This window comes from Pseudorasbora parva, chromosome 25, assembly GCF_024679245.1.
Source record: "Pseudorasbora parva isolate DD20220531a chromosome 25, ASM2467924v1, whole genome shotgun sequence".
Lineage (NCBI taxonomy): Eukaryota > Metazoa > Chordata > Actinopteri > Cypriniformes > Gobionidae > Pseudorasbora > Pseudorasbora parva.
In genome coordinates this window covers 20,566,980-20,711,158 of record NC_090196.1, presented here as the reverse complement: position 1 = coordinate 20,711,158, position 144,179 = coordinate 20,566,980, and the positions used below count along the sequence as shown (strand labels likewise).

The 144,179-nt window shown below is 39.4% G+C and overlaps 4 protein-coding genes, 3 non-coding genes and 1 pseudogene across 10 annotated transcripts; 4 read left to right on the top strand and 4 right to left on the bottom strand.

Annotated features, from left to right (window-relative positions):
- Nucleotides 1-28,340: 28,340 nt before the first annotated feature.
- LOC137065168 (uncharacterized) lies at nt 28,341-49,034 on the top strand. Of its 3 annotated transcripts, XM_067436745.1 has the most exons (13): nt 28,341-29,005; nt 30,607-30,727; nt 31,143-31,305; nt 31,566-31,758; nt 32,803-32,874; nt 34,043-34,148; nt 35,610-35,680; nt 35,767-37,810; nt 37,949-38,038; nt 38,123-38,167; nt 39,962-40,033; nt 41,712-41,810; nt 45,545-49,034. In XM_067436745.1, the coding sequence occupies exons 1-13, from the start codon at nt 28,967-28,969 to the stop codon at nt 45,655-45,657; spliced, it is 3,228 nt and encodes a 1,075-aa protein (XP_067292846.1). In that variant the 5' UTR covers nt 28,341-28,966; the 3' UTR covers nt 45,658-49,034. The 3 variants fall into 3 exon arrangements, with proteins under 3 accessions (XP_067292846.1, XP_067292848.1, XP_067292847.1); XM_067436747.1 differs by lacking the exons at nt 28,341-29,005; nt 30,607-30,727; nt 31,566-31,758 and having other exon boundaries at nt 31,189-31,305; XM_067436746.1 differs by lacking the exons at nt 28,341-29,005; nt 30,607-30,727; nt 31,143-31,305; nt 31,566-31,758 and adding an exon at nt 32,554-32,621.
- A 502-nt stretch (nt 49,035-49,536) lies between these two features.
- LOC137064771 (cyclic nucleotide-gated channel beta-1-like) lies at nt 49,537-79,226 on the bottom strand (annotated as a pseudogene).
- Nucleotides 79,227-79,820: 594 nt separating this feature from the next.
- Nucleotides 79,821-96,301, bottom strand: mmp15a (matrix metallopeptidase 15a). The gene is made up of 10 exons (XM_067436247.1): nt 95,729-96,301; nt 92,171-92,319; nt 91,367-91,489; nt 90,974-91,278; nt 90,189-90,350; nt 87,243-87,502; nt 86,829-86,967; nt 85,870-86,017; nt 81,783-81,898; nt 79,821-81,425 (listed from the first exon to the last, which is right to left on the bottom strand). Exons 1-10 carry the CDS (start codon nt 95,843-95,845, stop codon nt 80,983-80,985), a joined length of 1,962 nt encoding a protein of 653 aa, XP_067292348.1. The 5' UTR covers nt 95,846-96,301; the 3' UTR covers nt 79,821-80,982.
- Nucleotides 96,302-96,529: 228 nt separating this feature from the next.
- zpd (zona pellucida glycoprotein d) lies at nt 96,530-101,598 on the bottom strand. The gene is made up of 9 exons (XM_067436248.1): nt 101,346-101,598; nt 101,193-101,241; nt 101,015-101,119; nt 99,370-99,578; nt 99,136-99,293; nt 98,826-99,068; nt 97,119-97,302; nt 96,937-97,042; nt 96,530-96,853 (listed from the first exon to the last, which is right to left on the bottom strand). The coding sequence occupies exons 1-9, from the start codon at nt 101,367-101,369 to the stop codon at nt 96,741-96,743; spliced, it is 1,191 nt and encodes a 396-aa protein (XP_067292349.1). The 5' UTR covers nt 101,370-101,598; the 3' UTR covers nt 96,530-96,740.
- Nucleotides 101,599-105,874: 4,276 nt separating this feature from the next.
- vac14 (vac14 homolog (S. cerevisiae)) lies at nt 105,875-120,290 on the top strand. 2 transcript variants are annotated; one of them, XM_067435787.1, is made up of 19 exons: nt 105,875-106,535; nt 106,897-107,047; nt 107,185-107,352; nt 108,787-108,849; nt 108,946-109,053; nt 109,230-109,339; nt 113,291-113,412; nt 113,487-113,624; nt 113,761-113,901; nt 115,697-115,760; nt 115,991-116,135; nt 116,404-116,469; nt 116,552-116,699; nt 116,835-116,967; nt 117,859-118,033; nt 118,166-118,284; nt 119,143-119,222; nt 119,303-119,453; nt 119,570-120,290. In XM_067435787.1, exons 1-19 carry the CDS (start codon nt 106,432-106,434, stop codon nt 119,730-119,732), a joined length of 2,349 nt encoding a protein of 782 aa, XP_067291888.1. In that variant the 5' UTR covers nt 105,875-106,431; the 3' UTR covers nt 119,733-120,290. The 2 variants fall into 2 exon arrangements, with proteins under 2 accessions (XP_067291888.1, XP_067291889.1); XM_067435788.1 differs by lacking the exon at nt 105,875-106,535 and having other exon boundaries at nt 106,909-107,047; nt 107,185-107,269.
- trnag-gcc (transfer RNA glycine (anticodon GCC)) lies at nt 114,040-114,110 on the bottom strand. The gene has a single exon. It is a non-coding gene; the product is annotated as a tRNA-Gly (tRNA).
- trnag-gcc (transfer RNA glycine (anticodon GCC)) lies at nt 114,409-114,479 on the top strand. Its single transcript has one exon. It is a non-coding gene; the product is annotated as a tRNA-Gly (tRNA).
- A 267-nt stretch (nt 120,291-120,557) lies between the features above and the next one.
- On the top strand, nt 120,558-120,629 carry trnad-guc (transfer RNA aspartic acid (anticodon GUC)). The gene has a single exon. It is a non-coding gene; the product is annotated as a tRNA-Asp (tRNA).
- Nucleotides 120,630-144,179: the final 23,550 nt, after the last annotated feature.

Genomic DNA, 144,179 nt, shown 5'->3' with positions numbered 1-144,179 from the left:
CTCACACGCGCATCCTCACTTACACTCACACGCGCATCCTCACTTACACTCACACGCGCATCCTCACTTACACTCACACGCGCATCCTCACTTACACTCACACACATCCTCACTTGCACTCACATGCGCATCCTCACTTACACTCACGCGCATCCTCACTTACACTCACACGCGCATCCTGACTTACACTCACACGCGCATCCTGACTTACACTCACGAGCATCCTCACTTACACTCACACGCGCATCCTCACTTACACTCACGAGCATCCTCACTTACACTCACACGCGCATCCTCACTTACAATTACACGCGCATCCTCACTTACACTCACACGCGCATCCTCACTTACACTCATGCGCATCCTCACTTACACTCACACGCGCATCCTCACTTACACTCACACGCGCATCCTCACTTACACTCACACGCGCATCCTCACTTACAATTACACGCGCATCCTCACTTACACTCACACGCGCATCCTCACTTACACTCACGTGCATCCTCACTTACACTCACACGCGCATCCTCACTTACACTCACACGCGCATCCTCCCTTACACTCACGCGCATCTTCACTTACACTCACACGCGCATCCTCACTTACACTCACACGCGCATCCTCACTTACACTCACACACATCCTCACTTACACTCACACGTGCATCCTCACTTACACTCACGCGCATCCTCACTTACACTCACACGCGCATCCTCACTTACACTCACACGCGCATCCTCACTTACACTCACACGCGCATCCTCACTTACACTCACACGCGCATCCTCACTTACACTCACGCGCGCATCCTCACTTACACTCACACGCGCATCCTCACTTACACTCACGCACATCCTCACTTACAATTACACGCGCATCCTCACTTACACTCACACGCGCATCCTCACTTACACTCACACGCGCATCCTCACTTACACTCACGCGCATCCTCACTTACACTCACACGCGCATCCTCACTTACACTCACACGCGCATCCTCACTTACACTCACACACATCCTCACTTACACTCACACGTGCATCCTCACTTACACTCACGCGCATCCTCACTTACACTCACACGCGCATCCTCACTTACACTCACACGCGCATCCTCACTTACACTCACACGCGCATCCTCACTTACACTCACACGCGCATCCTCACTTACACTCACACGCGCATCCTCACTTACACTCACACGCGCATCCTCACTTACACTCACACGCGCATCCTCACTTACACTCACACGCGCATCCTCACTTACACTCACACGCGCATCCTCACTTACACTCACACACATCCTCACTTACACTCACACGTGCATCCTCACTTACACTCACGCGCATCCTCACTTACACTCACACGCGCATCCTCACTTACACTCACACGCGCATCCTCACTTACACTCACACGCGCATCCTCACTTACACTCACGCGCATCCTCACTTACACTCACACGCGCATCCTCACTTACACTCACACACATCCTCACTTACACTCACACGCGCATCCTGACTTACACTCACGAGCATCCTCACTTACACTCACACGCGCATCCTCACTTACACTCACACGCGCATCCTCACTTACACTCACGCGCATCCTCACTTACACTCACGCGCATCCACACTTACACTCACACGCGCATCCTCACTTACACTCACACGCGCATCCTCAATTACACTCACACGCGCATCCTCAATTACACTCACACGCGCATCCTCACTTACACTGACGCGCATCCTCACTTACAATTACACGCGCATCCTCACTTACACTCACACGCGCATCCTCACTTACACTCACACGCGCATCCTCACTTACACTCACGCGCATCCTCACTTACAATTACATGCGCATCCTCACTTACACTCACACGCGCATCCTCACTTACACTCACACGCGCATCCTCACTTACACTCACGCGCATCCTCACTTACACTCACACGCGCATCCTCACTTACACTCACACACATCCTCACTTACACTCACACACATCCTCACTTACACTCACACGTGCATCCTCACTTACACTCACGCGCATCCTCACTTACACTCACACGCGCATCCTCACTTACACTCACACGCGCATCCTCACTTACAATTACACGCGCATCCTCACTTACACTCACACGCGCATCCTCACTTACACTCACACGCGCATCCTCACTTACACTCACACACATCCTCACTTACACTCACACGTGCATCCTCACTTACACTCACGCGCATCCTCACTTACACTCACACGCGCATCCTCACTTACACTCACACGCGCATCCTCACTTACACTCACACGCGCATCCTCACTTACACTCACGCGCGCATCCTCACTTACACTCACACGCGCATCCTCACTTACACTCACGCACATCCTCACTTACAATTACACGCGCATCCTCACTTACACTCACACGCGCATCCTCACTTACACTCACACGCGCATCCTCACTTACACTCACGCGCATCCTCACTTACACTCACACGCGCATCCTCACTTACACTCACACACATCCTCACTTACACTCACACGTGCATCCTCACTTACACTCACGCGCATCCTCACTTACACTCACACGCGCATCCTCACTTACACTCACACGCGCATCCTCACTTACACTCACACGCGCATCCTCACTTACACTCACACGCGCATCCTCACTTACACTCACACGCGCATCCTCACTTACACTCACACGCGCATCCTCACTTACACTCACACGCGCATCCTCACTTACACTCACACGCGCATCCTCACTTACACTCACACACATCCTCACTTACACTCACACGTGCATCCTCACTTACACTCACGCGCATCCTCACTTACACTCACACGCGCATCCTCACTTACACTCACACGCGCATCCTCACTTACACTCACACGCGCATCCTCACTTACACTCACGCGCATCCTCACTTACACTCACACGCGCATCCTCACTTACACTCACACACATCCTCACTTACACTCACACGCATCCTCACTTACACTCACGCGCATCCTCACTTACACTCACACGCGCATCCTCACTTACACTCACACGCGCATCCTCACTTACACTCATGCGCATCCTCACTTACACTCACACGCGCATCCTCACTTACAATTACACGCGCATCCTCACTTACACTCACACGCGCATCCTCACTTACACTCACGCGCATCCTCACTTACAATTACACGCGCATCCTCACTTACACTCACACGCGCATCCTCACTTACACTCACGTGCATCCTCACTTACACTCACACGCGCATCCTCACTTACACTCACACGCGCATCCTCCCTTACACTCACACGTGCATCCTCACTTACACTTACACGTGCATCCTCACTTACACTCACGCGCATCTTCACTTACACTCACACGCGCATCCTCACTTACACTCACGCACATCCTCACTTGCACTCACATGCGCATCCTCACTTACACTCACGCGCATCCTCACTTACACTCACACGCGCATCCTGTCTTACACTCACGAGCATCCTCACTTACACTCACACGCGCATCCTGACTTACACTCACGAGCATCCTCACTTACACTCACACGCGCATCCTCACTTACACTCACACGCGCATCCTCACTTACACTCACGCGCATCCTCACTTACACTCACGCGCATCCACACTTACACTCACACGCGCATCCTCACTTACACTCACACGCGCATCCTCAATTACACTCACACGCGCATCCTCAATTACACTCACACGCGCATCCTCACTTACACTGACGCGCATCCTCACTTACAATTACACGCGCATCCTCACTTACACTCACACGCGCATCCTCACTTACACTCACACGCGCATCCTCACTTACACTCACGCACATCCTCACTTACACTCACACGCGCATCCTCACTTACACTCACACGCGCATCCTCACTTACACTCACGCGCATCCTCACTTACACTCACACGCGCATCCTCACTTACACTCACACGCGCATCCTCACTTACACTCACACACATCCTCACTTACACTCACACGTGCATCCTCACTTACACTCACGCGCATCCTCACTTACACTCACGCGCATCCTCACTTACACTCACACGCGCATCCTCACTTACACTCACACGCGCATCCTCACTTACAATTACACGCGCATCCTCACTTACACTCACACGCGCATCCTCACTTACACTCACACGCGCATCCTCACTTACACTCACACGCGCATCCTCACTTACACTCACACGCGCATCCTCACTTACACTCACACGCGCATCCTCACTTACACTCACACACATCCTCACTTACACTCACACGTGCATCCTCACTTACACTCACGCGCATCCTCACTTACACTCACACGCGCATCCTCACTTACACTCACACGCGCATCCTCACTTACACTCACGCGCATCCTCAATTACACTCACACGCGCATCCTCAATTACACGCGCATCCTCACTTACACTGACGCGCATCCTCACTTACACTCACACGCGCATCCTCACTTACACTCACACGCGCATCCTCACTTACACTCACACGCGCATCCTCACTTACACTCACACACATCCTCACTTACACTCACACGTGCATCCTCACTTACACTCACGCGCATCCTCACTTACACTCACACGCGCATCCTCACTTACACTCACACGCGCATCCTCACTTACACTCACGCGCGCATCCTCACTTACACTCACACGCGCATCCTCACTTACACTCACACGCGCATCCTCACTTACACTCACACGCGCATCCTCACTTACAATTACACGCGCATCCTCACTTACACTCACACGCGCATCCTCACTTACACTCACACGCGCATCCTCACTTACACTCACACGCGCATCCTCACTTACAATTACACGCGCATCCTCACTTACACTCACACGCGCATCCTCACTTACACTCACACGCGCATCCTCACTTACACTCACGCGCATCCTCACTTACACTCACACGCGCATCCTCACTTACACTCACACGCGCATCCTCACTTACACTCACACACATCCTCACTTACACTCACACGTGCATCCTCACTTACACTCACGCGCATCCTCACTTACACTCACACGCGCATCCTCACTTACACTCACACGCGCATCTTCACTTACACTCACACGCGCATCCTCACTTACACTCACACGCGCATCCTCACTTACACTCACACGCGCATCCTCACTTACACTCACACGCGCATCTTCACTTACACTCACACGCGCATCCTCACTTACACTCACACACATCCTCACTTACACTCACACGTGCATCCTCACTTACACTCACGCGCATCCTCACTTACACTCACACGCGCATCCTCACTTACACTCACACGCGCATCCTCACTTACAATTACACGCGCATCCTCACTTACACTCACACGCGCATCCTCACTTACACTCACACGCGCATCCTCACTTACACTCACACACATCCTCACTTACACTCACACGTGCATCCTCACTTACACTCACGCGCATCCTCACTTACACTCACACGCGCATCCTCACTTACACTCACACGCGCATCCTCACTTACACTCACACGCGCATCCTCACTTACACTCACGCGCATCCTCAATTACACTCACACGCGCATCCTCAATTACACTCACACGCGCATCCTCACTTACACTGACGCGCATCCTCACTTACAATTACACGCGCATCCTCACTTACACTCACACGCGCATCCTCACTTACACTCACACGCGCATCCTCACTTACACTCACGCACATCCTCACTTACAATTACACGCGCATCCTCACTTACACTCACACGCGCATCCTCACTTACACTCACACGCGCATCCTCACTTACACTCACGCGCATCCTCACTTACACTCACACGCGCATCCTCACTTACACTCACACGCGCATCCTCACTTACACTCACACACATCCTCACTTACACTCACACGCGCATCCTCACTTACACTCACGCGCATCCTCACTTACACTCACGCGCATCCTCACTTACACTCACACGCGCATCCTCACTTACACTCACACGCGCATCCTCACTTACAATTACACGCGCATCCTCACTTACACTCACACGCGCATCCTCACTTACACTCACACGCGCATCCTCACTTACACTCACACGCGCATCCTCACTTACACTCACACACATCCTCACTTACACTCACACGTGCATCCTCACTTACACTCACGCGCATCCTCACTTACACTCACGCGCATCCTCACTTACACTCACACGCGCATCCTCACTTACACTCACACGCGCATCCTCACTTACACTCACACACATCCTCACTTACACTCACACGTGCATCCTCACTTACACTCACGCGCATCCTCACTTACACTCACACGCGCATCCTCACTTACACTCACACGCGCATCCTCACTTACACTCATGCGCATCCTCACTTACACTCACACGCGCATCCTCACTTACAATTACACGCGCATCCTCACTTACACTCACACGCGCATCCTCACTTACACTCACACGCGCATCCTCACTTACACTCACACACATCCTCACTTACACTCACACGTGCATCCTCACTTACACTCACGCGCATCTTCACCTACACTCACACACATCCTCACTTACACTCACACACATCCTCACTTACACTCACACGTGCATCCTCACTTACACTCACGCGCATCCTCACTTACACTCACACGCGCATCCTCACTTACACTCACACACATCCTCACTTACACTCACACGCATCTTCACTTACACTCACACGCGCATCCTCACTTACACTCACACGCACATCCTCACTTACACTCACGAGCATCCTCACTTACACTCACACGCGCATCCTCACTTACACTCACGAGCATCCTCACTTACACTCACACGCGCATCCTCACTTACACTCATACGCGCATCCTCACTTACACTCACGCGCATCCTCACTTACACTCACGCGCATCCTCACTTACACTCACACGCGCATCCTCACTTACACTCACACACATCCTCACTTACACTCACACGTGCGTCCTCACTTACACTCACGCGCATCTTCACTTACACTCACACGCGCATCCTCACTTACACTCACACGCACATCCTCACTTACACTCACGAGCATCCTCACTTACACTCACACGCGCATCCTCACTTACACTCACGAGCATCCTCACTTACACTCACACGCGCATCCTCACTCACACTCACACGCGCATCCTCACTTACACTCACACACATCCTCACTTACACTCACACGCACATCCTCACTTACAATTACACGCGCATCCTCACTTACACTCACACGCGCATCCTCACTTACACTCACACGCGCATCCTCACTTACACTCACGCGCATCCTCACTTACACTCACACGCGCATCCTCACTTACACTCACACACATCCTCACTTACACTCACACGCGCATCCTCACTTACACTCACGCGCATCCTCACTTACACTCACGCGCATCCTCACTTACACTCACACGCGCATCCTCACTTACACTCACACGCGCATCCTCACTTACAATTACACGCGCATCCTCACTTACACTCACACGCGCATCCTCACTTACACTCACACGCGCATCCTCACTTACACTCACACGCGCATCCTCACTTACACTCACACACATCCTCACTTACACTCACACGTGCATCCTCACTTACACTCACGCGCATCCTCACTTACACTCACGCGCATCCTCACTTACACTCACACGCGCATCCTCACTTACACTCACACGCGCATCCTCACTTACACTCACACACATCCTCACTTACACTCACACGTGCATCCTCACTTACACTCACGCGCATCCTCACTTACACTCACACGCGCATCCTCACTTACACTCACACGCGCATCCTCACTTACACTCATGCGCATCCTCACTTACACTCACACGCGCATCCTCACTTACAATTACACGCGCATCCTCACTTACACTCACACGCGCATCCTCACTTACACTCACACGCGCATCCTCACTTACACTCACGAGCATCCTCACTTACACTCACACGCGCATCCTCACTTACACTCATACGCGCATCCTCACTTACACTCACGCGCATCCTCACTTACACTCACGCGCATCCTCACTTACACTCACACGCGCATCCTCACTTACACTCACACACATCCTCACTTACACTCACACGTGCGTCCTCACTTACACTCACGCGCATCTTCACTTACACTCACACGCGCATCCTCACTTACACTCACACGCACATCCTCACTTACACTCACGAGCATCCTCACTTACACTCACACGCGCATCCTCACTTACACTCACGAGCATCCTCACTTACACTCACACGCGCATCCTCACTCACACTCACACGCGCATCCTCACTTACACTCACACGTGCGTCCTCACTTACACTCACGCGCATCTTCACTTACACTCACACGCGCATCCTCACTTACACTCACACGCACATCCTCACTTACACTCACGAGCATCCTCACTTACACTCACACGCGCATCCTCACTTACACTCACACGCACATCCTCACTTACACTCACGAGCATCCTCACTTACACTCACACGCGCATCCTCACTTACACTCACGAGCATCCTCACTTACACTCACACGCGCATCCTCACTTACACTCATACGCGCATCCTCACTTACACTCACGCGCATCCTCACTTACACTCACGCGCATCCTCACTTACACTCACACGCGCATCCTCACTTACACTCACACACATCCTCACTTACACTCACACGTGCGTCCTCACTTACACTCACGCGCATCTTCACTTACACTCACACGCGCATCCTCACTTACACTCACACGCACATCCTCACTTACACTCACGAGCATCCTCACTTACACTCACACGCGCATCCTCACTTACACTCACGAGCATCCTCACTTACACTCACACGCGCATCCTCACTCACACTCACACGCGCATCCTCACTTACACTCACACACATCCTCACTTACACTCACACGCACATCCTCACTTACAATTACACGCGCATCCTCACTTACACTCACACGCGCATCCTCACTTACACTCACACGCGCATCCTCACTTACACTCACGCGCATCCTCACTTACACTCACACGCGCATCCTCACTTACACTCACACACATCCTCACTTACACTCACACGCGCATCCTCACTTACACTCACGCGCATCCTCACTTACACTCACGCGCATCCTCACTTACACTCACACGCGCATCCTCACTTACACTCACACGCGCATCCTCACTTACAATTACACGCGCATCCTCACTTACACTCACACGCGCATCCTCACTTACACTCACACGCGCATCCTCACTTACACTCACACGCGCATCCTCACTTACACTCACACACATCCTCACTTACACTCACACGTGCATCCTCACTTATACTCACGCGCATCCTCACTTACACTCACGCGCATCCTCACTTACACTCACACGCGCATCCTCACTTACACTCACACGCGCATCCTCACTTACACTCACACACATCCTCACTTACACTCACACGCGCATCCTCACTTACACTCACGCGCATCCTCACTTACACTCACACGCGCATCCTCACTTACACTCACACGCGCATCCTCACTTACACTCATGCGCATCCTCACTTACACTCACACGCGCATCCTCACTTACAATTACACGCGCATCCTCACTTACACTCACACGCGCATCCTCACTTACACTCACACGCGCATCCTCACTTACACTCACACACATCCTCACTTACACTCACACGTGCATCCTCACTTACACTCACGCGCATCTTCACCTACACTCACACACATCCTCACTTACACTCACACACATCCTCACTTACACTCACACGTGCATCCTCACTTACACTCACGAGCATCCTCACTTACACTCACACGCGCATCCTCACTTACACTCACGAGCATCCTCACTTACACTCACACGCGCATCCTCACTTACACTCATACGCGCATCCTCACTTACACTCACGCGCATCCTCACTTACACTCACGCGCATCCTCACTTACACTCACACGCGCATCCTCACTTACACTCACACACATCCTCACTTACACTCACACGTGCGTCCTCACTTACACTCACGCGCATCTTCACTTACACTCACACGCGCATCCTCACTTACACTCACACGCACATCCTCACTTACACTCACGAGCATCCTCACTTACACTCACACGCGCATCCTCACTTACACTCACGAGCATCCTCACTTACACTCACACGCGCATCCTCACTCACACTCACACGCGCATCCTCACTTACACTCACACACATCCTCACTTACACTCACACGTGCGTCCTCACTTACACTCACGCGCATCTTCACTTACACTCACACGCGCATCCTCACTTACACTCACACGCACATCCTCACTTACACTCACGAGCATCCTCACTTACACTCACACGCGCATCCTCACTTACACTCACGAGCATCCTCACTTACACTCACACGCGCATCCTCACTCACACTCACACGCGCATCCTCACTTACCCTCACGAGCATCCTCACTTACACTCACACGCGCATCCTCACTTACACTCACGAGCATCCTCACTTACACTCACACGCGCATCCTCACTTACACTCACGAGCATCCTCACTTACACTCACACGCGCATCCTCACTTACACTCACATGCATCCTCACTTACACTCACGCGCGCATCTTCAATTACACTCACGCGCATCCTCACTTACACTCGCGCATCCTCACTTACACTCACGCGCATCTTCACTTACAATCACGCGCATCCTCACTTACACTCACACGCGCATCCTCACTTACACTCATACGCGCATCCTCACTTACACTCACGCGCATCCTCACTTACACTCACGCGCATCCTCACTTACACTCACACGCGCATCCTCACTTACACTCACACGCGCATCCTCACTTACACTCACACGCGCATCCTCACTTACAGTCACGCGCATCATCACTTACAATCACGCGCATCCTCACTTACACTCACGCGCATCCACACTTACACTCACACGCGCATCCTCACTTACACTCACACGCGCATCCTCACTTACACTCACACGCGCATCCTCACTTACACTTACACGCGCATCCTCACTTACACTCACGAGCATCCTCACTTACACTCACGAGCATCCTCACTTACACTCACACGCGCATCTTCAATTACACTCACGCGCATCCTCACTTACACTCGCGCATCCTCACTTACACTCACGCGCATCTTCACTTACAATCACGCGCATCCTCACTTACACTCACACGCGCATCCTCACTTACACTCACACGCGCATCCTCACTTACTCTCACGCGCATCCTCACTTACACTCACGCGCATCCTCACTTACACTCACACGCGCATCCTCACTTACACTCACACGCGCATCCTCACTTACACTCACACGCGCATCCTCACTTACACTCACGCGCATCCTCACTTACACTCACACGCGCATCCTCACTTACACTCACACGCGCATCCACACTTACACTCACACGCGCATCCTCACTTACACTCACACGCGCATCCTCACTTACACTCACACGCGCATCCTCACTTACACTCACGCGCATCCTCACTTACACTCACACGCGCATCCTCACTTACACTCACGAGCATCCTCACTTACACTTACACGCGCATCCTCACTTACACTCACGAGCATCCTCACTTAAACTCACACGCGCATCCTCACTTACACTCACACGCGCATCCTCACTTACACTCACACGCGCATCCTCACTTACACTTACACGCGCATCCTCACTTACACTCACGAGCATCCTCACTTACACTCACGAGCATCCTCACTTACACTCACACGCGCATCTTCAATTACACTCACGCGCATCCTCACTTACACTCGCGCATCCTCACTTACACTCACGCGCATCTTCACTTACAATCACGCGCATCCTCACTTACACTCACACGCGCATCCTCACTTACACTCACACGCGCATCCTCACTTACACTCACGCGCATCCTCACTTACACTCACACGCGCATCCTCACTTACACTCACACGCGCATCCTCACTTACACTCACACGCGCATCCTCACTTACACTCACGCGCATCCTCACTTACACTCACACGCGCATCCTCACTTACACTCACACGCGCATCCACACTTACACTCACACGCGCATCCTCACTTACACTCACACGCGCATCCTCACTTACACTCACACGCGCATCCTCACTTACACTCACGCGCATCCTCACTTACACTCACACGCGCATCCTCACTTACACTCACGAGCATCCTCACTTACACTTACACGCGCATCCTCACTTACACTCACGAGCATCCTCACTTAAACTCACACGCGCATCCTCACTTACACTCACACGCGCATCCTCACTTACACTCACGCGCGCATCCTCACTTACACTCACGCGCATCCTCACTTACACTCACGCGCATCCTCACTTACACTCACGCGCATCCTCGCTTACACTCACGCGCATCCTCACTTACACTCACACGCGCATCCTCACTTACACTCACGCGCATCCTCACTTACACTCACACACGCATCCTCACTTACACTCACACGCGCATCCTCACTTACACTCACGCGCATCCTCACTTACACTCACACGCGCATCCTCACTTACACTCACGCGCATCCTCACTTACACTCACGCGCATCCTCACTTACACTCACGCGCATCCTCACTTACACTCACGCGCGCATCCTCACTTACACTCACGCACGCATCCTCACTTACACTCACGCGCGCATCCTCACTTACACTCACGCGCATCCTCACTTACACTCACGCGCGCATCCTCACTTACACTCACACGCGCATCCTCACTTACACTCACGCGCATCCTCACACTCACGCGCATCCTCACTTACACTCACGCGCATCCTCACTTACACTCACGCGCATCCTCACTTACACTCACGCGCATCCTCACTTACACTCACGCGCATCCTCACTTACACTCACGTGCATCCTCACTTACACTCACGTGCATCCTCACTTACACTCACACGCGCATCCTCACTTACACTCACACGCGCATCCTCACTTAAACTCACACGCGCATCCTCACTTACACTCACACGCGCATCCTCACTTACACTCACGCGCATCCTCACTTACACTCACGTGCATCCTCACTTACACTCACACGCGCATCCTCACTTACACTCACACGCGCATCCTCACTTACACTCACACGCACACTCACACGCGCATCCTCACTTACACTCACGAGCATCCTCACTTACACTCACAACATGCATCCTCACTTACACTCACACGCGCATCCTCACTTACACTCACGCGCATCCTCACTTACACTCTCACGCGCATCCTCACTTTGACTCACAAGCATCCTCACTTACACTCACAAGCATCCTCACTTACACTCACGCGCATCCTCACTTACACTCTCACGCGCATCCTCACTTAGACTCACAAGCATCCTCACATACACTCAATGATTTATTACTGAGGTTTCTTTTCTCTCTCACAGATGCCTTTTCAAGATAAACCTCGAGACGGGATCAAAAGTCGAGATAGAAGAACACGTCAAGAAAGGAACTGGCAGTCAGTCTAAAGGTTTTTTCATTGATAAGCAAAATTGTGGATTATGGATGGATGGAGTAAAAACTTTCGTAAACTTGTCAAATCTCTCTTCATTACCTTAGAAAAATTCTTGAGTGTTACATACAGACTTTGTTTTCTTGATTGTAAGACCGCCCAAATCGTCCCAATGGAGGCTAACGATCGGCGGGTGAAGGTCGCTGCGCGTTCGTCTTTTCAGCGGGAAAAGGGGATTTTATTCCAATTCCTCGTTAATCTGACTCCATTTAATCATAATTTAGAATTTAGGTTAGAATGCCATTTGGTTATTTGGTCATTTATATTTAATAGTTAAACTACACATTTAATTATTCCGTTTAACCCTTTGTTGAAATTATACCCAACCTGAATAATTCCAGAGCAAGTCAGAATCAATCAAAGTGTAACAATTTATTAACAGTCAGGTAAATGTATAAAGCCAATTACATAGTCAATTCAAAGGTAATCCATATATAACATCAAATACTCTGAAGTAAAGAATAAAATATATACATGACTTCTGAAAACTACATAATGCTGGCTATCTTGAGACATCCAACATTACGGGCTGACCGGTTTAAAGTGTCAAGCCCTGAGCTCTTTGCAACATTTCCTTAAATACCCAGAACCAGATGCATACCCAGAACCATTTGAAACTCTTTCAAATGGAAACACCAGTTCACAATAGGAATTTGCATTGATTAAGTCCTATAGACTTGTATGAAAGAAAGGCCAAATGGCTGAAAGCCACTCCCACCATACACCAAGGAAAGATATCTTTAAACCCTTAAAACATTTATGATGTTCTAGTTTACTTCTGTGGAGTTGAGATATTTGTATCAGTCGCACTGAGACATTTCAAATGATATCAAACACATATAATACTGTATCGTGAGGATTGACATTGTAATATAGAGATTCTGTGTGTATTTTCAGTGATCTCAGCATGAGATAGGGAAGGAATTGGGAGAGGGAGTCAACAGGGAAAGATGTAGATTAGCTGATAGTGAGGTGAGACTTGCGTCTCCAGTGGTGTGTGTGAGGGACAGTTCAGATGTTAATTTCCTTTATTTTCTTAGAGAGTCCTTGTTCCTCATTCAGACATTTCGGCATATACTAGTTTTTTCAGTCTTACATGATTTCATTATTTTATTTTCATGACTCATCTGTTGATGAGACAAATCCTCTTTTTCGCCATATATATGTGTATGACAAATTGCTATTGTACAATATCTTAAATTGTTGCAGTTATTATAAAAAAAAATTGTATTGTTATAGTTATGAACTAATTGTTTTATTGTTAAAGTGTTGAAGTCATGAACTAATTTTATTATTGGAATGCTGCTTTGTTTTTTTATATTTTTGCAGTTATGATATAACTTTTTATATAGGTATATTGTGGTCATTATGAACAAACTATATTGTGATCACATTACTATTTTAAAACAACTTTAAAGTTCTTTTTAAAAAAAAATAAAAACCACAAAAACAATCTTTTGCACTGGAGGGTGGTTATTTGAGTTGTAGCAGTGTTCAATCTAATTGGTAATTTCATGGTTTTTACATAATTTTCCACAATTTGTAATCCTTATTTTTTACATAATTTTCTTTTTTAAATAAAGAAACTCTCATATAAATGACAGATAAAACCTGTATTTTGAACTATGGAAAATTACTGTAATTTTATGTGTTGATTATTTTCTGTTATTTTACAGTTTTTTTCTGGCGCCCCAGCTGCCGGAATATTTCCTTTTTTTTTTACAGTGTGGGTATGGGGACAAAATGTCCTTTTGAGGACATATTTTTGTCCCCATGAGGAAAACATCTTATAAATCATACAGAAGGAGTTTTTTTTTTTTTTTTTTGAGAAAGTAAAAATGCAGAATGTTTCCTGTGATGGGTAGGTTTAGGGGTAGGGGCAGTGTATAAAAATACAGTTTGTACAGTAAATGGACTGCATTTATATAGCGCTTTTAACAGACCCTATGACCATCCAAAGCGCGTTACATTTTGCCTCACGGGCACTTCCGGTTCACTTGCTCATGGACACTCCGACACTTGGTCAGATGGAACCGGGGATTGAACCACCAACCTTTCGGTTTGTAGTCAACCTACATGAACCACTGAGCCACTGCCGCCTACAGTATAAAATCCATTACGCCTATGGAAAGTCCCCATAAAACATGAAAACAGCACGTGTGTGTGTGCGTGCGTGCGTGCGTGTGAAAACAATTAATTAAAAGAAGGTAAATTAAATGAATGTCGGGGGTCCAATTGTTCATAGAAAAAACAATAGGAAGTCAAATACAAAATAGCCTAATAAATAAACTGCTTTAAAATGTTCAGATGCAGCTGAAGGTAGGCCTATAGGCTATTTAACAGCAGCATTTAAATAAGAAACTGAATAGGCCTAATCATAAGTTAAAGTTTCACACTGTATAAAAGAAACGAACACGGAGTCTTATTAAAGACTACAACATTTATTTGTTCAGTAACTAAAATGGACGACGAATAAACATCAGACAGCATCACAAGTCAGAGTGTGGATTGCTTTCATTCAGACTGTTTCATCCAGTTCCTGACCGGGATACCAGCTTTTGGTGAGAGGGAGTTAAAGCTGGGTCATGTGGTCATCTATGGTCTGTGTGGATGCCACTCCACCTGACCATTCAAGCTTGAAACCAGAAACATGTGCGCTACACACTTTTCTATGTTGGACAGACCCACACACTGTTGCTCTCAGGCAGCTCTCCACGGGACAGTTGTCGCTGCTGCTTGCTGGCGCTATGGATCTGCTGACCAGCCATTCTGCACGTCTATTCAGTGCCCTCACGAGTCGCTCACTGGCGAAAAATCAGCCACAGCCACGAGTCTCACTGGCTTTTGTCTTGGCTCCTTCTTTTCTCAGCTGCTGTTCTTTTGTATCGGATGAACAGTCCTCTGCTTAACTAACTTCTTCTGGCTGTTTTTTCCACATGGGGCACATGTGTCATCCGACGAGTCACAAGCTGTGGCAAACCCGCAGCTTGTCGTAGCGGAGCTCTGACTCGGGGGCTGTCTGTCTTGACAGCAGCCGTACGGGCCAGCGGAGGCAGAGTCGGGACTGAAGATTTGTTGAGAGGGTTGTTGTTTGGCCTTTCAACTCTTGCCCGCGTTGTCTGGTTAAGCCGGGGCAGAACATTTTTTTGCTCGTTTTCAATCACTACGAGTGGTGTGTGTGTCGGTGTCCGGACAGCGGGCTTCACACTCACAGACCCTTGATGAATTGACGGCAACTGCACACGTTGATGCTGCCTGGTGGTTGTCTGACTCTGGTTATGTCGGGTCAGACCAGTTTTACACTCATTTCCAGACTCCATGAGTGTGTGCGTGAATGTCTGGCCAGTGGGCTTCACAGACTCTCGATAAATTGACGGCAGACGCACACGGTGATGCTGCCTGGTAGTTGATGGCCTGGTTGTCGATGGCGGTACCGGGGAAATGATGACAAATGAATCAAAAGTAGCTTGAGACATTTTCTCTAGACAAATATTGCTCTTCTTTATGAAATCCTTCGTTTTCAGTTGAAGCAATAGCACATTGATGTTCACTCGAAATATATATCTTGTAAGCACACTGTGACGTCACAGAGGGTTCGCGTTCGAAAAGAACGTTGCTCTTTGGTATTATGGGTTTAAAAAATGCTTATACATAAACAAGTGACATTCTTGTATATGGGTTGTTTATGTGACATTTTGAATGTCACACAAGATAAAAATTAATATAATTAGTATTGTCATCATTTAAAATGCAGTCAATGATTAAATGGACAAACTGCTATGTCTTTAGAATGTTTTTTTTAGCCAAATCTCAAAATTGTCCTACAGTCTCAAGCTGTCTCAAGCATGGTTCAATAAATTACACTTTTATAAATTAAAAAGTATAGCATACAAATGTTAATAAACACCACAGGCATCCATATAGGCTATTTCTAAAAGCATATTTATTTTGAAACTGAAAACCATGTCCTCCAGTGTGACACCATATCCTGATTTTAAATTGGGCAATTCCACTGACGATTTAAATTAGTTAAAGGACCCAATTCAAGGTCATGTTACTGTGAAGCATGGTACAATTTTGTCTCAGAATTGTTCAAATATTTAACTTTTTGGGCGCCATTAAGTGTTAATTTCTGTTTTTCTGTTTAATTTCTGTGTAATTTTCTTTGGTGTGACACCCCTATATTCTTAAATCCCCTATTCACATTTCAGGAAAAAATGTAAAAATATGTTTTCTCAAACATCAGACTTCACACTACATAACATGCAATTTTTTCTTCAAAAGTGTTTTACAAAAAAAATATGCTGTCAACTTTTTGTCACTATAAATCAACTACCCATATTAATGGGTATAAATACCTTCTATAATTCATTAGTGTGATGGAAAAATTGTAATCACTGATGAAGAATATTGATTATTTAGAGTGTGTTTGTATTCATACAGGAACTAATATGTCTATCTGCCATGCAGTACACTTCTGTGTTAACACGCTTACCATGTGTGGAAAACTACTGAGAGGGTTTTTGATAATGGGGGTATAAGAGATTATGACTTCTGTTATGTCTTCAGTTCACACTCGATGCAGGCACTGATGACTGTGTTGACTATGACTCTTTCTTGCAAGAAATAAACCTTTATAAAAATAATTGGCTAATGTTTGTCTCTTATTCAGTAAAGCAACGGAGTACTTTTTTTTCTATTACAACTAGTAATATTTTTTTGTCATGTTTTTAAGTTTAACATGATTTTATGTATTAATTTGTGTATTTAACTAAGTATAGATAACATACCCTTTATTACTGAATGTTAAATAAATGTGCATTATTTTTTATTTAGGCTTCATGCCCCATTTTGGAAATGGGGTTGCAAAAATGGTAAACCTCTTATAAATAAATTTAAGTGGTGGATTACTTTATTGAGGAGTTGGTTATATTTGCCAGCTTTTGCTATTATTGTGTAATTAATGTCTTCCTAATAATGCTTGAGACAGCTAGCCTGACAAGCCAGACCCACATCAAGATGTTTGGTCTGTAAACTCCCCATAGACAGGGCTCAATCCGAGGGGCGGGATAAACTGTTGTCTTTCAAATTCCATCTGCACGCGATAGGATAGCTCTACACCAACCAGAGCAATGAAGGTGAAACAGAGCTCGTTGATAGATTAAAAATTCACAGTTTCCGGTCGGCAAATCTCCAAACACATCTTCCCTTTTTAAGAATGACTTCAGTGCCGTTCTTTGTTCTTTTCTCAGAGAAAAGCTCAACTCCAAGTCTTCCAGAGTTGCGGTCAAAGCTGATTTGAAAGACTGCCGTTCGCCAGTTTCTGAGTTTACTAGAAGCACGCAAACGCAACTCGGCCGTCATTATGGCCCCGCTCACCGACTCTACTGTATACACGATGTGTTTGGCCTGACAAGAGTTTGGCATTTAAAGGGTATTGAGAGTTGCTAGACGACACTCACAGGCAGATTAGATTTGCTGCCGCTAGGGTGTGCCTCTAAATTTCTAGGCTATGAGACAGCTTGAGACTGCAGGACAATTTTGAGATTTGGCTAAAAAAAAAAAAAAAAAAAAAGTTTTTTAAATTATTAAATAATTATTTATTAAAAAATTATTATTATGCAAATTATTAAAACTTATCATTATTATTTATATATATATATATATATATATATATATATATATATATATATATATATATATATATATATATATATATATATATATATACATTATGGTCCTGTCCCCAATCGAGGGATCACTCTGGTTTATATTGAAATAAAAAGGCTCCTACATTAAAGGGGGGGGTGAAATGCTGTTTCATGCATACTGATCTTTTTACACTGTTAAAGACTTGGAATCCCATACTAAACATAGACAAAGTTTCAAAAGTTAAGGTGGACGTTTGATGGGAGTATTTCTTTGTCAAAAATACTACTTCCGGTTAGTCATAAGTTTCGGCAAGTTTTTTGAGATCATGCGTCCCCTTTGACGTTAATGGGGGCGGAATTTCCTTGTATGGGCCTTACGGACAATTCTACCGGAAGCGCGTGAGAGAGAGCGAGGGAGAGAGCGAAAGCAACAGCCTACGCCCATCAAAGCGCTGGCTTGTAGGATGCTGGACAGGTGATGTGCACATAACAATGTCACCAAAAAAGTGCGTTTTTGGTTGCCAGACCAAGACAGTCCTGCACAGATTCCCCAAAACAAGCCTGTTCACTGCATTTCGGTGCCGACTGTTTCATAAACAAGGCCCAGCTCGACGCCGGATTTTCCCAATCGCCTAATGCTGAATGATGGAGCAGTCCCAACGTTAGAAGGGTGAGTGAGACTGCATGCTTCAAATGTCTGTGTTTTTTTTAGTCCGCTTACTGTCTACACAAACCACGCGTAAACACACAAACACACGTGCACAACTGCACTTCCCACATGTACACCTTCAAAGACAAAAATACGACGATATAATTCAAGTATAAATATGTAAATAACACAAGCCGCTAAGCATATTATATAGTTAGTGTATAACTTGTACCACATACAGACGTCCTGCTCTAGTCGTTTTTGCTGCTGCTCCTGTTCAACTGCAGCCTCTGGGTCTGATTCCGGATCATAGATGTATGGCTGTATCTGATTAAAAGCCATATTGTTATTTTGAATAAAGTTTTTTTTCCCGCTGTTAGGGATGAGACAGCTTTTACACGCCCCCACCCGCTCGGCTTTTTTCGGAAAGACTCGGAACAGCGCATCTTTCTTATATAATTATTAAAAAAATAAAGACTTTTCGGAGATATGCAGGATGCAATGCTACTCTATAGGTACTCAAGATTGACATGACACTGACTGAAACTGAGTGTTTCACCCCCCCCTTTAAAGTTTTTTCCCATAAACATTAGGCAAAGCATTTTTCTTTATGGTTCTGCAACTTAGGATTTAGGTACATTTCAAACATTTAAGTAAAATATATTTTATAAAAAATTACATAAAACTACCAGTAACAATAGCATACTCAATCCACATTAACCTTGAACACTCCTCAAAGAAATTACAAACTGAAAAGACCATATCAATAACAGCAACAAGCAACGATTTTTTTAAAAAGGGTATCAAGAACACTATCTGGCAGCGAACATTCTTCTCTTCAGATCTCTTCTGGTTTGACGCCAGGCAAAATAGTGAGAGGGTAATGGACCTCTGTGTAGAAGAATGGAAAGACCATCTCATTGAAACTGTGTGTGAAGGTGTGATAGACAGTCTCGCACAGAAGATCTGAGAATGACAGCCGTCCTGCATTCAAGTCAACTTTCACCCTCACTACCGTGGGTTTCTCAAATCCAAGCAGTGGGATGTGCGGCTCCAGAGGATCTGTGACACTAAGAATTTCACCTTTGAGTCCGATACACCAGACTCCACTTTGGTTCCTTTTCTTTGGACGGACTCTGTGGGGACACCTACCATCTAGGATGTGTTGTTCTCCACATCAATGTCATGTGTGCGTCAAATCTCTCCAGGTTATTGGGAATCTCCTTAAAACACATGTCGAATTCATGCCACACACTTATCAGATCATCGGATACTGCGAGGTGAAAGTTGGCTCTGTTAGGATCCAGAAGCACATGGCCTATTAAAAGACACAGAGAGAAAGAAAGTTAAAAATTAATTAAAAAGAAAGGTTGTATTTTGTGCAGTTACACGTTGTAACAAGTTCGATAGGATAAGGAAGGAAGAGGACACGGGGGTCGGCTGGACTGTTGATGCTTCTCTTTTTATTCTCGTTTCTCAAAGTCAATAACACACTCAGGCGTGTGCCTTCAGTCAAACTCATATACAACAATAGCTTCCGGTTCACAGCACTTCCGGCTTCCGGGTCAAACTCAGGGTCCTGTGTCTCGCATCAACAGTCCGACTCTCTCTCTCCCTCGTCTGCGGTTCCACCGGTGTTTTATACCCTCTCCGCGCCCATTACTGGAACAAGAGACAGGTGTTATTAATCTGCTTCCAACCCACTCACTTACCGCTCGTCCCGTGGCTCTCTCTCCCGCTGCAGACCTCGCTGAACCACGCCCCCCTTGCCACACACGTGTTTAAATTGTTATATGTATCAGCTCACTGTAACTGATAGATTGTCTGCCTTTCTTCCAGACTGACTAGTCCTCCAGACTCCAGAGCTTGAAGTTGCCCATATACTGGGCAGAGTCAATAAGTTCCCTATCTCGAGGGAACTTCGAGCTGCGTCGAAACGCTAGGGGAACGCCTCTGCGTGATGCGTCATGAAGCACTCGTGAAATCAGTCCAATAGCGGGAAGATACGTCATAGGCGGGTGACGTCATCGACCAGGAAGCTATAAAGCACACCCGGACCAAACAGTCATTAGCTTCTGTGCCTTCACAAAGCGCTCTGTGTGAATTGTATGTCCATTTATTGTGTGTGTGTTCAAACAAAAAGAGAAAATATGTCTAGTCAGTTCAGGCGTTGTGTTACTCCCTGCCCACGTTACATCACGGGTGGGGATACGCACGACCTGTGTGTAATGTGTTCGGGGCTCGAGCATGCCCAGTCAGCTCTCGAGGGGGTTGGCTGCGAGCATTGCGAGAGACTCCCAATGCGTACACTAAGATCACACCAGGCACTCTTTTCGAGGAGAGTGCTTTGGCTCGCGGTCATCAGGGCTCGGGTCCCGCTGTTGCCGAGGCACAGCGAAGGCTCGCGTCCTGGGGATCGCAATTAGATCTAGTGGCGGGGTTAGAGACGGGTGATCCCCTATCTCTGCCCTTACCCGCTGTATCTCAAGCCTCAGCTCGCGAGTTGGAAGCACGCTCTGTGGTTTCTTCTGCTCGCGCTGAGGCACATGATCAGTGACAACACTCCATATTAACGAAGATATTAACGAAGAAATGGAAGAAGTGGGGAGGAGACCACTGGTGGCCACGGAGAGACATCTGTGGCTTAATCTTTCAGACATTAAGGAAAGAGATAAAAAGTTCCTTATGAATGCGCCCGTCTCGCCCTCTGGCCTCTTTGGTGACGCAGTAACAACAGTCGTCGACCATTACCAAGAGGCCAGAAAACAGGCGGCGGCATTCTAGAGATTTCTCCCCCGAAAATCATATCCCCCTGGGGGGGCAACCCTAGCCGAGTACGTCCTCCTCCTCAGCACATCGAGCGCAGCAGAAACAGCTCGAGCCCCCCTGAGGACCGTCCTTATCTCCAGGAAGGCCTCGGCTAAGAAGTCCTGACGCCAGAAGCGCAGGACTTCCGATGGCAGTCCCCTCCGGGAAAGTGCGGCTCGCAGAGCGCCCGCTCTCTCCCGGTGCCATCAGGGGGCCGGTCTGCCAACCCAGCCACCATTGGTGCTTCACATATATCTCCAAGTCCGCCCGGAAACATAGCGGCGTAGGGATGTTCGCGCCCTCTCGGGAGGGCCCCTGGGCAGTCAGTTCGGTTGCTACCTGCCGGTTATCTGTTACAGGACACCGGGCTGACCACCCAGGAAAATCCAGAGACCAGCCTCGAGAGGCTGGTTCCCTTAGTAGATTTTCTGGCAGCGTGGAAACCTCTGCCGAATATCTCAGAATGGGTTCTGCGTACAATAGAAAAAGGGTACAGAATTCAATTCGGGTTACACCCGCCCGTGTAGGCTCTGGTCATGGAAAAAGAGGTACAGACTCTCCTGCGAAAAGAGGCTATAGAACGGGTCCCTCCCCGCTGCAGAGAGTCGGGGTTTTACAGCCGGTACTTCATAGTTCCAAAGAAGGATGGGGGGTTAAGGCCTATCTTAGATCTGCGTCAACTAAATAGAGCAGTAAAGAAATTAAAATTCAAAATGCTCACGATAAAACAGATCGTGTGTCACATCAGGTCCGAGGACTGGTGCGTCACGATAGACCTAAAGGATGCGTACTTCCACATCTCCATCCTTCCGCAGCACAGACAGTTCCTCAGGTTCGCTTTTGGGGGAAAAGCGTACCAATATCGAGTGCTGCCATTCGGTCAAGCTTTATCGCCCCGCACTTTCACGAAGTGCGTGGATGCAGCTCTGGCTCCGTTGCGACTTCAGGGCATCCGCGTGCTCAATTACATCGACGATTGGCTGGTGTTGGCGCAGTCGAAACAGCTGGCAGTTCAGCATCGAGATGCTGTTCTTGCCCACATGAGAGTGTTGGGGCTAAGGTTGAACAAAAAGAAAAGTGTGTTGGCACCTCAGCAGAGCATTACTTTTCTGGGGGTAGTTTGGGACACGAGAACGATGTCGGCTCGGCTATCTCCGCCCAGGATAAAAACAATCCTAAATACCATCAACCACATAAAGCTAGGTCAGTCACTCACTGTCAAACACTTTCAGAGAGTGGTGGGGCTGATGGCAGCAGCGTCCAACGTGATACCTTTTGGCCTGCTGTACATGAGACCCTTACAGTGGTGGCTCAGGACCAAGGGGTTCTCCCCGAGGGGAAACCCTTTCCGCTTGATCAAGGTCACGCGGCACTGCCTACGTGCCTTAGTGAAGTGGAAAGATCCTTGGTTCCTGTCCCAAGCTCCAGTTCTGGGGGCTCCTTGTCGTCGCGTAACGCTAACGACGGATGCCTCCCTAACTGGCTGGGGAGCGGTCATGAGTGGCCGCTCGGCCCAAGGTCTGTGGAGCGGCCGTCAGCTCTCCTGGCACATAAACCAGCTGGAGCTGATGGCTGTGTTCCAATCACTCAAACACTTTCTCCCAGACCTCTCCTGGGCCGCCATGTGTTAGTTCGGTCAGACAACACTTCGGTGGTCTCGTACATAAATCATCAGGGGGGGTTGAGATCGCGTCGGTTGTGAAAGCTGACGCATCAAGTGCTAACATGGGCCCAAGGCAAGATGCTCTCGCTCAGGGCGATGTACATCCCGGGGGTCCTGAATGTAGCGGCAGACTCCCTGTCGAGGCAGGGAGTGGTGCCGGGAGAATGGAGACTCCACCCAAAGGTGGTGGGGGAGCTATGGATTCGCTTCGGGTGAGCTCAGGTGGATCTGTTTGCGTCTCGAGAGACGACACACTGTCCAGCATTTTTCTCCCTCACACATCCAGCCCCATTGGGGCTGGACGCAATGGTACAGACGTGGCCGAGGCTGCGTCTGTACGCCTTTACTTGAGTTCCTACAAGAAAAATTATCTGCAGGGATATCCCCTTCGACACTGAAAGTATATGTGTTGGCGATATCTGCTTATCATATCCCATTAGATAATGCATCATTAGGGAAACACCCTTGGGTCACGCGTTTCCTTCTTGGTACTTTGAGGCTCAGACCTGCGGCACGCTCGAGGCTGCCTACCTGGGACCTGGCCATAGTTTTAGAAGGCCTTATGTTGGCCCCTTTCGAGCCATTAGAGGAAGTGTCAGAAAAGTTCCTCACACTAAAGACGGTATTCCTTCTAGCAATTTCATCACTGAAAAGAGTAGGAGACCTACAGGCTCTGTCAGTGGCACCCTCTTGCCTTGAGTTTGCACCAGGAATGGTAAAAGCATTTCTCTTACCGAGGGAAGGATATGTTCCCAAGGAACGACTAATGTGCCGGGACCAGTAATGCTGCAGGCTTTCTGTCCGCCTCCTTTCACAAACCAAGACCAAGAGAAGTTAAATCTGCTGTGTCCGGTCAGGGCCCTAGATGCATATGTCCACAGAGCTGCCCTGTGGCGAAAGTCAGAACAGTTGTTTGTGTGTTTTGGGTCCCCGCGTAAGGGAAAACCGGCTTCAAAGCAGACGCTTAGCAAGTGGATAGTCGAGGCTATTTCGCTCGCTTACGAGTCGGCCGGACAGCCTTCACCAATGAGGATCCGCGCCCACTCCACCAGGAGTATGGCTGCCTCTATGGCTCTTATTTCGGGAGTTTCATTGTCAGAGGTATGTGATGCGGCTGGGTGGTCCTCTCCGCATACATTTGTGAGGTTCTATAATCTAGATGTGGCCTCTACCCCGGGGTCCCGGGTGTTTCTGTGTTAAATTCACACATACAGACATTTGGGACTCTGGCGGCGTGGGTATTGAGTTCTCCTGGCGTTTTGACGCAGCTCGAAGTTCCCTCGAGATAGGGAATGTCTCAGGTTACGTATGTAACCATGGTTCCCTGAGAGGGAACGAGACGCTGCGTCGTTATGCCATACTCCCGGCATGCCTGTGATCGATTTGTTTGGCTTTTTCAGAAGCTAATGACTGTTTGGTCCGGGTCTGTGTTATAGCTTCCTGGTCGATGAAGTCACCCGCCTATGACGTATCTTCCCGCTATTGGACTGTTTTCACGAGTGCTTCATGACGCATCACGCAGAGGTGTTCCCCTAGCGTTTCGACGCAGCGTCTCATTCCCTCTCAGGGAACCATGGTTACATACGTAACCTGAGACGATCTCCAGCAGTCATCTCTTGATCCTGGAATTCGCACTGGGCTCTGGAAAATCATTGGTGGGCACTGATTGATTTTAAATCCTCTTCAATAGTTAGAGGAGAAACTATGGAAGCTTAGCCTAGAAATCTAGAATCATCCTGAGGGAGTTTGAAAGACAACCGTTTATCCCGCCCCTCGGATTGCGCCCTGTCTATGGTGAGTTTTCAGACCAAACATCTTGATGTGGGTCTGGCTTGTCAGGCTAATGGAAGCTTGTTTCCACCACAGAATAATAATTAAAAAAATATAATTGTGACATTTCTCACAATTGTCAGGAAAACAAGGTCAAAATTGGGAGATTAAAAGTCTTTATTTTTTTATCCCACGATGGAACCAAGCTTCCATGAGAAACCCTGCTTACCTCATCAACGTGTCCTTGAAGTTCTATTGAAAATGTAGGAAACAGGAACACATTTTAGTAATTTCTTTTAATAAATAATAAATTATTTAAAAGAGGTCATGAACTGTCTTTTTTATACTTACATTATTACATATTTACATTCAAAAACATCATAATGAATAAGTAATAGGCTATTTTCTACCCTGATTTTTAGCCTAGCTCCTGAAGCGTTCGGTTTTTATCGGATTTGATCAGATTATTTATCTGTCATGACAAATCTTGTCCCCCTGTGAAATCGTGTCCGCATGGACCCCCAGAGCGATTCTATTGGCTGAAATAAATTTTAATAGGTAATCTGTTCAGAGCCTGATTACAAATCTTACACAATCGCGTTTTGATTTTTGCTGTTTAAATTGTGTTAAAATAGTCTTTAATGTCTTACAAAGCATATGTTTCATATATTAGTAGTATAAAACTGAAGCTATAAGTGCTTATATAAGTATATAATTCAGAACATGTTTTTGCTCCCATTATAGCAATCAATTACATATTTCAAATAAATGTTTTGCGTGTGTACTTAGAATGGCAATGAATTCATAGTTTATTCGTTTATTAGTTTACTCACATTTGCGAGTCTCTGAAAAAATACTATGGCTGCATGGATCTGCTTGGTTACAAACATTCTTCAAAGTATCTTACTTTGTGTTCAGGAATAATTAATGACAGAATTTTTGTATTAACTAACCCTTAATAAGAAAATAAGCAATCAATTAAGAAATCAATTCTATGTTTATATGATTTTACCGGATGTGTAATACTCTTGCAAAATATATTACTCAACACACTGTAAAAACTGTTACTTAAATAAAACTCAAAAAAATTAAGGCAACATTTTCCAACTACTTTTTGTAAGTTTAGTGAACTTCTTGGTTTTTTGAGTTGGTAAAAATCAGTATTATCTATTTTACTGTATGCTAAAAAATTAAGTAGAGTCTACAAGCTAAAGTAAAACATTTGAGTTTAACCATTGTGTTAATGAGCAGCATATCGACCAAATCATACTTAGTTAAAATAAGTAAAATTTAAAATAAAAATTGTTTTTATTTTAATTAATTAATTTACTCATTAATTTAGACAAATTATTTCTTAATCCACTTTAAATAATTGGTTACCATTGCCATAACTTTAATAAATAAGGAAAGCGATGTATTCGTTTCCAACGTTTATTGCTCTATAACAGCTGTCATAAACAATTGGGTACATTTTCTGTAATCAATTTTAATGTAACAATAATGGTAATGTAAACATTTGTAACATAAAAAATGACAGATACTTCTGACCTCATCTTTAAGTGCAGCATTGAACACCTTCAAAGTTAAATCTGTGTACTCTTAACACTGACATTAAAATACAGTGACTCTTCACCTGAGCGATACATAAAATGTACAGTACATTACCTTTTCATATTTATTAAAACATAATAAATTAATACAAGAACACATTTTAAGTATGTAACGCAGTTCGTGGATGGGAAGGAAGGAGGCGGGAACCGGCGAACGTTTAACAACATTTATTCATTCAAAAATAAATAAACAAAACGAAAGTAAAACCGCGGACAGCCCCTCACGGACGACTGCCCGCAAACACACACAAAATAAAACGTGGGCAGCCCCTCACGGACGACTGCCCACAAACACATAAACAAAACATAACATAAAATTCCAGGCCTGGTCCTCTCTCGTCTTCCGCAGCTCCTGCTCCTCCTTATATGCTCCCGTCACATGGCCGCGAGACGAGACCGGTGTGCCACGCAGCTGGCACTCGTGAACGTTAATCACCGGCCCGCTCTCGCGGTCCCTCGCCCCGCTGCCATTTATTCCAATAAATTGATTTTCTTTAATTTTTGAATTAATTTAAGTTTTACATAAGTAAAAAGTGTGAATGTTTTTGCAACTTATTATTACCTATCAAAAAAATGATTTCCCTGACCTTCACAATAAATTGTTTCTACAAAACTATACATATTTTTGTCCCCATGAGGAAAACATCTTATAAATCATACAGAAGGAGTTTTTTTTGTTGTTGTTGAGAAAGTAAAAATGCAGAATGTTTCCTGTGATGGGTAGGTTTAGGGGTAAGGGCAGTGCATACGGTTTGTACAGTATAAAATCAGTTACGCCTATGGAAAGTCCCCATAAAACATGAAAACAGTACGCGTGTGTGTGTGTGTGTGTGTGTGTGTGTGTGTGTAAATGTGTATTAGCAGGACAATTGGTCAGAATACACACCACACTAGAAGGACATTTTGTATTAGCAGGACAGGAGCAGTGTCCTGCTAATTTTTTTAAAATTCTAAAGATGTAGAAGTGTTTCTATTGGTCCATTGACCCTAAAAAAAAAAAAAAAAAAAAGACCATTTAATGCACATAAACCAGATTTTGTGTTAAATCTGTGTATCACCACAGCGCCCCCTTTGACCGGTGGTGTAATAGCAGGACCTCATGAATATTCACACAGTGTGTATTATTCTGAGCCTCTGATTGGTTGTCTGCCGGAACGTCCTGACAATTCTTACACTGTCCTTCTAAATCACTTGTGGCTAAACCAGGAATGCTCGTCCTTTTCTCATACCCCCTTTGGAGTGTTAATTAAATGAACACGTTTTATTCTGCTGTCGCTGTGGAGGATACGGTAAGACCTATACAAAACCTATTACACATTGCATGTAACGTTATATAAATATTGTCAATTAAGCAAAATGGTATAGTCTACTTGATGACATTAGGATACGAAGCATCTGAGCTCGTGGTTATTAGCAAGCATGCTCGTTAGTGCAGCAGAGTTTAAAGGAGCCATGGTAACTTAGTCTGCTGCACATGCATTAAAAGGACTTGGAGGCATCAAATCTTTGGAAAAAAACAACTCTATCAAGCATCAAAGGTACACTATATATGATATTTTTTTATTTGTTTTGTGCCGTTCTTAGTGCTAGCATAAATATAGAGACACCACGCGCTTTATCTGCCCACATGAGCACAATGCCAAAGTAACATCACATTTAATATGCCAAACTTTAGTGCTGCTTAAAAATCATCAACGTGTAATTATTCTTTTACTGGCACCAATTATCCTCAAGCTGGATACTAATCCTTGGAAATAAGATTTTTTTTTTATTGAAAAGTTGTGTGACACTGTACATCAGTGATGGGCAAGTTGGCCTAACCTTACGTAACTTCCAAAATGTAATTATTTCATATTATTACTAGTTACTTGTATTTGAAAGTAATACGTTTTTTCATAAGTTTTTTTTAAATGTTTTATACAAAATTCTGTGTAGAGTAACGTTAATATGTTACTCTATACTGCATCTGCAAGTTGTGGCTACGATGAATAGCTGAATTACAATAATGTATAGGTATAATATTCACCAGACAGGGCATGTTTTGTAATTAGGTATTTTAGAACCTGAGCATATATCCTGCCCTGAAATAGCAGTAATAAAAAAAAGCATGAGAACAGCATAAATAATTAATCACATTCAATATTTCAATAAATAGCTCATTTAAGTCAGACTTTGGAACTTATGCTTGCGGAGCCTATTAATATTTTGGTTAGGACCAAACAACACCAAGCCTTAATAAACAAAAAATACATTCAAACTAGGGCTAAATATACAGTACAACTGAGGGAAATATATAGCCGAACTAGGGCTAAATATAAAGTATATCTGAGTGAAATATATAGCCAAACTAGGGCTAAATATACAGTACAACTGAGGGAAATGTATAGCCGAACTAGGGCTAAATATACAGTACATCTGAGGGAAATATAGAGCCGAACTAGGGCTAAATATACAGTACATCTGAGGGAAATATAGAGCCGAACTAGGGCTAAATATACAGTACAACTGAGGGAAATATATAGCCGAACTAGGGCTAAATATACAGTACAACTGAGGGAAATATATAGCCGAACTAGGGCTAAATATACAGTACAACTGAGGGAAATATATAGCCGAACTAGGGCTAAATATACAGTACAACTGAGGGAAATATATAGCCGAACTAGGGCTAAATATATCATCTTCCACCGGTTTGCTAGAAAGAGGTCGTTTAGCCGCTAGCTTAAAGTTGCTGTCCACTCTCTCCAAGTATTTCTTGAGGTTACTTGTACTGTTTTTAGCCGTAGACAGTTTTTTTTCTTTCTCCCCAATATGCATAAGTTTTATCTGTCTATCAAATTGTATACAGTAATGTGTTGTTGCTCAAGCCACTAACATCTGATCTTTGCAGGAGATGGCAGCAACAAGGCCAAAGAGAGCTAAAAGAAATCCCAAACAAGATGCTTCTTATTATTGCTCCTTAGGTGAAGATAAGGAAGGATTTGATGTCAAATATATAAATTCATTTAAAGGTGAGTTGGCAGAGTATATTATGCAATGGTTTCTTTTTTCTTTTTTTTACTGCAATTTAGGAACATAGATCATATTCTATGATCATTATCATAGAACATATTATTGATCCCAAAGCAGCTGCTCAAAATAGAAGCTGTTATGTTGGATCATTCATTTTTTAGGGAGGATAATTCATTGTATATCTACCTAGATACTTTAATTATAATATAAAATGTTCATGGATTAATCCATAGAAATAATTTGGAGAAGCCATTCCACCACCCAATTGACAATTTTTTTTTTAAATAACCACAAAAAACATCAAATTATATTAATTAACTGATCCTAAAAAGTTATTAATTTCATTTGCTACTACTTGACAGCTCTGCATTGTTTAATGTTTATTACTCTCCTGATTATCATGTGTGTCTTTAGGTTGGGGTGTGTTCAGCTGCCGGCCCTTTGAAAAAAGAGATTTCCTCATTGAGTACAGAGGGGAAGTCATTTCTAAAAAGGAACAAGAAAACCGAGTGAAACTGTACCATGACGCACTCAAAGTTTTTATGTTTGATTTCCAGTTCAATGGACAACAGTTATGGTATGTAACTGTTTTAAGGTGTATTTTCTAAATGTGTATTTAAACACAGAGATGCAAACTCTGCTACCTCATCACCTCATCCTCAGTTAAAGTAGTTTCAATCATGAAATACAGTGCCAGACAAGCATTTAAATTGTTACTGTTTGAATCATATTTTGAATTGTTGGAGGGATATTCTTCCGACATGCTAACACTAAATATGCTCAATCCGTTCCCTTACAGTACATGGTATCACTTTTATTGTATACTTGATATTTTAGTGTTGATGCTGCCAGAGAGGACGGATCACTAGGGAGACTGGTAAATGACGATGAAGTGAACCCAAACAGCAAAATGAAAGTTACAAGAGTGGATGGAAGACCCCATCTGTGTTTATTTGCACTCAAAGATATTGGTCCAGGGGAAGAAATCACTTATAATTATGGTGATTCCGACTGGCCATGGAGAAGCAAGGTAGTCAGAAATAACAGCATAGAGTGCTTAAGAGAGCAGATTTTGCAAGATGAGACTTAATCAGACTTGACTTCAACTTGTTAGAAAATGTTAGAAACTATGACAAGTAAATAGATTTCTGTTGACCTTACCTTTATGGATATAAACTAATATGAGATATATTTTGAAGTGTCTAAACACACAGGTCCTGTGTAATCCTCACCATGTGAGGTTCAGACATTAGCAGGTCTGTTAGTTTGTGTGTATTAGAAACAAACTCTCATTGAGTGTTCATCTCTTCATTTTAGACTTCCAAAGAGATGCCATGTCAGGCTGCTGACATGGACAAATGCGGTTCCTTTGCAGTCATCATACCAGAGGTAATTTTGATCTCCATTGACTTTACTGTAGAAGTATGAACTCATGAGAAGGATGTGAAGTAGTTTTGAGACACAGGTCCTGTGCAATCCTCACCATGTGAGGTTCAGACATTAGCAGGTCTGTTAGTTTGTGTGTATTAGAAACAAACTCTCATTGAGTCTTCATCTCTTCATTTTAGACTTCCAAAGAGATGCCATGTCAAGCTGCTGACATGGACAAATGCGGTTCCTTTGCAGACATCATACCAGAGGTAATTTTGATCTCCAATGACTTTACTGTAGAAGTATGAACTCATGAGAAGGATGTGAAGTAGTTTTGAGACACATAGGTCCTGTGTAATCCTCACCATGTGAGGTTCAGACATTAGCAGGTCTGTTAGTTTGTGTGTATTAGAAACAAACTCTCATTGAGTCTTCATCTCTTCATTTTAGACTTCCAAAGAGATGCCATGTCAAGCTGCTGACATGGACAAATGCGGTTCCTTTGCAGACATCATACCAGAGGTAATTTTGATCTCCAATGACTTTACTGTAGAAGTATGAACTCATGAGAAGGATGTGAAGTAGTTTTGAGACACATAGGTCCTGTGTAATCCTCACCATGTGAGGTTCAGACATTAGCAGGTCTGTTAGTTTGTGTGTATTAGAAACAAACTCTCATTGAGTCTTCATCTCTTCATTTTAGACTTCCAAAGAGATGCCGTGTCAGGCTGCTGACATGGACAAATGCGGTTCCTTTGCAGTCATCATACCAGAGGTAATTTTGATCTCCATTGACTTTACTGTAGAAGTATGAACTCATGAGAAGGATGTGAAGTAGTTTTGAGACAAATAACAGGCATAATAGCAGTTAGAGATGCACCAAAATCTAAATTATTGGCTGAAACAAAAAAAAAAACAAAGAAGAGGAAACCAAGGCCGAAACACCGAAATAAATTATGCCAATTATTAGTAATTGTAACCATTGAAACCAATAGTAACCATTGCATTTATGGCCATGACTGTGTAACTTTATTAAAAATCAAGGCATTGCAATTGCATAAATTAATATTAAAGTTTCAAATAATAAATCAGTTACGAATTATGCAAATATTTATTTAGCACATTGCACAGTATAAAATAAAATTTAAACTAAAATGTGTAACTTAACCTCACTCGTGTACATTAAATGTACAGGCCACAAAAACCATATAATGTTTATGCCTACTGGCCTCCAGAAAGGAACTGAATAAATGCATATGTAACTGTTAAAATTAAAGATTAATCCTTATTAAACTTACAAAAGCTATTCAATCAAGAGCAGTGAGTGATGTTCTTTTGTTTGACATTAAACAGAGCAGTAAAGGTTACTGCCCCTTTAAGACCTAATCCACGGTTATTTGTCGTCTTTCTCGACTGTATAAAGTTCACTTAAGGCATATACAGACTTTGTCTGCTTGGATACTCATCAAGATGGACATGTTGACATACTTTTTGTGTGAGATTGTCTGTTCAAGCACAAGACTTGGAAGATAACTCAATATGTGGATGATGCACAGAGACAGATTTTCTCATTCACGTCTTCTGGCTCTACACCTGGGTGATGACGGAGATCGGTTTATTTCTTTTATTATCGCTGTTGTTGTGTATCACTGAGGAGCCAGCACGTGCAGATCGCGGTTTCTGTTTGTGTCATCATAACATTTCGGCCGTATTGTTTCAATGATAAATGTCTTTCGACCGAAAACCGAAAATGCGCTGTTCTGTGCATGCATGCACGAAAATGTACCTATTCTGTGCATTTGTGCATTCCTAATAATAATTGCATCTTTTACTCATTTTCAAAGAATACAAACCATTTATTGGTTTTGATATTTTACCCCACACAAAGTGTCAGTTAGGATCAAATTCTTATTTTTTAAATTACACTGTTTTTTGGTCAACAGGACTGTGATCATGATCTTGTCCCTGAAGAAATGTCAAGTTTAGAAAAATGTGTCACATGTGGAGGACCCTTTTCGCCTTTGAAATGGTCAGGTGTGAGGTGTAAAGGTAAATTTTTTTGAGAATGGAAGGGGTATCCATCCATATCTTTTGAACATGATGTCACAGGAACACCTTTTAAAAACTTTTCCATGTGTAACTCTGCTATATGTTTAAGATGAGCCTTTTGCAGCTGCACTTACTTTTTAAGTACTTACCATGACATTATTAACAATCTTCCTTTATTAAAGCTACACTGTGTGATATTTTCTCCCATCTAGTGGTGAAAAGGTATATGACCATCCAGTGAATAATTGTTTCTGCTCCTCTCAATTTCGATTTCGTTTCAACTCCTACGGTGGCCGATTTAGTCATGGCTTTCAGTTCGACCTCTTCGGTGAGTGTTGCGTCAACTCAAGTGATGAGGTAATTTTTGAATTTGCAGTTATTTAATTTACCAAATGATCTATGATCAAGTTAATCTATGTAAAATGAATAATAGAACTGAATAATAACCAGTTCATTGCTAACATCAGCTATCAGGTTCCCAGACGAATGCAAGCTCTTAGTAAAGTAACTTTTATCAGTGCTATCATTATTCTGTATATTGTACAACATCACTAGCGTAAGGCAAACAAATTATAATGCAATAAAAATATTAATCTCATGTTATAACCTAACCCTAACCCTAACCCTAACCCTAACCGTCATAGAACACGGATTTATGTTATAAGGTAAACAATACTTTTTCATCATTGACGCGAGGAAAACTATCCTAGACATCGTTCTAGTGTTATGCACAGCACACCATGATATAATTAGCCAAGCAACAATAAAACTTCCAATATACACAAATAGGCTGAATTAATATTACCTGTCGAGAAGAAAGCAGGCAATGTCGGCGTTCTTTTTAAAATCGTTGCTCCTCATGAGCTCTTTCCATCTTGGAAAGGCCACTCCAATATTTATTTTGTCTTGTTGATTTGCCCGTTGCGTTGCCGTCTTAATTCTCTTTTCCGCTTCCTTGGCGACTCTGATACATATCCCGCAATGTTACTAGGTCCCCGACCGGGGTCGAATTCGGTAATCAATTCCGGGACGTGGTTGCTTTCACACAGAAGGCGACCCTAATGTTCCGGGAGTATTGCGGGTCCGACGTGCAGTGTGAAAGGGGCTTAAGAGTGATCCTCCATCATCATATAGCAGCCTCAAGCAATCCTCCTCTTCACATTCGACACGGTGCCATCGAGTGTAAAAACGCGAAAAGCGAAGCTTGAATTTACGGGTATGTCCCTCTTTGGCAAATGTACTTTCAAGATGGAGGAGCAACATGGCGACCGCCATCCGAACCCTCAACACTTATGTATTTTCAATGGTATATTATAAAATTATGAGAATGCATTATTACTTGAAAGAAGTAAATATACATTAATGAGCACATATATTTTTGAAAGAACTAAGTGATTTTAGCTAAGAATAAACTAAAAAAGTTACACAGTGTAGCTTTAATTCTTAATTTTCTCTGTCTAGTTTGCTACGAGTCCTGGCACAAAAAGTGTTATTTAAAGCACAAGGTCAACATAACTGAACCTCTGCCAGTGGTAAGTGTTTTAGTATAATTATATTTCAGTGAAATGCTTTCGGGATACACAAAATATAAATGTATTTTTTTTTAAATTATTATCAGGTCTGTGAAGAACAGAGTTCAAGTGAGGTGGCATCATCAGAAGAGGAATATGTGCCTGATTCCACAGCTGATTCAGACAGCTCATGGGACGGCATAGCAGAGCCTTTAAAAACAAGTCGTAGTCAACATTTAGAATTACAGAATTTTGAGGTGTCCACCAGCAAGTCTGCTTCGAAAAAGAGAAGACGCCATCAAGACATTTTTGTAGAGGAAGAGAGAGAGTCAGTTTCTGAAGCTGCAGAATCATTTTCTGAAGATGCAATCAGGGCAAGTCAGCTTGAAGTATCAGGAGTTACTGCCAAAGTAGGAAATCCTGATGCTAAAGGCATCATTGTTGATGATAGCGCTGATGCTGGGGCTGAACAGGTCTCAAACACATCCTCCTCTCTCAAAAATAAAACTTACTGCTACATTTGTGGAAAACTGCAGACAAAGTTTACGCGTCACCTAAAACGTCACGAGAAAACACATGCAGATGTTGCTCAAGTATTAAGTCTTCCCAAGAAGTCCAAACAGCGCCAGAAAATGCTTATAAAGCTACGCAACAAGGGAAACCACATCCGTAACTCAGAAGTATTAGCAAGTGGAGTTGGATCCCTAAAACTAAGACGCACGGCTAAGACAAAATACAATGCCAAAGACTATATTCATTGCATGTACTGCCAGGCATTTTATCTCCGAAGAGATCTGTGGCGACATGTTAAAAAATGTTCTTCAAAACCAGAAGAAGCCAATTCGGAGTTTGGAAGAAAAAAGGTCTTGTCTTTAGCCTCTATGAATGAGTCAGCTCTGTCTCAGCATATATCCCCAGGTGTTTGGAAGATGTTAGCTGTTATGAAAGATGATGAGATAACTGCTACTGTACGAAGTGACTATTCTATTCTTCAGCTGGCCCAGTCGTTTTTTAACAAGCATGCACAGGATCCCAACAAATACAACTATATTCGCCAGACACTCCGAGAAAGTGGAAGACTTCTGCTTACGCTTCGCAAGGACTTCTCAATACATACACTAGAGGATGCTGTGAGACCTGCAAATTTTAATGTGGTGATCAAAGCTGTCAAGAAAGTGTCTGGGTACGATGACGAAAAGCACTGCTACCAAACACCGAGCCTTGCATTAAAGTTGGGTCACTCACTGCAGAAAGTCAGTGACATTTTACATTGCAGAGCACTGATGGCACAAGACAGTAACCTGATAAAGTCAACCCAGAGTTTCAAAACCCTCTATTCTACAAAGTGGTCTGAACTCATCTCCCACACCGCTTTAACTACGCTGAATGACCGCCACTTTAACAAGCCTTGTACTCTTCCTTTTACGGAAGATGTTCAGCGTCTTCATAGATATCTGGAGAAGACTACAGAACAAGCATTGAAGGACTTGGAGGACCACAGTTCACCAAAATCATATAGTGAACTTTGTAAGGCCACCATGGCAAATGTAATACTTTTTAACAGGAGAAGAGGGGGAGAAGTTTCAAAGATGACGCTGAATGGCTTTCTGGAGAGAGACACAAGTGCCTTACACAAGGATGTCGCTTTTGGACTGACACAATTTGAAATTCACCTCTGTCAACACTTCAGTCGTGTTGAATTAAAGGGTAAAAGAGGCCGGAAAGTTGCGGTGTTACTTTCACCAGACATGGTGAAGGGCATAACACGCCTCATAGAGAAAAGAAAAGACTCTGGTGTTCCGGCAGAAAACCTGTTCCTGTTTGCCAGACCTCATTGTCTGACTCCCTACAGAGGACAGGACTGTTTGAGGCTCTATGCGAGTGAATGTGGGGCTGAAAACCCTGAGCTCCTCAGGTCAACACTATTACGCAAACATGTCGCAACTTTGTCGCAGATCTTGAACCTCAAGAATCATGAGTTAGACCAGGTCGCTGACTTCCTCGGCCATGATATTCGCGTTCATCGGGAATATTACCGGCTTCCAGAGGCTACTACCCAGCTGGCCAAAATCTCAAAACTACTGCTCGCCATGGAGAAAGGGTCTCTCAGAAGCCTTCAAGGCAAAACGCTTGAGGAGATTGAAATCGAAGGTAATGCCATTTAAAATCAAAACCAAAAATCAGAACTGTTTCAAGCAAATGTGTTTTATCAAAATAGAACATAAATTATATGTAGGCAATCTATAGCACTTGAATCTCATTATTCATCAAGGTAATACATTTTCTTAGATAATCTACAGTTGACCGATTCAAGTGCAGAGAGTGAGGTCGATGCAGAGAGTGAGGTTGATGAAGGAAATCTCACATATCCACAGACTGGTAAGTGCAGTGAGATTTTTTTTTTTCTTTCTTGAAATTGTTTTATTTATGAAATCACATGACTAATGTTAAACTTTATTACAGATTCTGCAGAGATGAAAAGAACGACACAACCTGTTGAAGCTCCAGGTACGTATTTATTGTCACCAGATGGTTAGACTGTAACTACTTGCTATGATGTATCCCTAAACAATTGTAATTTCACTGTCAAGTCAGTAACCGTATAATCTATTGTAATTTCGGGATGTTAAATTGTGTCTGAAATACAAAAAAACGTCTCGGTTACGTATGGTAACCCTCCTTCCCTGAGTGAGGGAACGGAGACGTCACGTCTGTAGGAATTACCAACGAATTAGGTCACGCTAGGAAAACCAATTGCCTTTGAGTGAAACTAAAACAAGCCAATGAACATTGGCCTGCAGGATTTGCATTCCGTGCCCCGCCTGCCAGTGCAGGTATAAAGGGGAAGCAAGCAGGCACACATATTGCTTTTCGTCGAGGGACATGACATCTCCAGCTCCCTCACTCAGGGAACGAGGGTTACCATGCTTAACCGAGGTGGTTCCTTTCGTTCGGTCACTCCTACGTCACATTGGTAGGAGTTACCAACGGTAGGAGTTTCACTAACAAAACGCCATATTGCTGACCCCTTCTAGCGCCCAGCTAAGCTACCCGCCTGAACAGTTTATTTTCCGCCGTAGAGACCGCTGTAAGAACACCCAGTCTCATAGCAACTCCTAGTGAGCTAATAGACAAATGGGACAGAGAAAAGCCAGGGCTGGGAAGAGGCAAAGATATCTCATTATATTATTATCTGGAGAAACGAGATACGGGGGAGTAAACATTACCATTGTCTAATTTGCGCATGGCATTCTGTAATACTTCTGGGGTCAGTTCTTCGTACCTTGCTTAATAAATCTGAGATGATTTGACAGATCCCAGATCTTCTAATCATGATAACTGATCTCTGGCTAATTTGGTTCTTCAAACGAATTTGTGGATTGGATTAAAATATTTGGATTAAATTATCTAAGATCACTGTGTGTTTTTGTGTTCACTGAAAAGGGCAGATGATCGATACTCGAAACCACGATCAAAAAAGCAGCCAGGTTGGCTGGCGTCAAGACAACGTAATGACATCATATAATTACAAAAGACACCTGGCAGAAAACTTGACAAATTACACATAAAAAAACCCCCGCAAATTTATTGCCGTTTTTATGAAAAACAGTCAAACGACCAAACCAACATAAGTTATAATAGATAAATGATATGTTTTTTTTTTTAAAAACATGATTCACAATTATTAATATTCAGATTTTATAGTATTTGTACACACTTTATATTTTTATTTTTAATGTTGTAATTAGCAATTAATTTAATTTAAGTAAATCGTAAGGATTTCTTAAGCTCCTGCACTGCATCAAGCCATCCCATAATATCCGTCATCACTCACATTAATGCATGGCTCAGAGTAATGTTACAGCATGTGTCTGGCTCCAATAACATTATAAAGTTATTCCATCACAAATAAATCTTTCAATCAAGTGGCTCTGTCTACAGTATAATACACCTTTTACACAACATTAAAATATATTTTTATTTATTATTTATTTATTATTATTTAAATTATTATTGCCTTTGGTTCAGTGATAAACTCTTGTGATAAAGTAGCAGTGGCTGAGACAGATTTTAAGCATCGCCTCAAGATGCGATCTAATCCTGTTTCCATGATGAGCTTCTCCCGAGCAGGCTTAGGAGTCTATGATGAGCTTTGAAGAACCAAACAATACAAGATCGTGCCAAATCATCAATAATCAAATCCAGCTAACTGACTTAGTGACATACGAAGAACGGATCCCTGCTCATCTTTTGTTATTTTTGTGTATGTATTTAATTTAAAGTACATTACATTTGATTCAGGTTCTGCAGGACTGCTGATTGCTAGGCAACCTGTTGAGGAACCTCCAGGCATGTCTGCGTCATCATCACAAGGTTAGCCCTAATCCTGAGTCTACTAACATGTCACCTTTTTTTGATTGCTTTTAGGTTATGAAATAATGCACAATGCATTAAGACCTCCTTTCATGTGTTTCAATTCCGATCTTTCATGTATTCATACTCTTGTGTAAACGCCGCACCATCCTTAATAAACCCGTCTCTTCCGGGATACCCTGAAATTGTGAATAATCCGATCTAATATGATTTCTGACCTGTAAGGATGCCAGAATAATAATCTTACACGGTGTGTTAATAGGCCAGAGGAGAACTGGCACCCCGACTGAGTCTGGTTTCTCCCAAGGTTTATTTTTCTCCATCATGCCCTGATGGAGTTTCGGTTCCTTTGGTCGCCTTTGGCTTGGCTTGCTCAGTTGGGGACACTAAAATTATGATCAAAGTTATTCAACTAATTATACAAAAAAAAATTATGATTTAGGTTTTAATTAATTCTATAAACTATAATACTGATCTGCCAACATTGTCTCTATATGATAAATTAAAATAAGCTGATAACATCACTGTTTACTCCAGAACGACTGTACAGCCAAATCTAATTCTGCTGCAGTATTGTCCTGTTTAACACTGAAGCTGCTTTGACACAATCGGCGTTGGAGAAGAGCGATATAAATAAACTTGATTGATTGAATTTAGTTGTCACAGCAACAATTGAGATAAATGGGAGGCACGTGAGGATCCCAGATCTTTTAATCGTGATAACTGATCTCTGGCTAATTTGGTTCTTCAAACGGATTAGTGGATTGGATTAAAATATCTGAAGTAATTTATCTAAGATTAATGCGTGTTCTTGTGTTCATTTATTCAGACAGTGAGTAAAATCACTGAAATTCTGCTACCCAACAGGCCCAACGTTGCAATATTACAACATTCCCCTAAAAACGTACTAAAATGGAGCAAAGTCTTTGGTGGTAAGGATGCAAGTATTTTTTCGCATCTGAAAGTGAGAAGGTTGGAGTGACATCAGCATGGCCTCCACCTCTGTAAGCGTGATTGTCAACTCCTTGATGTTTAGTGAAATTCTCACCAGGATCCTCTTCAAGCATGTTTTCACCGACCTCACAAGTGTCCCCCAGAAGCTGGCCCACCAAGCAGCTCTTTAAACGATAAACTTCCAGAAGATCCCCTTGTCATTGAAGGACTCCGTAAGCTCTGATCTTTTGAATGCCACTGGATTTGACATACAAGGGCTGTTCATATCTATCCATGTTACTTCAAAGGGAGGGGACCAGAGTGTGGTGGGCTGATCTACTACAGAATGTATTATTTGGTGGAATGTCTCTTTGTTAGTTACTTGGTTTGCTCAGCTGTAGTGCTCTTTCTGCTCTCAACCTCGTTTTGCGAGACCGGATGAGCTGGTTGACTTTCCACTCCCCACTGGAGTCTTGTCAGCTCTGTGTCTTTTGGTAAAAGCTACAGTAGCACTGGACACAGCACACATCCATATGTCACCGTGAACTAAAAGTCCAGACTGCAAATCTGGATTTCACCTTACAAAGACTAAATTCATGATTTAAAGGGTACATTAGTTGCTTGAACCCATGAAGGAACATCTTCTACTTCACAGTATTAAAGAAATCTACCTACAACAAATAAATGCTTATAGTGACTGTTGTTGTTGTTGTTGTTTTTTAAATCTTTTCTTTCTTCTTTTCAGCGCAAAGTGAAAATACAGATGGTAAGGGCAAAGAACCCAGCAGAAAACTAATGAAGGACAAAGAGCCCAGCAGAAAAAAGAAAACTAATAAACAATCTGGTAAATGCTGCTACACATACACAAAAGTTACTAAATGCCAAGTTACTTAAACATGAAAGCATAATTGGGTGGGGGTTATGCTACTAGTTCTGTAGACTAGACATGCAAAACATTGTCGGATAATTTTTATAACTGACATTTCTCTGGGCCAATCGGAATCCTAGCACTTCCACCATTGAATGAGACGCCTGGCTACCACGCGAGTCTGACGGATGGAAGGAAGCAAGCTTAGTGTTCAATTCAAGCATGGGCGTGGATTATGGGGGGGGCGTGTCCCCCGCACTTTTAATAAAGTGTATTTTCATCCCCCGCTCTTTTACTGGGTCTCCCCGATCCTAGTCGACCCGCTCTGAGCGGGATTCGAACCGGCGTTACCCTGCGTGAGGGCGGGCAAGTTAACAGGGACGCTAAAGACAGCCTTCTCTAATCTCGGTTGATAGCGCGCTTCTTGAGGTCACGGGCAAGTGTATTTATACATAGAAACCAATGTGAATACATCAAGATTTAAATTCAGAGACAAAAAATAATCTATGCATGACCTTTCATTTTATTCGTATCTAAACATGAGGACCCTCGCTCTCACAGAAAGTCCAAAAGCGGATTCGTGGAAACTTACTGTCGCGCTAGAGCTGCAGCTGAAGGAAAACAATCATTATGAGCTGAAGCGTGACGACGACAATCAGACGAGTGCGACAATATATGCTTTATGTGTGTTTTTCAAGCCATCTCAATGTAGGCTAATTATTGACTATAAAGTAGGCCTATATCATATGAATAATGCAGTGCTAACTGACAGCTTTTGAAATGTTTATCTTCTGCTCACCAAAGCTGCATTTATTTAATCAAAAATACAGTTAAAACTAATGAAAGCAGCCTTCTCTATGTGAATATAGTAAAGTGTGATTTATTCCTGTGATTAAAGCTGAATTTATCATCATTACTCCACTCTTCAGTGTCACATGATCCTTCACTAATTATTCTCATATGAGGATTTCATAATCAAGAAACATTTTTGATTATTATCTGTGTTAAAAACAGTTGTGCTGCTTACATTTTTTTTGAAAACCATGATACATTTTATTTTTCAGGATTCTTTGATGAGAAAGTTCAATGGACAGCATTTATTTGCATTTATTAAATAAATTATTATCTTTTGTAATATTAAAAATATCACTTGTGATCAATTCAATGTAGCCTATGTCTGATCAACAAAAGTTTTAATTTCTCTCTTTTTTTTAATTTTACCACAAATGTTTGAATGGTATGGTGGTTTCCACAAAAATGAAGCAGCATGATCATGAGCAGCAAAACTGTTTAACACTGATAATAATCATAAATGTTTGTTGAGCATCACATTTTAATATGAGAATGATTAGAGACACTGAAGACTGGAGTAATGATGATAAATTCAGCTTTGATCACAGAAATAAATGACACTACTATATATTCACGTAGCGAACTAATGATTTACATCATTTCACTATATTACATTTTTACTGCATTTTTAAATAAATAAATGCAGCATATATGACAACTAGACTTAAACTAGACTGTAACCTTTTCTACTCTTAGGAGTTTGCAGGTCTGGTATTCAGCTGTTAAGTTTGATTTATTAAAGGAGGGTTCTTAACCACATCATGATTCACACTTGTCATGTTTGGTTGGGTTAAAACGAACCCTGGTGTGATTGATCGGTTAGTGCGGTTCATTTGAACATATGTGAACGCTGCCATCCGAACCCTGGCGCGCACCAAACAGGTGGGACCTAGAGCGCTAAAAAGACGGGTCTCGGCCCGCTTCCAAACGAACTCTGGTGCGTACAGGACGTAATGTCACAAGTTGCGATGCTACAAGCTGATTTTACGACGCAGAATGATCAGTGTATCCAAAATGAGTAGAGGGCAAAGGTGGAGCAACGAGGAGGTAAAGTGCCACATCAATATTTGGTCTGACAAGCATGTCTCTTCACACAAGGTAGGACATCCTGCAGCTGTTTTGAATGTTTTGAACATTTTATGAGCTCTTCATGAGTTCTCAGCTGGTAAAAATAAAACCATATGGACACATAAAATGATGGCGTTTAATCCAGCACACAGCATTATTTTAAATGTTCTGTAAGCAAGCTCCGTCACAAAATATACGCCATAGAAGCCAGCCAATCAGGTTGTGGCCAAAAACCTATGCCTTTGGTTTCGGTAACTAAGTTTGCTGTTATAAATGCCAGTGTGAACGCTAAGTGGACCAGGAATATGTTTTTTTTTTGGTCTGGACCAAACAAACCAAACTACAAGTGTGAACTTAGACCACAATATAAGGGTGCGTTCACACTTGTAGTTCGGTTAGTTTGGTTTGTTTGGTCCGGACCAAAAAACAAAACATATAGTCCTGGTCCGCTTAGTGTTCACACTGGCATTTTTAACAGAGCACCTAAAGTTACCAAACCAAAGGCATAGGGAGACGGTCACAACCTGATTGGTCGGCTTATATGACTCCGGAGCTCGCTTACCAACATTCAAAACAATGCTGTGTGCTGGATTAAACGCCATCATTTTATGTGTGTACATATGGCATTATTTTTACCAGCTGAAAACTCATGAAGAGCTCATAAAACGTTCAAAACAGCTCCATGATTTCCTCCGTTGTGCAGAAAAGAGACGGCCGTTCTGTTGTCTGTACCGACTGATGGGTAGCAGGTCTTCTGATGAGAAGAACCAGGTGTGCTTTTTGTGCGTTTTTTCTAGCATTTTTTTAAACATGCTCGTCAGACAAAATATATTGATGAGGCACTTCCTCGTTGCTCCACGTTTGCCCTCTGACATTAATGTTACTCATTTTGGATACACTGATCTTTCTGCGTCGTCAAATCAGCTGACCTGTAGCGTCTCATCTTGTGACATCACGTCCTGTTTTTGGTTCGTTTACATGTGTTTGGTCCGTGTTGCGTTCATATAGCAATCGAACCGCACCAGAGTTCGTTTGGAAGCGGACCGAGACCCATCTTTTTAGCGCTCTCGGCCCGCCTGTTTGGTGCGCACCAGGGTTTGGATGGCAGCGTTCACATGTGTTCAAAGGAACCGCACTACACCAGGGTTCGTTTAAATCTAACCAAACATGACAAGTGTGAACTAAGTGCCATAGGCAGAATTTGGACCAGACAGGCCCATTTTGGCTGGTTTAGCTACACAATGGCTGGAATCTGAACATGTTGTGGAACGTTATGTTCAGTGATGAGTCAAGATTCTGCCAATGGCAGTTGGATCGTAGTCAAAGTGAGGAGATGATGTGAAGAGCACTATGCTGATGCTGCACCTGTAGAGAAACATCTTTTGGTGGAGTGAGTTTGAAGGTGCTGAGCGGGATCTCCCTCACTGGAAAAACAAGGCTAGGGACCAGCATGAGGAGCAGGGATTGTCTAATGAATACATTTTTTAATTAACTTTTCTTCAGAATTCAATCATCTAATCAACCAAATTTGCCAAGCAAGAGTCAAAATAGGCTCTTTGGCATTGGCAGAAATTAATCTTCATTGATGCAACCCACATAATTCAGCAGTGTCCCACTAATGTATGTTCTTTATGAATGCACATTTTAAAGGGGGAATAAACCGCTGTTACATCAGTACAAGATTTATAACCAAGAAACAAATACATAATTTACCTAACACAAATTTCCTTACTTTAAAAAAAGGTTTATTTAAAAGTGTGTTTTCATTGATTTCTTTGTCTTTTTTCTAGTTTCTCTGGAAAGGGCTAGGAGAGCAAAAAAACATCAATGGTCTCCCATGGAGGTTGCCGCAGTCATGAGACATTTTGGCAACACGTCAAAAAAGGAAATCTTGCCACTATGATTGAATGCCAGCAATGCAAGGAGGCAGAAGATCCTGCTCTGGCTGGTCGCTCTATTCTAAATATAAGAGACTTCGTAAGAAATCGTGGTGTGACTTTGAAAAGAAAAGAAAATCCTGGCTTAAATATGGAAATGTGATGAATTGTCACCAGATAAAGATAGGTGTTTGTCTCTTGAGTTCTTCAAGAAGACGCGTTAGTTTTATTTAATTTTTTTCAAGCCAGACACGTGTTGACATGCATAATATTATTTTGCCATTCATTTTAATTTCTGTTCACAAATAGTGTGGATTATGTTCACCCAAAAATGTAAATCCTGTCATTAATTCCTCCTGTGGTTCATCTTCAGTCACAGATGAAGAATATTAGTGTTGAAATCCTAAAGACGTCGTTACAAAGGCCATCTCACTACAGTGGCTCTACAATCATTTTACGAAGAGACGAGAATAGTTTTTGTACGCAAATAAAAACAAGAAATAACAACTTATGTAGCGATGGCTACATAATGAATCAACCACCAAACTGCTAAAATAACGTGACAGGCGATCCGAACAGCTGATTCGGTACACTGATCCGATACGCTCCGAATCGGCTGTTTTGAGATCAGCCATCACTATATAAGTCTTTATTTCATGTTTAGTTTTTTTGCGCACTAACTCTATTCTGGCCTCTTCATCAATGATTGTAGAGCCGCTGTAGTGAGATGGGCTTTGTAACGACGTCTTTAGTGCCTTTATGGGTCTCAGGTTCTTGTATTTTGAGTTCTGATGTGTTTATTCAGATTTTGAAGTGAGATTTGGGTTGTATAGCTCAAATAGGATTTTTTTAAGATTTACTACATCTTTTTAGCACAAGTGGAAAGGGGTGACTGTTTAGTGTTGCAAAAAACTGGTTTGAAAAAATAGTCCTCTTAATTAACAAAAGTGTGTGTGTGTGTGTGTGTGTGTGTGTTAATGTGTATGTATGTGTGTGTGTGAATGTCGGGGGTCCAATTGTTCATAGAAAAAACAATAGGAAGTCAAATACAAAATAGCCTAATAAATAAACTGCTTTAAAATGTTCAGATACAGCAGAAGGTATAGGCTATTTAACAGCAGAATTTAAATAAGAAACTGAATAGGCCTAATCATAAGTTAAAGTTTCACACTGTATAAAAGAAACGAACACGGAGTCTTATTAAAGACTACAACATTTATTTGTTCAGTAACTAAAATGGACGACGAATAAACATCAGACAGCATCACAAGTCAGAGTGTGGATTGCTTTCATTCAGACTATTTCATCCAGTTCCTGACCGGGATACCAGCTTTTGGTGAGAGGGAGTTAAAGCTGGGTCATGTGGTCATCTATGGTCTGTGTGGACGCCACTCCACCAGACCATTCAAGCTTGAAACCAGAAACATGTGCGCTACACACTTTTCTGTGTTGGACAGACCCACACACTGTTGCTCTCAGGCAGCTCTCCACGGGACAGTTGTCGCTGCTGCTTGCTGGCGCTCTGGATCTGCTGACCGGCCATTCTGCACGTCTATTCAGTGCCCTCACGAGTCGCTCACTGGCGAAAAATCAGCCACAGCCATGAGTCTCACTGGCTTTTGTCTTGGCTCCTTCTTTTCGCAGCTGCTGTTCTTTTGTATCGGATGAACAGTGCTCTGCTTAACTAACTTCTTCTGGCGGGTTTTTCCACATGGGGCACATGTGTCATCCGACGAATCACAAGCTGTGGCAAACCCGCAGCTTGTCGTAGCGGAGCTCTGACTCGGGGGCTGTCTGTCTTGACAGCAGCCGTACGGGCCAGCGGAGGCAGAGTCGGGACTGAAGATTTGTTGAGAGGATTGTTGTTTGGCCTTTCAACTCTTGCCCGCGTTGTCTGGTTAAGCCGGGGCAGAACATTTTTTTGCTCGTTTCCAATCACTACGAGTGGTGTGTGTGTCGGTGTCCGGACAGCGGGCTTCACACTCACAGACCCTCGATGAATTGACGGCAACTGCACACGTTGATGCTGCCTGGTGGTTGTCTGACTCTGGTTATGTCGGGTCAGACCAGTTTTACACTCATTTCCAGACACCATGAGTGTGTGCGTGAATGTCTGGCCAGTGGGCTTCACAGACTCTCGATAAATTGACGGCAGACGCACACGGTGATGCTGCCTGGTAGTTGACGGCCTGGTTGTCGATGGCGGTACCGGGGAAATGATAAGAAATGATTCAAAAGTAGCTTGAGACATTTTCTCTAGACAAATATTGCTCTTCTTTATGAAATCCTTCGTTTTCAGTTGAAGCAATAGCACATTGATGTTCACTCGAAATATATATCTTGTAAGCACACTGTGACGTCACAGAGGGTTCGCGTTGGAAAAGAACGTTGCTCTTTGGAATTATGGGTTTAAAAAATTCTTATACATAAACAAGTGACATTCTTGTATATGGGTTGTTTATGTGACATTTTGACTGTCACACAAGATAAAAATTAATATAATTAGTATTGTCATCATTTAAAATGCAGTCAATGATTAAATGGACAAACTGCTATGTCTTTAGAATGTTTTTTTTTTAGCCAAATCTCAAAATTGTCCTACAGTCTCAAGCTGTCTCAAGCATGGTTCAATAAATTACACTTTTATAAATTAAAAAGTATAGCATACAAATGTTAATAAACACCACAGGCATCCATATAGGCTATTTCTAAAAGCATATTTATTTTGAAACGGAAAACCATGTCCTCCAGTGTGACACCATATCCTGATTTTAAATTGGGCAATTCCACTGACGATTTAAATTAGTTAAAGGACCCAATTCAAGGTCATGTTACTGTGAAGCACATGGTACAATTTGGTCTCAGAATTGTTCAAATATTTAACTTTTTTGGGGCCATTAAGTGTTAATTTCTGCTGTCCTTTGTTGTGAAACCCCTATATTCTTAAATCCCCTATTCACATTTCAGAAAAAATGTAAAAATATATTTTCTCAAACATCAGACTTCACACTACATAACGTGCATTTTTTTCTTCAAAAGTGTTTTACAAAAAAAAAAAATGCTGTCAACTTTTTGTCACTATTTGTCAACTACCCATATTAATGGGTATAAATAACTTCTATAATTCATTAGTGTGATGGAAAAATTGTAATCACCGATGAAGAATATTGATTATTTAGAGTGTGTTTGTATTCATACAGGAACTAATATGTCTATCTGCCATGCAGTACACTTCTGTGTTAACACGCTTACCATGTGTGGAAAACTACTGAGAGGGTTTTTGATAATGGGGGTATAAGAGATTATGACTTCTGTTATGTCTTCAGTTCACACTCGATGCAGGCACTGATGACTGTGTTGACTATGACTCTTTCTTGCAAGAAATAAACCTTTATAAAGATAATTGGCTAATGTTTGTCTCTTATTCAGTAAAGCAACGGAGTATAAAAAAAATCCGTTACAACTAGTAATATTTTTTTGTCATGTTTTTAAGTTTAACATTTGAGGTTTAAATTTGGGGTTGCAAAAATGGTAAACCTCTTATAAATAAATTAAATGGTGGATTATTTTATTGAGGAGTTGGTTATATTTGCCAGCTTTTGCTATTATTGTGTAATTAATGTCTTCCTAATAATGCTTGAGACAGCTAGCCTGACAAGCCAGACCCACATCAAGATGTTTGGTCTTTAAACTCCCCATTGACAGGGCTCAATCCGAGGGGCGGATTGTGACAAAATAAGTTATTTGGTTAATTTGAGTTATTTTACTATTTACTTTGATACTACTGGTATTTTAACTATAGTAACAGTAGTATACTGTAAATACATGTTTCTGTGTAAGTGTTCTTGTTCTGTATTAAAAAAGGGAAAAGAATAAAATAAAACAGAAACTATTCAAACAGCGGACCAAAGACAGACATACAATCATTTACTTTAATTATGTGACAATTTTACACTAGCCATGCCATTCCAAATCACTCAACTTTGACCTATAGTACTATTATTATTTACAGTAATCAAATTATTTACAGAGTAGCTACTCAGGCCATTAAAACATACTAAACATATTAAACATTCTGCAACAGCAATATAATACAACAACATTTGCACAAGAAAAATAAATAAATAAATACTAAAAATAAATAAAGCTTGAGCATAATGTCCAGGTGCTAGCTCTAAAGTATATATTCTCTTTACATGTGATTGTCCAACAAGCATAACTAACCTCCCAGTGTTTACCTGTACATCAAGGAAAACAAGTCATCAGAGAAGGTTTATATAAAAAAGGCAGTTTTAATTTTTTAAACCCTTTGCCCATCTGCTCTTGGTTCTGAAAAGCTGTTAACCATTTGATTTGATTAGATTTTGTTAATGGCAGCAAACACTTTTTTGCCTACATCTGGATATCATGAAAAGCTTGTATTTCACATTTATACCTATTATCTTCAGCTGACAGATGTTGCAAAGATAAACTAACCTGATAGGAATAACAATAGTTCAAAAAGATGCATTTTATTACATTCAGAGAAAATGTCTTACAGCATAGTTGTGCATATCATATAGATCATCTTTAGGTTTTAAACAGTCCACACTGCTGAAACCAGTACATTTATAAGTGAACTGTCAGGACGCCAGGATACTTTATATAAACCGGGACGTGTGGTCACATTACAGAAATGCTACAAAATGCAAAAATAAATATATGAACCCAAACTCATATTGCAATAAGCACTGCTGATTATACTGGTTTTAAAAGGTATGTACAGTGCTTGACAGTGATCAGGGTATATTAAGGCACTTAAGTCTTGGATAGCTGAAGATTTCCGCTCTGTTTTATTAAACCACCTTCATTAGTGTTGAAAATGATGTATGTTATATATCAAGATGAAAATAATTGTATTAGTGACCATTCTCTACAGTATTTTAGAAATGACATCTGACAAAAGCTGTAAGCATCCATATTCTGCTTATTTTTTTATATTCATTAGTATATATTCTGAAAGAGAAGAGAAAACTGTGTAGGTGTTTTATGCATTGATGATGCTCACTTATGTGACTGTACCTGACCTCACGACCGCTTCAGAGGTGAAACACAGGACAACGGTGCCCTGCAGTTTTTTTTGATGGTCTCTCAGCTGTCTGGGTTATTTCATTTCTGCTTTATTTGCCGCTGGATTACTTCTGTGCTATTTGATTTCCTCCTCTGCTGGACCCTCTTCAGCAAATACATTCCCTTCTCCAGTGCCGGTGGGGGTCGTGGGGATTTGAATTGAGCTGTCTGACATCTGAGACAGTGTGTCTGCGTCTTGCTCCGAGTGCGGTTCATGGATTGGTGAGTTGGGCGCCGCAGAAGAAGAGATGGAACGCTACATGGGGACAAAAGGGAAATGTGTGATACTATAATGAATACAATATATTGCCAAAGGTATTGGGACACCCCTCCAAATCATTGAATTCAGGTTTTCCAATCCCTTGCACGACCATTGGCCAAATGTGTATAAAATCAAGCACCTAGGCATGCAGACACTTCTACAAAAATTTGTGAAAGAATGGGTCGCTCTCAGGAGCTCAGTGAATTCAAGCGTAGTAACGTGATAGGTTGCCACCTGTGCAATAAAGTCCATTCAAGAAATTTCCCCATTACTAAATATTCCACGGTCTACTGTTAGTGGAATTATAACAAATGTGGAAGCAATTTGGAACAACAGCAAATCAGCCACTATTTCAATGTTGAGCAAGAAGGATTAGCATCTTAAAAATCAGCTTAAAAAACTGCTAAAAATAAATAAATACACATATAATTATATTAGTTTAGATTGACATTGAACTTATTCATGTATAGTTACATTTTTATACATGGGGGGGTCAACTCCGACGCATGTACCTGCAAGGAGACGCTTGATCTGTTAGTCCTGTCCTTCAGTTTAGTCCATGTTCCTTTCATTCCTGATTTCTCTGTCATCTCCAGTGCTGCTTTTAACAGTTTGGGTGTCTCTGCACGAGGAGGAATAATCGGGATGGGCTCCTTCTCTTCCTCTTTCTTCTCAGCTGGCTTTTTATCCTTCATCAACATTTTCCTAAAGGGCAAAATAGCAGGTTACACATTATTTGAACAAAAGCCTTGTCTGGAAATGACCTAGTGGACCAGTGGAATATCATTGAATAATTATAGTGGAAAATTAAAGTAAAAAGGGAAAATATTTATCATTGACGATTTTTCTTTCGCCAGTTTTACTCACTTCGCTTTCTTGCGGAGTAGTTTCTGGGATTCCGGATAGTGCACAATGATATCATTCAGGTCCCTTTTGGTCAGGATGAGTAGGTTAGCAAAACCACGCGCTACAACGTTAGCTGTCCGTCGGTTTACTCCCCCTACCGCAAGCAAGCTTCATTGGGGAAACACAAAAATATCAAACTTGACACTTAGGGAATTAAGACAATGTACAGTATACCAACTAAATTAGAAAAAGCCTCCCTTACCTGACCTCTCCAAACACCGCTCCTGCTTTTAGGGTCACAAAAACCGTCTTTCCATCGGGACCACCAACTACCTGGACTTCCCCTGCCTTTATGATGTACATCTCACGGCCCACTTCATCCTGTAACATGACGATAAGCACATTTCAGATTAATATTCCTTTACTGATATGGTGCAATGACTTTTCTCACAAGTACATATAAAAGTCTGTTATGTAGGCTAAACATCTTTATGCTTGCCTTCTTGCAGACATAGTCTCCTGGAAGATACACCACTGATTTGAGCCTCTTTAACATGTCAAAGATCATCTGTCTGTCGCAGCCCTGAGAAATACACAATAAAGATGTAAACTAAATGTGGTTACACAAAGGTACTTACAATAGAAATAAACAAGGCCAAACACTTGAAGGATTTCAAATGTAATGTTTGTATTTTTGCACATGATTAATTATTTACTTACTTAAATGTATTTATATATATATATATATATATATATATATATATATATAAATAATTTATTTTTATTTTTTATTTTTTTATTGTTTATTTTTATTTATAATTTTATTTCTTCATTTGTTTATTCACTTTTTTGTTCTTCTATATTCTTGTTTTTCTTCTATATAATTTTAAACCAAACAGTTTGTAAATTTCATAATTTAACTGTGCAATGTATACGTTTATATATATTTATTTTAATATTTTTATTATATAATATTTAAAACAAATTATTCAATTAGCCTATTGTATGTCATTTTAAATTTAAATATATTTAAAATATGTATACAGTCATAGTATGTATAAATACTGCATAAAAAATTTGATTTTTTTTTAAAAAGAACTGACTGCCTAAAATCTGCAGACTGGCTCTGACTTTTGGTAACTAGCATTGTCTTCTCAAGACTGCAAATCGTGGCAAAAATGTGGACACAAATTTTGTTGTGTCCAGCCATTAGCGCTTACCTGAAAGAGTGGCACTTTACTGATAATGGAGTAGCTGACATCCACTGCTATATCCAACCTCATCTTGTCAGGTAGTTGATCTAGTAGCTCTTGTTCATCTGTGTGAAACCACAAACGTTAAATTTGTATCTATGATAATGGCAAGACGGATTACGGATGAATGTCTGTAATGTATTTTGATGTTGATCTTACCCAGCATGCCTTGGGACTGCCATGTGTAGCTGTACCAGGTTTTCACTCTGTTCTGCACATCTTTGGGGATGCGGTAGGATGCCATGTATTTCACAGTGTTGTCCACACAGGCACGATAGTTTGTCTGAGCTGCGGTGGCTGCACCTACAACATCTCTCATCTGACGCAAGACAAGCCTCAATCAATGATATTAAAAACTAAAGAAAACCCTTTCACACCATAATAATGGCCTTACCTGACCAATCATGATGGAGAACACAAACACTCCAATAAAGTAATTGATGAGCTGAAACACAATCTCAAAAAGTGTTGTGGGTCCTGGCAGGCCGCCAATAGTCAGCAGAGTCTTCACAGCAAAGTAGTAGCAGCGAATATAACTGAAAAGGTCACAAAGCAAACATAAATAGTAATTATTTATATCTCAAAACATAAACTTTTAAAATATTATGGTGTCATTTGGAGAAAAAAAATTCCTTTCAGAAATCGTCATGTTTATGATAACACATTTATAACCCTCAATACAGTAACACATTCCCGCCTGCATATTAAAGAGATGTAAGAGAGATGTATCCAAGAAATGTATATGTAAATTACCTCTGTTTTGACAGACTAGGATTGACACATCAACATAATAGTTGTTCATCATTGTAGGCCAACCTGCAGGATAGGAGTTCATATTAAAGGGATAGTTAACCCAGGGATAGTGTATTCGTCTGAAAGAAGAATGTCATACACACCTAGGATGGCTTGAGGGTGAGTAAATCATGGGGTAATTTTCATTTTTGGGTGAACTATCCCTTTAATATAGACTCCTATCCAGCAGGTTAGCCTACTATTATGAACGATATTATTGTGATGTGTCAATACTAATCTGTCATAACAGTAACAGAGGTAATGTACATGTACATTTCTTGAAGGTACAGGAGCAAAAAACAATCAGTTTAATACTGTTCACCAGAGAGGAGGTGGAAAATGACCATGTAAAACACTGAAAGACCATCCTGAACTAACATTGTAAGTGAAATGCAAGAATATACTATCACACACATGCATAATACATTTTAATTAAGGTAAATAAAACATTTGAAAACTTTTTGAAGCTAAGAAAGTTGGACTCTAACTATAATGTGAAAGATTAATGGTAATTTCATGTAAATGAAAGCTAATAACAAAATTGATTCACATACCTATTTCCTGTCCCATCATAGGTCCAATCTGAGACACCCAGACCTTCATAGGAAGAGCCCCAGTAATACAAACAGGCATTGCAGTGGACCGCATACAGCAGGTAGGTGGTGGTTCGAATGACTCTGATAAGCAAAATGAGATATAAACCAAGATAAACACTCCAAATAAAATGTTAAACAAATGCCCAATGCAAAGGTTAATAGAAACTAACAGCTTACCTGTAAACGTAGGCGTTGGTCAGGATAGCTTCCAGACGCTTGTTGAACTCAAAGAAAGACATAAACTGCACAGAGGAAAGACACATTAAATAATTAACAAAGTTCATCAAGGACTGATCTTCCTAAAGCCCAGTTAAATGGTCAAAGTAGCAGCTTGCCTTCAGGATCCGGGGTAAGCGGAGAAGTGGATTAATCCCTGTTTTGAAGTAGAGAAGCTCTAAAGGAAGTAGACTGACAACATCCAGCTGCAACACAGGAAACGAGACCCTTAGTTCACACAGAATGCATTTTACATTCCACTGTGCTACTTTTACATAGTTTGTCGATGTAAACAGGCGCTAGACTGACATCTTCAACCGTTGCGCTCAGTCTCAGGCATGACACAGCACTCTAAAAATGCGGCGCTCAAGGTAAAACAAGTTCAACTTTTAAAAATGGAAATAGATAAATGTCTGATTACCTTGAATCGTACAGCTTTGATATAATTATCTCTCATTTCTTTCTTCCCGCTCTAAAAACAAATATTTTGCAAAACATCAGGTGAAAAAGGCATTTATTTTACTTCACATATTGTAATATTTTGCCTGTCTATATTTACCACAATGTCCCCATGCTGCACAAACTGAAGTCGGGGTTGAAAGGCCAGGACGTCCAGAATATAGAAGGTATCACATAAGTAGTCAATCAACAGCCACACATGGATGTTATCTGGTGTTTGATAAGGAAACGCCCAACGTACAGGAATCATCCATGCGTTCCAGTTAAACGCCAAAGCCACGCAAAACAGCCAAAGTACGTAGATCAGATCTACAGAGAACAGAGCGATGTGATATTTCATTGTTTGTTTCAATCAAATGGCTTGTGGAAAACAAATATTGTGACGCAGTACATTTTTATTTACAACTGAACAACATTTCTAAGTTGTAATGTTTAATTAATACTGAATGTGTTCATTTATTTTAAGCCATCAATGTTATGCCACATTTTAAAACTTGATGCCTAGTTGCCAAATAATATTAAAGTTTTAAAAAGAGAGAGGAATGTGAATCTTAGGAAAGGATGTGAGAGCAGAACAAAGAATGAAGGAAAATCAGTTAACTGACCGGATTTATGTGCACGTATGGAATGTCAAGTCAGCTAAAATTTAGACAGCTGTAGGCAAGTCTAGATGAGTCCACAGGATTACAATGAAGAGAGGATTGCTCACTAGTGAAGGGGTCAATGCTGGTTGGAAAACGGTACTGCAGAAACCGACCAATCCTGGACTGAGGTTTCACTTTATAGCACAGGAGCTTTGTTTTCTCCTCTTCTTTCTCAGAAAGGGCCTCAGGCACCTCCTGCTCTGTTTTCTGCTCTGCTGGAGGTTCAGGAGGAGGAGCTGGAGCTTGCTTAGCCGGGGCTGTTCATAAAAGACCATATTATTTGGTACAGTGTGCCTCAAAAGTATTTGGACACTGAAGTCACTTAAAATGTATTAATTTAATTTAATGTAATACATTAAAAATCAAATTAAGTGGCATCTGCAAACAAATGATGCTATAGCATCCAGTCATATTTAATCTCCACATTAACTAAGTTTATTAACTAACTTTTGACGACAAGCGTTCAAATTTAAAGTCTTGATTAAGAACTGTACTCCATATTGCCAAAAGTTTTGAGACATCTGCCTTTACATGTACATAGACTTTAATGACATCCCATTCTTAATCTGTAGGGTTTAATATAGACTTGGCCCACCCTTTGCAGCTATAATAGCTTTAACTCTTCTGGGAAGGCTTTCCACAAGGTTTAGGAGCGTGTTTATTAGAATTTTTGACCATTCTTCTAGAATCACATTTGTTGAGGTCAGGACTGTGGGCAGGCCAGTTAAGTTCCTCCACACCAAATTTACTCATCCATGTCTTTACAGACCTTGCTTTGTGCACTGGTGTGCAGTCATATTGGAACAGGAAAGGGGCCCCAAACTGTTCCTTCAAAGTTGGGAGCATGTAATTGTCCAAAATGTCTTGGTATGCTGAAGCATTAAGAGTTCCATTCAAGAGTGTGGGGCTGGGGCATGGAAACCTATTCCATGAAGCTCTTTACACACTTTTCTTGAGATGATCTGAAGGCCACACAAAGTTTGGAGGCCTGTAGCTATTGACTCTGCAGAAAGTTGGCGACGTCTGCGCATTGTACGCCTCAGCATGCGCTGACCCCGCTCTGTGATTTTAGTTACTACGCTTGAATTCTCTGAGCTCCTGAGAGTGACCCATTCTTTCACAAATGTTTGTAGAAGCGTCTGCATGCCTAGGTGCTTGATTTTTTTTTATACATCTGTGGCCATGGAAGTGATTGGAACACCTGAATTCAATGATTTAGAGGGGCGTCCCAATACTTTTGGCAAAACCAATAATCACGATTATTTTGCTCAAAATTTGTAATCACAATTTTTAGCTCTCATTTGGAAAATTTCTGTAATCAGAATTATTGCACTTTCACATAAGCACAAACAAACAGAACTCTGCATTTATTATAAATATGAATTCATAACATTTATAATTTACATTACCATACTTTCAAAACATAAAAATGTCAAATGAAAAAAGGCTGTAAAAAATTTAAAAAAACAATGGGCCAATATCACAGATGATTATGCTCATTTAATTGAAAGAAGCAGAAATCGTAATCAATAGCCCTAGTATATAATCAAAACCGTAATCATTAGCCCTGGTATATAATCAAAACCGTAATCATTAGCCCTAGTATTAGCCCTAGTATATAATCAAAACCGTAATCATTAGCCCTAGTATATAATCAAAACCGTAATCATTAGCCCTAGTATATAATCAAAACCGTAATCATTAGCCCTAGTATATAATCAAAACCGTAATCATTAGCCCTAGTATATAATCAAAACCGTAATCATTAGCCCTAGTATATAATCAAAACCGTAATCATTAGCCCTGGTATATAATCAAAACCGTAATCATTAGCCCTAGTATATAATCAAAACCGTAATCATTAGCCCTGGTATATAATCAAAACCGTAATCATTAGCCCTAGTATATAATCAAAACCGTAATCATTAGCCCTAGTATATAATCAAAACCGTAATCATTAGCCCTAGTATATAATCAAAACCGTAATCATTAGCCCTGGTATATAATCAAAACCGTAATCATTAGCCCTAGTATATAATCAAAACCGTAATCATTAGCCCTGGTATATAATCAAAACCGTAATCATTAGCCCTGGTATATAATCAAAACCGTAATCATTAGCCCTAGTATATAAATCAAAACCGTAATCATTAGCCCTGGTATATAATCAAAACCGTAATCATTAGCCCTAGTATATAATCAAAACCGTAATCATTAGCCCTAGTATATAATCAAAACCGTAATCATTAGCCCTGGTGTATAATCAAAACCTTAATCATTAGCTCTGGTATATAATCAAAACCGTAATCATTAGCCCTGGTGTATAATCAAAACCGTAATCATTAGCCCTAGTATATAATCAAAACCGTAATCATTAGCCCTAGTATATAATCAAAACCGTAATCATTAGCCCTGGTGTATAATCAAAACCGTAATCATTAGCCCTGGTATATAATCAAAACCGTAATCATTAGCCCTGGTATATAATCAAAACCGTAATCATTAGCCCTGGTATATAATCAAAACCGTAATCATTAGCCCTGGTGTATAATCAAAACCGTAATCATTAGCCCTGGTATATAATCAAAACCGTAATCATTAGCCCTAGTATATAATCAAAACCGTAATCATTAGCCCTGGTATATAATCAAAACCGTAATCATTAGCCCTAGTATATAATCAAAACTGTAATCATTAGCCCTAGTATATAATCAAAACCATAATCATTAGCCCTAGTATTAGCCCTAGTATATAATCAAAACCGTAATCATTAGCCCTAGTATATAATCAAAACTGTAATCATTAGCCCTAGTATATAATCAAAACCGTAATCATTAGCCCTAGTATATAATCAAAACCGTAATCATTAGCCCTAGTATATAATCAAAACCGTAATCATTAGCCCTAGTATTAGCCCTAGTATATAATCAAAACTGTAATCATTAGCCCTAGTATATAATCAAAACCATAATCATTAGCCCTAGTATTAGCCCTAGTATATAATCAAAACCGTAATCATTAGCCCTAGTATATAATCAAAACTGTAATCATTAGTATATCTATACTTCTGATTCTTCTGTTCTTTAAAATAAATGCTATTGGTGTGTTATTTTGGGCTTAACTCACAGGCAGGTGGAGTCTCATCATCTGAATTATCTGGATCAATCAGTTTCTCTTTGACCCGCTCTGTTCTCTCTTTGAACAGCTTGACCAGCTCCTGTAACCTCTCGTTTACTACGGTACTAGTCTGGCTGGCAGAAGAGGATGGCCGTTGATTAAGCCTTAAGAGAGAAGATAATTACTGCATTAAAATAATCAGATAATTACTGCAACAACAACAAAAAAATCCACCAAAGCAATCATATTTTTACATATTGTTGCTAGGTTTCCCAAAGCACATTATAGAACATGCATGATTTGCAACCATTCTATATCCTTAATGTGTTTTAGCCAAATTCCAGCAATATATTATATCAATATTTAATTTTCATGCATTTTTGTTAATTTCACATTTTATAAGTTTTTGTTACCCATCATCTGCACTTGAGATGCTACTCTGGCTTGGCCAGGCCCGGACTGAGGTTTCCAACTCCTCCTCTTCCTCGTCGTCTTGTGAGTAAAGTCTTTTGCTGTAAGAGGAAGTCAAGAGCAAGTTATGATGGACCACTAGAGCAACAAGTTACAATAAATGCTTTAAACAAGTAGCATTTTGATATGTTAAGTAAGGTAATGATGAGTAAAGTCTTCACAAACTCAATTAATGATACGCACACAAATGTACAGAATGAAGTGGAGAATATGGGGTAGATTTTGATGAGTCCTGAAATAGACTTTAGATTAGAATAAAGATTCTTACATCTTGGTCCAAATTGTCTGTGGTTTTCTGTCTCTGCACACACTGTTTGCATCCAGTTAAATAAGTGAGTGTATGTGTGTGAGTGAGTGTGTGAACAGAAAACAGAACAGAAAAGAAACAAAACATGAAATGCATATTTTTACATCAACTGAAGTATACGTTGTAAGGATGTTCCGCTGAATGCATGCATGATACCGCTCATGCGAAAACTGAAGTATACTTTGGGTTTTAGCCCAGGTCAAGTGCAGTGCAAAAAAATATGTACTCTTTAGGTGTAGTCACATTTAACATTGTTCAGCTAATTTTACATGCAAATCCAGTCCTTTCAATAAGAATCCACAAGATCTTGAATTTTGCACAAGATTTCCCCACAGATTTCACAACGAATTCAAGTTGGTCGACAGAACGCTGCTTGATTTCAAAGTGACTTCCACGTAACCTTTGGTTCATTGGCAATTTTGAATGCAACCACACCTTTTCTACATTCATTGTGAGTAATGAAACAAGGCATTTTTACCTGGTCCGATTGGCTTTGCGGGCCCCAGGCACAGTAAGGGTTTTGAGGTTGGGATCCTGTGGGTTTATTATAGGGGGTATGGGGTGAGATCTCCCGCGGTCAGAATCAACATCTTCCACATTCACGGCCGGGTGCACACTCAGTCTGGAGCTCACTGAAGATTAGACAATACTTGTTAAAGCAACATAAAAGAAACCTCAACACTTTCAGTAGCATACTCTTTAAGACTTACCTCAAGGTAATAGGGGCCTTAGAGCTTGAGGTCAATGATTTGTACATAAAGAGGCCACTTTGGTCACCACAGGCACTCACAATCTAATGTTCTCTAAGTCACACTTGGCATAGTAGCAAGGCATTGTACAGCAAAGCATAGCACATACTCATCTAACAGAAAAAGGCGACAATGTGGATCACCTGAGGGTCTAGCAGAGGTGGGGTCGTCCTCAATGTGGAAGGCAGGGTTGGAGACGCCTGACAACTGCCTGGAAGGGGTGATGGGTGGCAGACGGGGGTATGTGGGTACATTGGGCAGGTCTAGGATGGAGCATGGGGAAGAGGGTGAAGGGGTTCGGGGAAGATTAAGCGGGGACTGGCGGACAAGGCGGTCCAACTCCAGATCCTTACTCTTCTGCGGTTGCTCCTTGGGCATCCTGTTCCGGCTTAAGTTTGTTAAGACGGCTCTGAATGTTAGTGTAGCACTGCTGGGCACACTGTGGAATGCTGGATATTTTTTGTGGAATGCTGGATATTTTTTGTGGAATGCTGGATATTTTTTGTGGAATGCTGGAGACCTGTCGCGGAAGTATGGAAAACCGTGGAATGCTGGGCAGCCTTTGTGGAAAGTTGGACCACTTTTGCGGGAGGTTGGCTATTTGTTGCGGAATGTTGGACAGCTGTTGTGGGAGGCTGGATAACTGCGCGGGAAACCTGAGAAACTGAGGAGCACTAAACTGAGGAGCTGGTGTTATTTTGGAGAACCGCTGGGAAATTTGCTGGGGTAGCTGAGCAATTTGTTGAGGTAACTGTGCCAGTTGAGGAGGGATCGACGGCAGCTGTTGAGTGATCTGAGACAGAGCAGGGGGCAAATTGGGCATGGAAGGCACTTTGGGCAGAGTGACGTCAATGTCTATCAGGAATTGGTTGAAGCCGTTGAGGGCCTGTGGTACATATGGTACACGCATGAAACAGGTCTTCAGCGCATCACATCTGGAAGGGACTGTGGGGAGAGCAGCACATGGTCAATTTTATTGTATATTGCATGATTTGGTTACAATTTTTGATGCTAAATCATAAAGAATATTCTGAGAATAAAGTCCGTAAATGGCAATTATATTGGCCCCAAATAAGAATTGCATTAGAAAATAAAATAGTACAAGCAAATTATTATTTAAAATTTTAAAAATAGCACAAGCACACGTTTCAATCATAATGAATTCACAAAAATAAATAAAATAAAATAATATGACAATTTTTTTTTTTTTAATTCCTCGGCTTGCCAAGTCAGATATTAGGTCAGATTTCTTGTCACTGGACCCAAAACTGAAAATTATGAATCTAATATTTATATAATTACATGTATAAATGTACATTTTAATCTATTCCTTTACAGGAAATTCCGAGACAGCAATTAATTAATAAACACTTTTGCTGGAAAGCATATATTACACTTTCTGGTTGTCAAATTCATAAAATGAATAAAAACTACAATGCAGTAATATTAATATGTTTGACTTAAAGGCTTAGATCACCCAAAAATGATTATTAATCACTAATTATTAATTATTAGTCATTAATTACCCTTGTGTCGCTCCAAACCCACAATACTTTTGTTCATCTTAAAGATCGAGAGCTTTCTGTCCCTTCAATAATAGCCTATGCAACTACCAATTTCAAGCACCAGAAAGGTAAAGCTATCATAAAAGTAATCCATGTAACTGCAATGGTTTAACCTCGATTTTATGAAGCGATGTCGGTGCTTTGTTTAAGCAAAAAAACAGAAGTAGCAACTTTATTTAAAAAATATGAATATCCAATATGCGTTCAAGAGAGCACCAAGCGCATGCATGTTGTGTTGATACGAGAACAGATGTTGTTGTGTAATTGTGCATTGGAGAAAGTGATAAATTATGTTTTTTTGCACAAAGAAAGCACTCGGGCCATTTCATAAACTTGAGGTTAAACCACTGGAGTCACATGGATTACTTTAATGATGTCTTTACTACCTTTTTTGGGCTTGAAAGTGGTAGTTGTGTATGTTGTAAATGGAGGGACAGAAAGCTCTTGGATTTCAATAATAAGATCTTTATTTGTCTTCCAAAAAAGATTAAATGTCTTGTGGGTTCTGACATGAGGGCAAATAATTAATGACAGAATTTTAATTTTGGGGTGAACTTATCCTTTAAATGTCTAAAAAGTACCCACATTTTGGAGCCATCGTTTGTAATTTGTTCCATCTGAGTAATAAAAATCTGAAGGTAATATATGTCAGCTGGGATGCCATTCTGTGGCTTTTAACCATCGACGTGTTTGTGTGATCTATTCCGAATGACTGAGATAAACACTCACCACTACTTTCCACTTCAGTAGCTGTACTCTCCACCTACATACAGCAAAATTACAGAATTATGAGACATTTATTTCAAACACTGTAACACAGAGAAGAAAAAAACACTACTACAAAGAAGAAATATGATCAATGCAGTACGGTGCTTATAAGTGTACTTTATTCAGTGTAACTTCAGAGGGAGTTTTATGTACTGTTGTATACAATGGATAATAATACCTGTGAAAAGTCACAGGTAAAACAATACATTTAAAATGATGTCTGCTGATATAAAGCCGGAAGACTTGATGATAGATAGATGGACAGTACAAATACATTACCGGTGATTCAGTTCGTGAAACAGAGGAGCTGGTAATGGACTGAGGTTGCTGAGTGATCGGGTCAGGTTCTTCTTCGGCTTCACTGGAGTCCCTGGTCTCCTCCTCCTCCTGTACCTGCTCAGGCTCAGGTTCAGATTCAGCCTCTGGTTCCTCCTGTAGAGGTGACGAGGACTTAAACTCCTCAACAGGGGTTTCAACTGTGACCGCAGTGTGTACAGCTTCTGCCTCTTGTCCTTCTGGAACAAACTCCCTAACTGAAGGAGCTTGACACCTGTGGATACACACAGTATGACGCGAATATTAGCTGTTATATAAACAACAGGCTAATCACTTCGGTAAGCAACTAACACATCTGTGTCCGCTATAAATACACTCACAGAAGCACACTTTTCGCATGATGGAACACACCACGAAGCGAAATGTGCCTGTTTCGTTCCAAGAAATCTCCTTTAAATGCTATGGTAGCCTAATTAATTTTAAACATTCCCAAAAATTATTACAACCGAAAGCTATAAGAGAGCTTCACGCGCCATCGTCGTTTTATATTAATTAACTTACCTAGAAATCAGACGCGGTCTCTGAGCGCATCAGGTGATGCAGTGTTCATATCCATCCATTTGTGTGGCGTTTGTTTATAAATGAACGCGATACAAATTATATATGTTGACGCGATTAATTAGAACGACAAAAATGTTTATTCTGGGAGTAAAGAACCTGCGCCATCCTTCACTGCGATGAGACAGAAAACAAGCATCAGGGGCGGGATCAGTAACTATAACAACCGAAGAGGGGCCACCGCGCGCATGGGATGCAATGCGCCACACATAATTACAATACACCCATTTCCTATGTGTATTGTAATTAAGTGTGACCATATTGATATAAAACACAAATCTACTTAAAGTTAAATTCTGTAATGCAAACACAGACCAATGTGAAAAGCATTTCATCAAACTACAACGAAAGCATGACAACAAAATGTGATTAAAAAGTCATATTTTTTCAGTCTTCCCAGCTGAAAGTGACATCTCAGCTTGTTCACCATGATGTTTATTATAATATTTTCAAATGTCTTACTCTGTGATTTGACTCCGTATAACTTCTGTATCACTGTCCTCCTGTAGCACTTGGAGTCTGAGACAGAAACATTTGAATTATTATATGAAGGATGCTACAAAAATGGGGCATAATAATAATAATAACAATGCTATAATAATAGGGCGACAAAAGGTACAATTTTAACAATCAAATCACTGAAAAACCATACTAATGGACTACTTGTCTGAATAGCTGGGACGTGTCCCTGACACAAAAAGTCTCACTATGTAAAATCGATTAAATTAATCACGATTAATTGCATCTGACAAAAAAACTGGTCAATATATAATGTGTGTGTGTGCGTGTATATATATATATATATATATATATATATATATATATATATATATATATATATATATATATATATAGAGAGAGAGAGAGAGAGAGAGAGAGAGAGAGAGAGAGAGAGATAGAGATAGATAGATAGATACAGTATTGTTCAAAATAATAGCAGTACAATGTGACTAACCAGAATAATCAAGGTTTTTAGTATATTTTTTATTGCTACGTGGCAAACAAGTTACCAGTAGGTTCAGTAGATTGTCAGAAAACAAACAAGACCCAGCATTCATGATATGCACGCTCTTAAGGCTGTGCAATTGGGCAATTAGTTGAAAGGGGTGTGTTCAAAAAAATAGCAGTGTCTACCTTTGACTGTACAAACTCAAAACTATTTTGTACAAACATTTTTTTTTTCTGGGATATAGCAATCCTGTGAATCACTAAACTAATATTTAGTTGTATGACCACAGTTTTTTAAAACTGCTTGACATCTGTGTGGCATGGAGTCAACCAACTTGTGGCACCTCTCAGCTGTTATTCCACTCCATGATTCTTTAACAACATTCCACAATTCATTCACATTTCTTGGTTTTGCTTCAGAAACAGCATTTTTGATATCACCCCACAAGTTCTCAATTGGATTAAGTCTGGAGATTGGGCTGGCCACTCCATAACATTAATTTTGTTGTTTTGGAACCAAGACTTTGCCCGTTTACTAGTGTGTTTTGGGTCATTGTCTTGTTGAAACAACCGTTTCAAGGGCATGTCCTCTTCAGCATAGGGCAACATGACCTCTTCAAGTATTTTAACATATGCAAACTGATCCATGATCCCTGGTATGCGATAAATAGGCCCAACACCATAGTAGGAGAAACATGCCCATATCATGATGCTTGCACCTCCATGCTTCACTGTCTTCACTGTGTACTGTGGCTTGAATTCAGAGTTTGGGGGTCGTCTCACAAACTGCCTGTGGCCCTTGGACCCAAAAAGAACAATTTTACTCTCATCAGTCCACAAAATGTTCCTCCATTTCTCTTTAGGCCAGTTGATGTGTTCTTTGGCAAATTGTAACCTCTTCTGCACATGCCTTTTTTTTTAACAGAGGGACTTTGCGGGAGATTCTTGAAAATAGATTAGCTTCACACAGACGTCTTCTAACTGTCACAGTACTTACAGGTAACTCCAGACTGTCTTTGATCATCCTGGAGGTGATCATTGGCTGAGCCTTTGCCATTCTGGTTATTCTTCTATCCATTTTGATGGTTGTCTTCCGTTTTCTTCCATGTCTCTCTGGTTTTGCTCTCCATTTTAAGGCATTGGAGATCATTTTAGCTGAACAGCCTATCATTTTTTGCACCTCTTTATAGGTTTTCCCCTCTCTAATCAACTTTTTAATCAAAGTACGCTGTTCTTCTGAACAATGTCTTGAACGACCCATTTTCCTCAGCTTTCAAATGCATGTTCAACAAGTGTTGGCTTCATCCTTAAATAGGGGCCACCTGATTCACACCTGTTTCTTCACAAAATTGATGACCTCAGTGATTGAATGCCACACTGCTATTTTTTTGAACACACCCCTTTCAACTAATTCAACTAATTGCCCAATTGCACAGCCTTAAGAGCGTGCATATCATGAATGCTGGGTCTTGTTTGTTTTCTGAGAATCTACTGAACCTACTGGTAACTTGTTTGCCACGTAGCAATAAAAAATATACGAAAAACCTTGATTATTCTGGTTAGTCACATTGTACTGCTATTATTTTGAACAAGACTGTATATAGATAGATAGATAGATAGATAGATAGATAGATAGATAGATAGATAGATAGATAGATAGATAGATAGATAGATAGATAGATAGATAGATAGATAGATAGATAGATAGATAGATAGATAGATAGATAGATAGATAGATAGATAGATAGATAGATAGATAGAGCCTACACTGTAAAAAAATTATTTAGAAAAAAGTTACCTGGTTGCCTTAAAATTTTGAGTTCAATGAAATTTAAATTTTGAGTTAATACAATGAACATTTTTTGAGATTCGACAACCTTTATTAAAATATTATTAAAAGATTTTGTAAGCATATTGGGTAATTATGTGTGTGTTATTTCTGATGATGCAGTGAAACATGCCAAATTGATTTATCACAATCATGATTTATCACATATTTGATGTGGTTCAGATACAAAAATATTTTGAGTTTCTATTTATTAAACTAATTTCCTTCATTGTATCAACTCAAATTTTTAATTTCTATAAACTCAAAATTTTAAGGCAACCAGGTTACTTACTTTTTTAAGTTAAACCAACAAAAACCACCACAAATTTTTTACAGTGTATATGCACACATGTGTATGTGTCCTTTATGTGAATATCGCTATTGATCGATTCGACAGCACAAATTTTTAATATGTATTTTATATATTGAAACACACTCAATAATTAAGCCTTTTTAAGATTTACAATTTCATTGAACAGTAAAATTCCATCAAATCAATTGAATCGAATAATTCTTAATAAATTATTAAATTCAATTTGTGAGGATTATTCGATTCAATTATGGAATTTTACTATTAATCTTTTTTTTTTTTGTGTGTGTAACAAGCTTCTTTTTGTGAAATGTTTTCTTTCAGATAAATGCCACTTTTTAAATGATAATAAATAGTTAAATTAATAAATTAATTTAAACTAATTAATTATAATAATATAACAAAGTGCCCACTGGATACATTTGCTATATATATATATATATATATATATATATAGCAAATGTATCCAGTGGGCATTTTGATATATATATATATACGAGTATATGAGTATATAAGAGTTTGCATGAATTACTCTTGATCAACATCTTCTGGCTCTTCTACAATGGTCTGAATGCCGAGCCGGGTCTGTGTTAACTCTCTGACAGCCATCTCTGCTGTCTGCCGTGCCACTTCTTCTGCCATGCGGGCCATTGCTATACGCTCCTGTATCAACCTACACCAGAGAATAGCAACACAATTAAGCTTGTTTCTAAAGTTACTCCAATTATTCCATCACCATGCTGCCACTGTGCTTCCTTTAAGCGTAAAAGTTATTACCGTTCCTCCATGATTAATATGGCGGTGTCCTCCGCCTCTCGCCTGATGTTCTCGATCATGGGTGTCCATCGTGCAGTTTGGGTCTCTGCGTCTTCCAGCTCTACGTGTGCTTGTGAGGTGACACTCTGTGCAAGAGATTGCTCCGGTGACCAAGGTTGGGACTGCGGTTGTGAATATGGAGGCGTGTTGGCTGCTGGACATGTTTCCTTTGCTTGAGCCTCATCTTCAGAATCAACCTCCTCAAGAATGAGTTCTGCAGGAACTGATTGAGCACGTCCTGCTGAGGAGACAACCATGCTTGAGGACTGTTTTTAAAACCTCAAACCTTTTAAAACCTGCTTTTAAAATGTCATCACATGATTCTACGGGAATCATGTCACACAAATCAATAATTTAAGCCCGGTTTGCATTTCCTTTACTTTTAACATATATGATAGATTGGCTTTTGAATGCTTATAGAAAATTTCTAGGAAACATTTATAAGATTAAGTAATGGCTTACTATGAAATGAGTTAAAAATATTCCTCAAATATTTTATTTATTATTTATTACACTACTTATGGTTAATTAATTTTGTTGAGAGCAAAGTTATTTGCATGTTTTCCAAACAATTCAATTTTATATTTTATTTTAGCCAATAGAGACTGAAACTTTTACACATGAGTGCAATCATGCATTTCCCTTTATTAATGCAATGTATTAATACAATATGAATAATTATTAACATTAAGTATATTAAATATTAATATACATACAAAAGGATTAAATTAAAATAAATCAAAACATAAAATGTGCCATTCTGTTCAAAAGTTTAGGGTCAGTAAGATTTAAAAAAAAAAAAAAAAGAATCATAATAATACTTTAATTCAGCAAGGATGCATTAAATTGATCAAAAGTGACATAAAAGATATGTGTATAATATTATAATGTTCAACATTGATATAATAAGAAATGTTTCTTGAGCAGCAAATCAGCATATTAGAATGATTTCTGAAGGATCATGTGACTAAAGACTGAATGGCTTTCAAAAATGCATTTTCCATCACAAAAATGAATAAACAGTTATTTTAAATTATAATAATACGTCACAATATTACTTTTTTTACTGCATTTTCATCAAATAAATGCAATGTTGGTGAGCATAAGTGACTTCTTTCAAAAACATAAAAAATCTTACCAACCCCAAACTTTAGTAGAAGACTTAAAAGCAGCCATAAAGTCAAGGCAATACAATTTGATATTTTTCAGAGCTGTCAAATCAATTACTCATGATTAATCACATCCAAAATAAAAGTATGTTTACATAATAAATGTGTGTGTACTGTGTATAATTATTATGTACAGTATATATAAATACAAATTCAAAATAAATATTTGCATATATATATATATATATGTGTGTGTGTGTGTGTGTGTGTGTGTGTGTGTGTGTGTGTGTGTGTGTGTGTGTGTGTGTGTGTGTGTGTATATACATAATAATTATACACAGTACACACACATATTAGGTAAACACAGACTTTGATTAATCAATTATGATCATACGTTTGACATCACTATTTTTGTTAAATAACGCTATCTGTTCCATTTTTTTTTAAACATATATTGGTCAACTAAGGAAATATGCAGTAGAATGAATAATAATTACATCTCATGAGGGTCACAAATGTTAAGACATGTACAGTCAATCTAAACGTCAATTCAGAAAGATCACTGCAGCAACATCAAACACCCATCTGAGAGATGCCAGCTATTCATACAATATTCAGATTCTATTTTTTTTTTTTAAAACATCAATCTTGGTTAGTTATACAGTACATAGAAAGTCAAGCATTACATTCAGTAAATTTTCATAGCTGCCTGCTTATTCAAAAGAGTTACAAATCCACTATTCAAATGCATCTGTCTCCACTGTCCATTTGTCTGTGACTTTGTGTAATGCTGTTGCGCTCTCTCCTTTTGTCTAAGGGGTTCTCAGTGTCCTCCCCCCTGTAACAGAAGGAGAAGATGGACTGAATTATGAGTTTGTCCTACACTGCAACAGAATCGCTCACCCTAAAGTCTTGTATTCTGATGTCTCACAGAGTGGGTCATGTTGTTATGCATGCAATGATCTTTATGTTTTCATATTCTACTGAAACCACACTAGAGTTTCCAGGAAACAATCTGAGTTTGTTATGAAAAACAGCATAAACAGTGTTGAAGGAGGAATGTCTTACTCACCATTTTGCACAATCCTCCCGTCCTCCTGGTGAAAAGAAAAGGAGTCAGTCTGGAGAAAGAACTATTAAACCCAAGGTAATAATGTCAAAGCATTGCGCCTAACTTACCAAACATACTTCTTTGTTTTTAAGCACCGGCTGTGGCATTGAAAGTCCCAGGCCATGAACAATCCAGCCCACCATACTGAAAACAAGAAAACACATCAAGAGTTCAAAGCCAATATGCCCTGTAAGCAGTTGCAACAGAATGATTCAAATTTGACAACTCACCTGGGAGTTTTTGAATCAATCTCCGTCAAGCTGGTTACTGACTCTGGAGGAGGTGAATATACTGTTGATTTAAGAAATAATGTTTTTGGTTTTTATAGAAACTTGAAGCTAAACAGTTACAGTTTCCAGCCTTATCCATATCATACGGTTTGAACAATACCTTTGTTTGAGCATTGTGATGACCTCGGTGTTGAAGAATTGGAATTTGGGGGTCTGGTCACATGTTGCGGTATAGCATTCTGGAAGCCACTCTTTATCCAGCTCATTACACTGTTCACACATTGAAATTAGAAACAATGTTTCTTAAAAAAAACATTTGCCAGTGGCTTAGAGTCACTGTGAAATCAAAATGGACAAATCTTGTTTTTTATGGATGACTGCAGTTTATTATACTGTAAATTATACACTATATTGCCAAAAGTTTTGGGACGCCTGCCTTTACATGCACATGAACTTTAATGACATCCCATTCTTAATCTGTAGGGTTTCATATGGAGTTGGCCCACCCTTTGCAGCTATAATAGCTTTAACTCTTCTGGGAGGGCTTTCCACAAGGTTTAGGAGTGGGGTTTTTTTGTGTGTGGAATTTTTGACCATTCTCCTAGAAGCGCATTGTGAGGTTGGACGAGAAGGCCTCATCCCAAAGGTGTTCTATCGGGTTGAGGTCAGGCCAGTTAAGTTCCTCCACACAAAACTCTGTGCACTGGTGCACAGTCATGTTGGAATAGGAATAGGCCATCCCTAAACTGTTCCCCACAAAGTTGGGAGCATGAAATTGTCCAAAATGTATTGGTATGCTAAAGCATTAAGAGTTCCTTTTTTACTGGAACTAAGGGGCCAAGCCTAACCCCTAAAAAAATAACCCCCCCCATACTATAATCCCCCCAATCATTCCAGAGAACATGTCTCCACTGTTCTAGAGTCCAGTGGTGGCGTGCTTTACACCACTGCAGCAAATACTTTTCATGTGTGATGTAAGGCTTGGCTGCAGCTGCTCGGCCATGGAAACTCATTCCATAACACTCTCTATGCACTGTTCTTGAGATAATCCGAAGGTCTGTAGCTATTGACTCTGCAGAAAGTTGGCGACTTCTGTGCATTGTGCGCCTCGGGATGCGCTGACTCCACTCTGTAATTTTACGAGTTGCTGTTGTTCCCAATTGCTTCCACTTTGTTATAATACCACTAACAATTGACCGTGGAATATTAAGTAGTGAAGAAATTTCATGAATGGACCTATTGCACAGGTGACAACCTATCACGGTACCACACTTGAATTCACTGAGCTCCTGAGAGCGACCCATTCTATCACAAACGTTTGTAGAAGCAGTCTGCAACCCTAGGTGCTTTTTTTTTTTTTTTTTACACCTGTGGCAATGGAAGTGATTGGAACACCTGAGTTTAATGATTAGGAGGGCTGTCCCAATACTCTTATCAATAGTGTATGTGTTTTTACTTTTTTTACTTTTTACTTTTGTTTGATTAAAGTCTTTTAAATGTTCGCCGTTTACTGCCTCCTTCTTCCCTGAACATACAAACTACGTTACATGCAGATCATTACTATTTTTTATTTTTTTTAATTAATCTGCCCTCGTTATCTTTAATCAAAACAACTTCCCCTCTCCTTGGAGCGTCATTTCTTATCTTAAGATGCGAGGGCGGAGCAACCTGTCACTCACGAGATCGACCAATAACAAACCACAACCATCAAATCAACTGACAAAAGACAAAATCAAGTCCCGCCCACATTTTTTCTTGTTATAGAAGCTGTTTTACTTACATATACCCATACATCACAATAGGGAAGAAAAGAAAATTGAACTTCCGTTTCATTCCAACTTTAAAGGCCCACTGAAGTGCCTTGAAACACGCCGCATTATTCAACGTGTTGACTAATTTCCCCTGAAACGGCTTCAGCTGTTAGCAGCTCCTCCCCTTTTTTGAAACAGCCAATAGCGTTTCGTTAATATACAGTTTGACTAGAGCGCAAGAGCGGACCTTCTCTGTTTGGTAAAGCCAGTTTCCTCTAACACTGTTTATTATCATAATCTCCTCCATATCGCTTTGAAATGCAGCATTCTGTACAGAATTCAAATGGGTCGATATGTTTGTTGTCTGTGCCGACTCACGCATATGATTTAGACCTAAGCCGTTGGGGTGTGTGCGCTGCTGCGGTGTGTGAAACTAACGTGAAAACAGACTTTATTCGCCTCAAATGAAAGCATATTTACACTGAATGGTTTCCTATCACATATATAGCAGTGTGTTATGTACCTTTCACCATGTAGAAATTAGTAAATGTGTGTTAACAACTCGATGACCGATTTTAGCCTTAGCTTCGGCAGTGTAGGGGGCGGGCTTTAGATTCTAGAGAGCATTTTGATTGGACAGAAGATTTGACGAGAAAGTGAAGTCTGCGATGATGTCACCAAAATCTGAGATTCGTTTTAACGGAAGTGGGAGACTGTAAATTTTTAATGCTTATATCTCCTAAATGCAAATTTTGTCATAGTTTTGGAACATACCAGCTCATTCATAACTTTAAGGCTAACACAGTCTTACTAGAAGCTAAAAAACTTGACTTTGATTTCAGTGGACCTTTAAGTCTCTGTGAGATTCCCTACATATGATTTTGAAAATAATAATGATGATAATAACCCCTGTGTGCTTCACAGAATAACACTCACTTTGGAGGGAACTGAGCAGGGTTTTCCAACTCAGACATCTCGTCCTCTGACACCAGCTCTACTACTGGTATATGTGGCAAAGGCTCTTCATCTGGTGTAAGAGATACACAAGCATTAACTCACTAATATTAAATCAACCATAGAGCGTATTCATTTAAAGCAGGGCTGTCCAAACTCGGTCCTGGAGTTTAGCTCCAACTTGCCTCAACACACGTGTTGGAAATTTTCTAGTATGCCTAGAAAGACCCTGATAAGCTGGTTCAGCTGTGTTTCATTGGGGTTGGAGCTAAACTCTGCAGGACAGTGGCCCTCCAGGAGCAGGATTGGACACCCCTGATTTAAAGGAAGTATATGTAAGATTGTGGTCAAAACTGGTACTGCAATCACTTTCAAATTAGTAGAATGGTGTATCCCCTCTCCCCCTCCCCATGACTCGAGGTTGCCAGATAGGCTGCAGGATCCAGCAGGAATGTTTGTAGCTGCAGCTGTGGTAACTAGAGCAGATCTGGCAACCCGGATGCCGAAATACTACTGACTTCATGATTGGTCGATGGGTGGAAGGTGGCGCTTAAGGCCAAAACACAACATGTCAACATCAACATCAGTTGAGGGCTGCAACAACAACTTTTAAATGACAATATCCTGGCCGGACTACTGTTGTCAGTGATATAAGTATTTGAAATTAACATGATTTCTTAATGTCTAGTGACATTTCAGGGCCATTTTATGATTAATTGAAATACATTTCTTACATACAGTTCCTTTAACTTATGCTTTTGCTGTTGTCTATAATGCAAACTGACTGATACACACCTGGGAGGTCCTTGGCATCATGAACCTGACGTAAATTAGGGGGGAAAATCAAAACAGAAAATAAGGAAAACAGCAGAACATAAATAATATTGATTAGCAAGATTTTTTTTTTTTTTTACATGTATGATAAAGTTACTATTCATAACTCTAATTAATAATTATATATCTAATAAAATGTATAGCTTCAGACAAGTGACCAATATTTCCATTCCAGATATATTATATAGTTTTTTTTTACAAATTAATAATTTGTTGATAACATCAACAACAACAATTGCATTATGATTTTCTATTTACATTTTTAATATATTCTCAACAAAACTAACTTTTGTAGCTTTTAATTATGTCTCTACATAATAAATCTGAAGTAAATAGAAAGAAAAAGAAAACAACAAATAGGCAAAGGAAAGAGCAGAAAATTATTAAAATGTATCATATAAAGTAACTATTTATAATTCTAATGAATTAAATATGATAATAATATATAGTTTCAGACAAGCCAAAAAAAAAAAGTTTGCCTTGATTAACTTTCCTTTTCTAGCTCTATATTGAATAGTTATTGTTTACAAATTAATAATATTAATAAAACATGTATTTTGTAATATTATATTCTTAAATAATTTAATATTTAATAAATATAAAGACTTTTTAACACTTTCAACTGCATCTAAGATTTGAATTACTGCATTATATTAAGGTTAAGCTGATATTTATCTGATTCCGTTATTTCTAATAGTCTGATCAAAACAAAGTCTTGCACCTCTGTGACTTCTTCTCGAGTCTCTTCCTGTATGTATTTCTCATCAGGCTGTGGGACCACCTTTCCAATTCCTTGCGAGATCCAGCCAATAACTCTAGATCTGGCGGACAGACAGAGCTCACCTTAAGGAAACTGCATGCACAATGATTCTTCACCGAACTGATGTTGCTGATAAGAATATTGTTCATTGTCTTACCTGTCAGCAGAACCTTCCTCCTGCAGTGACTGGAAGATGGTTCAAAGAAGAGTTGGTGTTTAAACGGTATTAAATGGTATCAAATATCAATTTTTTTTAAATGAAATCAATACTTTAGCATCAGTGTTGGCTCTCGTAAGAAGAGGACTTCCTCCAGGTTGTGGCAGCGCACTCACAAAACCATTGGAAAGCCAGTTCAGCACACCATTCTGAACACTGAAATCAGCAAACAAACATAATTATTTAAAATGTGTCAGGTTCAAACATTTAAAAAATGTCTATTATGTACTTTATGGATAAAATCAGTCAAGACTCACCTGCCCTGGGAGGTTTGAGAAGATTGGTCTTCCTCCCTGCCTGTTTGGCATGAATTGAACTTATCTGCATGAGAAGAAGATAGAAAGTGAGTAGCATACTATGCTTTGATTGATTAAAACAGCAAGGGTGCTGTAAATGTACCTTGATTTGATGTTTTCCCATTCTTCAGAGAAAAACCAAGGGAGATATAAGAGAATCAGAGACTTAATATATGAATTTCATGTTTTTTTACATTGAAGGGGTTGGTGAAGTTAGAATAAACATTCATATTAATTGTACAGTTTTAAAAAGAAATGGAAGACAGGAAATAATAGGGTAAAGAAGAGGGAAGGGGATCATAAAATGTTGCGAGCCAGATTTGAACCTGCATTAACTACATGAGCACCATGGCTCAATATGTCAGAACATGTGCGCTACCCACCAGGGATCTCAAACTGCAAACAAATATATGTGGTTGTGTATTGTGAGTGCAGGTTAATGGGCTTGGGTTTACCGCCGTGATCGCCTCATCCCTCATATCATCCTGTGTGTTCGGAGGATGTGGCACGACCTTTACCACCCAGTTAAACATCCTGAGACAAGGGAATAAAACTCTATTAAATCAATAAATATCTCTTAAACACACATACAGAGTCTGTAATGATTGAATAGATTATGGAATAATAGCATAACCTCCAATTCTTTGAATCTACATGGAGTATAAGTATAGATCATCTTAACCTGAAACAAGTTACAGTTAATTATGTTTCATCCCCATCAAGCTTAACCTAAAACCCTGGACCCTCCCCTGAGAGCTAATGCTTGCTTCAGTCGATAATATTCAAAGAGTCGTTTCTAGGACAATGATTTCCTCTCTGGGAAAACCCAATGAAGTTTGAAGTTTTAGGGGGAAACCCCACCACAGTTTCAGAAATAGAATGATGTCATCTTTGCTACATCCCTTAGCAAAAGGTTTAATAAGCTTGTTTATGAGCACTGGAAGAAGTTTTTTTATGTGTCTACAGACAAATTCCCACAACAGAGTTGCTCTAAAATTCGCAGACAGATTTGGACACAATGTTGTTCAAACACATTATGGCAGCCATTAAAACGGTTAGCAGTCAGCTGTTGCACTGCAAGGGGGGACCAGGAAGTCCAGCAAAGTTACTTCATTTTCCTTCACTCTGTCTAAATGGACTCGATCCGTCTCTTATTTACTGAAATAAATATTTAGCACAAATGAACACTCCAATCACGTTTAGCCTACCAAGATGCTAACTATGTGTTAGTGTCTAAAATAATGTCAAAAATACTGTAAATACAATTCCAAGTCCTAGATTCATGCATTTCCTTTCTTCTAGATTTGTTATATATTTGTAACAGGATGTGGTTTTACATATTATTTGAATGTACATTAAGTTTGCAAGACTTTACAATATAAGACAAATAAAAGACATGTTAACTTTGCTAATGCAATGAATGTATTTATATATATATATAACTGTCAAGCAGTAATTAGTAGAAATTAATACTTTTATTGACCAAGAATGCATTAAATTGATCAAAAGTAACAGTAAAAGGCATGTATAATGTTTATTTATAATGAATGATTTCTGAAGGATCATGTGAAACTGAAGACTAATACTGCTGAAAATTCAGCTTTGACATCAGGAGTAAATTACATTTTAAATTGTAAAAATATTACTGTATAAAATAAATGTAGTAAAACACAATATTACGGTTTACTGTATCTTTCATCAAATAAATGCAGTCTTTGTGAGTATAAAATAAGAACAAATAAAAAAATAATAATAATAATAAAAAAGAAATAAATAATAATAAAAAAAAAAACATTGAAAAGTCTTGCAGACCCAAACCATTGGAACGGTAGTCTAGAGAAATTAACATTAAGCAAAATTCATAAATATTGAAAAATTATTGTTTTTGTTAGTTCAGTTGTTAGTTACTATTGTGCTAAGTACATACCTTTGCAAAACCAACACATATTTAGTGGTCTTTTAAAGCTCTTAACCATTTTAATCACAAATCACTGGTCAGGAAATTAGCAAGAGTTGCTAATAGCATAGTCTTTTCCTACTTGCAGACAGCTGCTTTTTACAGAAAGAAGAGTCAGTGTTGTCCCAATCAGTGTTAAATGGCTTCAAACAGAGTTGAAAACTGTCTCCCAGTTCGTTTGAGCTAAATGTGAGAAAAAATATTCTATACTTAAAATCTGGTCTATGATTGCCAAAACATGAGCCTGATGCACATGTTCTCAAGACACTTCCTGACTGTCTTTGCAGTTTGGGCAGGAGTATTGTCTTGAAAATAACATCCCATCATTCCTCTTTAGATAAAGCATTTTAGGAAGCAAGCAATATTCTCCTGTTCACAGTGAAGTAGCTCCCCAATACTAGAAGCTAAAAATGCTCCCCATACAGTGACACCTCTTCCTCCATACTAGATACATTCATTATTATATTTCAGAATTTTGAAGAAACTGCTCTGGGGGATTACCATGCAACTCTTGTTTCAGTGTGATTCATCACTCCACACACAACTTCCCAAATTCTGCCAAAAACTTAATTCTATCTTTGATGGTTTTCTGAGACAGCAATGGCTTTTTAAAAATAATTACTCTACCAGTAATTTGTGTGTTTAAGACAATTAAAAGCATAGTATTTTGCCATTTTGAGCTTGAATTTGTATGTTGTTGTTGTTTTTTTTAGCCCTGGAGATGTAACCTTATTGCATATTTTAAGCACTACTCCCTTCTAGAGCAACATCAGCATAATGCTACATAAAACAGGCATATAAAATATCAAATTTCTTACCTGAATGCTCAGCAGTGGTTGGGCATTCCGTAGGGATTGACACCATCCAGAGCGGAATTCAGCAGTCTGTGAGGATTAGGATTGAGGTAGGACTGGGCAAACAAGATTAAATCTTGAAGGACAGTGCTACCCCACATAAGATTATACTTAAAAACAATGGGAGCTGTTAACCCCGTTACAGTTAAAGTTACACTCAATGTGAAGACAATGCTTAAGTTGTACAGTGTCAGTTAAGAAATGTTGTTGTCAACTCTTAAATTAAAAAAAAAAAAAATTATCATGTAATTGTGCAAACCACAATCTTTCCCTTTGAAATGACAATCTAAAATTATTTTGTTTTGCACAGGTTTGACTGTGCATGAAAATGTTCACTTCTTTTTTTTTTTTACTTGATATTTAGATGTTCTAAGTGCTTGATAGGGTGTTCTGACTGGCTTTCATGTGATTACACTTTGCCCCACTTGCCCCAGTTCAAAAATGGAAAAACATTAAACCCTATGTTTATTATTAGCATAGTTAAAAATATGTGTGTCATTGTGGATCCAAGTAAACTACATGATTTAGCTTTGTATAAAATAATTAATTATCTCAGTTTCAGTATGAGGGCTAACAGTTTTAGATGGCATTTAAACACATTGAAGCAGGGCCTGCGTCATCAGTTCCTCTCTCTGAGATTAACCCTGTAGCTAAGCTACAGATAAAAGTATGCACCATACAGAAAACACATTCTCACACCCAACTGGTAAGATTTGTGTTTCATGTAATTAACTAATCAGAGCTGACAGCGAAAGAAATTAGCAGAATGTAGCATCCAAACAGCTATGTCATGCTACATGCTAATTTTGTTAGCTAAAGATGCATCTCAATGTCCTGCACCTGAACTATGTATTCTTGGTCCATCAAGTGCAACACAAGTAACACAGTTTACTGTGATTCTTTGACTTTTGAGCGTGAGCGCATCTAACTTGTTGCTTTCGCAAGTCAATGCCATGACTATGCAAGGTCTGAGCAGCTAAACAGCAGCAGATCCAATAATGAGATCAAGACAGGATAAGCACTGAACCAGTAAAGGGCCAAGGCAACTGATCAAGGGCGGGCTTGCCTTGCAAACACAAACCACAGTGCTTTTCAAGTAAACCATAAACTGATCTCAGGTAAGTCTAAAGCATATCTCTTATCAGCACCACCGGGCCAGTGTCACCATCATGTCCTCAAATGTGATTGGAGGAAATGTAGAAGAGAGTTAAAGAGAGATATAATCCTATAACAGGATGCTGGTGAATAGAGTGAAGCAAGGGGTCCCGTGAGTTTGTTTCGGAAATTAAAATAAGAAATGAAGGGTGTAGCTTGTTTGGTCTGGTTGTTATAACTAATTGTGGTCTTTAAAGTAAATTATGAGAAAGATTAAGATACCCATAGATAGAGGAAAACACAAAATGTCTGTGGCATTTATGCATTTGCCTCATTTGACATCCAGAAAAAAGAACCAAAATTGCTGCAGCCTCAAACACTGATCCAGTTAGCCCCTGCTGGTAGATGTTGTAACTACACCATCTGGCTCTAACAAGCATCTTTTCATGACTAAATATGTCATCCTTAACAATTCAATCCAACCATTAAGTCAACCTACAAGTTACAACCCTTGAGGGAAGCCCATTGTAATACCTGATCAAACAAAGTTGTATAATACTTATAATTTTTTTTATAATTTAACATTTGCGAAGGGTACAGGCTAATCTAGCAGACTAATTAGTTAGAGGTTTTCTAAGAAGTTCAATTAAGGGGTTGCTTTGGTAGCTATTTTAATGTACTATTGAACAAAAATGCATAATATAAAAATATAATATACATATAAACATTTATAATTGAACATTTGAAAAGGGTAACTGTTAAGCTAACAGGCTAATTAGCTACCATAATGCTAAACTGCTATCCTCACTAGTCAGCTTGGAAAAAATTAACTAAAAATACAAAAAATGTTTGATAACATAACCTATAGTTTTGGTTATGTAGTATATTACATAATATCTAATTGTTATTTAAAATACTGAGTCTTAACTAAAAGCAACTTGCACTGACATACGAATTTCCTAAAATGGTTTAAAAAAAACTAAATGCAAGCTATACAATTTAAAAGTGCTATTGTACTCAAACCAAAACAAAAAAGTACAAAATCACTAGAGGAAGTTTAAAAAAGGCATACCTACAGCTGTATACTCAATTTTATTGTGAGCAAGCTATATAACCAGATAATATCTGTGAACAGAAGCAATACATGCCCTGCATGATTTACTCAACTGTTAATATAAAACAATGCAAATCAAATAAAACATCAAGTTAATATTCAAGGGAGTTTTTCATTTGGCACTACAAAAAGCACAAAGACATTCATATTGACAAAAAATACAAAAATGACACAGGTTTAAAACACAGAAGGCCGTGTGAACAAAGAAAGGCATTGACGCTTTTCGCTCAAACCGTGCGGCTACTTACAAAAAGCCTGCGGTGGTCAGTAAAAAAATGACATTTCTAACACAGTGGTAATGGTCTGCACTATTAAGGCACAGATTCAGCCTTGAAAGGCACTGATGGACACAATCCGAGGGCAGAATTGCTTCACAAAGACAAAAACTTCACAACTGGGGAGACTGGAATTGAGGAAGGGAAAACAAAGGAAGTGTCCCACAGGAAGACAAACTTTGAGAGGGGGGAAAGAAGTAGGGACGCGCTAATGTAGGTCACGATGACGGTACAGCCTCGCCTCAAATCAATTCCCCCTCCTCCTCGTCTTTGGCACGCTCAGTGGAACTCAGACAGAGGAAATGCTGGCAGGCTACAAGCCCCCATCCCCCCTCTTTTTCTCTCCATAAAGTCCAAAATCAGCAACATCTGTGTAATGCAAGCCAGGCTCCACAGGGAAGGGACTATAAACCCTGCTAAATGTGCGTGAGACAATTTATTAAGCCTGACTTTTCTTTTAACCCTGCACTTTCTGCAAGACTTCGACAGAGAGTTTGCGGTTTCCTCCATTATTGAGGCTGGTTAGCAGAGGATGTGAAAGAAATGTGCTGATCTGAGCTTGTTTTCATACATCCAACGTTTCCCAACAGTGTACAACCGAACAGTTCGGGCTCAACAGGAAAACAGAAACCTCGCAGACGGACAACTCACTTGCAACATCACACACAACCGTAAAATGACCACAAAACAATCAAAATACTATCAAAAGTGCAAATTCTATGTTGGGAACAGGGTTTTTGATTGGGTGAGCACCATGAACAATCGTTTGACAAGGTATGTGTCTCTTAGAAAATCTATGTGCAGAAATATTTGGCTAATGGGTAGCGAACGCGTGTGAACTCTGTCAGACCCACTGCTGCAGGGACCTTTTGCAGTGAACTAACACTTTGGGCGTCTCTTTCCTCTGGACTGTTGTAATGATGATGTATATCACTCCCAGAATGCATAGCACCAGAACCAGAGGCACAGTCACCAAGATGAGGGTCAAGATGTGCTCATCAGTCTCATTCACTCTTAGAATAACATCTACTTCCTTCTCCTCGCCCTCTTCGCCATCATTTCTGTCCTCTGTATCTTCTTCACTACCATTTTTGTTGTTGTCAGGGTCTTGATTGTTGTTGGTTGTCTCTGGCGATCTGTGGTCGGGATTTACATCCGTTTCCACATCAAAGTGCACCCGGCAGCCCATGAAATCATTTAAAATGGATCTCGGGTATCCAGCGTCAACCTTCATTCGCTTGTTATCGAACCTCCAGTACTTGGTGTCTTTGTAGAAGTAAGTGTACGCTGTATGGACAAGAGTTAAAATGTGAATTAGTGTGAATAAATACACTAGCAACTAATATGACATCAAATTCCATGTCATCATCACCAAATGTTTGATCAAACGAGATTCTAGCCAATCATTGGCAGGCTCCGAATTCCACAGCTATAAAGAGATGTGCCAAAGACGATCATGAACAATGCCGTGAAATTAGATGTGAGAGCAGAACATTTTCAAGTCAAAGGTCTTATTGCGCCCCAGTTTTTCAGCAATGAGGTCACATTTTCCCTCTCAGCTTTGGATTAACAGACTTGTCTCACTTTTTTCTTGCATTCAGCTGTGACATTTTCTCGGGCAGCCGTCCCCCGAGTCTGACTCACCTCCATCATCGCTGAGGAAGGCCCCTTTTGGGGAGCCAGGAATGGAACCCCACACACTCACTGGTTTAGGGTAATCTTTATCCATGGCACGGGATTCTTCACTAAACCGCCAATATCTTGAAGAGAAAGCAATAATGGGAAAAAAGTGAACGTCTCTTTTTGAATTCTATGTCTATGCGTTAGTTCACCAGAAAAAAATATTAGTAATGAGCAAAAATTTTAACATAGCGCTCAAGTGTTTTATGGTACAAATTTTATGGTGCTTTGTCTGACCAGATCATATTTCATTCCATAATCCAAAGAAAGAATTTTTTTATTTTGCTTACAGAAAATCAAGCCTACTTTTACAAGATTTGCATTGTGGTATTATTGTTCATTCTTATCATCATAATGGAAAAAGCTTAAATGTATTAAAGGGGTCATTAACTGACTGAAAATGTTTTATACTGCTGTCTGAGGTAAACTTAACTTATGACGTTTGTTGTTTTTAAATTTAAAAACATCATAATGAATAAGTAATAGGCTATTTTCTACCCTGATTTTGAACCTAGCTCCTGAAGCCTTTGGTTTTTATTGGCGTGCCGCATTGAAGACTTGAAACTAAACGCGCACTGTTATGATTGGATAACAGTTTTACATATTAGAATGAACTTCGGCTCCCCAGAGCTTAACACATGAGGAATTGTTTTGAAAACTTCCAATGTGGAAAAACGTCAACTGGAATGATTCACCCATAGTAGGGCTGCAGCTATCGATTCTTTTTGTAATCGATTAATCTACCACTTAATCGATCGATTAATCGATTAATCGGATAATAATTACTTTTTCTTTATTAAAGAGCAATAAGAGACAAAAAGAAGGGTATCTTAAAATTAACATCTAATTTGTTTTCTTTTTAGAAAAATTTAGTTTTATTGCTGAAATTGCATACATTAATAACTGTGAAACTAAAAAAATGTAATGCATACAATTGCCATATTAAATAAAAATCTATTTCAAATTACTTTAAAAAGGTAAACATAGTTCAATCTAAAACTAAACCTACAACCAATAAATCTAAATAGTAGTAATATAGATAACAATAATGCCAATATAAATAATATACATATTCTATAAATTCTATATAATATAAATATTCAAATATTCTATAAATATTCTATAAATAATATAAATAACTAAACATTGTATTTATGTTGTGCAACTTAACTTTCATGTTTCAGCTTCAGCTCAGGCATGACATAAGCATTTACGGTCTTATTTACTCCTTTACTGAAGCAAAACATATTGGACAGGTTAACTTGGAGCAAGAGATGAGCGGATCAGCTCTATCGTCACCGAATCAGCTGTTAGAAGAAAACCATCCACCCGCACCAGGTGGTCACAACTTCAAATCCTCAGTGTTAAGCGCGATGCTATCGTCACATATTAGCTACACTGAAGTAGGTTGCTAAACAAAACAAAAACACTTATTTGGCAAAATTACATTTACATAAACCAGGGTCGACAACCTATACATCACACGGAGGAATAACCGCTGGAACGTGATCAAACGCGAGATATGTTTAATTCAGTTAAAGTACATCACACATGCTGATCTTTTGAGCTAATCATTCATCATTGTAACACAGCTTGTTTTAAGTTAGTAGCTATAAATATGATTAAAGTGTGATATTTAAATTACACAAATCAATGAAAGCACGCAGCTCTGAGCTCTGAAAGCACGAGCGCTGCTCATCACACACACAAACAAACGCGCGCGCGTTACAGCTTGTTCTGATGTTTGATGCACCTAGTATTGAGAACATCTAATGGTGCATTTCGAAGATATTATCAAGTAGGATATATAAAGTCTCATTAAAGATTTCACACACATCACAATGACGGTGATCCATGTGCAAAGCTGCAAACTCCATCGAGTTCATGTGTTTGGAGTTGCTCGTATCTCCTCAGCTGACACGTGCGTGTAGCCTACTGCCGCAAATGAAACTTAAATGTTTAGCGTCGGATCCTGAAGCTCAACACACAGTTGTCTTCATTTAAAAACAGCGATATTAAATAATATTACCAGTGCTGATGCCCGCCCGCTCTCTCTCTCTCTCTCTCGCATTGCGGTCTTTGATCTCGACATGAGCTGAAAACGAAAGTTAAAGAACGACACGCATTCATTGCGTTTTAGCGTGATATGAGAGTTCCGCGTGTTTATTAAAATCAACATAGTAACGATTTCTCTCATCCACCTGCAATTTTTGGGATGTTTACGCACCTGAACCGCGGATATAACCGCAATCCGCTCATACTCCGAGTCCTTACACAAAAAATGTCTTTCTGCAATATCTGTGTGTAGTTAAATGGACTAAGCGAAGCATCGAGGCAGATGATTTTGCCTCGAGGATTTTTTTGATTCGATTAACTCGAGTTACTCGATGAATCGTTTCAGCCCTAACCCATAGGGCTCGCAAAATGATTTATTTCTCATCCACCTGCAATTAATTGGAATGTTATTTTTTATTACTTGGTGTGGTGTGACAGGCAGCGGGGCGAGGGACCGCGAGAGCGGGCCGGTGATTAATGTTGACGAGTGCCAGCTGCGTGGCACACCGGTCTCGTCTCCCGGCTATGTGACACCACACTTGGTCAGCCCGATCGGTGGATATAACTGCAAACTTTGCAAAACACACAAATACACACTTCACAATTTAAGATCCCTTATTTCTCAATATTTCCTTACAATTTAATGAGCCCTGGCCTATACATGTTCAAGTCTGATCACGAATCACAGGACAATGAACCAACAACACCTCAAATACAAAGGATACTCCAGCCTGTGCTGCGACAGCGTGGAAGTTATGTTTAGTTAGTCACGTTTATAATCAGTAGAATGTAACAAATGCAACAATGTAATACTATCACATATAAAAAACTTTTTTTTAATCACATAATTGTGTTGCATCATTCCTGTCAGATCCAGAAACCACAGCATTGTTTTTTAATCTCATCCTGCCTTCAAATCCAGTCTCTTGTTGTGCTGAGAAGTGTGTCTTTTCGTTCACAGATCGATCGTGTGCTGAGCTGTCAATTAAAGATTTTCTTTGAATAACAAGGATGTTTTCAGTTCAGACCTTTTATTTATCAAAACCTCAAAGGAAAGTTGATTTCTCAATTCATGAGCCTATATATATATATATATATATATATATAAATAAATATCAGGGGTGGTGAACTCCAATCAGGGTTGGAGCTACAATCTGCAGGTCTGAGGCTCCCTTGATATAATACATACATACCGACCAGGCATAACATTATGACCACTGACAGGTGAAAGGAATAACACTAATTATCTCTATCACGGCACCTGTTATTGGGTGGGATATATTAGGCAGCATGTGTTAAAGCAGGAAAAATGGGCAAGTGTAAGGATTTATGTGAGTTTGACAAGAGCCAAATTGTGGTGGCTAGATAACTGGGTCAGAGCAGCTCCTTAACTGCAGATCTTGTGGGATGTTCCCGGTCTGCAGTGGTCAGTATCTAGCTAAAGTGGTCCAAGGAAGGAAGAGTGGTGAACCGGTGACAGGGTCATGGACGGCCAAGGCTCATTGATGCCCGTGGGGAGTGAAGGCTCCCCCGTGTGGTCCGATCAAAGAGACAAGCTACTGTAGCTCAAATTGCTCACTTACAAGACTTAAAGTATCTGCTGCTAACATCTTGGTGCCAGATACCAAAGCACACCTTCAGGGGTCTAGTGGAGTCCATGCCTCAACAGATCAGGGCTGTTTTGGCAGCAAACGGGGGACCAACACAATATATGTCAAGATGTTATACCTGATCAGTATATACAGTAAATGTATATTTCATAGGTTTATTTGCTGTAATTTAATTTATGCTAAATATGCTATTTTCTTTAATTAATATCTTTAAGCTATGCTAATTCATATTAAAATTATACACTTATTAAGTTTTTTATTATAAAACCTGATCAAACTGCACTCAAAAGCAAGTTTAAATAAAAATATTATGTTGTTCTATTGATGGCTAACTCACAACCTTTTGACACATCTGGCCTTTTCCACAAGGGCCCCAGCATGTTTACCTGTCTCCTCTGAAGAAGTACGTATAGCCAGATGGTTCCCACCACACTGCCGTGTCCACTCTGTCAGGCATGCCTTGACCATAACGAAACAAGTCCTGAGGGTATCCAGGTTCCACGTCTGCTTCTCTGAAAAGCCAGTATTTACTTCCTGCGGGAGTGATACAAAACACAAAGAGGGGATGGACAAAAAGCCACAATAGATGAAAAAGGAGGGGTTGCATGGCTGAGAGATGATATCACAGAGCTCACTATTCAACTAGTGAGATTGCACAAAAGATGTTTTGTGTTGCATTAAAGCAAATTTCCCTTCAAACTAATGCACAGATGAGGGCTCACAATCTCCATAAAAGCAAGACAATAACTGTGGCTCTTTCCACTACACATTCCCTAATGCAACTTCTCCAGGTTTCTTCTCTCAGAATGAAAACTGAGCAGTCAGCATCTGGAGTTGAAGCTGACGCAATGCAGACAAAGTCCTGTGATGCTGCCAGACTTTCCTTCTCTCCTCTCGGAGTGTTTTACAAGTGACATAATTTGACTTCAAGATGCTGTTACAGCAAGAACAGATGTTTAAAATAGAATAGGACTGATATCTAGGAAATATTTAATGATTTCGCTGTTGTCATTTTCAAAGACGCCAGTCTATAATTCTCACACAAACAAGATACACATTCTCTGCTTTTTGGATCACAATTTGCAGCTTCACTGGGGGGAAAAAACACCTAATTAGCATTTTAGTCTTGTTTTTTGTATAATCTGTAAACTTCCTTAATATACATTTGAGAAGCAAAACTACATAAGATAGTGGGACTTGTTTTCTGAAAAACTATCTAATAATAATTATAATAAATATTATTTTAAAAATAATAAAAAATATTACACCATTGTTTAGTTTTTTACTGTTTTTTAAGAGAATAAACTAAAATTAAGTCCGTAAATATTTAATTTATGACTCACACCTTTAAAGAATACAAATTTCCCATCATGCCGTTCATAGGCAGCGTCTATGTCCTCTGGAAGCCCCATCCAGAAGAAGGAGATCGGCATTGGGTAATTATCCAAAACCCGGTTCCTTCTAACCCTCCAGAACCATCGTCCCTGATGAGGAAAAACAACATTCATATAATCAGAACACTCAACAGAAAGATGTATAGAGTTTTATGCTTTGTTGGAAAAACTCAACCACCTTCTTGCAGACACCTGATCCAAATTATTACTAAAAACAAACAAAAGACATTGCTTGTGGTTTACTTTACTTTTATGTAGTTGCAAAGTTGTTTTTAGCACTTTGCTATACAGTTGATAAGATGTTTTGACTGGGTTTTTAAACAAGAACCACTATAATTAATTTACAGAAGACCACTCTTTCTAACCTTGAACACAAACATCTCTCCTCTCAGCATGGTGACTGTGTCAAAGTTCCCCTCGCAGATGTCAGGTGCATCCTGATCCGAGCGTGCTGTGGGCTGGGGTCTCCTGGTGGGGTTAACCGGAGGCACCCAGGGCTTGGTGGGCTGTAGCGAGGGTCTGGTAGTTTTCGGTTGGGCAACTGTAGTGGTGGGCTCTGGCTCGGCAGTGGTTGTAAAAGGGGTTGTGGTGGGAGTTGCTTGAGTGATGACAATCTCTGGAGGGCCTGTAAATACAAAACCGTAATGAATTTTCACACTTAGCTAATCATCTTCTGTTCCACACACTGAACAGACACAGAACGCGTCACACTTTTCCATCTAGCACCAGAAGGCCCATGAGGCTCATTTAGCCTGCAGTGGAAGGCTTTTAAATGGAGAAAACAGATTCAAACAAAGACACCTACACTGAGAAATTCGTTGGTGCAGTCTTAAGCTCACAAAACAGCAGAATGTGGATAACAACTATATTATAAATATAGTAACGCTTAAAGAAATCTACATGTGAGAACTGATTTTGACTACAAAAGTGCCATCTGGACTTTTGAATAAAGGGGCGTTCACAATGACAGCGATTGAATTGAATCAACAACTATCACTGAAAATGAATGAGGCGTTCCACATGTATCATTCTCAGTTGCTTGTCTGTGTTAGTGATAGGGATTTTTCAGTGGCTCTTTCTGCAGGTTTCATTGTTACACCAGACAAACAACACTCAAATGATTCATTCAGAAACACTGAACAAAACGAGTGATTTTCTTCATGAGTAATTTATTGAATCATTCAGTTAACCAATTCAATCAACACTCTACAATGCGAGTAAATCACTCTAATATACGACCAAATTTCATGCTAGGTGACTAAAAAGAGTTTTTTATTAGCCAAGGGCAACTAAATATAATTGTATGATTTCACTCATCTGTGATTCAGTTAGAGGCAAGTTTAGCGCAGATATAATTTCATATTTCACTGTCACCTGGTTGAACTCAGCTTGAGAGAAAGATAAAGGTGCACACATGAGCAGAGACAGAATTGACGCGCTAGATATAATTACAGGGCTCGACATTAAGGACTGCTCGATGGCCAAGATTCGACAGAACTGTCACTGTCTCGATCGGGCCAGTTCCACATCATGATGAATGTTTATAATTTGCAAAAAGCACGCACAAAAGAAGCCACATGTGACAGCAAGCTAATGCTAGATTGATTTCTCTTTCACGTCTTGCGATTGTACAGATTGTACATTCCATCCTTGGCTAGTGTCTTAGCAAACATAGTTGGTTATGTCTTAAGTGAAGGTAAACAGTCGAGAAAAACAAGGCATGTGCAACAGTATCAATATGCTGGATTGTCTGAAAGTGACAACAGCCTAATATTCCTGCTGCTGTGTTTTTAATGTTAATCAAACAACAAGTGACTGCAACAGAGATTCATTCAGGTATGAAATTGTCTTTTTGAGTAAATGATTGAATCATTTTGTTTAGGAATAACACTGTGTTTTTTACAGACACAATGGTTTTGTCGTTGTTTTGTTTGGAACTACATTTGTTGGTGGAATAAGAGACAAAGTAACTGTTAATATTGTGTCACACATACTGAGCTTTTTACACTGTTAAAGACTTGGATTCCCATCCTAAACATAGACAAAGTTTCAAAAACTAATGTTGGACGTTTGATGGAGTATTTCTGTGTCAAAAATACTCCTTCCGGTTTTTCACAAGTTTCAGAGAGTTTTTTTCGAGTATGGCTCGTCTTGACGTTAATAGAGCGAAAGGTCCTTGTATGGGCCGTATGGGCTCTTCTCCCGGAAGGGTGCGTGCGCGTGTGACTAGAGCGAGAGAGGAAATGCACGCCCATAAACACTCTCTCAGGTGCAGATCCAGTCATCCGTGACCACTTCTGACGCGCCCTATAGTCGCGCCGCGCTCCACTTTATTCCTATGGGTGACATCAAGCGACTTTAACGCTTCAGCACAGCATTCCGGGAAGGCAGCGCTGCATTTGAACCGATTTGAACGCAGAAATGACGGGAAGCTTCACAACATCGCTTCAGTCGTGTCGCAAAGTGGATCTCTACAGTCACTGCTGTCAGGACTTCACCAAATCATACCAAAGAAGTGTGTTTTTGACGGAGCGGCCCCAGCGAGGTTCGGTCCTGCTTTGGAAGCAGCCGGTGAGTAAAACTGCTTCAAATGTCTATGCTGTTGGCTATCGTCGCCTGAGTAAACATCAGTAAACGTCACGATCGCGTGCTTCGTCATTCAAATGCGCTAACGGACTCCATTGTTGTTCTATGTATAACGTTACACTAGTCTGACGTGCAAAACCGTTTTGCTTGCTACTGCTAAGGTTTAGTCGCATACAATAGTCCATATACCGAATCATGTCCTCATAAACTGCGAGTAAAGACACACAAATGTTGGCAGGCCACTAAATACAGTACATACCACAGAGACGGACGTCCTGCTGTTGCTGTTTCTCCTGTTCAATTTATTTCAGCCTCCGAATGATTCTGGATCATATATCTATTAGCTGAGATCGATAACCATGGGTTTCTCCACGCTTGAGGACGTCACCACTTTGCGCGTACGTCATTCTTTAGCCCCGCCCACACGATACTCCTCCAGGCGCTCGTTTTTTTCCGGAAAGACTCGGTACAGCCCATATTTCTTTTATAAATATAATAAAACTAAAGACTTTTGGGAGATATGAAGGATGCAGTACTACTCTATAGGTACTCAAGATTGACATGAGATTGACTGAAACTCAGTATTAACCTCTTGTTTATTAAACTGTTGTGTAGAAGCTGTATCACACACACAAATGAATGTGAATTCATATCATAGATCTAACTTAACTTACTATAACGGATAGTAAGTTAACTGAAACAGGAAGTATATAAGACTAGCTTGCCATAGATCTGGTGAATGCCATTTATATCATCTTCAGCCAAGGAGAAGCTTTCTGTGTCCATCCACTGGTAGAAAGGCGCCATGATGGCGGAAGGGTCATTGGAATGCTCCAACCCCAATGCGTGACCCAACTCATGAACCGCCACTAGAAACAAGTCAACACCTACAACCACAAACAAAATGAATACACCATAAACTAAGAAAAAACAATGGGTCAAATCTGTTGGTGAACATTTTAAGACATTTTAATGCTGCTTAAAGCTACACTGTGTGATATTTTCCCCCATCTAGCGGTAGAAAGGTATATGACCATCCAGTGAATTATAGTTTCTGTTCCTCTCAATTCTGATTTCATTTGAACTCCTACGGTGGCCGATTTAGTCCAAGATAAACATGGCTTCCAGTTCGACCTCGTCCATGACTGCTATCCAGTGTTAAAAGGCGAAAGGCAAAGCTTGAATTTATGGGTATGTCCCTCTTTGGCTAATGTACTTTCAAGATGGAGGAGCAACATGGCGACCGCCATCCGAACCCCTCACCCGTATGTATTTTTAATGGCATATTATAAGCTTACGAGAATACTTTATTACTTGAACAAAGTAAATATACATTAATGAGCACATATATTTTTGAAAGAACTAAGTGTTTTTAGCTAAGAATAAACTAAAAAAGTTACACAGTGTAGCTTTAAGGTTCTATGAGAATACTTAAATGCTTAGCTAATATACACTGATAAAAGTGAATTTACTTTGAAGTAGGAAAATTACTGCAGAAAATTGTTCACACCTGAGCCCTCCTGTTGTTTCAAGGTCCATGGCTCGTCTATGTCAAAATGTGTGTCTCCTCCCATTCCGGGACCAGGGAAAAAAGCATGTGCCAGAGACCCTCCTTCTCCATCAAAAAGAGACATATCACCATGATAACCAGAGGCAAACAGTAGTATTATGTCAGGCCCCTCACTGCCATTCTTTATCTCATGATATGAGACCTCCTCGAACCGCAGAGGCGTTACTTTCTCCCAAACCTGAAAGGCTTTACGAATGGCCTCATAGGTCAGCTCCTGGCCAACTTTGGGCGAGTGGTTCTGAATACTTGAGCAGGAAATAAAGATGTTTTTCTGGTCATCATTAACTTGATCACTGCGAATTGAATGTGTTTTTGTGTTGATTTTTCATTCACCTGTATGTCAGCTTGTCCTGATCCCACTTGTGGCCAGTAAGCGCGTACCGCTTATGCCGAGCACCTTGCTCCGTTGATTCCTCAAAACGATCAGGCACTCCACAGCGAGGTCTTTTCATGGCTCTGGAAAAAATAAATAAGCGCGCACACACAAACACGCACGCACACTTTAACATGTTATATTAACACAAAGTTATAAATGTTTTTCCCCAAATAATTTTATATTTAATTTTAAAATACATTTATATAGAATAATTGCTGTTGCTGCTAATACCATTATTATTACTAGTATTAATACTTTAGAATTTACTTTACTTACTTAAAATAATTACCTCTATTATTTTAAAATGAGTATAAAAGTTATTTTAGTATAATTTGTATAGTATAATTTATTATATTTTTTTATATACATTTTATTTTTGATTAAATATTAGTTTAAGTTATATCAATTATGCATGTTTTTTATTTTTTATTTCTTAGATTTAATTTATATCTTGCCCAGTTTTAACTTTAGTAATTGTAGCATTTCAACTTAAACTTACTTTATTTCAGGTATAATATATATTTCAGAAAATCAACACTGGTATAAAATATATTTTTTAATAATCATATCAACAACAATAAACCTAAAATATATTTTAAAATTAAATTCATTAAAAAAAATAAACTTTGTTTATTGTAGTTGTTGTTAAAGATACTAATTTAATTTTTGAATTAGTAATAAGTAATATTAATAATAAGTGTTATGGATAAACTGATCTCTTGTTGTTGTTTCATGGGCAGTTGAATAAGAGGAAATCATACTTCAGAGTGGCCAAGTCCATGTGTCCGGTAAGCTCCAGGCCATAGAATCGCTGCATATCCTTGATGGCGCTAGAAAGGATTTGGGCTGACTGCATGGTGGACATCTGTTTGCTAGCCTGGGACAGGTAGCCATACATCCTCAGCCATGACTTTAAAGAACAACAGACACAGAAAATGTTGGAGAATGGACCATGTGTTGAAACAACTACTACCAAGTAGTGTTGTGAGGATGGGATTACGCAACATTAAGGAAAAATAAATGTATAGATCAGGAAGACAATAAGAGACTAGATGCTTTCTTATTACGCAACTATCCATTAGAATCCAAAGAGAAATTTTATAAAAGTACGAAATAAACTTTAAGCCTTAAACTACATAAACACTGTCTAAACAATTTTGTTGTTTTAAAACAAAAACACCAGAGACAAGTTTTGAATGTTTGGTTAAGCACTGAATATTAATAATCTAAATATATCCACAGTTAAGACTCCTGCCACATAGCCACGCTAGGAGTGAGGACAGATGTAAACACACCATATTACAGATTTAGAGATGTTCACCAGGGGGTTGTATTACACAAACTTCCTACCTTAATTATTGAATTTGAAATTACCATGGTTAGTAAACAGAGAGGTTATGATGAGTTAGGATGTTTCTGTAATACAGTCCCAGATTTACATGTAAACCAGTGAAACCTTACACACAGAGAAAAAGATGTCAAAATTGTACCTTCAGGGGTACAACAGCTTGTCACTGAGGCAGCACCCTTAAAAGGACATCTCTATGCCTTTTTTAACCACAAAAAGGTTCATAAGAGTACCTTAAGGTATTTGCGCTCTAAAGTATTAATATGCACTATTACGAGTAATAAAGGTACAAAGATGTAATTAAGTGACAAGCATTGTACCCCAAAGATACAATTTTGACACCCCGTGTGCACTTTAAAATGTGATTTGATTTTAAAAACTAATTTAAAAAAAGCTTAATAAAGTTCTATTATTGTAAAGAGAGACATAACCTTTTATTTTATGACAGGCCTACTGCTTATTTATATATCAGTTGTGCATCCAATAACATGTGGAACCAATATGCTTTCTGATGCAAAACAACGAATACACTGACAGAATAGCATATCCAATATAAATGTATTAATGATAATAACAATAAATGGCTATAATTTATATTTATCCAGTATATTCAAAGTACTTATATGAACATAAATATATAAATTATATCTTTGTCTTGTCAGCATCTGGGTCATTCTTACTATTCGGTGCCATTTCAGCTTGGTAACTTTCTATTAAAAAATTTTTAAATTTCCATGATTTTATAATTTTATCTGAAAATTGGCTTGTTACACTACAATAAAAATATATTGGTCCAGCTCAGGATATTATTGTTTAATAATTTTGACCAAATTCTTCACACAAGCAAAGGCCAAATGTCCACCCTGTTACCGGCCATTCTCATCTCAATTAATACGTGTTTTAAATGCATAATTATTGTAATATTTATATATTCTAAGAGCTAAAATGTCCCTCACTCTACCCTGCAATTTTTTTAACAACGTGTTCATAAACAAGCATTATCTTGAGAAAAGAGGTTTTTTTTAAGGCACAATGGTAATTTCAACATATTTCTTTTAGAATAAAAATAAATTTCATTGGAATTTTGTCCCCATTTTAAATAATTTAATTGTGCCATTTAATTTTCTACAAGTAACCACCAAGATATGCATAAAATTTGTTGAAATTATTTAATTAACATAAAAAAACCCAGAGGTAACAGGGTGGACAGAGGAGAAACAGGGTGGACAGGAGGTAACAGGGTGGACATCACGCCACTGAACAACAGGACATCACACCACAAATCAACTAATTAACCCTACCATCTCCTGAAGAAGAAAGAAACATGAACAACATCAACCATTCAAAATTATCTAATCTAAAAGAAAACAGTAAAAGTAACAGTTAACGTAACAGCATCTTACTGTTACTACACTCTTAAAAATAAAGGTTCTTAAATGGATCTTTGGCAGGGTGTAAGGTTCTATGAAGAACCTTTAATATCCAAAGAACCTTTCCATTGCACAAAAGGTTCTTTGTAGTGCAAAAAGGTTCTTTAGACTATAAAATGGTTAGAAAAAGATGGTTCTTTAAAGAACCTTTCACAAAACGGTTCTTTTGGGGGAACCAAAAATAGTTCCCCTATGGCATCACTAAGCCCATGTTTGGTTCTTCCTGGCACCTTTATTTTTAAGGGTGCACTTACTCCAACATACTACTGAACAGATCAGCATCCTATGTGTTGTTCTAGGAAATTCCACACTGTCTTCTCAAGCTGGACGGACCTCTTAACAAATAAATTCCATATAAATTGATTATAATTACAAATAAATGCTTTAAACACTTATTTATCTAGGTATTATGTCCACTCTGTTACAATATGTCCACCCTGTTACTGTGCAAAACAGTAACAGGGTGGACAGTAACAGGAGGGACATTTTATTCTAAAGTTAGCCACTGCTACTTACGTGATGAACAACAAGCTAGTGCGCAGTGATCACTGAGGAAGATTTTTCACATGTTTATTAACCATATTTTCAAAATTACAATCAATTATCAGTTTCCACTATAAATAAGCATAACAGGGTGGACATGTTATGCTTTACCACATCAAAAAAACGTTCTAATACATTGAAAAAAAGAGTAAATTAAGGAGAGAGACTTGCTTTGATTCTTGTGGATAGTTTGCTGCCAAAAGTTATTTTACTTCCTGAGAGGCATGTGATTAGAGGAACAGTTTAGGGGTGTGTTCAGATGGATTTTCCATCAGAGTAACAGGGGGGACATTCAGTTCAGGGACACAACATATTTTAAAGACTTTAAGCATTAAATATGTTTTAATAACAAAAAATATATATTGGTGAGGAATATTATAAATAAGAATATACAACAATATTGAAAAATTTGGAATTTGTTTGATTTTTATTACTTATATTTGTGGCTGAAGTTAGGCAAACTTACTTGGGGACATGGCAGTTGAGCATACTTGCACTAAAATCAAAGTAATTATTTTTAATTAATTAATCCTGGGTACTTATAATTGTGTTCTATGGTAAAGGGGGATTAACTGTGTAAGATGACCTTTTAAATACAATTATTAGCTAATTTTTACTCAAAATATACCATATTATGTCATGGGGACTCAAATGGCACCGAATGCTAGGAATGACCCATCTAACTTTACAGTGAAATTGCTAAAAAGAGTTGATTATCTAAACAAATTTGTGAATGGAGACATATATCTAAATAAACCTGATTTAAAAAACTGGCAATATCGTATAAAAAGTTTAAATAAAAAACACAACTATCTCTAATTGTAAAATTGTATTAAATGTGACCCCCCCCCCCCCCCAAAAAAAAAGCATAGCTAAAACTAATTTTCCAAACCTGAGCGACAAAACCAAAATATAGAAATTCACAACTCACGAACATATAAAACGCTACACAGAGTTTAGTGTATTTTTGTACACTCAAAACAAGGGAGTCTACAAACCTCCGCGTTGAAAGAGTCATCTTCTGCAGCTGTTTCAGCAATGTCTACAAACAAAAGGATGAAAATCATACTGATGGGTCTCAGCGACCGATGCGATCTACTCCTGCGGGCTGACATCTCTCCACTCCCGGGACAGCAATGAGAAATGAACACAACCTTCTCCCACACCCTGGCCTGGAACCGCTTAAATGGAAACCTGAGATATTGTACAGTCTTTTAACACCAAAACACGGTCATTGTTCTTCTCTGACGACAAACCCACCGACTTAGTGCAGGTTTCTCTTCCCCCGTCAAGTTTTCCCTCGTGCAAACAGTCCGTCAAGGTCCCCTCCACTCGAGTGGCGTAGCACGCTTGTAAAACTGTCTATTACATTAGCGAGCAGCCGCTACCCATTAAATTTTGACTAAAAGACTACTTGTTGATATTTGCATTGCTTATGTTGATGTAAGTGCCGCCTGGATAAACCCATCTAAGAATGTCGAGGACCAGGCGGCGCGTCCTCGAAGAGTGATCTTCAATTTTTTTTTTGCAGGACACCAAATATGAGCATGAGAGCTCCAGGTTCTCGTGCTGATCTGCAGCACGCAGCCGCACCCGATTCAGCCCTTTTCTCTGTTTACCTTTGTGATATTAAGCATGCCAATCTTAGTTTTGTAATAAACAATGCATACATTTAAAAAATAAAATCCAGATGAAGAAACTTTACTGAAACCGGTTTATTTACAGATCGAAAAAAGTAAACACATTTATTCCAATTTTACTTCCCACTGCCACCTGTTGTTCATATTCAGTACTGTACATATAAAGAAAACAATCGCAGTCCTGATTGATCAATATGCCTCTCTCTGGAAATCAAATGTAAGCTTATTTTAATAATAAAAAATAAAAATAAAAAACTTGACAGAGTATAAATGTTTAAGGGCCCATCATGGAGGGTTCACCCAGGACTAACATCTAATAGTTAGCTTGTATACTCATTTCCACTATGTGTTGGGTTAAAATGAGTTTTATTTAGGTATTTGTCCGGTGTCGTCTGATTCCAGCTTTAGCAATGCTCGTAAGGATGAGAAGGAAGATGCCCAGAGTCCAAATGATTCCCAATGGAAGCGTCAATGCGAGAAGATCTAAAATGAGACCATCCATTTGTTTCAAACATGATTAAAAAAAGCATTGGTATCTTAATGTTAAACGCCATATATAAACATACTTATTGTGGGTCTGGTAACTGGTAGCTCTTGTCTGATCGGGCCATAAGACAGTAGGCCTTGAGCCTGCTCATCCATAACCTCTCTTTTGGATATAGTTTTACATTCCTAAAAATAATTCAGGTCAGGTTAAAAGTGGAAAAATGTGACAGTCCAAAATCTAGCAGGTTAAGAAAAGGCTTACAGGAATGCAGGACCGTCCATCCTCAGGTGTGCAGAGATGCACAGTGCAGTGCAGGTAGAAACTGTGGGGCTCGCGTACAAAATGAAACATGTCAAACGAGTAACGGACAGTCGACCCCTCACCGTTTCTTCCTGCAGGATGGAGCGTTCCATTACCAAATGAAATAGTTTTGTCATTTGCACACCTTAAAGACAAACAGGAAAATGTCAAGGAATATTCGGAAGGGTAAAATGTTATTTGGCAGTTCTTGCAACTTAATCATGAGAAAACTTAACTCTTACAGCAGTGATTTTTTCCAAAAATCATGCAACGCTTTTTCGAAATTTGTATCGAAACATGCATGAAGGCAAGTGGTGCTCATTGCATAGCCAAATGACATCCAGCCACACTTCCCTTGAAGTCAAAGATTGAGCTTGATCTAGTCCAGCTCCACTTCTGTGGATCTAATGGATGGAAGCATAGAAATCCATAATAAAGGCTAGATGTCTTACGGCAGTCACCATGGTGATCACCGGCGGCCATCTTGTCACAGGGAAGCTTTCTGTTGGGCTCTGTGGAACCTGATGTAAGGTGAGTGATCTTTACGAACATAAACACTCTTATCTCGCTGAAATCTTGACGGATTTACAAATGGTTTGGTTTCTTACAAACGTTATTAACATGGCTACAAATCTGGATGTTTTAACACGTTGAAATTGCAGCTTTTCGTTTTGATAAATGACTTAATCGTGCAGCTTGTGTATCACTGCTAACTTAGGCGAACGTTATCAAGGCTGAGACCACAATCGAGCTGTTCAATTATATAGGTTTTATTGACACCAATAACGATTTTATGACAACCAATCTTTTGTCTAGTTAAAATGAACTTAGTTTGCATGTTTTTTTTTTTAAAATACAAATTATTTTATTATAATAGTGATATTCTTATTATAATAGCTAGCTCTGGGGAAAAAATCTAAGCTGTATGTGTGTACACACATATATACATATAATATATAATTTCTCATGTTGTTATTCGGTACACAGATATAGTAGCCTATATATTGATTTAACATAAATACCTTGTGCGTGTATATTCATTGCTCCTATCTGTTCTGTTCAATGTTACTTTCATATTGAAGTCCATGGTTATAATTATTCATAAGTATGTAGTGTCATAACTACATCTCTGACATTTATAACAAACAAAACAGTTTGAAAATCAGTTGAAAATTGAGCAAGTTATGGTTATTTAAAAGTACATGCACCATTAAAACACACTGTTACGAGTGAGCGAGCTGCCTGTGACAAGACGGCCGCCAGTTGCGGACAGCGACCTCCATTGGCCAACAGCGCGCACGGGACATCTAGCCTTTATTATGGATATCTATGGGTGGAAGGATATAGTTATGGGTAAGTTTAGGGTGTGGTTGGACCTTCTAGCTCCACCAATTACACACAAATTACATCCAGACAAGGGGAGCTGGATTTCACGCTCCACCCATGGCTCTGCAGTGAGCAGCCACTCCATGATGGTCCACTCCAAACCTGACCCCTAAACCCAACCATCACCGGGGCAATAAGCAGATTATACAACACCCCTGACAAGCCAGAACCACATCAAGATGTGTACACTCGCTGCAAATTAGATTTCCTGCTGCGAATCTGAGTCTGAATCAGAGTCTGGTTATTGATGCTAATTAGAGACGATTCGTGATAAAAGCTCACCCGTTTGCCAGTAGTGTGTAGGTAAAGCCCGACTTATCATTAGGTTTTGAAGTCTGCGTAGCCCAACACTCATTGACTTTCAGGTGGAAGAAGTCTTCCGGGTCCATCACATGGATCTGCACGTAGATTTTATCCCCGAGCTTAATGGTAGGTGGGCCGGTGAAAGCCTCAGTGTATGTGTGATCTTTGAACAAACTCATCTCCACCATGGCATCCACTTCGTCCACCTTGAACATTCTTTCACTTCAAAAACAATTCAATTGGGTGACTAAACATTCTTTATCAATATAATTTAACATCAGAGCATTACCTAGAGAAAGAGAGGATTGGAAACGCCAGGCTAAGTCTGCGGATGTACGGATAGATGCACTTGTACTCAATCTGCACAACCGGATCTCTCACAATGTTTCCGTAAACAGGTGGGTCAGACATCAGTGTTAAGGAGTAAACAATGTGTGTTATGTTCTTCTGTTAAGAGTAGATACCAATTAGGAATATGTGGTATGTAAATGCTTTTTAAAATGAGAAAAACATGGTTCTTTACCTCAAGAGGTCTACCTCCACAGACAGTGTACTGGTCCATTGGTGTGTGCACTGTGAAATAGGCCGATCCAGAGATCTCCTCTCTATGTGCACGGCAGCTGGCGTTAGTCAAATGAATCGATTCTACTCCCACATTGTAGTATTTGAAGAACTCTTCGTCCACCAGGATGGAAATAAAGTCTTTTCCACACGTCAGATTCATTGTTGCAACTTGAAAAGAAATATGATTCATATTTAAATTTCCCAACAACATGACAAAGAAAACGGTTGGATAAACACCGTCTTAAACTAGTCTTTAAACTTAAACTGGTCTATTAGACTGATCTAAGTTTTTATGTAAACTGACTTAAAATAAGTTATAAGCAGTCTAGAAAAAAAATACTAACTTGTAAGACTAGACTAAGCAGTTTATTCAACAGGTCAAAGGGCCAGATTCACAAAACATGCTTAAGAATAAAAATCTTAAAGCCACAATATGTACTTTTTTACTGCTAGAGGTTGCATATTCTAAACAAAAGGCATAGCTTGATGATGCCTTGATTTCATGGAGCTTTTATTATGCAGCAGATGAGCACTTTCACTTCTTCCGCAGCTCTGTTTTATTATATTAGATACATTATTTGAGTGTGTTCAAAGTTATAATGCTACTCTGTGTGTTCACAAGACAACTATGGGACAATTGTCACACTGCTGTAATCTAGATCGATATTGGGCATGGTAAAACATGGTACTCATGGTAAATCAATAAAATGAGATGATTCGTTTGCTGTCTATGAATGTATCAAACAGTTGCTCATCTGTTGTCTGGCTATCACCAGACCCAAGCTCAATCTTTTAAGGTTGAACATTAGTCTGGTGAGTGTGCCCTGTATTTTCTACTGCACAAGAGGCGTGATCAACGGGCATAGTTCAAATGACTCTGTACGCAATTCGATAGTCCTTTAACCAATCAGAACAATGATCCATCACTTCTTTATCAGTCATTGTGTTAAACCCCGCCATTATAAGCTGTTTTATGATTGGTACCTGCAAAATTGTAACAGAAGCAGGTTAAAAATATGCACGGGCTTCAGGCTGAAATCAAATCACCAGCACATCGGTCTGGGTTTACCCAGTCTAACTCACCTGTCCAAAAAAACATAATATATTAAAGCGTCTTTGGTGTTACCATGGTTTTGACAGTAACGCAGGTATGAGGTCATTGATAGGTGACGCAAGGCCCGTATAAATATCTTATTTCTCTGGAGTCTTGGAAACATTCGGGATAATGCAAGCCTACAAAAGTTAACAAAATATAACATTGTTCTAGTGGTTTTGGGATATTTTAATCCAGAAGTCTTTACAGTTAGGATAACCTCAAGGTAGAGCCAGTCATTTTATACTATATTATATATTTATACTATACTATTAACTATAGTAGGCTAATGGAAATATTTCATAATTTACAATGTTTTATAATTGTTCTTTGGATTAATCAGATGAACATTTTAGGAATTTCTTAATTTTAGGACATTTTTCTAAACCTTTTCACGAATCTAGTTTGGCTACTAACTAAACTCAAAGCTGGGAGATGAGTTTAAGCCAGCAAAAGCAAATCAACTTAAGCAGTCTCTTTCAGCAAGGCTGACTGACTGACTGTCCTTTACCCTGCTCACAGACATCTCCGAAGTAGCCAACTGCACATTTACAATTTCGCCTCCGCAACAAAGTACAGGTGGGCGGGTCAGAACACTGTGATACCTCACAATCACCTGTATGAAAAACAGCTTTAATAAACACTTCACCGAGACACGAAAAGTCCCCATTTACATCACGTTACCTTACCAGATACACTCCCAACAGCACAAAGTAAGGCTGCAAGATGCAGAAACACCTGTGAGGAAAAACAAGAAAAAGAAAAAACTGTTAAAATCTTTCACTCAAACATAGCCTATTTTATTCCACCCCAAATAAAGTTCACAAAAATAGAGTCCACACCTTTGATTTCTGACAGGGTTCCATATTTGTGTCGCAAAATCTTTTTTTTTTTATTTATTTACAGTTATTTTCTTTGATAAGCGTTTGGAAATCAGGTCAATCGTTTTAGAAAATAGCAATTTCAAGATTTTAAGTATATATCTAGTTTATATGTCAAATAGCTCTTGCTGAAGTAAACACGGATTAAATAGGCTACTTCAGAGACAAAGCCCTAAATGAATTTGATGAGTGACACCTGCTGACTAAAAAACAATCGGCGCTTCGCGGACCGATCGTTGTATGACATCAATGTACCGCGAGAGTGATTATAGGAAGAAGGCTCTGGTAGCCTAGAAATATCGAGAAGGGTATTCCTGCACAACCGGAGGCTGCAGTTTCAGGACCCCAGTTCTAAGACCCCAGTTCTAGGACCCTAGATTTTTGTGACAGCACCACCTACCGAATTGAATCACCAAAACACTAATTTAAGATGGACGATGGACACTGATCAGACTGTAAGTACCGATATTCAATCAAGTTTTATTTTATAATGTTTAAACGAAAAACAAAATGTACTAAAGTGAGCTGCTAACTATGAATTAAGAATAAATTCACACGAATTAAGAATTTGTGTGCTAGTTTTATTAGTTACTATGATGTTCTTGATCGTGGCGTGGCCATGATTTATTAAATCCTTTTTGATTTTTAATGACTATAATACATCTAGCCAGCACATTATTAAACTTAAAAAGATGACAAATGCATATTGGTGTGTGTGATTTACCTGTAGCTTACTGTTTTAGTGGGGAAACTTCCTGAATAATCATTGTTTTACCATAGTTAAGAATAAAATATTCTTACATAACTGCGCTGACTGCCTGGTTGCACTACAATATCAGCCTGTCTAAATGATGCATAGTGTTTGACAAGTTTAGCCATTTATACTTTGGCTACGTTCTTATAGTCTGTACTTCTGCTGCGAAGGATTAAAAAGATTAAAATGAATCCTTTAATTAAAAAAATAATAATAATTCTGTATGAATCTTGCACTATTTTTTTTTATTATCATTGGAGCTGGACTGAAAAGACTGGGCATAATATTGCAGTGATTAATAAATGCATATTTAGCTTCTTCAAACAAATACTATTATATTCCATTTTACATATATCATGTTGATTTCATAATGTAACCGAGATGGCAATGGCTTTTGACATGTAGCCTATGTTACCTTTTTTTTTGCTTTTAGGGATTGCCACGCCATCACTGTGGAAATGACTGCGGGATTGTCATGTTAATTTTAGAGTCTCAGTGTTTTTTTAATTTTATTTTTTTTAATTTTAATTTTATTTTATATAAGTATATGCTTATATAGTATCTGTCAATGTCACACATCTTTCAGATGGACATGGCTTTCATTAGAAAGTGGTGGTGTCTTCTTTTGATGGAGCGCTTCCAAATAGAAGGGTATTATAACAATATATATTTGTATTTTCAACACTTGCTGGTTTTTATAAATTGTGCAGTATTTTATTGAATGTATGTTATCATCTACAGTTCATTTTGTGTCATGGCTCATTTATCAAAACTACCATGTTCACCAGATTAGTATAATGACTGTCAGTCATCATCCATTTAGCTAAGTAAGAAATGTTTACAATAGTTGCCTCACACTGTATGCAGCTTCAACTGTATAGTACCATGGTCTCAATTGGTGGGTATTGCTCTTATATACTTACAAATTTGGAGTTTGGACTCAGACATGAGTAACATTAATATTCTGTTTGGCTTTCTCTCTCTACAACTCCAACAGTGCACAAGTGTTAAATCATATATATATATATATATATATATATATATATATATATATATATATATATATATATATATATATATATATATATATATATATATATATACAGCCATTCCGTCTGTGAGGCAACTGATGAAAAAGGGGGTCTTTTTGGTGCTGTTGTTATTGCAAAAATGACATAAATATATATTCTTCAATCATTCTTGAGTTTTGTCTTGCCTCTATACAATCTTTAAAATATCTGACTGTAATTTAGTGACTGCATATGCTGATTCCATCTTTATTTTCCCTGATAATGAACTAATTAGTTAAAGTTAAGGAGGTTAATCAATATACAGTATAATTCAAGAAACTAAGATTTTTAAGGTACTCAACTTTTTTTTAAAGATTGATATACATTTTAAAATTTTATTTTGTGTAAATTAATGTGTTTAAATTTAAAATTGTGACTCAAAGCAGGTATTACACACTTTGTTATTAACCTCTGATGCATTTTGAATTAAAAAAAAATCACATTAAATATACTCCTGAGATTAAATATCTTTATACTATGTAGGCTACTAACTAAACCACATGGGTCATAGAACTGAGGTCCTGAAACTGCAGCACACCGCTATATCCTCCAGTTCTGTAGGCGGTGCTGTCACAAAAAACGAGGGTCCTAGAATTGCGGTCCTGAAACTGGGGTCCTGAAACTGCAGCCTTCGGTTGTGCAGGAATATACTACTGGAGAAATCAGAAATCTAGACGCACCCTAGCGGCAGCAAATCTAATTTGCAGTGAGTGTGTAGGCCGTATCTTGATGTGGGTCTGGCTTGTCAGGCTGGAGGCTGGGCTCCGGGACGGGTGTTTCTCAAACCGAAGGCTGCATCCTACCGAGACTGCGTCCTTCCCAATCCAGTCCTTCTGAGGTTTAAGGCGCGTGTCCGCCAAATAAACACTAGACTAGAGAGTCTAGAAAGTGCGCGTGGCCATGTTTACGGCACTTAATTTAGGTAAAATCCTTTGTATTACAAAACTTTATATAAAACATTATTCTTACATTTTATAATAAACTCTATAAAATGTTTATTTTGTGTGTGTGTGTGAGTTTATTTGTGTAAAAAATTCTGTTTGAGAAACCATGTGAGAAACCCCCCTTTCAATGTGCAGCCACTTAAAGGCGAAAACACCCAGTACACCATTTATGTTAAAGGGTTGTTCACCCAAAAATGAAAATTCTGTCATTAATTTACTTATGTCATTCCCCACCCTTAAGACCTCTGTTCATCTTCGGAACACAAATTACGATATAAATTTTATTAAGATTTAAGATGGACTTTTTAACAACGTCTTTAGTGCCTTTTAAGGGTCTTGAAAGAGGAAATGAAATTGGTGTCAATTAAGGGCTTTCTGAGCCATCGGATTTCAACCAATTTTAACACAAATATTTTAATTTGTGTTCCGAAGATGAACAGAGGTCCTACGGGTGTTGAATGACATGAGGGTCCTAGAGTAGGCCTAATTAATGACAGAATTTTCATTTCTGGGTGAACTAACCCTTTAACCTCCTGGGTGCCAGCCACTGTCCTTGTACAAGGACATTATTATTGCAGTGATTTTATCTGACACCACACTTCACAGTTTTAAGTTTGGATGTCCTGTAATAAGCACATTCATTTTTCAGATTTTCAGAGATAGATTTCAGGACAACTTCTCCTTGGTCGTTAAAAATGACCGAATGGTCAAGCACTCTTACGAAAATATGATTTATTTTAAAATATAATATTTTGTAGCTACAAATCAACTAATTCTCAATTTTTCTCAGCAAAATGTTATGGGGGTTCTAATCAAATATTAGGCTACTTTCTGTTACAAAGGGGCACTGATTCCATAGGCCTACATGTCCTCAATTGAGGACTAAAATCATGTTTATCAGGCATTTTGGGAGACACAAAAAGTGAATATGGAAAGAAATTACATATCAATGTTCCTATAAAATATTAGATATTATTATGAAAATGTTGCCATTACTCCCATTACAGTTCTATTTTCATGTAGCTCCAAGAACACATTCATATGCAAATCAGATAGAGTGAAACATTGCAGTGAATGGGAAGCCCCAAGACATTGCCATCTTACCCACATATTGCATAAAGTAAAACGGTACATCAATTCCTTCCGTTATATCTTTTGAGAATCATCTTAAAAAAATTCCACTGTTTTTGCCTATAGGTAGGCTACATCAGTTTATTCGTCCACTTACGAGGAAATAGCATAACAAATGATAAAAAAATTAAAAATAAAAACCCAATTTGTTTCTTATGCTCTAAAGTAAACAATGAAATGATAAATGACTGAATTCAAAAGACTTTGTTTTCCTGGGTCTTATAAGGTTAAATCACCAATCACATTTTTTTGAAGTCCAGACAGACTTATATATAAAATAAAATAATGAAAATATATAATTAAAGTGGCGATTAATAAACATATTCTTACAATGGCAACGCATAATATGTTAGGTCATACATAGGCCTAATATGTACAAATACACACAGCAGTTTATTATTTTTTATTTTTTCAAGAAATAAAACCTCAGCATTAATCTTACTATTTTTTTTACCATACCTTCGTATGGCAGAAATAGCAAAAGTAGCTAGAGTACAGTAGAATTAAGCACCGCACCAGTCATATGTTTTCAAAGAACATGTGACTCTTTTGACGTAATCAAAACAAATCCATTCGTCGGCGCTCGATTCACCAGCCGTTGATGTTTGTAGGAAGTCATGTGAGCCGGGACATATGGCGGCTATGGTCAATTTCTTACTTTGAAAAACACTGCGATCTGCTTCTGTCATCACTGGCGAGGAGATATTTATCTGGTTTATGTTCAGTTTATGTACAGAAGCAATCACGTTTTTTCCCCGGATCATCGGTTGGATATTGTTGAAGTTATAGAGGTGTTAAGGCTTTTATTATGCTTTGGCGGTGACTGCTCATCCTCTGCTCCCCGCTTTCACTTCAGTGTCGCAGACAGCAGGTCCTGTTATTTTATAAGTGATGCTTGAGATGATAGCCTGCCTCGGAAACAGATTTTAGGGCGTCGTTTTGTCTGTAACAATACCAGCGCGCGATGAGGAAAACCTCTTTAAAACATCAACACGTTTATTCTGTCATACACTGACTCACCGAACTGAACATCTAATGAGACATTCTCCTTATTCACTCACTGAGCTGTATTCAAAAATCAGTTTTAACATTCACAATTGTGTTTTATACGTAATTTAAAGGCTTTTTTTCTGAAATACTTTGAAAAAATGAACACAGAAAAGGATTTTTCTCCACTGACACCAAACATTGTGAGAGCTCTCAACGACAAGCTGTACGAGAAGAGGAAGGTGGCAGCTCTTGAGATTGAAAAGTGAGTCATAACTTGTTTAGTTGCTGAAAATACTAATTAATAAGAGGATATGCTTTTCAAATGGATATAACTTTATGTATTTACATTCAGTTCCTGTTAGACGTGTTTATTCTTTCTTGCTGGTACAGATTCTACTGAATGCAGTAGTTGAACATGCATAGTTATTGGTCGTTGGTATTTGTTATTTTGCTCTAAAGGAGAGCTGGTCATCTGACCTGCCTCATGATCTCATTAGTCATGCTTATAATCAATATCCCATAGTCCAAACAGCATTTATTACATACATAAAAATACTCTTGAAGCCCAGCCAGTGTTTTTTTTAAATGAATTATTAGAGTGCTTTTCCCCAATCTTCTGCCAGGCTTGTTCGAGAATTTGTAGCCCAGAACAATTCCGCACAGATCAGACATGTCATCCAGATATTGGCCTCAGAGTTTGCACTGTCCCAGCACCCTCACAGCCGAAAAGGAGGCCTCATCGGGCTGGCGGCATGCTCCATTGCCCTGGGAAAAGTATGTGAACTATTCGTGCAAAAACATAAAGTCTTTAAGTCATTGGTACTTAATGAAATTGACTGCTAGATGCTTAGTATACATGAAATTCCAAGATGGTGACATTGCTTGTTTATCTTATCGTTTGTGCTTTTCAGGATTCTGGATTGTACCTGAAGGAACTAATTGATCCGGTTCTTACCTGTTTCAATGACTCTGACAGTCGTCTGCGCTACTACGCCTGTGAGGCCCTTTACAATATAGTGAAGGTTGCCAGGGGAGCAGTGCTGCCCCATTTTAATGTGCTGTTTGATGGGCTTAGCAAGGTAAACCACTGTCCCTTCATGGCTAGATGCATGATGAAAGGTAAAAAACGAATCATTTTCTAGTTTAAATAGTTTAGCTATCAGTACCATAAGTATTTAAATAGAAAGTAGTATTTCTTAGGGGGAAAAAGCTGTGTTGTTGTCACCAAATAAAATATTGCTATAGTTAACTAAAACCATAAAAAACAACTGAAATAAAACAACAAAATAAAAAACAAAAACTTTTTGTCTACCTGATGTAATTATACTACAACTATATTGACATGTATTTAACAACAATTTTTTAATTAAAATGACACTCAGAGACACCCGTTTTTCTGTCACTGAAATGAAATATAAATATTAGGCAAAAACTAAAAGGGATAGTTCAACCAAAAATTAATTATCTCCCTCATGTCGTTTCAGACCTTCATTCATCTTCAGAACGCATTTTTTTTTTTTGTGAAATCTGAGATTTCTGTCCCTCCATTGAAAAATGTTTCTGTCTACGTAACTACCACTTTGACGTTTTAAAAAGTTCAAAGATTGCAAAACTATGAATTAAGAGGTTTAGTCCAAATTGTCTGAAGAGGCACGCTCGCTTTATACGCTGAACAGATTAAATTTAGGCGTGTATTCACTTATAAACATTCGTTCATCTACACACACATCAGTTGTGGTAAACGGAAGCTCAAGCATGTTCTCTTGATGTGCAAAAACCATTGAGGTTCATTCTTGTGTTATGCAGCACATTTGAGCCCTTCGCTAGAGTTTGTTCTTGCACATCAAGCAGGTTCGGTTGTGAATTAAAAGCCTATACATCATATAAAGTGATTGTATCTCTACAGAAAATATGAAATAAACTGCTCAATTCATATGAATTAATTTAATTTTACAATCTCTTTATGAACTTTTTCAAGTGTTAAAGTTATGTCAGTGGCGGTACAGAAATATCTTCATTTGTGTTCTGAAGATGACCAAAAATCGTACAGGTTTGGAAAAGCATGAGGGGAAGTGATTAATGACAGAATTTTCATTTTTGATTTAAAACAACAATTATAAATGTTGAATTGGCAAATAAGTTGACAAACTGAAGTTACTAAAAAAAATAAAGCTAAATAGGAATATTTCAAAAATATTTAAAAAAAATATTTTAAATACTTAAAAGACTTAAAATAATAAATTACAAACTAACAAAAATAAAATAAAATGAAAAATTATATTATAAAAATAAATACTACAATATTAAATAAATAATACTGAAATAACACTGGTAAAAGTTTGTTCTAAAAGACAGTAAAAACTGAATGAACATTTCATGTACAAGAGGTTTTAACACAGGCCTGTTTAATTGTGTAACTGACATTTTGAACTATTATAATTTTTTCCTGCATTTAAGTCATTTTTCGTTGAGCGACCCACAGACTTACCTCGCATATGATCTGCTCTTTATAGCTTGCTGCTGATCCTGATCCAAACGTAAAGAGTGGATCTGAGCTCCTGGATCGGCTTCTTAAGGTGAGCTTGAGAAACGTGTGAGTTCAGCAGTTCAAGCTTGAAGGTATCAAATGTAATAGTAACATAATCTGACTTCCGTTTGTCTTTAATTTGAAGGACATTGTAACAGAGAGCAACAAATTCGACCTTGTGGCTTTTGTCCCTCTGTTGCGTGAGAGGATTTACTCGAACAACCAGTACGCCCGCCAATTCATTATCTCCTGGGTGAGTTGAGCGCTTTCATCAATCTTCTAATATTTATTCATATTTTGAATTTGCTTTTGTTTTTGCATATTGATATTTAATTTTTAGCTTTATTTCCGTAAATGAAGATGATAATACTGACAATAGTTGCATTATGCTTTTGTGTGACTCCCTGTGATGGTTTGACTTTGCTCCAGATCCACGTGTTGGAGTCCGTTCCTGATATCAACCTCCTGGATTACCTGCCAGAATTTCTAGATGGACTCTTCCAGATTCTTGGAGACAGCAGCAAAGAGATCAGGCGGATGTATGTCTCACCATCTTCTCCTTTACCTGAGATTGTCTCTCCCTCTTCCTTTTTTCTGTTCCCTTTTCTCATTTTTAAGAGCTTTAAAGGGTTAGTTCACCCAAAAATGAAATGTATGTCATTAATGACTCACCCTAATGTTGTTCCACAGCCGTAAGACCTCCGTTCATCTTCAGAACACAGTTAAAGATATTTTATATTTAGTCCGACAGCGTATCTAAGTGTATGCACACTATACTGTCCATGTCCAGAAAGGAAATAAAAACATCATCAAAGTAGTCCATATGTGACATCAGTTAGTTCATTAGAATCTCTTGACGCATCGAAAATACATTTTGGTCCAAAAATAACAAAAATTACGACTTTATTCAGCATTGTCTTCTCTTCCACGTTTGTTTTCAAACCTTAAATAAAGATTCTAACAGTCATGAATCAGCTAATTGATTCTTATTCGGATTGCGTGTCAAACTGCTGAAATCACATTAGCGAATCATGAATAAATACGCTGATTTATGATCGTTTAAATCTTTATTTGAGGTTTGAAAACAAACACGGAAGAGAAGACAAGGCTGAATAAAAGTCGTAGTTTTTTCTATTTTTGGAGAGATTCTAATTAGCTAACTGACGTCACATTTGGACTACTTTGATGTTGTTTTTATTCCCTTTCTAGACATGGACAGTATAGTGTGCATACACTTAGATACGCTGTCGGACTAAATATAAAATATCTTAAAGGGGGGGTGAAATACTGTTTCATGCATACTGATCTTTTTACACTGTTAAAGACTTGGAATCCCATACTAAACATAGACAAAATTTCAAAAGTTAAGGTGGACGTTTGATGGGAGTATTTCTTTGTCAAAAATACTACTTCCGGTTAGTCATAAGTTTCGGCAAGTTTTTTGAGATCATGCGTCCCCTTTGACGTTAATGGGGGCGGAATTTCCTTGTATGGGCCTTACGGACAATTCTACCGGAAGAGCGTGAGAGAGAGAGAGGGAGAGAGCGAAAGTAACAGGCTACGCCCATCAAAGCGCTGGCTTGTAGGATGCTGGACAGGTGATGTGCACATAACAATGTCACCAAAAAAGTGCGTTTTTGGTTGCCAGACCAAGACAGTCCTGCACAGATTCCCCAAAAACCCCGCGTTAAGGCAACAGTGGATGTAATTTGCTTTTCCGGATCAGCAACTGAGTTGCGCGAATGTTTATATCTGTTCGCTGCATTTCGGTGCCGACTGTTTCATAAACAAGGCCCAGCTCGACACAGGATTTTCCGATCGCCTAATACTGAAGGATGGAGCAGTCCCAACGTTAGAACCGCAGGCGGTGAGTGAGACTGCTTCAAATGTCTGTGTTTTTGTCTGTGTTAGCCCAAACATGATCACGTATAGTTAATTGATCAATGGAGCATGCGATGTGTAGTGCGTGTACATTTGTTTAGCTGGCCACTATATGTGTAACTTTATGTTTGTGTATTGTAAAAGCACTCCAAACAACAATACACAAAGAGGGGGGAAATATGTTGAACTAAATAAGCACGCTTCTTCATTCAAATGCGCTACTATTCCGTGTCTTTCTATGTAAACACTAACTTAACCTGCCGTGCAAAACCAGTCCGCTTACTATCTACACAAACCACGCGTAAACACACACACACACACACGTGCACAACTGCACTTCCCACATGTACACCTTCAAAGACAAAAATACGACGATATAATTCAAGTATAAATATGTAAATAACACAAGCCGCTAAGCATATTATATAGTTAGTGTATAACTTGTACCACATACAGACGTCCTGCTCTAGTCGTTTTTGCTGCTGCTCCTGTTCAACTGCAGCCTCTGGGTCTGATTCCGGGGATAAACGATTATTTTTTAAACGATTAATCTAGCGATTATTTTTCCGATGCATCGATTAATCTAACGATTAATTTTCCCTGTCCGATTCGGTTACGATTCGATTCGATTACCGATTATCTCCCCATTAATTGCCTAATAGCAATTTATACATGTTGATTTAATTTTCTGAATGAAAAATGAATTCCTTAACATTGCAATATATGTTTATTGCTTTTAAAATTCCAAAGTAAGACTATACAAGAGCAATGCATTCAATAAAACCTTGAAAACATAAAGTAGGCTACACACACACACACACACACACACACACACACACACACACACACACACACACACACACACACACACACACACACACACACACAAATAAATAAGTATTAACCTACAACAAAGAAACATATTATACGATTTTTCTATGTATGCAACTCAGCCTACAGGCTATGCCCATCGATTAAATATCAACAAGATGGTTAATCAAATCCGGGGACACTGCAAGCGTGAGCGTCTCGGCTGCGTGGCGTGTCCGTTTTTGTTTCGGCTCCCATGTTAACAGGTTGGAGTTTGCACACTGCCTGTGACGCGCGGAAAACGCGTGCATGCTGGAAATAGAAGAGCGCCTATTTTTCACGCGTGTTGGGAGCGTCTCCAGGCAAAATAAAATAGGAAAAGATGTTTATATATCATTTTGACACGAATACATATTATTAAATTACATTGTCATGTTTGAAAGTCTGTAGGTTTACATAAATGCAGATATAGGCCTAATTGTAATAATAAAAAAACGTCAATTATCGATTTTGAAATATTGCAACTGTCAATACAGAACGAAATATTCTGTAGCCTATTTTGCCGTCAATACCATAGATATGTGGCTACTCCCGACGTTTTCTTTGCTGTATCAGTAGGCTATTTATGTTTAACATTAGGAATAGGGCTTCCCTCCGCATCAATAGCAGCAGCAGCGCCGCGTCAGACACGCTTCTATAGTGTCCAAAGGCAGAGAAAAACGCCACACAGCCCCGTGGCTGATCCGCAACAGAAACGCCACGCGCATCCGCGGCATGACTGTGAAAACCGTTACATGTGGAGTGCATTATGGGCGCCAATATTCCGTTTAAAACCGGAATAGTCCTGGGATGAAACTGCTCACTTAGAGGATGGATACCCTCGGTCACATCAGCGCGATTAGACATTGAACATTTTAAATTTAAAACAGCTTATTATGTAGGTAACGTAGCCAATGTGCCCGATGCTTTCACTTGATGCAAACGTTTGTTTTTGTGATTAAAATACATCAAATATTACCAAAACATCTGTCTTCCTGTGTGCAGAAATTTGTTTATGTAGCCGTGACAACAAAACGCGTGCGCGCATGCCTGTGATGCTCCGTGCGCACCGCGCGCCAACCCCATAGACTGTGGCCAACCCGCAAGCCTTGCACTTCTGAAAGTCTGAGAGCCACCCGTGTTGCTACCATAGATATACATAATAAATAATATACTTAATTACATAAAATACTTTATTATGTACATCTATGGTTGCTACTACTCTCCGGCGCCGCCATCTTTATTTTGAGTCTGACGAATCGACGCGCATATTTTGCGTCGACGTATTTTTTGCGTCGACGTCATCGATGACGTCGACGCGTTGTCCCAGCCCTATGTATGGCTGTATCTGATTAAAAGCCATATTTTTATTTTGAATAAAGTTTTTTTCCCGCTGTTAGGGATGACACAGCTTTACGACGCACTCGACTCAACACAATAGCAGCAGCGCGCACACGTCATTATTTAGCTCCGCTCCCCACCCGCTCGGCTTTTTTCGGAAAGACTCGGAACAGCGCATCTTTCTTATATAATTATAAAAAAAATAAAGACTTTTCGGAGATATGCAGGATGCAATGCTACTCTATAGGTACTCAAGATTGACATGACACTGACTGAAACTGAGTGTTTCACCCCCCCTTTAAACTGTGTACCGAAGATGAACGGAGGTCTTACGGTGATGAACGACATTAGGATGAGTCATTAATGACATCAATTTCATTTTTGGGTGAACTAACCCTTTAACGGTTGCTGTTTAATAGGTGCGAGGTGGTTTTGGGAGAATTCCTGAAAGAAATTAAGAAAAATCCTTCCAGTGTCAAATTTGCAGAAATGGCCAACATCTTAGTCATCCACTGTCAAGTGTCTGATGAATCAAAGTCCAGTGAGTCAGATGTAAAAATATGTATAAGTAGTGTATAGGTAAGTAGAGTAATTATCTATTTTGCCCTTTTGCAGCTAACGATCTCATCCAGTTGACGTCTATGACATGGATGAGAGAATTCATCCAGCTTGCTGGGCGAGTTGTACTGCCGTATTCCTCTGGCATACTGACAGCAGTGCTGCCTTGCCTTTCATACGATGACCGCAAAAAGAGTATCCTTCACTGTGTTTGCATATACTTGCATATAGATTTTTTTGGGTTGCAGTGCCATTTAGCTAAATGTTTTTGTGATATTGATGTGGTTCTGTTAATATTAGGTTGTCTATATCCTCAATAAACCATCTCCAGGTACTAAAGAAGCTGCCAATGCATGTAATCATAGCCTGATGAAGCTGGTGACTCCTGAAGATGATGAAGATGATGAAGAATCACTGACCAAAACTTCCCCTCCGAGTGAGGAGACTCTAAAGAAAGAGGGAGATCTGAATGGCAAGTTTTTAAATATATATATATATATATATATATATATATATATATATATATATATATTCTTCATTATATTTTTTGTACCTTTTTAATTTATATTTGTGGAAGAAACTTAAGAGGAAAAAGTATGAAAAAGGTGATTGCATTGGCCGGGAATCGAACCCGGGCCTCCCGCGTGGCAGGCGAGAATTCTACCACTGAACCACCAATGCATATCTAGACAGATATTATCGCCCCCTGGCTTTTAACAGGAGGAAGAGCCATTGAACGGGTTTAAGGTTTAAGTATATGACCTAGTGGTCAAACGTGGTAATTGTCTTTGACAGTTGCCGAATTCTACCACTGAACCACCAATGCATTTCTGTAAAGACATTGTCGCCCCCTGCCTGTTAACAGGAGGAAGAGCCATTGAATGGATTTAAATATGCCCCCTAGTGATCATGTATGGTCATTGTCTTTGACAGTGTCCTCACTTTGGAAGCCAGGGGGCGACGGCACATCACAAGGTACGCATTGGTGGTTCAGTGGTAGAATTCTCGCCTGCCACGCGGGAGGCCCGGGTTCGATTCCCGGCCAATGCATCCAAATCTTTTCTTTTATCACTTTCATATTTTCAAACTAGGTACCGGTAATTTATTTACTGTTTGGAGTCAGGTTTTTTTTTTTTGGATGCAAGAAGGCATTAAATAGACCAAAAATTACATTTACATTTTATTTTATTTTCAAATGCTGTACTTTTGAACTTTCTATTCATCAAAGAATCCATTTTTTGTTGTTTCCATCATTGATGAGAAATTAAAATCTGGATATTAGTATAATTTTTTGAGGATTGAGATCTTATGGCAGTGTAATAACAATAAGGCAGCGGCTATCAGCGGCTAACTGTAAATAGCAACTAGATTTGGTTAACACTCAGTGAAAATAGCATATGTTCTTAATGATTATTGCTATTTATACTAAGTGCAAATAGCAATAGATACTATTTACACCAAATGTTAATAGCAAATAGATTCTATTTACACTCAGTGAAATAAACATATAGATGATATTTACACTGCAAATAGCTGTAGATTCTATTTACTAAGTGAAAATAGTTATATATTCTATTAATACCATATAAAGTTGCAGTTCTTTGTAATATAAATAGTAATTACATGTAATATATACTTTATTTTGACATACTATTTGCACATCAGCATTGTTGTGCATTAACAGGATGCAATAATAGTGTGTGAGTTATTATTTTTAAATTATTAAATGGATTCAGCCTTAAAGGGACAATAAAAGCCCTCCCTACACCTATACCTAACCCTACCCAATAAATGCTTTTATTATAATTTTCAAAAAAAATTAGGCACTTTATTTCCGCATTTAGAACATTTTCAAAAAATTTATTAAAAATAATGGCCTTTTCGGTGAGATTTGTGATGGGAAAATAGAGAAGAGCAAATTCTGCAAAAGGCGGATTCAAAACCGTGTTGATCGTGACAATACAATGATGCATTAGCCATACGCTTTACTGAATGCACCACTGAGGATGTTGAATTATGGGCATTTAAAAAAAAAAATCTTGTTTGGCACAGCCAGGCATTGTTAGGCGGAGATAGTGTGAATTGCACTTGTCAACAAGGCACGCTATTTGCACTTAGTGTGAATAGACACACTGTAAAAATAAAGAGTCCTTGATAATGCCAGCCATTGTTTCCACATTGTTTTCTTAATGTAAAAGTCCTATTGTATCCAGAAATGCATGATGTTAAATGCAATACTCTGATTTGATACCTGTTTTTGGTTTTAGATTCCCTAAATGAATCTCAGGAGTCTGTAGGCTTCAGCAACATCTCTTTCTTCACTCCAGCAAGGTACTTTTTGGCAGTCACTGACTAGAAAATACTGTACAGCTTTCTGTTTTATGATGGATTAAACAATCAATTCATTAATTAACACTTATTGTAATAGAAAAGTCAACCAGTTGCTTTAAACCTGATTAGTTTGCTCCTCAGAATAAATGCAAAAACAAATGGTCTGGTTAAAAGATCAGAAGACATTGTAGGATTTCTGCAAGATCTCTGAATTATACTGTGATGTGTAGTTCTGACAGGTCTGCGGTAACGCTGGATCTGGATGGCATAGTGCAAGTACTGGACAGACATTTACACGATTCATCTACTGGAATGATGACTCGCATCGCTGTTTTGAAGTGGCTGTACCATTTATATATCAAGACCCCTCGCAAGGTTTCTTTAATGTCCTTTAGTAATAGCTCACCAAAAATGTTTAGTGGTCATAACTTACCCTCAAGTTGTTCCAAACCTGTATGAGTTTCTTTTTATCTTCTTTTGTGTTCAGCAAAAGAAAGAAACTCATACAGGTTTGAAACAACATGAGGGTGAGTAAATGATTGGGTGAATTTTTGGGTGAACTATTTGTTTAAATATGCAGTTTCAGGTAATATTAAAACATGCAATGCTAAAAGTGATTAATTCCCCTGTATGTCTATGGCAGATGTTCAAGCACACCGATAGTTTGTTCCCCATGCTACTGAAGACACTATCAGATGAGTCTGATGAAGTAAGTAATCAAAACTTCCAATCATCCCGATGCCTTATCTCTACCAAGGCGAAAGCTATCTTAAATAACGAATGTCTCACAGGTGATTTTAAAAGACTTGGAGGTTTTAGCAGAAATTGCATCATCACCTGCTGGGCAGACAGACGCTTCTGGGTTGTGCGAGAGCTTGGATAACAAAACAGAGCTCCATATTCCAGGAGGGGTCAAAGATGGGCAACCAGCGGTGGTTGGTGGGTAACCAATGCTTGGTACTATCTATATATCTATATCTATATTTATCTATCTATCTATCGATCGATCGATAGTATACGACAATACCACAGTTTCAGATTGTGAAATCAAACCAATATTTTTTTATTTGACAGGATCTAAGGTGACAGACTTATCTCCCTCAACTCCCAGCATGAACTCATACTTCTACAAGTTCATGATTAATCTACTCAAGCGCTTCAGTTTAGAGCGGAAACTTCTAGACGTGAGAGGGGCCTTCATTATCAGGTAAAACTGTCCAAGTTCCTTTCAATGAGGACTAGTTCCTTAAAGAAACACTCCACCGTTTTTAGAAATAGGGCTTATTCAACTTCTTTCCTACATTTAGATATGTGGGCAAATGCATTTTTGTCTCAGTGCATGTATTGTTTTAGTTTGGCAGGGTCGCCGCTAGCTTAGCTTAGCATAGTGAATGGAATCCTATGTTGCCAGCTATCATGTCCTGAGTAAAAGTGATCTAAAACAAAAAACCCACCTAATTACTTCTTGTGTCCTGCGTATTCACAACGAGTACAAATAGCGATGCAGATTAAGACTAGGCGATTTCCTAGGCAGATTATTGACTTTGGACTATACAGTATTATGGGGAAGCACAGACAAGCAGAGATATCACGGCTCTCATCCTCACGTCCTCCTGCTGTTGAGCGATCACAATGTGTTGTGTGATATCTCTGCGCCAAAGTAGCAGTGCTTTGCCTGTGCTTCCCCATAACATAGTCCCAAGTCAATATCTGCCTGTAGGAAATTGCCTAGTCTTAATCTGCATCACTATTTGTACTCGCTGTGAATACGGAGGCCACAAGAAGTAATTCGTTTTTTGGTCACTTTTACTCGGGACATGCTAGCTGGCAACATAGGATTCCATTCATTATGCTAAACTAAGCTAGCAAACTTAAACAATGCATGCACTGAGACAAAAATGCATTTGCCCACATATGTAAATGTAGGAAAGAAGTTGAATAAGTCCTATTTCTAAAAACAGTGGAGTGTTCCTTTAAAGATTTCAACTCAGTAAATTGTAGTAGTTCAAGAAGAAACTCTTGTAAATGTAAGTATACCACTAATCTTTTAAAGTGATATCTTTTTTTGTGTCAACAAGTTTCTTCTACTTCCCAACAGACAGCTATGTCTCCTCCTGCATGCTGAGAACATATTTCACTCTATGGCGGACATCTTACTCAAGGAGGAAGATCTGAAGTTTGCCTCCACCATGGTGCAGACACTTAACACTATTCTGCTTACCTCAGCCGAGCTGTTCCAGCTGCGGAACCAGCTCAAGGACTTGCGCACACAGGTTATATAATCTGGATTATAAACACAGGTTTATAATCTTTAAAACAGATCCAACGCACTTAGAATGCCTCATGATATCCAGTCAAATTGTGCTGATAATCATTGTTCTCTATTTCTACTTTTCACCTTTTAGGAAAGCTGTGCTCTTTTCTGCTGTCTCTATCGCTCTTGGTGTCACAATCCGGTGGCCACCGTGTCCCTCTGCTTCTTGACCCAGAACTATCAGCATGCCTACGACCTCATACAGAAATTGTATCCTTGCACTAAACGGTCTATGATACATCTTTCTGTTCCAGACTGACTCCATAATTTTTTGTGGTGTAATTTCTACTTTATATATGCATTTATTTACACACAAAAGTTAAATTTTTATGTTTTTGAAAATATTTTATGCTACACCATGGCTGTATTTATTTGATGAAAAATACAGGGAAAAATAGGTAATATTGTTAAATATTAAAATTTAAAATAACTTTTCTGTCTTAATATATTTTCAAATTGAGTATATTCTTGTGCTGAGAAGTTTACTCCAGTCTTCAGTCACATGATCCTTCAGAAATCCATTCTAATGCTGAATTGCTGCTCAAGAAACACTTGTGTTATTATTATTATTATATTATTATTAATGTTGAAAACAACTCTGCTTAATATTTTGTGGAAACCGTGATACATTATTTACATACAGGATTCTTTGATGAATATAGAAATATTTTGTAACTACAATGGTTTATAAATATCTTTACTATCACTCAATTTAATGTGCCCTTGTTGGGAATTTTTTTGTATTTATTTCTGTCCCCAAACTGTATACATTTTTCTGCATGTATATATAAAAAAGCATTGTATTGTGTTCCTACAGCAATAGAAAATAAGGTAAAATTATATATATATATATATATATATATATATATATATATATATATATATGACACACACACACACACTTTTTTATGTAAAGAGCTGGAAATTGTTCTTTTGAGAGTAATCTTTATCTGTAAAAAAAATAATCTTATGTCACAAACTACTATAGATGTAATTAATCAAAGCGCACTGAACTTTTTAATAAATTGAAATAATTTAATTTAACCCTCCTTTACTTGAGCTGATCAGCGGAGATCTGGAGGTAACTGTGGACTTCCTCATGGAGGTGGATAAACTTGTGCAGCTAATCGAGAGCCCTATCTTTACCTGTGCGTATTTCTGCAAACTGTTTTCATATTTTGGAACATTTTAGGATCGCTCTCTGTATTAATACTCATTATCTTTGCAGACCTTCGTCTGCAGCTACTGGATGTAGAGCATAACCCGTATCTCATCAAGGCTCTGTACGGCCTGTTGATGTTGCTTCCTCAGAGCCAGGCTTTCCAGCTGCTCTCGCATCGGCTCAGCTGTGTGCCAAACCCTGAACTCATGAGGACCGTGTAAGTACCAGAACCACTCTAAACAAACAGAGCCGGTCTGTTCTCATACTTAATAAATAGTTTGATATCTTCTAGCTTAAATAGTCGGCTGATTTTCAAGTGTCTTAATTTTCCAGAGAAGTCCCAAAGGCACCCGTCAAGGACAAGCGATTGGCCCAGCCGCACATTGACTACGGTGAACTGCTTCAGCACTTCGACCGAGTCCAGAGCAAACACCTGGAAGTGAGGCATCAGAGGGCAGGTCGCTCCGAGCACCCAGACAGGAAGCTGATGTTGTAAAGTGTCACAGACTGGAGCCTTAGTAAGACCTGTAGTGGGCATTCATGTATCTACTTTTTCAGATTTTAATGTATTCGAGCTACTATAGGCATGAGGGCCTTTGATGTGTTTTGTTTTTAAGATGCGTGAAGTGCTTTACGTTCAGGTGCTGGAGTTGATGTACTTCATACAAACTTGGACATAATTTGACTGGGTAATCTGTTACAGATTAAGGACCAATGGTTATATCATTCCCAACTCAATGTAACCCTCCACAGAATATTTGTACAGATCACCTCGCACGTACCCCTGAATGTTTAATATTATGAACTTTTAATCTCAAACACGACATGTACTGTAAATTAGTCTTGAATGGACAGTCTTTGTTTTTTGTATTGTGATTATCTCACAATCCACCACCAATAATTGTCACTGTTTTCTTAGCATTTCCATTGGAATCTGCTTGTTCATTTTCTTAAGTTTTGTCCACATTAACACAGTAACTCTTGGCCTTATGTACATGCAATTCATTTTGCTGTAATGTGAAGACAGCTACAATAAAGTGGAACATGATCATTATTTCGTATATTGATATTCAAGTAAAAACTCACTTTTTACAATCCAGGTGGCGCTATTGTATAACACTTTCTAAGAAAAGCCTTTCAACACCAGGATGTTGAGATAATTTCTCAACGAAAACCTTTAGACGACGCTGATTGATTTATAGAATTTCATTATAACGAATTAAAAATATGAGATCGAAGTTCTATTATAAGGGAATTTAATTTTCACCAGGCCAAATGTTGTTCCAACGTTTTTCTAACGTCCAAAAACGCCGCTCTCCACTCCTCGTTAGTATAGTGGTAAGTATCCCCGCCTGTCACGCGGGAGACCGGGGTTCGATTCCCCGACGGGGAGACCAAATGTTTTTTGTTTTTGTTTTTTAGCGTTATCGTGCCATGCTACGGCTGTAACATGTTTGCAATGACTAAGCTTGTTTATAGGGTTTAAGCGCTTTATTTAAATGTTTATCTAAAACATATGACCAAGTTAGATTGTAGTTTAAACACTTTAATTTTAAATTAAAACATACACAATATTGTATTCAAACGAAAACAGCACTTTCAGGGCGGATGATAACCGCTGTTTATGACTTATGCGCTCTGCTAAATTAAATAGAAACACGACGGGAAACCCATACATATGGGAAAACCAACTCGAAACAGCGCCATGAAATTCGCGTGTGGCCAAAACGATATCGCATCGGTAGTGATTAGCACTACCGTAGAGAATGAATGGGATTAGTTTAGGGAAGATTAGAATTTAAAATAACCTGTTTTCAGATCCCAGATCCAGGTTCGATTCCCAGACGGGGAACATAAAAAAATGAAGAAGAAAAAAATAATGTATGTTATAGCATTCAGAGCTGTAATGTTTTAAATTACTATAGTCTATATTGTTTCTTTTCAATATAATATTTTACTTTTATATACAAATATACTAGTTACCATGGTTGCTAGATTCCGCCAGAAATAGTTAGGCTACTGCAGATCACATCGTAAAAAGGCTGTAGGGTGATTTTATGCATTGATTAATTAATTGACTTTTCGTAAGGTATAAGCCTTTTAGTCTATTTCATAGTAACTTACTGTCTTTTTTTAGCCTTTAAACGAATACATGCTTGTCTATACTGACACGAGAACACTGAAACTGCCCTGTTTGTCTGAAGTAGACATGAAGATCAGCCCGTCTGCTTTTGAAACTTCTCTCGTTCTCTTGCCCTTTGATCATGAATTCTTTTGAACATTCTCCATTCCACAAAAAATCAAACTTCACATTAAACATAACACTTCTCTCAAGTCCTCTTATATTGCAGATTCATCCAGACACTGAACAACAATTTGGCCTAGAATAGTTTTTTGAGTTTTCACCCTACATATGCTTCTTTGCTCTATGATCAAACGAATTTCGATGTTTTAACCATATTCTGTGTAGGGCAGGCCTGGGCACACTGGAGAGAAGCTGGAATTCCGTGTGATTTCTGGTGTCACTTGTGGAGATTCACTCACATGAACTTTCAATATGGGTGAATTATCTATAACTTGAGATACAAGGACAAGTTTATGTTTGCTATACTGTAAGTTTTCTTTGACATTTAAAGGTAGCCTGCACAATGTAAATTTTGGCCCTAATAGGGCAAGCATGTTGCAGAATAACATTGGTTTGGCTGTGCTTCGGCTCTGCGTGATCTGTGCGGATGAAAATGCTCTTTCTTATAACTAAAATAACAGATTATCCAACTTCTCATAAAACATTGGCTTAAGATATATAACCAGATTCGAAGATGGAAAGGATCTGAAGCTGACTAGCTGAAGACATTATTATACACGTTTGACATGGTAATTTACTTTCACAAAAAAAACATTCTAGCTCAGCGCGCAACAATGAATGTTAGAGAGTTACATATGGCTGGTCAAACAAATTCCTTACTCACCTGCTGAAAAACGCAATCTGCTTCACTTTAACAACTGTTCCAAAAAAATCATCAGTTCTCAGCTTCTCGCTCGCACTCCCCAAAAAGACAATCCAACCTTGATTCTCAACGAACTCTGTCGCGTTCTCTTTTCACTTGCACTCTCGTCTGTTCGTTTTTTAACACTAGAACCGCCAGGGGTCGCTGTATAACTAAAACCGCCAGCGGGTAAAATTTACAGTTGCTTACGGTTTTGATATGGCTAAAAAACGTAATATGTCAGGGTGTTATGCCAGTGTCTGCACATAATGTCTGGAGTCATGAAATTATTATTTTTAGTCATCAATATTTAAATTACTAAAATACCCTAAATAGACAATAAAGAGCCATTAATCCACTGCACTGCATATGACAAAGGATGACATGCAATAACGTGCAACGAGAAATTTGACACAACACACGTGGAGTTGTTGCCTAGACAACAGTGGAGGGGGAAGAATGGCTACGAGAGTCTCTTAGGACACATCGTATCAATATAAACCGGAACAAGATGACTGCCCGGTGAGCTGGACATTTCTGAATGGTTGGTTAACGTAATGTCACTTTGATGTATCTTTGTTCAGGCAGGGTAACGTTAGCGTAGTGAGATATGAATGCTATGCGTTTACTGATGTATACAGTAGTTCATGGACAGATTGATGTTACAGCTAATGTTCATTAAAAACCTTTTTTTTTTGTAAATGTAGGCTTGTCAGTGATGCGTAACGTTATCTATGCAGTGTTAAGTACAACTCTCAGGGCTGAAGCACTGACATTAGGTCACCACAGTAATGTTTCAACAGACACTGTTATAAACCATCTACAAAAGTAAGCTTAGTGTATTGTCACCAAGTTAACTTTCTCACCAGCGTACACAGTTTGTAATAACACAATAACCATAACACGTTGTTCATTATAAATGTGGGATTATGAATTATATTGAGAACGTCATACATAGAAAGCATGCCGTAATTTAACTTACCCTGTAAACTTTAGCCGCAATTATCATTAAGCGTGCAATCGTTTCAAACTACACTCACTTCTTTTGGAGGTGCAGCAGGAACACAGATAGTTGGTACCGATCTTTTTTTAAGGAGCAGCTTCTTTGCAAAACTGACCATCATTAATAAAGCACTCCAGTGAGAAATGATTCACGCGGCACAAACATAAAAGCACTGACGTTGATATTCCCTTCAAAAACAAAACTCAGCCACAGTGTCATCAAAATGCAATTTTCCTTTCCAAAATGCCAGTCTGGGTAAGTACTGAGTCAGTGTAAGATAAAAAATACATTTTAGTAGAAGAATTGATGATGTATTGTTTGTTAATTTAACTGTATACATCAAGGAGCCAATGATTTATTAATAATAAATCTTTGGCTCATTGACGTATATAGATGTATGAAGATTAGCCTACTTGTTTTAATTGTTGGTTACCAACAATTAAATGGCATAAGCACATGGCATAAGCCAAGGTCAAGGTCTCTTTTTTTCAGTCTGCTTAAGAGTAGGCTACTGAAAGATAAAACTCAATTTAATATATCAGATAAGAACCCATGTATCACCATTTACCGATCAACTTCAAGATTAGTGGCTTAGATGTTCAGAGCAATATTTGCAGTCTACAGACTCTACACAAACAGAATAGTAAATAGAAAAACAATGAAAGTCCGGTAGTAGTGCACTAGAGATAATGTCTCTATAGAGACAGACAGTGTAAATGATTTGATAAAACATTTATTAGCTTCTGTCATGCACTGGAGATTGTTACGCATACTATGCTATGTTTGTTATTGGCTCTGTAAGGTTTAATTGGCTCACTAGGGCTTTTACTCACACCCTGATTCTCTCTGGAGACATTGTATTGGTAGCATGCACCTCCTTCAGAAAGGAAGAGGAAAATACAAAAAACTTGGAGTGAACACTTGTTCAGGCTTATCTTTTCACTTGACTGATTTTAGCAAAACTTTGGCTCATTCCGGCAGTGGTTGTGCTTTGAGGAAACTGTGGACATGAGCCAAATGGAAGAATGAGAAAACTGCCATTCTCCAGTGGGCTATCAGTGATATTGGATTAATAATAGATTGCAGGAGATGATCTTTGATATGCAGTGTGCAACTGTTCTTTGTCTGTGCCTTTGCTCGGTTCAGAATGCCTCAAGGCTTGCTGTTCTAGCTGAGCAGAAAACTTCAGATATTCATCATTTTCCACTCCTCAGGCTGTCAGTGCATCTTGTTGAGTTTCAACAACACTCTCAGACCACATTTAATCAGATCTTGTGGACTGCGCTAGTGAAGCTGAATGAAAAAAATGAATGAAATCTGGATCTAGACTGCTGTGAACAATGAACAATGTGTCTGCTTTATCTGCTTAACCCTGCTGGTATGATAATGTAACTACACCATTCTGAAAAAAAGAAAGAAAAAAGTAGCCCTGCATTCTTTTAAATATTTTTTAAAACATATTTTAATCAAAATGGAATTGCTAAAATGTATTACGTATTTCTAAATAATAATAAATTAAACATGTAAGACATGATTGCCTAGATGAAAATTGTTTATGTTTGTCAAATTTGTGGCTGGTATTGAGAATGGCACATTTTGAGTTAAACCTACTTTAAGGGGTCCTTCTCACGTTTTCAACTTTAATTTGTGTTTTAAGTGCTTTTTGAGCATAAAAAAAAAAATTCTTCAAGTTTACCAAGCTCAAAGTTCACTTCATAGGGAGATATTGTTGGATATTTTATTTAACAGAACTCACTTTTGAAGATCTACAACAAATGACTTGTTTGAACTATATTGTGAAGTCATAATTTTACTCATTTAAATAATCCCTGTCCATGTAATATATGCAAAAAAGAGGATGAACATAGGGATAGGCGATACCACTTATTTTGTTTTTGATACTCCAGCACTCTCCTACATCCAGCCCTAAATGGCATCATACCAGCCTGTCTTTGAGAATTTTCCCTTCATATTTTATGTTCCCCACACACAGGCTCATAAGTTCTTGTTAAACCTCACCTTTGGAGGTGAGATCGTTCAGCTATAAAATGAGCGCAGGAAGTCATGACCCATTTCCTCCAAATCCCATAAAGAGGCTGACAATATGAGACATGCTCAAAGAAAAGCCATTGTTCTCTGTCCAGGCCTGTGATGATTAATAGGCGGCAATATATTTCTTTGTCTGAATGAGAATTGTTGTATATTGCTTTCCAGGATCCTCTCACTATGAGCAAGTCCTTATATACGAGTGTGTCTCAGTATGAAGGTCCTGGGGGCTTTTGCTTTGTACAGAAATGACAAATGACCCTGTAGCCAGTTCCCACTTTCCTTGCTGCCCTCAGGCAAACTGTTTTTGTTGTTGTTGCAACGTTTGTTTTTTTCCAGATTAATACTACTATTTAAAAAATATTGTGTTGTGCATTATTTTAATTACTACTGTTTGTTTCATGTCTTTTTAAATTTTCATGGATAGCTTTAGAGTACACAATAAAACAAGTTTAAAGTCTGAACGTTCGCTGAGCGTGTAAAATCTAAATGAAGCCATACACAGATTTTTGCTGCCAAAACGGCCCTGATTTGTTGAGGCATGGACTCCACTAGAGCTCTGAAGGGTCTAGACCCCAAGATGTTAGCAGCAGATCATTTAAGTCCTGTAAGTTGCGAGGTGGGGCCTCCATGGATCAGACTTGTTTGTTTAGCACATCCCACAGATGCACGACTGGATTGAGATCTAGGTATTTTGGAGGCCAAGTCAACACCTCAAACTCGTTTTTTTGTGCTCCTCAAACCATTCCTGAACCATTTTTGGTTTGTGGCGGGCACATTATTCTGCCGAAAGAGCCACAGCCACCAGGGAATACCGTTTCCATGAAAGGGTGTTCATGGTCTGCAACAATGCTTAGGTGGTACGTGTCAAAGTAACATCCACATGGATGGCAGGACCCAAGGTTCCCCAGCATAACATTGCCCAAAGCATCACACTGCCTCAGCCGTCTTGCCTTCTTTTTATAGTACATCCTGGTGCCATGTGTTCCCCAGGTAAGCGACACACATGCACGTGGCCATCAATGTGATAGAAAACGTGATTCATCAGACCAGGTCACCTTCTTCCATTGCTCCGTGGTCCAGTTCTGATGCTTTCGGCAGGGGATAGGGGTCAGCATGGGCACCCTGACTGGTCTGCGGCTATGGCCCATATGCAAAATTGCGATGCACTGTGTATTCTGACACCTTTCTATCAGAACCAGCATTAACTTCTTAAGCAATCTGAGCTACAGTCTGTGTGATGGGACCACACGGGCCAGCCATCACTTTCCATGTGCATCAATGAGCCTTGCAGCCCACGGTTCCCCACTGTTCCTTCCTTGGACCACTTTTGATAGATACTGACCACTGCAGAACGGGAACACCCCACAAGAGCTGCAGTTTTGGAGATGCTCTGACCCAGTCATCTAGCCATCACAATTTGACCCTTGTCAAACACAATCAAATCCTTACACTTGCCCATTTTTCCTGTTTTAACACATACACTTTGAGAACAAAATGTTTTCTTGCTGCCTAATAAATCCCTCCCACTAACAGGTGCTGTGATGAAGAGATAATCAGTGTGATTCCCTTCATCTGTCAGTGGTCATAATGTTATGCCTGATCGGCGTATATGCGTATATATAGTTCAACTGCACTGTGTTGCCAAGTCTGCGGTTTTTTTCCGCGAGTTGTTTTCTATGTACGCGGGTTTAAGCGACTATTATGTGATATATAGACCCATGAGTGCGAATTGTAGCAGGCAACCGTGCCAAAATAACACATTTTACCCCCCCCCCAAACGCCATTTTTTCCTGGAGAACACCCGAGAAGCTATTGTTTTTGTAGTTGGCGGGTTTTGTTGTAAAAACTTGGCAACCCTGTCTGCACGCACGCTGGAATCAAGCTGGAATACACGATCTTTGCCGGTGTTGTAAAAAAATAAAATAATTTAATGATACACAGAGTACTTAGCCAACATGATCATCATTTCTGAGAGAAATAGTGAAGGTGAATGCAGATACAAGCAAGCTCTCCTTTTAGGATTCGAACAAATATAATCCAAGCCCCTTTGATGACTGCATGATTATGTTACTGTTGATCATCTGTAGGTCATCGTCTAAAGCCCGCCCTGATGATTTCATTGGTCCGAACAGTTTCTGTTCGGGGATAATTACTCCTCTATGGAGCGAGTCCAGACCGAACCGCCCGACCTAAACATTTTGTGGGCGGGGCTAAATTCGGCTGGCATCCAGGCTAAAACATTATGAGATTGAAAATATAATCTGTCACCCCCGGGAAACTGGATCGAAAGTATGACTCTTACTATATAATATTTTGTCCAATCAAATGTTATACAATAAGAATGCCCCCTCCCTGATGGATATTGGTTATTTAGAAAGATAGTTCACCCAAAAATGAAAATTATTACATGATTTACTTACCCTCAAACCAAAGGTGTCAGAGACACACAATCAGTTATATTTTTAAAAAATTGCATTGCTCTTTCAAGCTTTATAATGGTAGTGAATGTCAGTCCTGATTTGAATTCCAAAAAGTGTATCCATCCATTATAAAGAAACAAAGAAAGAAAGAAAGAAAGAAAGAAAGAGAGAGAGAGAGAGAGAAAGAGAGTTATAGAGAGCTAGAGAGAGAAAGTCGTTTAAGATGCCATGTAAAACTAAAAACCTTGTAGCATATCATTCCTACAGAAGTATTTTAATAGATTCAAAAGATCAGCTATTAAATGTAACATGAATAGTTCTGAACCTTTCTATACTTAATTCAATAATTGTGCATTGATGCAAAAATAATCAAAGACTCTTTGCTCTTTTATTCATAGCATCAGAGTTGACATGACCGCACTGACTGCTTTATCTCTGCTTCCTTTCACAGTTGAGAAGTCTGGGAAATTGAAATAACCACCTTTGAGTAACGTCAATACAAGTAATATGAAGTTTCTGCCTTTTAAAACATCTCTCTCGATAAGCTTTTTTTTGGCAACTTAGAGATCCACCAAAAGTTATACATCACCCTCATGTTGTGTCAAACATGTATGACCTTCTTCCGTGTAACAAAAGAAGGCAGCGCAAGACTTCCTAATTTATCCTTTTGCATTTCACTGAAGAAATAAAGGTAAATAAATGATGACAATTTCATTTTCAGGTGAGCTACCCCTTTAAATGATTATTTGTGCTATCTTTATTAAATTTCCGACTTCCTCCCTAATATGGCCCCTGCATAAAGCAGTCAAGGATCCTCTTGCAGCAGTCTCTTAAATCATGTGCAGAGTAAATGACAGAAAATGATTACATTTCTTGCCCGGCGTGGCACTGCATTTTCACCCTGCTCTGAAATACTAATCATAGTGACTCAATGATGGAGGGTTTTGTCTAGGCTAGCAGTTTCATAAAGCATAGTTCCTTTGATGATCAATAAATAATTATTTATAGAGATGTGGGGAAATATATTCATGGCAAACTGCGGATGGTTCTGTTGCTTCCTGATTATCCGATTAACCATCAGAGATGCTTTGCATATGGTTTTCCTCCTCACTGTTTGCAGTATTCACCTTGCCGTGGCAGACACTACACTGTTTCAGACAAACACACCATAATTTGTTTGGCCTGCATTCTCAAGATTGGTTCCTGCCTTTCAGTGGAGACAAATGATTGTGTTCTTTTTTCTGACAAGCAGTCAATACTTCATTTTGTTGTATCTCCAGGAGCTTGTTTTGGACACTCAAGGTTTTTCGGGTATACGGTCTGCAGTACTTTGCAGTAGACCTACTCTTTTCACCATTTAAAAAACTGGTAGTTGTTAAAGTATAAAAATCACTTAGCACAAGACAAGCATTGCCAAATAAATTAGATTAGATTAGAAGTTAAATCCATACAGAAATCTTGTAGCATGTTAAATGATAATAAAGTTTGACATAGAGAGTTCACCTAAAAATGAAAATCTGTCATTTTACTCACCATCATGTCGTTTCAAACCTGTAGAAGTTTCTTCTGCAACATAAAAAGAGAAAGTGTTGGCTCCTGGAGACAGCTTTGATATGTTTTGATCCAAAAATGCAAATTTAACTTTAACTAAATTGGAATAGGCCTATCGCATAAAACATTTGCGAATAAAGCACCCCATGTGTTCAAGAGAACAAAATCATCACTTCATGGGAAACTGATGCAAAATATCTAATGAAAATGGAAGTTGCTGCAATCGGGAAGCCACTAAGCTCTTTTTTTCTGCTTCATAAAAGACTAAACACTGTTGTTATCTTGTGTTCAGATGCTAATGTTTGAGCATGTGAGACACTTCTGGGAGGAAATTAAACCAAATCATTTTGAAGACAGACTTTGGCTCAGTCATTTCAGATTGATCTTACAAGCAACCCTGCCCTTTATGAAGTCATAAAGGGCCAGACTCAAAAAAAAAAAAAAAAAAAAAAACTTTCAGAAACTTGTTTGAATCCTGAGGGAGTGTATTTGGCATAGAAATACAGTCATACATCCAACTCGTTTTTTAACATTTTGGCCATTCAAGCATGATACTCCAATTCATTGTACACAGTGTAAATAAGTCAGAATGCATGCAGCATGAAATAACAATCTCCTTTGATAAGCAAAGTTTTTTAAATTATTAATAATTTTAATTTAATTTAGGGGTAACAATTTAAAGGGGTTACATTATGCCCTTTTTCTTGTTTTTGTTGTATATACATCATGCTTGATTGTTCAATTATTTTTCACATATACATTACACCATCACATCTCTCCCCAGAAAGGCTGGAACGTGTATTTAGTACCAGTTTTGATGAAGCCCCTCCTTCTGAAATACGAAATGTGCTGTGATAGCTTAGTGACTGAGCTCTACTCAGATGTAAATTTGAAGGATGGTGTCAATTACAAACCAATTCAAGCCTGAGTCCGACTTAAAGGGTTAGTTCATCCAAAAATTATGTCATTAATGACTCACCCTAATGTCGTTCCACACCCATAAAACCTCATTCATCTTCAGAACACAGTTAAAGATATTTTATATTTAGTTTGAGAGCTTTCTGTCTCTCCATTGAAAACATATGTACAGTATACTGTCCCTTTCCAGAAGGACCAGAAAGGTGGTAATAACATCATCAAAGTAGTCCATATATGACATCTCTGGGTTAGTTAGAATCTCTTGAAGTGACTTTGCAGTCTCCCTCAGACTATAAAGGAAGCTCATGCGCACCAGATAACACATCAGCAGCGTCACTGCGCAGTCGCGAATGCGGATTGAAAACAAACACGAAAGAGAAGACAATACTGCATAAAGTCGTATTTGTAGTTATTTTGGGACCAAAATGTATTTTCGATGCTTCAAGTGATTCTACTAACTAACCCACAAATGTCTATAAAACTATGATTAATGGACTACTTTGATTATGTTTTTATTACCTTTTGGTCCTTCTGGAAAGGGATAGTATACTGTGCATACATTTTCAATGGAGAGACAGAAAGCTCTTGAACTAAATATAAAATATTTTAAATATTTAAATTTTATTTCTGTTTTTTGTTGTCATTTTCTTATTGATTTGATACACCATTTGACCATTATAATTGTCAGAAAACAATACTGTTTAGTAATACAAACAGTAATCGATCAGAAAAAATGTCTCTTTTTGTGATCGATTCAAATAACCTGGTTAAATTTCCTAAGGGTCGGTGAACAGTCCTACAAAAGCAAGAGCTTACAAACGTTACAGTAAACACTATATCAGAGTCCTGCAACGGGTCGGGTATCCGCGGGTATCCGCGGGTACCCGCATAAAAGTGGCTAAAATGGGTGGATTGTGACATTTATAAAATTCACGGGTGGGGATGCGGGCGGATAATTAACTCTGTGCGGGCGGGTAGTAGCGCGGATGAAAAATTTGTGCAATATTTCTGTGGCAAAGTGAACGAGAGAGAGAGAGAGAGAGAGAGAGAGAGAGAGAGAGAGAGAGAGAGAGAGAGAGAGAGAGAGAGAGAGAGAGAGAGAGAGAGAGAGACCAGGGCGTGATTGTGAATGAGCGTCACCTGCGAGCCACACCGGTCTCGAGTCCTCTGAGGGAGCTCAGAAACATATAAGGACGAGAGATCACCAGACCTGGATTTGACGTTGAGTTGTGTTTACGTTTTATTGTGTGCGCTTGGCAGATGTCCATGAGCATGAGGGGCTGCCCACGTTACTTTCATTTTGTTTGGTTAAAGTCTTTTAAATGTTCGCCGGTTTCCGGCTCCTTCTTCCCCCATCGAATATATTGTACGCTATTACAATTTCTATGTCCAAATTACCATTACACATACACGCAACAACGATATGCCATTTGACCCATCACGTAACCACCACTGCGACATTGAAACTTTTGTTGATGCAGATGGAGCGAGCGTTGCAGGAGTAGCAATGGATGAAGTAAAAGTAAAGTTGGTGAGTGGAGTAGCTATATGAGTTGACAATGAGTCTTTAAAGGCACTTTTGACTGTTTCATTAGCCCATTCATGACACGGTTGATGTTGAGAGAGGTGCAGGATAAAAAATAAAGCATTTTAATTTGAATGTTTTAGCGTGTGTGATTTATCGCGGGCATGGGTCGGGTAACGGGCCAAATATTAACGGGTCTGGGCGGGTACGGATTTAATTTTGATATTTTCACAGGTCACGGGTCGGATCTGGTGCTAAACCTTGCGGGTACGGGCGGGGGCGGGTCTCCAAAAATGGACCCGTGCAGGACTCTGCACTATATCAACTCTGATGTTGGGCGAGGGGAGGCAAAGCTTTGCCCTTTGTTTAAATCATAGCAACAACATAAAACTTATTTTAATTGTTAATAGAAAATGCAACTATAAAACATACTTATGAGTTGTGATCTACAAACAATAGATTGTCTTGACAAAGTGGGAGCTCCTCCATTTCAGGAGAAGCTTTTGTGTGTAGCCTGCATCATGGTTCTGGCAGCAGTTCTCGGTAAAACGCACAGCACACAGATAAACATTGGGCTTATGTTCAGGAACAGTGTTAAAAATAAATTTTAGCCACTCTAAGTTTGTCAGCCTTAGGAAGGTCAAACGAATGATTTTTCGAAAATGGGTGAAAAAAACAGTGTCTCTAACGAATGAGTCCACTGGAGGCAAGTTGCAGAACCCAAGTGCAGTCTTTTTATGAACTTAATTCTTAACATAAATCAAAAAAACAACAAGGCCTGGCTTGGCTTGAACATCGACTAGACTCATAAAAGAAAAAGTCCAGCAGGCATAAAACCCTGTAGGCCAAGACTGGTTTCCCACTGAAGCTAAGCAGGGCTGAGCCTGGTCTGTACCTGGATGGGAGACCAACTGGAAAAAATAGGTAGCTGCTGGTATAGGTGTTAGTGAGGCCAACAGGGGGTGCTCACCCTGTGGTCTGTGTGGGTCCTAATGCCACAGATGGGGACACTATACTGTTAAAGAGCACCATTCTTTGGATGAGACATCAAACCAAGGTTTTGACTCTCTGTGGTCATTAAAATACTTCGGTAAAAATAGTAGGGGTGTAACCCTGGCATCCTGGCCAAATTTGCCCATTGGCCCTCTGTCCATCATGGCCTCCTAATAATCCCCATACACTGATTGACGTCATCAATCAGTCCACCAATCAGCTGGTGTGTGGTGAGCATTCTGGCCCAATATGGCTGCCGTAGCATCATCCAGGTAAATGCTGCACATTGGTGGTTGAGGAGATTCCCCTTTTCAAGATGTAAAGCGCTTTGAGTGCCTAGAAAAGCGCTATATAAATGTAACTAATTATTATCATTATTATAAACATATAATATGTCTTGATTAAACTTGATTAACAGTGGTTACAGTGCAACATCAATACTAGACCAGAGACACCTTGCAAACACGAAGAACTAATGACTAGACAAGGGACCTGTGAACAATGATTAAACAATGAACCGATGACATGACACAAGAACACATGAGAGTATAGCCCCTTTCACACTGCACGTCGGACCCACAATATTCCCGGAACATTGCCGGGTCGCCTTCTGTGTGAAAGCAACCACGTCCCGGGATTGATTACCGAATTCGACCCGGGTTTGGGACCTAGTAATATTGCGGTATTCGACCCGGGACGAGCGCTGTGTGAACAAAAGCCGAATATAATGCCGCAACGTGTACGTAGTTATCGTGCGACTCCTAGAGCTTGTTTTTTAATAATACAACCCTGCAGTGCCAGAAGAGCTAGTCTGTGTTTTAAACGCAGAGTGTGTTTGTATACAAAAGAAACTAAAATTAAACAAGCAGAAATGTGCGCAAACTGGACACAAGTCGAGACCACAGAGCTTCTTACTATCCGCGCTGAAGCTGCGATCGCTCGCCATTATACGTCACATCAGGATGTCACGTGTCAACTCGACCCGGGACCGTTACGGGCTGTGTGTGAAAAGTGCACATATTACGGTATTTCGCTGGCAGTGTGAATGGACCAAATCTAGCGACCCGGGAACAAATGCCGGGTCGCATTATCCGTGTATTTGCCAGAATCGCAGTGTGAAAGGGGCTTATGGGAATCCCATTACAAACCAGGAAACAAGACAGCAAACTAAGCAAACTAAACATGACAAACTTAAACATAAAATATTAACATGAACCAACCAAACCACTGTGACAGCGTCTTTTAACATAGCAGCAGCTCAACTACGCATCGCCCCCCTTTTTGTTTATTCCGTGGGCGTGGGATTATTTAAATGAGTAACATTTTGACTTCATAAAGCCCAGGAAAAACAAGTCGTTCGTTGTAGTTCTTGGAAAGTGGATTCTGTTAAATAAATATCTCCTCTTTGGAGTGGAATTTAAGCTTTGTTTGTTGATCGGTAAATCATCACGAGCTGTGGGCAGGGCGCCGCCATTACATGTTTTCAACACTGACAGGGATATATGTAATTTGACATTACGTAAGGGAACAGGGTCAAAAATGGTTGTGTTAGTTGATTGGTAAAGTTATCACGGGCTGTGGGCGTCCGCGCCGCTATTATATTACAACACTGATGGAGCCTGCTGTATTCACAACACAAGATCATCCACTTCTCCTGATATAGGGTGAATTCAAGGTGATGGGGACACTTTTTGACATTGAGATGAATTCAATCACCCTGAATTCACCTTATGTGACATTACGTGAGGGAACAGGGTAGAAAATGAGTGTGTTAGTTGATCAGTAAAGTTATCACAGGCTGTGGGTGTCCGCGCCACCGTTATATGTTTACACACTGACGGAGATGGGGCATACTGGATTACAGAAGGAAATATTACAGGAAAAAACATCAACGAAAAATAAATCATACTTACAGGTTGTGGCCCTTAAACAGCTTCTGTTTTTAAAGTTGGAACTGCTTCATCTTTCAGGACAAGCCATTGTGCGAATCCTGCATTGAACTTGGGACGATTGTGAGCTTTCCTCTGTAAAATGTGCGGAACAGAGAGCAAGATTTGGGTAATAATTATGAGGGACATAAATAAATTTTAACCATTGATCTCACCAACTCACCACTTAACTAAGAAGGCTGAACAAAGTGGACCTGCAATCCAGATGAAAATAACAGCGTTTCGTCAGCATTGCACGACCAATGGCACTCCAGCCTACTATTCCACAGCAATAAAAAAAAAGACCCCCTATTTAATATTCTCGGAGGAGGGGTTTATGTAAATATTGGAGCTGCTGATGTCAGCTACCCTGGAGGAAAAGGCTGCAGTTCCCTACCCCTACCGGCCATTTGCTGTAGTCCTTAGAAATTGAATTCTACGTTGTAACTTTGTTCTTTATGTTCAAACAGCAATATTACACTAGCTAACGTTATAAAAGTGAAATTGTGTTTTACCACCCCTTTAAAATTGAAAAAGTAAAAAACCATAATCGGGCAACTGCAAAATACGATGGTGAAATGCTCTCTTAAATGGATAGGACATGTATTTTGTTTATTATTTTAATGTCCCTCCGAGGTTCACTTATAATGTGAAGATATATTATATCCACAAGAGCAGATCCTGGCCCCTGTGCCACCAGGTTGAGATTACAAAACTCAGAGCCCACATGCTGAGGCAAGTCAATGGATTTCGAGGAGTTTCATTTCCACAATTCACCCCTGCAACCACATTCAATCTCCACATTGTGGTGTTCCCTACAGAGAGATGCAAATAGGAATGCTGACATGATTCCCCAGTGGTGATGCACTAGGTAATGAAATGAAGCGAATACTCTTGAAAACAGATTATGGGGAAAAGAAAAAACCTTTTGTTCTAGGTGTATTCATGAGATCCACTTCAAGATTACTGGAGGACATGATATTTATAGCTCTTTGTTGGCAAAGAAGCTGAATATATTTCTTGGCTTGACTGGTTTACGAATCTAATCATGCCATCAACTTAAACTAAAGAGGAAGTTCAAGAGTACTTTTCATCACGGAAACAATTAAATATATAGTCAAATAATGTCTTGACATCAATTGTTTTGCTTGTGGCTAAGGAACACTTTGACAAACGTTCACTTCATTCTCTTTTGTGCCACATCTAAGGTGTTTATTCTAGGTAGGCTATGATATTTGCACTTAGAATGAGGAGAAAGGCTGCATTTGTTCTCTGTAAACAGACACGTCTCGCCGCCGCTCCAGTTTAAGAGGATGACTGTAGCTTTCTGAAAAGTCAAAAGGAAAAGTGCCTAGGACAAAACTCTGGCTCTGGATCAACCAGGTGCAAGAGAACAGCTCGCTTTCCCCAGTCTCAGCTTTTTTGTCACATGAGATTCAGTGACTTACTCAGCAATGTTCTCTCACAGGTTTAATCTTGTTGACATGAAAAGGATTCACGAAAGAACTCGGTTCAAAGAAAATAATGTCGATGTGGACGGACTGCAATAGCTGGAAATACAAACATATACATTGTTTATCTTATTGTGTATGTGCAATGCTGCAATGTATAGCAAATATCTTTAATAAGAAAATGCTTTATTGATGAACCTGAGACTTGCTTAGAGTGTTGTTTACACTGTCAGTTTGATAAGTCAGAAAGAGCTGTGGTGATGACCATACATGATGATTTCTTACACTCCCGCCACCTTTTTGAGCTCACAGGACAAGTGGCATGCTACTGTAAGCAAAAACATTTTAAACCAAAAAAACTATTTTTAACTTGAAGTAAAACGTTTTTATCAAGATTATTTTTGCCTTGCTATCATTATAATGTAGATAGTTATTTGATTAGCATAATAGCTGTTTCTGTAGTTTAATGTGATGCTTTGCATTCATGCCAACTTCAAACCCACATGCTAAAACACTTACTTTATGGCTGTTTGGGGTGGGGATAGTTGTTAGCCTAATCTAGACGCAACCTAGCGGCAGCAAATCTAATCTGCCGCAAGTATCATCTAGCCACTCTCAATACAGTTCTGAGCTGTAAACACCAAACTTTGGTCAGGCCAATCACATCGTGTATAGAGTCGGTGGGCGGGGCTTAACATAAAGACGGTCGAGTTGCGTTAACGTGCTTCTACTAAACACAGAAACTGGCAAACGGTGGTCTTTCGAATCAGCTTTGACCGCGACCCATTCATTTCCTATGGCGGTCATTTTTGACCGAAGACCACAAGTGGGAGTATTTTTTTTGCGTCACTTTGCGACAGCGCACAAAGAGCGTTCCCTTTATAATCACTAAAAACTTTCACGCATTCGGTAAACGCAATCTCACAGAGTTCCACAGAGATCTCTTATTTTCACAATGTTTGCACTTACAGAGGATTGACATGCATGTTAACTGAACTCAGCAGCTGGACAAACACTCCAGCGGTGAGTGTGTTCCAAATTCAACACCTGTGATTGGCCAATTGGGTTGTAGAAATCTACAATCATGTCTGTGATTGGCTGCATTACTCACCGAAGCGAAAACACGTTGGAAATGTAATCATTTGACAAGTGCAAATACAGATACACACTGGATCTTTTGCTAGCTCATTTTCGCTAATAATATGCTATTATTACGAATTCTTACAGAGGATTACAGATCCTAGGCAAGCCGTTATTGGCAGTTTTCCCTCTAAAAGCAGAAGTAGCAGCAGCTGGCAGTGAGAAAATTACATGCTATTATCAAGTCCGTCTTAAGTTCGGAACAGCGATGTCTATGGGGTTTGGGGACAAGCCTCCCCCTATACCCCCCCCCCCCCCCCCCCGCCTCTCATTTACTTTAAATGGGTGACATCATGCGTTGCTGAACTGAATTGTGGGTTCCGTTGTGTCGCTTCACTCGCGTTGCAAGCGGCAGACGTTAAAGATTTCTCAACGGCTGCATCCCAATTCGCCTACTTATAGTACGTCCTAAAAGTATGTACTCTTTTTGTGAAGAAAAAGTACATACTTTTGAATGTGTAGCAGAAAAGTATGCAAGCTTCGGGATATACTCCTTCTTCATCTTTAACAGACTCTCTCGCTTAGTTACGTGTATCCCGTCACCGTTTAAACTGCTCTGACAATCATCACCCAGTTTAAATCCTCCACATTCAGTTTAATCTCCCTCCGTATCGGAGAGAAATGTAGCCGCACGTTGATCTGCCATTTGTGGGTCTTTAATGCAGAGACTCTCCTCATGTGTTTGCAGTTGAAATATAATGATGCATTTAAAAGTTAATGGCCAAATGTGTCATTAAAAAAGTTCACAATGCTGCTGCAGGTGAAATATAATGTGGACAACACTGAATAAATATATTTTTGTCAGGTTAAATATTAATAGTTACTCAAACCTTTATCTAAACCTCTCTACTTAGCCGTCGGACTCGCATATCCGTCATGTTTGTAGTTTTCAAACACTTTTTATCCATGTTTGTAGTTCTAATCGAATCTTTGTTCAACTCGCAATGGGTTGTGGGCAATATCAGCCGTTAGAGTGCGCATCGATACACACTTCGAATTCGGACCGGAAATAGTAAACCATCCGGGTATCTTTGGAATACTCTTTTCAACATACTACGATTTGGAACATACTAATTCTATTTTCAAGAACTATTTAGTATGGATAGTATGCGAATTGGGAAGCAGGGAACTTTTCAAGCGCCAGCACAGGCGTCATCCAATCACATCGCCCTCTGCAAACACCCTAGAGCTGACGCTAGCCAATTGCGTTAATGCAACCTTAGAACAGACGTGTGATTGGCTGCAGTCGCATCAGTGCCAAGCTTCAGCCACACCCTCTGTCAAGCGTTAACGCTGAAGTCCCATGCATGATCCACTTGTCCGTGCAACACTTCTGTCGCGCAGCACTGCACTTTATTCCTATGGGTGACGTCAAGCGACTTCAACGTGCCCGCATAGCATTCTGGGAAGGCAGCGCTGCATTTGAACCGATTTGAATGCACAATTGAGGGGAAGCTTCACAACATCACGATTCAGTCGTGTCGCAAAAGTGGATCTCCATGGTCAGTCTTTTTGCCACTCAGTAAGGCGTAACTTCATTCGCTCCAGCTCACAGTGACATCACGTGCATTCACTCTATTGATATCATGTGATCATGTTGGTTATATTTGTAGCAGACAAATGTGGTTACTAAATTTTGAGCGATGAAGCACAACAACCACTGAGTGATGCTCAAACATAAATGTATTGCGATTTTTTTTAAATAACTTTTTAAAAATGTATTAATAATTCAATAGACTCAGCAAACTGCCTTGAGTTGTTTGCTTGAGAAATCCTATCCAAGGTCTGGTGAGTGAGTGCACTGGAACTTATTCAAATAAAAGCGCCGCCTGCAATCAGCACAAATTGGAAAGATGGGCTCTGAACTTTTACTCCTTAGTCAAAAAGCCCTGATCTGTGAAAAGACTTCTTCCATGAGAGATTGGATTTGAACTTCCTCCACACCTCGAATAGAGTATTTTTCTGTCTCTATGTCGCTCATCCATTCACTCCCACACATTAGTGCCACTGACAAGCTTAGCTCCGGAAAAATAAAACCTTTTTAGTTGCTGCTGTTATGCAGATCTGTTTCAGCTCTGTTAACTTAAACTACAAATTCCAAACAACACAAATGTTGTTTATCTTTATTAAAGAGGCGAATTAAAGGAAATTGACTTGTCAAATGTGATTTAGTGCACAGGCATTTCAGTTCATTGCTTTTTAGCGCAGCTACAAGGGTGAAACAGAGGAGACGAGATAACAGTTTGCAATCCTATGGATCCATGATCCTAGATGTTTAATTAACAAGATATTTGATATAAGCAACATTACCACTTTTTTTTTTTAGCATAGCTAAGAATTATTTCGGCATATGTAAATCATACACTGTCAACCAGGCAGTTATATAGTTTGACAGCTATAGACACACACTGTATTGCATACACCACACAGAGAAAAAATGAGTCAGAGCACTTGTTCTGCAAATACAATATGAATCTTGCATATAGGAAGATTTTATTTGCTACATTAGTTGACTGTTCTTGAACCAAACTCTTAGTCTACCATTATACACAGCGTTTACAATCCCGTATAAATGTTTATAAAGAATATAAGTATATTCACCTTGAAATCCAAATCCATATTTACTCACTATAAGAACCTCTTATCATTAAATTGAATCATTTAAAAATGTGCAGGATTATCTCTTCTGCCTGACAAATGTATGTGCCGGACATCTACTGTTTGTGCAAATATATGTCCAGAATATATCTTTTTTCCTTCTTGGGTGTAGTTTGCCTCTGGCCATCTCTTCCTCATTAAAACTGTTTATTCTTTCTGTGAGCCAATTAAGTCACTCATGCACAGATGCATATTGAATATTTAATTATAAAGCATGTTTTTTTTTTCTAGCTTACAACTCTTTCAGCTAATAGGCTTTTTGAGTACTGCCTTACCAGTAGATCTTTCAAGGTGTCTTGTGGAAGAGCCTTGTCAAAATCACATCAACTTGTTGCTGGGATTCCTCAAGGTTTGGTACTCGGACTGTTCTCTTAAAAACATTGCTGGGAGTATACTATCCAGCCACAGTTTTGTTTTACGAAAACATTTTAAAATGGCATTTGGGATAAAATATATATCTTAAATAAGAAAAAATATTAATTTTTACACACACACACACACACACACACACACATGTTGGTCTATGTGGTTTACAGGGACTCTCCATAGGCGTAATGGTTTTTATACCGTACAAACCGTATTTTCTATCCCCTTACACTACCCCTGCCCCTAAACCTACCCATCACAGGAAACATTCTGCATTTTTACTTTCTCAAAAAAACATCATTTAGTACATTTTTAAGGCCATTTGAATTATGAGGACATTTGATATGTCCTCATAAACCACATTTATAGAGTAATACCAGTGTAATACCCATGTAGTTATACAAATTTGTGTCCTCATAAACCACATAAACAGGCTCACACACACACACACACACACACACACACACACACACACACACACACACACACACACACACACACACACACACACACACACACACACATATATATATATATATAAAATATATTTTATTTTATTTTATTTTTTTACATTTATAAATATTTTTATAATATATAAATATTTTATATTTTAGGTGTTTCCACTATAAAACTGTAGAGTGTGGGATATTGAAAGTCACCTTCACAAAATAAATAATAATAAAAAATTATAATATTAAATAACACTTACATACACTGAATGTAAAAAAAACTGATGGACTTTTAGTTTATCTCCAGTCACGGTTCCTTTGGCCTTGTGTCCACCCCACTCTTGTCTTGAGTTCCTGATGGGATTAGTCATCCTGTTCAGCTGTCATTAATGTACCCTTGTTTGCCTTTCTATTTATGTTGCTGTGTTTGCACCGCTCACTTGTCTGGTCATGTTAATGTTAAGTTGTGTTTGTGCGTCTGCCTTTTGTATTGTTTGCGTGTGTGGACAAGTGATGCAAAGTCCGATTCATTTTCGGACAGTTTGTCTCAATAAACCGCTTCAAAAAGATGAGGTTCCTGATGTCATCATGCAATGATGTCACTATGCATTTATTTTATGATTTTTTTTTATGCATTATCGAGGAAACATTCAAATAAAGTAATCTGTGTCAATGCATATTGTAACAATCAAATAAAGTTGTTGCGTGAGTGCATTTGCTGATTATTGCCTTTCATTCACTTAAGTTAATGGTGGTTTGTGTTCACAGTTAAGTCATCTATCCTTTAGGTTGGATTCGACTGAAAATTGCGCAACTATAGTACACATTACAGGCACTGATCAACAAACGCGGATATGTTACATGTCTAAAGTAGCCTAGAAAGAATAAACCAGTCTTATAAGCTTATACATTTTACTTAACAACTTAAAATATAATCTGCATGCATAATAAACTACAGTAAAATGTATTTAAATCTCTCAGCAAAGGTTTTTGCAGGTTTTAATACAATGTTATTTAATAACAGTAGTCGTAATAAGCATATTTCCAATGTGCCTTAGACTTGTTTAATCATCTCTGATTCTCAATCATCTTTGCTAATCCTCGGCAAACTTCTACAGATGTTTGAACCGGCTCGTTCGGTTCTTTTTTAGTTGGACATGCTACTTCAGTTTTTGTATTTTGTGTCATCAATCCAGAACTCGATTCAGTTTGTTTAATGAATCGGCTCAATCGGTCACTTGCTGAGAACCGGTTTAAAAGAACGGTTAGTTGAAGAACTGAACATCACTAGTATGGACTATAAAAGATTTTGAAACCTTATCTTCTTCCGGGGTTTGCTACAACCTAAACGCGAGAGATGACCATACAAAGACATATTAATGGACATTGCGTCATCAATTTTGCTCTAATGAGGGGCAATAGACTTTTGGAGGGCACTACAGTTTTTATTTTAATGAGTCAGAAATCTGGAGGAGTTTGTAGAGGAGTTCATCGACACCAGCCACCGAAAAAGATATCCGCTTAATCATAACCTAAGGTGATCCCTGTTGAACCTTGGAGAAGAACATCAGTTTCGCTCTGTGGGGGAACGGACCCGCATCTACAGTTGGCAACGTGGATGAAAAACAACAAAACCAATGTCCAGCCCCACCTCGCAGACCAGCCATTTTCTCAAAGACAGACCCAGAACCCAGCCCGTCACCACCTCAGAGCCCCTCGCAGACTAGAAACTTCCATCTGCTATAACGAAATGACGAAAAAAACAGAAAAAGTAAATAAATGCATAAATCAAGCCTTTATAAATACAATATTTTACATATATTACAATACCATACAATATTTTCTTCTCTTTTTTTTCTGCAGTCCGAGTTGCGGGCGGGTTATTTGAAAATGTCGGTCGGTGTGGGTTCTTTATACACTGACCCCCACATCACTGCTGTCCGCAGTGGCGTACATTCCTAGGTGTGATGAGCCTGTGGCTCGGCCTCCAGCCTCGGAGTGTTCTGACCCACCTCGACCTGACGTCCTCACTCCTACACTTGCACTCCTTCCTCTCAACTCCATCATAGACCATCAGTCATTCTGCTCTCTCAGACCGTCAGCTCCACCTGGGCCGGACATCGCCACGCCTGAGCTGCTGGCTTCAGCCAGCTAGGCCCTCTCTCTGACTCCACCCTCAGTCACTCCAGCTCAACCTTAGTCTTCTGCATCCCCACTTCCATCTCGGCACTTCGTTTGCCTTTCTATTTTAGTTGCTTGTTGCACTACTCATTTGTCTGGTCACATTAATGTAAAGTTGTTTGCTTGCCTGACTTTTAGATTGTTTGTTTGCTTGTATTAATTATTAAAGACTTTTGAATCTGATCCTCCTGTGCTTGCTACAACCTAAAAATGACAATAACCTGTCTTTGGCCCACATTCCATTTGACCCAAGTGACTTCATAATAGTCTGGTGCACTATTTATTTATTTTTTATTTTTTAAATAAAAATATTTACAAGGTTACATTTTAAGGCATCTCACATAGCCTACTGTACTTCCTTACTGGCAAAATTTGACTGATGCTTGTTTAATTTGCATACTGTCCCATGCAATGTCTGCATCAATATCTTGTTTTATATTTCCTGTGTGAATATAAAGCATCACAAACAAAAGTAATAAGAAATGCCCAAAGCTCATGAATAATGAATATGTGTCCGCAGAACTGCATCTCCAGAGGTAATCAGGCCCTGGGCTTCCAACAAAAGCCTCAAACAAAAGGAAATTGATTGTTCTCTTAAACAGGTGCCTTTTACAGTTTGATCTTTAAAAGAGCATTTTGTACAGCTTTAAACAATATATTTTATCTGTTAAATAATATATTCTTACCTTAAAAGTGAAAACAAAGCCACTTTTTCAATGAGCTTCAGTCATTTGTTCATCACCATTTGAAATGGAGGATGTTTTTGCTTTCCCTGTATACAGAGCAGGATTTAAAAAAAGTATACTGACAAATTTCCATTTCAAGGAAACACACTTGACAGGGTTTGTTAGCTTTGGTCTTTTTAAACTGGATCACAACATAAAATTGCTTTAATATTCAGGAAAAAATGTCAAGAATGAAATATCACTATTTCATACAGAACTTGATGTTATGAGATTTCCTTCTTTTTTTGGCCTAGTCTCTTGTTGTTCTTCTGTTGAAGTGTGCGTTTTACCTGCTCATATGAAACCATCCATCTTAAGGGTCGACAGAAAGGCAGTGATCTGGTAGAATAACAGAGTTTGAATAAATATGGAGTGATGATGTATTTGCCGCCATTACACAGGGAAAGTATTGCATACTGATAACAGGGGCAGCGGGCAAAGCCCCCAGATCCATCAGAATGGCTTTATGGACCTTCCATATGCAGAATGATTCTTCAGACAATTTGCCACAATTCTTCAGATCCACATAAAGATCTGGATTACCGCAAGAGACACTCAGCAAGGCAACCGTCCTGTGCAGTTTAAATCCTGGACAGAAA

Excerpts from the sequence above, each read along its gene's own strand:
- zpd (XM_067436248.1), bottom strand. The coding sequence starts at position 101,369 with ATGGAACCCTGTCAGAAATCAAAG. Across the intron at positions 99,294-99,369 it reads GTGGAGGTAGACCTCTTGAG|AAGAACATAACACACATTGT; the intron begins GTAAAGAACCAT and ends TACTCTTAACAG. Across the intron at positions 97,303-98,825 it reads TACACACTACTGGCAAACGG|GTGTGCAAATGACAAAACTA; the intron begins GTGAGCTTTTAT and ends TTTGTCTTTAAG.
- LOC137065168 (XM_067436745.1), top strand. The coding sequence starts at position 28,967 with ATGAACACGTTTTATTCTGCTGTCGCTGTGGAGGATACG. Across the intron at positions 32,875-34,042 it reads TTGCAGTCATCATACCAGAG|GACTGTGATCATGATCTTGT; the intron begins GTAATTTTGATC and ends TTTGGTCAACAG. Across the intron at positions 41,811-45,544 it reads GAAAACTAATAAACAATCTG|TTTCTCTGGAAAGGGCTAGG; the intron begins GTAAATGCTGCT and ends TCTTTTTTCTAG.
- mmp15a (XM_067436247.1), bottom strand. The coding sequence starts at position 95,845 with ATGTCAGCCCGCAGGAGTAGATCGCATCGGTCGCTGAGACCCATCAGT. Across the intron at positions 91,279-91,366 it reads CAGGACAAGCTGACATACAG|TATTCAGAACCACTCGCCCA; the intron begins GTGAATGAAAAA and ends TTCCTGCTCAAG. Across the intron at positions 87,503-90,188 it reads TGGCATTCACCAGATCTATG|GCCCTCCAGAGATTGTCATC; the intron begins GCAAGCTAGTCT and ends TTGTATTTACAG.
- vac14 (XM_067435787.1), top strand. The coding sequence starts at position 106,432 with ATGAACACAGAAAAGGATTTTTCTCCACTGACACCAAACATTGTGAGA. Across the intron at positions 113,625-113,760 it reads ATACGATGACCGCAAAAAGA|GTACTAAAGAAGCTGCCAAT; the intron begins GTATCCTTCACT and ends AACCATCTCCAG. Across the intron at positions 118,034-118,165 it reads TCAAGGACTTGCGCACACAG|GAAAGCTGTGCTCTTTTCTG; the intron begins GTTATATAATCT and ends TTCACCTTTTAG.